This window comes from Xyrauchen texanus, chromosome 32 (assembly GCF_025860055.1).
Source record: "Xyrauchen texanus isolate HMW12.3.18 chromosome 32, RBS_HiC_50CHRs, whole genome shotgun sequence".
NCBI classification, from domain to species: Eukaryota; Metazoa; Chordata; class Actinopteri; order Cypriniformes; family Catostomidae; genus Xyrauchen; species Xyrauchen texanus.
The window spans coordinates 24,125,621-24,269,799 of NC_068307.1; the positions used below are offsets into that span (position 1 = coordinate 24,125,621).

At 39.3% G+C, this 144,179-nt stretch overlaps 4 protein-coding genes across 5 annotated transcripts; 3 read left to right on the plus strand and 1 right to left on the minus strand.

The window, feature by feature from the left end:
• Nucleotides 1-9,476: 9,476 nt before the first annotated feature.
• Nucleotides 9,477-16,632, plus strand: ifi30b (IFI30 lysosomal thiol reductase b). The gene is made up of 7 exons (XM_052101840.1): nucleotides 9,477-9,796; nucleotides 10,747-10,935; nucleotides 12,020-12,088; nucleotides 12,244-12,333; nucleotides 12,594-12,746; nucleotides 12,841-12,909; nucleotides 16,029-16,632. The coding sequence occupies exons 1-7, from the start codon at nucleotides 9,656-9,658 to the stop codon at nucleotides 16,107-16,109; spliced, it is 792 nt and encodes a 263-aa protein (XP_051957800.1). The 5' UTR covers nucleotides 9,477-9,655; the 3' UTR covers nucleotides 16,110-16,632.
• A 26,343-nt stretch (nucleotides 16,633-42,975) lies between these two features.
• Nucleotides 42,976-71,279, plus strand: LOC127626250 (dolichyl-diphosphooligosaccharide--protein glycosyltransferase subunit 2-like). Its single transcript, XM_052101913.1, has 18 exons — nucleotides 42,976-42,994; nucleotides 43,316-43,426; nucleotides 44,384-44,571; nucleotides 44,675-44,770; nucleotides 47,259-47,434; nucleotides 48,325-48,400; nucleotides 49,594-49,728; nucleotides 49,849-50,025; nucleotides 50,742-50,860; nucleotides 53,148-53,253; nucleotides 53,718-53,809; nucleotides 53,902-54,016; nucleotides 54,965-55,159; nucleotides 55,884-55,970; nucleotides 56,819-56,914; nucleotides 57,098-57,173; nucleotides 57,508-57,637; nucleotides 70,804-71,279. The coding sequence occupies exons 2-18, from the start codon at nucleotides 43,414-43,416 to the stop codon at nucleotides 70,817-70,819; spliced, it is 1,893 nt and encodes a 630-aa protein (XP_051957873.1). The 5' UTR covers nucleotides 42,976-42,994; nucleotides 43,316-43,413; the 3' UTR covers nucleotides 70,820-71,279.
• A 2,930-nt stretch (nucleotides 71,280-74,209) lies between these two features.
• Nucleotides 74,210-103,807, plus strand: cdk5rap1 (CDK5 regulatory subunit associated protein 1). The gene is made up of 13 exons (XM_052101896.1): nucleotides 74,210-74,625; nucleotides 75,435-75,538; nucleotides 79,544-79,578; nucleotides 79,655-79,755; nucleotides 83,289-83,499; nucleotides 85,932-86,052; nucleotides 92,600-92,833; nucleotides 94,189-94,286; nucleotides 97,318-97,373; nucleotides 97,503-97,633; nucleotides 99,569-99,718; nucleotides 100,264-100,404; nucleotides 102,935-103,807. The coding sequence occupies exons 1-13, from the start codon at nucleotides 74,364-74,366 to the stop codon at nucleotides 103,019-103,021; spliced, it is 1,731 nt and encodes a 576-aa protein (XP_051957856.1). The 5' UTR covers nucleotides 74,210-74,363; the 3' UTR covers nucleotides 103,022-103,807.
• A 4,918-nt stretch (nucleotides 103,808-108,725) lies between these two features.
• LOC127626247 (bactericidal permeability-increasing protein-like) lies at nucleotides 108,726-123,532 on the minus strand. 2 transcript variants are annotated; one of them, XM_052101911.1, is made up of 17 exons: nucleotides 123,461-123,516; nucleotides 122,937-122,997; nucleotides 121,034-121,151; nucleotides 119,708-119,822; nucleotides 119,213-119,344; nucleotides 118,925-119,080; nucleotides 113,496-113,559; nucleotides 113,343-113,403; nucleotides 113,136-113,227; nucleotides 111,687-111,863; nucleotides 110,100-110,159; nucleotides 109,846-110,013; nucleotides 109,691-109,758; nucleotides 109,559-109,601; nucleotides 109,407-109,470; nucleotides 109,182-109,258; nucleotides 108,726-109,001 (listed from the first exon to the last, which is right to left on the minus strand). In XM_052101911.1, the coding sequence occupies exons 3-17, from the start codon at nucleotides 121,137-121,139 to the stop codon at nucleotides 108,960-108,962; spliced, it is 1,425 nt and encodes a 474-aa protein (XP_051957871.1). In that variant the 5' UTR covers nucleotides 121,140-121,151; nucleotides 122,937-122,997; nucleotides 123,461-123,516; the 3' UTR covers nucleotides 108,726-108,959. The 2 variants fall into 2 exon arrangements, with proteins under 2 accessions (XP_051957871.1, XP_051957872.1); XM_052101912.1 differs by lacking the exon at nucleotides 122,937-122,997 and having other exon boundaries at nucleotides 123,461-123,532.
• Nucleotides 123,533-144,179: the final 20,647 nt, after the last annotated feature.

Genomic DNA, 144,179 nt, shown 5'->3' on the forward strand with positions numbered 1-144,179 from the left:
ATTCATTCATACAAGACACCCAAAAGGTGACACACTCCTCTCTAAACAAAGTAAACAATACCATATGTACCAAAACACACAACTAAACCAAGTAAACTCATATACAGACAAAAATATATACGTACCATGCCAAAAATATTTTACAGTGAAAGAGGAAAAAAAATAAATAAATAAAAAAAATTAAAAAAAAATAATAAAAAAATAATATATATATATATATACTAATCAAAAGCAATCACACGTATTCTGAAGATGTTGAACTAAATGATTTTTAAATGTTGGAAAAGAAGTTAAAAACCGAATTGAAATTGGAAGTTTATTCCAATCATACGGTGCTTTATATTGAAATGCATATCTACCTATTTCTTTATTGATCTGAGGAGTGTAAAAATAAATTTGGGTATTATGACGCAAGTTATGAGATGACCTAAATGGAATTAAATACTGTTTTAAATAAACAGGGTAATTCATATAAATGCATTTAAAAATAAACTGTAACCAATGAAAGCGCCTTCTATTTGATAAGGTCAGCCAGGACAATTGATGGTACATTTCACAATGGTGTGTTCTGTAGGGGCAGCGGAGTATAAATCTACACAGGCTATTGTAAACTGTATTAAGAGACTGAAGACAGGAAGCAGTAGTGTTTTGGTATACAATGTCAGCATAATCCAAGATTGGCAATAGAAGTTGAGAAACAATTCTTTTTCTGACATGATAGTTAAAACAGTTAATTGATTGATATAAAATTCTAAGTGAGCAGTTGAGCTTATTAGTTATATTATGCACCTGAGTGCTGAAAGAAAGATCAGAGTCAAGCCAAAGGCCAAGATACTTAACCTGGCTAGTATGTTTTATAGGAGTTTGATCCAAAGATATAATATTTAGTGAGTTTTCTAGAGAAGAATTCTGTTTCGTTTTAAAAAGCATTGAAAATTATTTTGATTTGTTAAGTAGAAGCTTATTAAACAATAGCCACCTCTGAACTGAATCAAAACCATTTTGTAATGTGGTGCTGATATCACAAATATTAGGTTTGGAACAATAAATAACCGTGTCATCAGCATAAAGTTGAATATTACATCCAGTGCAGCTACGCGGAAGATCATTGATAAATATTGAAAATAATAAAGGCCCCAAAGAGGAGCCTTGAGGAATTCCTCTATCAATGCCTGTAGAGTGAGACAAACTGCCCCCAAAGGACACACACTGGCGACGATTATGTAAATAAGAATTAAACCAAAGCAAAGAAGAGGTAGACAAACCAAGAGAGTACAATTTGTCTAGAAGTAAATAATGATCAACTAAGTCAAAAGCTTTAGTAAGATCTAAAAATAATGCACCAGTACACATACGATTATCAAAACTCAAGAACACATCATTAGTAAATTTAAGAAGGGCTGTAGTGGTGGAAAAATGTTTCTGAACCCAGATTGGCATTGAGATAATAGATCATTATTAGCTAAATCATTCGATAGTTGGATGAAAATTATTTTCTCAAAAACTTTTACAACTCTGTTGATGATTGAAATGGGTCTATAGTTATTAATATTATCAGAACTGCCACCTTTATGAAGTGGAATAACTTTAGCACATTTCCAGGCCAAAGGAATCGTACAAGATGAAAACGATAAATTAAAAAGTAAGGCCAATGGGCTGCTAGTACATGAGAACCAATTTTAATAAACTTGTTCTCAATGCCATCTAGTCCAGCTCCACTGGTAGATGACAGTTCACTTATAACCTTTTGCACATCTGCTGGGCTGATCTCTGTAAATGAAAAGGAACTACCGGTATGGGGACAGAGAGCCAAATCTAGTTTAAAAGTATGAGTCTGAACTTGTGGTGCTGAAGAAAAATGTAAACTAAAAGCATTTGCAATGGTTACTGGATCATCTATAATTTCATTATTCAAATTTAAATTGGTTGTAGTCCGCCCTGATTTCCCAAGTAAATTATTAACCTGTTTCCAGAATCTTTGTGGGTTTTTGAAATCATTCGATAGACAATTTCTAAAGTAACTGGATTTGGAGTTTCTTGTTTGCATGGTACAATTGTTTCTTAATCGTTTATATTCTTCCCAGTCAGCAGTGTGTTTTGTACGTCTAAACTTATGCCAAGACCTATCCCTCTGTTTAAAGAGATTAATAAGGTCACCATTTACCCACGGCAAGTGACTACCTTTAACTTTAACAATAGTCCAAGGAGCATGCTTATTTATGACATTCAAGAGCTCAGTATATACAAAATGCCATGCATCATCAATAAATGGAATTAGATTAAGCCTGTACCAGTTAATTTGATGCAAATCGTTAATAAATTTGTCACTATTAAAGAATTTGATTTGCCGTATCTTAATAAATTTGGGAGGGAAACGTTGCTTCGAAATTTTCCAAACGCAATAGATCATGTGGTGATCACTAAAGCTGTCTGGTAAAACCCCAGATTTAATTATTCATTCAGGGTGAGAAACTAAGGCCCAATCCAAAAGAAATTTAGAGGTAGGAGTCAATCTTGTGGGCTCAGCTATAAGTTGTGTCAAATTTAAACTATTAATCATATTTCTTTCAGTAAATGTAGATGAATGAAGCCAATTAATATTAAAGTCACCCATAAGTATCATTTCTTTATTAGAAACTAAGGAAGAAACAGTAGAAATAATATTTTTAAATGATTCCACTTTCAGAGAGGTAGGCGGTCTGTAAATATTTCCAATAATAATTTGCTTATTTTCATGCAGAGTAATTTTAATGAACAGACCCTCAAAAGTACTGGAATCTCAATAGGAACCATAAGTTGAGAATTTAAATGAGATAGTACATAAGTGGCTACTCCACCTCCCCTTGTTCCTCTGTCAGATCTAAATAATTTATAGTTGTCTATACTGATATCAGTGTCAGAAATGTTGCTGGTAAGCCAAGTTTCGGATAATGTAATAATACTTGGATTATTATAGGATAACCACGCTCGTAATTGATCAATTTTAGGAAGTAGGCTTCTAATGTTCAGGTGTATAATATAAAGACCTTTACCAATACTTATAGATAAATTATAATACGGTGTAGACTAATAAAGAAATCATGTAAGTACATAGTGAAAAATAGAAACCAAGGGGAGTGAGCACCATGGGAGCCAACACACACACACACACACAACCACATATACATTCTATCAAAACAAATAACAAAAATATTAATAGATAGACTAAACGAAGTTTACACGGTCAAAAACGTCTAGGTTACATATGTAACCTCCGTTCCCTGATGGAGGGAACGAGACGTTGTGTCAGAGAAGCGACACTAGGGGTCTCTCTTGAGCACCGATATTCACCTCTGAACTATGAAAAAAGGCCAATGAGAGTTGGCAACCACTATTTGCATGTCCCGCCCCCGGACATACGGGTATTTAAGCGGCGCAAATACGGGAGTTCATTCAGGATTTTTCTGAGGAGCCGGAAATGGTCCGGCCACAACAGTGGCTCGGCTCAGTGACGTGGCAGGGGAGACACAACGTCTCGTTCCCTCCATCAGGGAACGGAGGTTACATACGTAACCTAGACGTTCCCCTTCTGTCGCTCTCTCCACGTTGTGTCAGAGAAGCGACACTAGGGGTCCACTTATAAAAGCGCCACGCGCTGAGCCGTGTACGTGAACTGCTGATACAGGAGCGAGCAGGTATTCTTACGTGCAGGACGACCAACTGTATCAGGCTGCACGTACCCTTCCCCAATGCCCCATTTAAGCCATCAGGATTCCTTATCGTTACCCTGGAGGGGGGAACAAGGTGCTGGCCGCCAACCCGGGAACGGGCCAAGCCTGGCCAGGCCTCTTTTCTCTCTATGTTTCTCGCATAGAGCAACTTAGGCCGGGACCCTTACACGCATTGAGGGAAGGGGGTCTTAGCCCTTATTCAGGGCAGAGAAGACCCCTCGGAGGCCATGCCTACCCGAGAGGGGAGGCAAGTTTAAGTGGCAAAACCATCAGAGGCCTGACTTAGGGCCTATGTGGAAAAGTCGGTGCGGTGGTGGATCCAGCCTATAGAGGGGGGAACATACAGCACGGCAACTGAGGCAGCTGTGGCTGCCTAAAGGAAGCACGGGAGTCCACTCGCCAGAGGGGACAGAACCGTGGCGTTACACACAGGGGGAGTCCGAAGGAGGCCTTACCTGTGGAGCACCTATACCAGTGCAGGGTAGCTTGCGGTAACCGCAGTGGCTTGGGTCGGCGAGTTCCTCCGCTGAACTGCGACCCACGAGGGCTAGGGAGGAATCAACCAGTGTCCCAAACCTGAGATCTCCTGGGAATGAAGGCGCACTGTTTCCCTGGTTAGGGGAAGGGCTAGATGCAAGCGATTCACCCGGTCAGATCGTGGGCGTGCCACCGAGTTCTATGGGCTCGGTACCTGAGAGAACACGGGACAATACTGACTCAACTCGGAGATTGTAGAATCTCGCGAAAGTGTTAGGTGTTGCCCAGCCCGCTGCTCTACAAATGTCTGCTAGGGCAGTGCCTCCAGCCAGTGCCCATGAGGACGCAACACTCCTGGTGGAGTGGGCTCGGACCCGCAAAGGGGGGGGCACGGCCTGGGTGTGATAAGCCAGGGAAATGGCGTCGACAACCCAGTGGGCGAGTCTCTGCTTGGAGACAGCATTCCCTTTCTGCTGTCCCCCAAAGCAGACGAAGAGCTGCTCAGAGTGTCTAGTGCTCTGTGTGCGGTCTAGGTAGATACGTAAGGCACGTACTGGACACAGCAGTGAAAGGGCTGGATCTGCCTCCTCCCGGGGCAGCGCTTGCAGGTTCACTACCTGATCCCTGAAGGGTGTGGTAGGAACCTTGGGCACATAGCCCGGTCGCGGTCTAAGGATCACAAAAGTGTCTGCCGGACCGAACTCCAGGCAAGCGTCGCTAACAGAGAACGCATGCAGGTCCCCGACCCTCTATATGGAAGCGAGCGCGATCAGCAGGGTGGTCTTGAGAGGGCCCTGAGTCCAACTGAGTCAAGCGGCTCGAAGGGGGGTCTCTGGAGTCCCGTAAGGACGACCGAGAGATCCCAGGAGGGGAACAGGTTAGGCTGGGAGGGAGCTATCCTCCGGGCACCTTTTAGGAACCTGACGATTAAGTCGTGCTTACCAAGAGACTTTCCGTCTACCGTGTTGTGGTGGGCCGCGATAGCGGCGACATACACCTTGAGGGTGGAGGGGGACAGCCTCCTCTCCAGCCTCTCCTGAAGAAACACGAGCACTGACCTAACTGCGCACTTCTGCGGGTCTTCGGCTTGGGAAGAACACCAGTCCGCGAACAGACGCCACTTTAGGGCGTAAAGATGCCTGATATAGGGGGCTCTGGCTTGATTGATTACATCTACGATGGCAGATGGTAGACCGGCTAGATCTTCCGAATCCCGTCCAGGGGCCAGACGTGGAGGTTCCAGAGGTCTGGGTGCGGGTGCGGGTGCCAGAGCGTGCCCCGTCCCTGAGAAAGGAGGTCCTTCCTCAGGGGAATTCGCCAGGGAGGGGCTGTCGTGAGGAGCGTGAGGTCCAAAAACCAAGTCCGGGTAGGCCAGTAAGGGGCTACCAGAATGACTTGCTCCTCGTCCTCCCTGACCTTGCATAGCACCTGTGCAAGAAGGCTCACTGGGGGGAATGCGTACTTGTGCAGCCCCGCAGGTCAGCTGTGTGCCAATGCATCTGCCCCGAGGGGAGCCTCTGTCCGGGCATACCAGAGCGGGCAGTGGGAGGTTTCTTGGGAGGCAAACAGGTCTACCTGAGCCTTGCCGAACCGGTCCCAAATCAGCTGGACTGACTGGGTGTGGAGCCTCCACTCTCCGCCAGGCAAGCTTTGTATTGACAGCGCGTCCGCTATCATATTGAGGTTGCCGGGGATGTGAGTGGCACACAGTGACTCCAGTCGCTGCTGACTCCAAAGGAGGAGACGACGGGCGAGCTGTGACATGTGGAGGGAGCGTACTCCGCCTTGGCGGTTTATGTAGGCTACGACCGTGGTGCTGTCTGTCCTGACTTTCGTGAAGACACGAGGGGACAGAGACAGGCCGAAGGGGAGGACTTTGTACTGATACACCTGTCCGTCGAACGCGAACCGTAGGAAGGGTCGATGTCGAGGGCAAATTGAGATGTACGCGTCCTTCAGGTCTACCGCTGCGAACCAATCTAGATGCTCGACGCCAGATAGAATTTGTTTCTGGGTGAGCATTTTGAACGGGAGTTTGGACAAGGTCCGATTGAAAACTCGCAGGTCCAAGATCGGTCGTAAGCCGCCGCCTTTCTTGGGTACAACAAAGTAAGGGCTGTAGAAACCCTTCTTCGTTTCGGTTGGAGGGACAGGCTCTATCGCGTCCTTTAATAGAAGGGAGGCGATTTCATCGCGCAGGGAATGGGCATGTTGGCCGTGTACTGCGGAAAAATGTACGCCCACGAAGGGGGGTGGAGACCTGGCAAACTGAATTGCGTAACCGAGTCGAATGGTCCGTTGCAGCCAGCGTGACGGGTTGGGCAGTGAAAGCCACGCCTCTAAACTCCGTGCTAGGGGCACCAAAGGGACGGGTTTTTTGGACGTACCCGGCGGGGCTTCGCAGCGGTGCGGAACAGGTAACGTGGCGTCGGGAGGCAACGTGGCGTCCCGAGGCTCTGGTGCTGAGAATAACCTCAAAGCACTTACCTTGCTCCGCGCACCCAGCAGGGGGCGGGTTCGTGACTGAGGAGGAGGTCTGATGCTGGTGTCCTATGGACTCGTCTGAACCGGACGGCCGGGGAACAGTCGTGGGGCTGAAAGCGGGGAGACCGCGTCCATGGAGCCGGGACTGTTGAGGCCTGAAAGCAGAGTGCCGTGAGAACGGCATTTGCGGGCCATATGCCCCAGAGACAAAGTAAATAGCTCTTTTATTGAGAATTTGGGTACCGCATCCCCGTTAAGGGGTGCGGCAAATGAAAAAACAAAGGATTCTCCTCCCGGCCCTCCACCGGGGGACGGAGCGGTCTTACCACCTCCGGAGCTAACTACTTGGAGTCTGGGTGCGTTGTCTCAGGAGCGCCTGGGAGCCTTCCGGGTCCTCGAGGGGGTCCGTGAGACAGGGGGCGTGCGCTTCCTGCGGTTTGCTCGACGCTGGGGCTGAGAGCTGGGCCCGGGTTGAGGTGGAGCAGGAGCTTGTCTTCTGGCCACGGGAGGACGCCCTCGGCGAGCAGACGGGGCATGGGCCGTGGCGGCAGGCTTGCGGCGAGGCATGATGTGAGAGATGGCCTCCGTCTGCTTCTTTACCGTGGAGAACTGCTGGGCAAAGTCCTCGACGGTGTCGCCGAAGAGGCCGAACTGGGAGACAGGGGCGTTGAGGAAGCGAGTTTTGTCGGCTTCACGCATCTTGACCATGTTCAGCCACAGTTGATGTTCCTGGACCACTAGCGTGGCCATCGCCTGCCCGAGCGCTTGCGCTGTGACCTTCGTCGCTCTCAGGGTGAGGTCGGTCGCTGAGCGCAGTTCCTGCAGCGTGTTGGGATCAGGGCCACCCCCGTGCATGTTGCGAATTGCCCTGGCTTGGTGGACCTGCAGGAGAGCCATGGCATGCAGGGCGGAAGCGGCGCGTCCGGCGGCGCTGTAGGCCTTCGCTGTCAGCGAGGAGGTTGCTCTACAGGTCCGGGAAGGGAGTACGGAGCGACCTCGCCAGGTGGTAGGGGTACCGGGGCATAGATGGATCGCAACCGCCCTATCCACCTGGGGAATCACCGCGTACCCGTGGCGCTCCGCCGTCGAGGGTGGCGAGGGCGGACGAGCCTGTGGCGGTGTGACGAATGGAGAGGGGTGCTCTCCATGAAGACGTCAGCTCGTCACGCACTTCCGGGATAAACGGAACCGGGGCGAGGCTGTGAGCGGCGCGCAGACCCCAGGAACCAGTCATCCAGCCGTGATGGCTGTGGGGAGGATGGAGGGTTCCAATCCAAGCCCACGCTGTTGGCTGCCCGGGAAAGCATGTCGGACATCTGTGCGTCAGCCTCAGCCTGGGCGTGCAAGCCTGAAGGCGGCAGCCCAGGGGAGTCCTCTGCATCAGATGCCGCGCCCTCCGATGCCGCGGTGAGCTCATCGGCTTCCATCGCAAGAGGGTCGGCTGACTGGCTGTGAGGCGAGTCGCTGGCACCTCGAGCACGGACGGGAATCAACGAGCGTGCTGGGGTGCGGGTGGTCCGAGGGGGCGTACCCGGCGGAGCTGCACCCGCTGCCATCCCCAAATCGCCTCCATCGCTGGCCGCATCGTCCTCAATCCCGTGGGAAGAAGGAGCAACACGGGGGGGCGGCTGGAGTGGCTTGCTCACGGTTGTAAGCAAGCCGCGACCGCAACGTTGCCATGGTCATGTTCTCACAGTGAGAACATGAACCATCCACAAACGCAGCCTCGGTGTGATCGCTACCCAGACACACGAGACAACGCCTGTGGCCGTCTGAAGCGGAGAGCACTCTACCGCATCCAGGAACAACACGGGCGGAAGGGCATCTTTATAAAGACGCGTCCTTAAAAGGACGTTCAACGCCGCTGTGTTTTGCTCTTTTAGTGAAATTTACTCTTTTAATAAAAGTCACTCTTTTGTGAAAAAAACTCGTGAGAGCTTTTTAATTCTGCACTGTCGATGCGCCCAGGGGCAGGAATGCACAGCCGTGCAAACAGGAGAAAGCCGCTGTTGTGCGCCGTGGAATCTAACAGTTATGCAGCAGAGGGATGACAGGAACTCGGTGTGTAGTATGCAGCAGTTGCAGACACGACCATCGGCTCCGAAGAAACTGTCTGAATGAACTCCCGTATTTGCGCCGCTTAAATACCCGTATGTCCGGGGGCAGGACATGCAAATACTGGTTGCCAACTCTCAGTGGCCTTTTTTCATAGTTCAGAGGTGAATATCGGCGCTCAAGAGAGACCCCTAGTGTCGCTTCTCTGACACAACGTGGAGAGAGCGACAGAAGGGGAACCACAGTCAAACAAGACATCAAGAGAGACATTCAAAAGCATTCGGAAGAATCTGAATGCGGAGCGAGCTCCCTGTGTTGGCGTTTGCGTGGCCTTTTATATGATCGCGGGCTTCTGGTTATGGGCATAGGCATCACGGTGACGTCATCAACTCAGATGATTGGCAATAGAGTAAACCAACCGAGACATAATTTTAGTCGCTTTTAATTATCCTTATGTTATTTGAAATGTTTGATTGCAGAATAAATTAACGAACAAGACTGCTGACTGTGAACAGGGCATTTTGGATCAGTAGATGAGAACATTTGCATGATTGAGAAAAAAATATACTTATTGCACCTATACAGAAGCATGATTCCATTTCAAAAATTTGTTTTGCTATGTGTCAAATTGACAACACAGATCAAAAGTATTTTTGACTGTTGTGTTACATAATTCCTATTCATGACACAGCTATAGTGACAGTAATTGATCTGAGGTCAGTGTCACTGTTACTGATCCATCTCAGCTTTAACTGCTCACTGCTGAACTGAGGTCACTGTGTGTGTGTTGTGTCTGTTTAGCTGGAGCTGCTTACAGCTGATTGGAGCTCTGATTATATTTTGATAGGAGGAGACACACACAAGCTTGTAAACTCTACAATTCACACTGCTGACAGGAAGCTCACAGACTCTCTATAAACATCCACAGCATGAACCTTTTAATGTGTCATGTGTTTGCTGTCATATTCCTCAGTGTTTATGAAAGCCATTGTAAGTCTCACCCTAAACCGTCATGTGGATATCCTCCTTCCCAATGGTGCAGGTCTTTGGAGATTGCTATAGAATGTGGGGTAAGTCTGGAAAGTTAATTGAAGTCTTGAAATAGGTAAATGGTAATTGTTTTTTTTTTTTGTGTACATATGGTTTCTCCAGTCATTTTTCTAAGGTTTGTCATTGATTGTTAGTAATTCAAATGTAATGTTCACTACCAGTCAAAAGTTTGCACACACTTGACTGAATATATGTTTCTCATGATGTTAAAACCCTTTTTGATCTGAAGTCTTTGTTTTGTAGACAAATATATGTTGTGCCTATGTATGAATACATTTACAAAACTATTTACATAAGGCATTATAGCTGGTGTTTATTTGCAGTATGTTGACTTTAGTTGATATTTTGACAATATTGACTTTTATGGAATATTGCACACCATACGTTGGTCTTTATTGAAACTGTTTTCAGTGTCAATTTCAAAGGCTCTCTTTGTGCTTTTAAATTAGTGTCATGCTTTAAAGCACACAAGCAGCTTCCAATTAGACTGGGCACGAGGTATTCCTGTCATAAATTTGATAAGCCTCCATATGTCTACAAATGTTCGTTCTTATTTAGTGGGTTCAGGGTGAGAGGTTTAGCTTGTCAAAAGTTGGCCTGAAAGTTGGATTTAGAGAAAACAATTAATATAATCTATATTCAAATGTAAGATAAATCAAGCATGCAATTACAACGAATCACATCACGATGATGTGACTTATGTTCACACATAAGTCACATTGCAAGAAATGGGATGCACACTTGATTTATTTCCACACATTAAAATAGCCCAGATTAGAATTGAGATGTTAGATTCAATGTGTCACGTGAGGGCGGATTTGGGCCAGATTCATCTGTGGTTGGAACACCTTATATGCTGTCTAAATAGAGAAAATTAGCTTCTTCCTTTTTTTTTTTTTTTGACCATATTGTTGTCACACCGTGTTTTATTATTCTGTATGTATTATTTGCAATGTATTGTTTGTGGTAGGTGCAGAAACAATGTATGGAATTGAATGCAACCCGGCCAGACCCATTGGTTCCTCCCGTAGAAGTTACTCTGTACTATGAGAGTCTGTGTCCTGGAAGCAGAGCTTTCCTGACGGAGCAACTCTTCCCAACCTGGACTTTACTGAAAGACATAATGAAAGTTTACCTGGTGCCCTTTGGAAATGCTGAGGTACAGATCTTGTAGGCAGATCTTTAGGCAGTGGTTTAAGTATGTGGACACCTTAACACTATACCCATATCTGGTTATTTTTAGAATTAAAGTAGTAGTTCATCCAAAAATGAACTTGTCTTCATGTTATCCCAAACTCACATTAGTTTCTTTCTAGCACCTTGCATGGCAGCTCTGAGTCACAGTGTAAAGCGCTTTGAATACCGTTAAGGTTAAAAAGGCGCTATATAAGTGCAGACCATTTACCATAAAGGACAAAAATCACCAAAAACCACATTGAAATTTGTCGAAATTACTCTTTCAATATTTTCAAAGTCTTCTGAAGCCATATGATCACTTTGTGTGATGAACAGACCAAAAATATATGTTGATATTTACTCTCAAATCATCAGATCAGCTCCTGTATACAGCACCCAATTCAAACATTGGAACAATGTCAATAAAATCAAAACTGTCCTCCATACCAGACTTGGTAATCTAGTTTATAGTGCGATCCAATGGGAGTGCCACATTGAAAGTCACTGACCTCTTTGGTATGCCTCATTCTACTGAAAATGTTTAAGGAGATTGAATGGCTGTATGCTTGATGTTATGCAACTGTTAGTAATGGATGTAGCTGAAAAAGCCAATCATTCAAATGCTGATATTTAAAAAAAAAACAACAAAAAAAAAAAGATAATATACTTACTCCTGCCCCAGATTAAAATGCAAAGACAACTAAGTAACCCATTCTTGGTTGATTTCCCCAAAACATGTGAACACTGTGGCTCTGTGGCAAAATCAGAACATTGCTTTGTTTGTATGAGAGTTCCCAGTCAAACACAGCACCCTTTATTAAACCAGTGGTTTGAGTTTGGGGTGGGACTATCTGTTTGATCAACCAACAGCATGCATTGGTAGTATTCATGGAAAGTTGTTTAAAAACAATGTTGTTGTTGTTTTGTAATTCTTGGTGCCACAAGAGGCACAAATATGAAACATTTCAGGTGTAGTTAGAAGGCAATGTCCACATAATAAATGTACTTAACATACAGTATGTATGTCACTTGAGCTGTGCTGATTCTTGGCTAACTTGTATCTTTAGGTGCTTTCTGAACAGAATTCATTCTCTTGTCAACATGGAGAGCCAGAGTGCTACACTAACATGGTGGAGGTGAGTTTTTGAGCTAACTCTATTTTAAGGCATCAAAGTTGTGCTCTTGAGATGAAGACTGTTTCAAAATGTAGGCAGCAACCTAAATGATAAACAGATTTCTCTCTTTATATAATTTGGGACACATACTTAATATAACTTCCTTCCTTTTACAGGCATGTGTTTTACATGCAGCTGGTCATGCTGCATTGCCTGTCATTTATTGCATGGAGTCATCTGCAGATGTACTAAAATCGGCTAAGCCTGTAAGCATCCATCTGAGCCAGCTCCACTGTCCATCATATGTACTTATTATCACAGCCAATTTCTGGAGCTTTATTAAGGACCTCCCCTAAATAACAAAAACAGCCTGACATCCTGTTCTTAGCTGGCCTAACACTGGTTTCTACTGACCAAGATGATCTGGTTTACTTATCAACTGGTCTGGCTGGGAGACCAGATGGCTGACTGGCTGGTTTAAGATGTTTTTTCAGCAGTGTCATGACTCTGTTGTTCCTTTCCCCAGTGTTTGCAGCTTGGTGCACCATTAGTTAAATGGGTGGCCATAGAGACCTGTGCAAGAGGACAGCTTGGCCACAGATTGATGTATGAGAATGCAGTGAAGACACAGGCTCTCAAACCAGGACACACTCATGTGCCCTGGGTTACGTTCAATGGGGTGAGACCTTATCTGAGTCTCTTTCATAATGATAAATGACACTAACACATCTATGTTCAGAAGTTTGCACTTTAAATGTATTTTCCTTGTTCAGGAATACAAGAGTGAATGGGAAGACAAAGCTATGTCCACTCTCTTCAGCCTTGTATGCAAATTGTACAAAGTATGTTCATCTTTCTTTCATTTGCCCATTGACTAGGGTTGTCACGATACCAATATTTCTGTAGTCAGTATGAATACTAGTAAAATTTCACAATGTTCAATACTGATTTTGATACCACCGCACAACTATATGATATACTATTGAACACACTTTTTTTTAGCCTATTAAAAAAGTTAAATATCTATGTAAATAATACATTTAAAAAAAACTTTTGCCTTTATGTCATCTTGTACTTACACTGACACCAACTGGCTTGGATGCAGCATAATTTAAAATCAATAGTTTTCAGTTTCAGATGCTATTGTAGAAATGTATTATACACAGACAGCCATTATTACTTTAATAAGTGAGTGAAAGTGTCAAATAACAGGACAGTTACTCATTTAGGAGTCTAAATTTTAATGCAAGTGGTCATGATTTCCTACATATATTGCAAAATTCTTACAGTTCTTGTCTTCAGGGGTAAAACATTTTTAATGGGGAACAAATTACAAGTGCATCATTAAGTAAACAAAGACAAGTTTTTCAAGGACACTATAAAAATTTTTATTTTTCCCAAATCTTTTTTTGTGATTAAAATTTGTATTGATTCACATAACAAAGAAAAGCAAAACATATATATACAGAATCAACATTTAACCCCTACTACCACCCCTCCCAATCCCCAACCCCCCACCTCAACCGACCCTCAACAAACACCAAAAAAATAACATGAAAAGAAAATATATATTATAATCACACACATCAATAACTACACCTTTCTCTCTCCACTGCCCCACCCCAAGAGCCCTCCAAAAATGGCAAATATTTGCCCCATTTCCCAACAAACAAATCCAAATTCACAAGTATTCTAGATGACCCTTCTTCAGGTAAAGCTGCCGCCCTCCCCTTCTCCGAGCATCACTCCTGAAGTTGGGGCGCTCCAGCCGACTTCCATCCCCTTATAACAAATTGTCTGTTGATCATGACACTGTTTAGGATTTTTTTTATGTGTTTATTCTCTATATTTATGACAACCCCATCACCTAAAATACAGAGTCTGGGACAAAGTTTAATTTGAGTGCCAATACATCACACATAAAACTCTGAATCTTCAACCAAAAATCTTGGATCTTAACAGCAGGTGGGTGTGTCTTTAAGACCAAGCCTATACAATCTAGTGGGGGTCCAATAGAACCAATGTAAAATCTTGAATTGCATAAGGCATACCCTTGCATCTCTAGATGCAGACTTGATGTTTTTTAGAATCCTAGCCCACACTCCCTCCTTCAATGCCAAGTTTAAATCTTTCTCCATAATCTCCTAATAGAAGTTAAAGCTCTGCCTCCCAGACTCTGAATTAGCAGGGAGTAATGCACTGATACCTCATGACCTTTTCAAAAAGCAGTAATTACCACTCTCAGGGTATCTGCCACTTTAAGAGGTGTATGCTACTCCCAAAAATAGTACAGAGCAGGTGGCGAAGCTGTAAATACATAAAGAACTGAGATCTGGGAATCTCAAAAATTTTAAATCAAATTTTCAAAGGATCTCAACACTCCATTCTCATATAGGTCACCTAGTGTATTAACCTCCCTCACAATCCACTCTGTCCAGCAGAAAGGGGACTTATTAATACATAATTTTGGGTTCAGCCATATGCTCGAGGCAACATTTAAATAAATGTCAGAATTAAACACTCTGGTTACTTTTTTCATATCGGGTGCAAATGCGAGATAACTGAGTGTAACTTATCTTAACTTCTCCAGTTAGTTTGATAGAAAGGCTTTGCAATGGTGATATAGGGGCAAGAATTTCCTTTTCAATATAAAACCAGGGAGGGGCTTTCTAAGGTGGAAGTGACCAATGAGCGAAATGTCTGAAACTGAATGCAAAATAATAAAACAAAATCTTGGGTAGGCCTAGCCCACCTTTGTTAATTGGCCTATGCAACTTACTGAAATGTAATCTGGGACGTTTACCATTCCAAATGAAGGACTTCGCTATGCAATCAAACTTGAAATAAGAGCAGGTAGTTGAATTTTGGAATCCAATTAATTTTAATAACATTAACCTTCCCAATCATAGATAAATGTAATGAAGCCCACCAACCTTCAATTAAATTTTTTATGAATTCTATATTTTGTAGTTTAACTCAACTTCAGCATTGAAATGGTGTCTAATCAAATTAATTAATAAAACCTTCATAAAATGAAAATAGAACAGATGATTTTCAACATACCCTTGCATTATTTTATCAAATCAAGTGCTTCTGTAAAGATCCTCACAGCATAATCTAATACAGAACATAGGTCTAATTTATTGTAAAATAAAGTGCTGCACAACAGAGCGTCACTGTATAAATGAAAACATTGATAACTTTTATTTAGTATAACAGCATTCTTGCTTTTGAGATATTGCTTAAACAGTATTATAATTATTTTTATTGCGAATATACATTTTTGTGAATATTATATTTTACTATGTTGTATTAACATAATGTATTTCTGATTTAAGTTGAATCAAGCTTTTTTTTACGTGAAGGTAGATTCACACATCCTAAAAAGCAGTTGTTTAAAGGGCCCATTGTGATTATTAAAGTGCAAAATGCTGCAGCGTAATTACTGTATATAAACAGTCCACAGGCACTATGCATGCTTTACAGTGACTAAGTGTTCTGTTCTGTCATCTATTACAACATGCACAGCTCACATTTTGCTCTAAATGTGGTGACATTACAGTGAATGTGTGAAGCCGCTCATATGCTAAAGTGCACAGCACATGCAGGCAGTACATTTATTTAATTTACATAAGTTTACATAAGTTTGTGGGTTAAGTCATTAGCATGACTGTGCATTAATTTCTCCCCAAATACGTCAAATTTGTGTGAGTATTAGAAAGCAGACTTGTGTCAGTCAGGGTCTCAAACTGAGTGCTTTGTACTACCGGTACTACATAAACATTGATATCGTGACATCTTTTTTTATTTTAGTGTCAATTTTGTACAGTTCTTGACATCCTTACCATTTACTTATACCATTTCTGGTTACAGAACTAGCTGAAATATTGCAAATGTTCATCAACCGAAAATGCAATTCTTTAAGGAACTTTGTTTCAAACCTTGTGTACTTCTTTCACAGGGAATAAAGCCACCAGCCTGCACTGGAGCCCTGAAAAAATTGAACCGAAGCTTTTGCTATAAGGAGGGAGCTACACATTAGTTTTTGTGTTTAGTAAAAGCTAAATGTATAATGCTGTAGTTTAAACAAACTTTTGTTAAATTAAAGGTTAAGTGTGTAATTTCTGCTCCACTAACATCTCCAAGTGGAACTGCAAATATGATGACTGTTTTCAAACATATTTTCCTGAACACTCCCCTGTCTTCCATTGGTTGTTGGAACATAAAGTACAATCCTAAGCTCACACTTGAGCTAAAGGACTACTTGCAAAACATATTCTGCTTTCTACTTAGTGCAGCTCAAGCATTTCCACTAACAATGTTCAGTGCACGAACATGCAGATATTTATTCATGGAAAGGAATTTTATTCCTACTTTTTAGAGCTGTCAGTTGATTAAAACAACAAATCATGTTTTTGCCGCTAACATGACTTGATAACATGATTTATGTCTCCCTTTTCAAATTTACCCTCAGATTCTGAATAACAAATCAAATGTATTAAACCTGCAGGCCTTATCGTTAAGTCATGTTTCATTAATTGATGATTATTTTAAATCTGTTGAGCTTTAATGATAATAAAATTATTGCAAATTAATTAACATTTAATATCACATAAAAGTAGATTTATAAATACATAAGCTGTTCTCTAACTCTTAGCAGTCTTTAAAAATCACACAGAACAGAACATGGAATTGAATACATTTGTATGTTTTGTATTTAAAACATACGTTAACTGCGCTAAAACATATTTAACACCATTTAAGTCATTTCAAACAAAATAACTCATTAACTTTGGCAATTCTACTACATTTTACATATAGCTACATGCAAAACAAATGCATTTACATTTCAACATATCAACTCAAAATATAGATTTAAAACATATTTAATAAAAACATATAAAGAGGTGATGCATTCGATCACCTGATGCACGTGTTTGTCTGTTCTCTCCTCACACATGCAGCATGTAGTTGTTTAATTCAAAGAGTGCAGAAGCCCTTTTAAAAATGATTTGTGGTTAAATGTCTGCTGCAGAACTCTGTGTGAGGAGAAAAGTTTAAATTAATTAAAGCTTTGAATACTGTTTTTCCACTGAATTTTGAGGACATTGTACACAGTAATATTCAGAATATTTAACATGAAATTTACATGAAAAAGACTTGAGTGGTTATACTGTAGTGCACAGTAATATTTATTACAGTAAAATAAGTTTACTGTTTAAAAAAAATTAATAATACAGATGCAAGCAGCAACTATAGAGCCAAAGTGAGGTTCGGTGGGGTCCATCTTAAGTCCAAGTTTCAGGCAGTGGCATATGAATTATCCTATGTCTTACAGTTGGAGTTGGCATCAGTTCATCCTCTGATGTCCATTGTAAAAGACTGAAGTGATGTCTGGCTAGCACCAACTGCATTTAGTCATCATCACTCAGAGACACATAGCAGTGGAGCACACAAGCAGGAATAGAGCTGGATCTGGCAGGCTCTGGTAATCACGGGATTCATATCCCGAGGTTGTGACATGGAAACAAATAGAATAAAATTAGCACAGATGTCATTCAATTTTATGCAGATTTATAGATCATGATAGATGTTTCTGGTTCTGGCAGACCTAACTAAAGCAGCCTAATTGTGAGGTAGTGTAGTGGTCTAAAGCACATAACTGGTAATCTGGTAATCAGAAGGACGCTGGTTCGATCCCCACAGCCACCACCACTGTGTCCTTGAGCAAGACACTTAACTCCAGGTTGCTCCGGGGGGATTGTCCCTGTAATAAGTGCACTGTAAGTCGCTTTGGATAAAAGCGTCTGCCAAATGCATAAATGTAAAATAAATGTAAAATAGATGAGTATTTAGTCTAGACTTAAACTAGTTAGGGAGACTATTCCATAGTTTAGGAGCCAAATAGGAAAATGATCTACTTCCTTTTGAGGATTTTGATATTCTAGGAACCATTAACAAGCCAGAATTATGTGATCTTAATGAATGTGATGGAATATAGCATGTCTGAAGGTCACTTAAGTACTGTGGAAGTAGACCATTCAAAGCTTTATAATGTAGTTAACAGAATTTTTAAATGAATACGAAATTTAACAGGCAGCCAATGTAACAACGCTAAAATTTGGCCAATTGGTTATATTCCTTGGTTCTAGTCAGCACTCAGCTGCATTGTAAACCAATTGAAGTTAATTTATTGAACTTGCTGGACATAACTCCCAATAATGCATTACAATAATCTAGTCTTGAGGTCATGAACGCATTAATTTGTTTTTCGGCATCAGCAACAGGGAGCATGTGTCGTAATTTAGCAATATTTCTGAGGTGGAAGAATGCTGTTCTGCAAACATTGGGAAATTTTATTTTCAAAGAACAGATTGGTATCAAATATAATACCCAAGTTCTTCGCTGTAGAACATGATGTAACAGTACATCCATCGTGAGTCAAATTATATTTTAGTAGCTTATTTTTAGAGGGTCTTGGTCCAATAATTAGTACCTCTGTTTTGTCGGAATTGAGTAGAAGGAAATTTCTGGCCATACAATCTTTGATTATTTGAATCTTTAAATTATTATTTCTTTTTTTTCCAAGTGTGAAAATCTAAATGATTTAATGAGGAGTATGTGTTTGGTAGTTCGGGGAACAGACACAGTATCTATATGATATCTAGGTGGTACAGTCTCTATGGATTGTAGTTTATGTGACCTGTGTGACATCTCAAGGCATCTAGCAGACGTTTGGATTAACCAGTTATCTGCTTCCTGACCTGGGCCCCAATTAGTCAAATACTATCACTATTAAGACTATGAGCCAAATTACTAGAGAGGAGAGCGGCACCTACCCTGGAGGGATGGGCGACACTAATGTACTATAAACCTCGTTATCACGATGAGCAGGGAGGGGGCCAGAGCAGATTACAGTGTCTGTTATAGTTTCTGCTAATTCACACACCTCTTTAACATTATCTTTAGTGATCTCCGACTGGCAAAGCCAGACATTGTTAGTGCCGACATGAATAACAGTTTTAGAAAATCTACATTTGGCATACATATCACATTTAATTATAATAACTAAGATTAGAATATTAACATATCCTTAAAAACTTTTATAATTGGAGTCAGATCAAATAAACGAGGATCATAAAATGAATAATATAGTTATTTAACAGAAACGAAATAACAAACTGAATGCGCATGATAAGACAGAACACGCAGGAGACCTTCAACCATGCCATTGGATACCGTCCTTGGGCCAGTTGAGTGGCTTCCTTAGCCCTCCTTTATCTTATCCCCCTTCCCCCTTACAAAAGTAATGGATGCAGTCGAGACGCGATATGTAGATAAACTGAAAAATACAAAAGGGAGAAAACGGGTGCACGCGGTAAAATAAATGCAGTTGAAACAGTAGAAAAGTGTAAAAACCTGAAGCACATGGTAAAATGGCAAAGGATAAAATTATGAACATATAAGAATAAGAATAAGCAACGCTAAGCAGGCTAGCAAGCTACTAAAACTTGCTGGCAGCAACCGGAACAGGATGTGGATCAGAATTATGTATAACACAGATTGAATATGACATGCAAAGCAAACCAACACCACTTCGCAAGTTGCCCCAGGGCAGGATCGAACCTGTACCTTGCAGCTTCACATTTCTGTGCACTATCTAGGACTAACAGCCACCAAAGAGACATACTAAGATGAGAGTCAGCACAGCCAAGCACAGCAACCACTCTAATCATAAGTCACTTTTAAACAAAAGTCTAAATTCCATTCAGTAATTTCTTAATGGTTTGGAAAGAAGATAATTTTTTATAGGAGGATTAGCAGAAAAAACAAACGCCACAAGCCAACATGGCGGCCACTGAAAATAGGAGGACTTCTAATGTAAGTAATGCATTAAAATCTGCTGTGTATTTCATTGATACCCAGGATTTCTTCCCTTTGGCACATTAACTCAAGCTCAGCTGAGATTGAGAAAGGATCACAGGCGAACTGCAATACATCAATAGGTACGGTGAATCCTTGGAACCTCTCTGTGAAGATCTCATTGAGTTTACAAAGAAAGTCAGTCATGACAGGTGTGATGTGTGCCTCTGTCGTTTCCCTCAGGAATTTGTGTAACTGAGGGAAGTGAAGCTACTTCATTGTTAGGCAAAGATGTGCTATATCTGTACGATCCGTTGATTCGACCACAGCAATAGACATATTACTTTACAGGAATTACACTTTACAGAGGTTCTCAGAAACATTGTTGGCAAACAGTTCCACTCTGTGAAGTGTCAATATGTCAGATAAGGACACCTTTTTAAAAGATGAGATGACATGCACTCTCCTGAACCATTATGACTCATCAATGACTGCAAACATGCTGGTTTTAACAGTCTCCAACTCCAAGCAACATGCAGTGCAGTGATCGGTTCTCTCTCCCACTGTTTCAAAATGGCTTAGGAACTCACAGCTCCACTGTAAAGGTGATATCAGCGATTGCACCCTCATTTTCCATTCTTCTGACCACTCTGGAAAATTTGTTGAAAAAAAGCAGCGTATCGAATTGTAGTGCCTCTTCGCTAAGGCCACTGTCTCATTGCATAATAAACACATCGGTTGAGTACATTGTGTTTGGTAATGTGAAAAAGTTCTTTGTCAGTTCATGGCCTACATTTTTTCGGTTTTGATAATGACATGATGCTAATTTTTTTAATAATTGGGAAAGATTGATATATATATATATATATATATATATATATATATATATATATATATATATATATATATATATATATTTAAAAATCTTATTCCTCTTTCATTGTGAAAAATCATTATTCCTGACAGACCTTTAAATTAAATTGGTTTATTTAATAATTTATTTTAAGGCAAAATTTACAATCACGTGTTTTATCAAAGTGCACAATTATGACAGATATTACAGCTTTTTCTGTTAAAGCATAATCTTCAGTAAAGCTGCTTTGAAATTATATGTGTTATGAAAAGTGCTATACAAATAAAAATCACTTGACTTGACCATAAAAGGAAACCCTACTTAAAATTTACATATTTTGGAATATTGTAGGATTCAATGGCACAAAGAAAATCAGGCAAACATGCAAGGTATCAGCAGCATCAGAGCTCTGTGGCACTGGAATTAGTTAACTAGTAATTAGTTAAACACAAACAATTATAGTCTTTCATGTCTTTGAACACATCCCATTAAACATTCAATCAAACACACAACAGGGGTATGTTTGAGTAGGGTTGGAGTTACACTCTGCAGGACTCTGGCCCTCCAGGAACTGAGTTTGTTTACTATTTTTTATATTATTTCAGATTTAACTTTTCACAGATGTGGATTGGGCTGCAAACCAACACTATATTACCACTGTCTCTACTGTGTAGCTACAATTTTAAGGAGAGATGATTTTCAGAATCATTTAGATGTTTGTAAATGCAAGTAGCAGGGGTAGCAACCATGACCATGCCTGTGATTACTGGGACCCCATCAGCCACCAGTACAACAGTTAACACGCCAGTGACCATTGAGACCCCATCAGCCACCAGTACAATAGTTAACATGCCAGCAACCACTGGGACCCCATCAGCCAACAGTACAGTACTTAACATGCCAATGACCACTGGGACCCCATCAGCCACCAGTACAGTACTTAACATGCCATAGACCACCGGGACCTCACCAGCCAACAGTATAGTGACTGCTACAGGAGTCTCATCAGACACCATTGTTTCTTCAGGCAGGGTTTGTGCACGGCCTGTTATTAAACCAAAATACCCAATGTGCAGTAATCTCATGAATAAACATATATAAAGAAACATTTTGACCGTAAACACACAAACCAACCAATTCAGGACATTAATGCCAGATTCCATCTTGTATGCTAGTGTATTGACAAAACAAATGGCATATTCACTGTGCTTATTGTTGCAAGAGGTCACAGTATTCATTTTCATATTCAGTACAATACATATGGAGAACAACAAAAAGTCTGCTGCGAATCAAATGAGTGCCAAGTAAACAAGGAATTAGCACAGAAGAGTCTCGTATCATATCAATGTAAGCATGTCAGTTCAGTAAGTTATTGCACATCCTCCGCTGAACCAGTCACTCTAAAGGAAAATGTTAAAAAGCAAAGTGGTTTGGTGATGAGAAGAAAAAGATATGCCTTGCTTGTCAGCAGCTTGCCAATACTAACAGTGTACCACTGTCTGTAGAAACCTCAATTTGCAGCCCTTCAACAAAAAGTTAATTTAAGTTTTGAGCCAAATGTGTCCTATTATAGCCGGTTGGGGCATGTCATTGTTGTTTACAACACCAAATTAAACACATTGCATTGCCCCTGTACCAAAGTTTGCCATTTGTGTTTGCATTAATGTATTGCCAAATGGCATCTATTTCAGTACTGTCTTCAGCAGAGAAGAATCCTGATGACAAAAGGCACATACACATTCAGAGGAGAGCAAGGTAACAGATGCGCATCCTTTGTATCCACCACAAGATCTGGGACTGAAACAAATGGTGCAGTACATTCTACAGAACAGGAAGATACCTGCGGTCCTACCAGACAATATACGTGTAACATCACCAGGCAAAGAATACCCAAAATATCTTTGTCCAGAAGAAACTATATGTCAGAGATGACCTGGTGTCATCCCCCTCAGTGACCCTAATCTGATTACAAAGAGAGCAAAAATACTCTCCAACTGGTGCATTGTTGAATGTAGGATGGTGTTAACAATATGCATGTGTGCTATGCATTTACACTGTCCTCTGATGTAATACTTGTTTTGAATGGTAGATGTATCAATATACTGTTAGCAGTGCCCACTGTGTGGAATGTTTTATCGCTACCAAGAGTGGAAAGACCAACTCCACAACTTTTATGACTACGTCATCCTTGACATACACTTATGCCTAACCTTAAGAAACCTTCTCCAAGTAACATTCAGTCAATGTATGATTGTGGTCAGTAAGAACAGTACTTTTAAATGTCAACAAGTGTGTACATTGATTTTATTTTAACAATTTTTTCAGGTCCATACTGCTCTGAGCAGAGTAAGTTACAAGATTTGACAGGTGTGAAGTTTCCACCAGCAGACACAGTGCTACATGCATACTTGCACTTTCAAGCCCTTACAGATCATGAGTACTTCTGCTTTACTTGTGGTGATCACCCCTAGTGGTGATCATGGATTTACACAAATAAGGCATTTTCCTTTTATCAGGTATGACTTTTGTCATACTCCCAGCTTGCTAATTACATTTACATGAACATTTATGTATTTGGCATCCAAATTTTATCCAAAGCGACTTACATTGCATTTTTTATCTGTTCATGGTAATATGTTTTTTTTTTTTTTTTATAGTTTTCTCAGTTTTATGATCTTGTCATAATGCACTATTTATGTCACTCTTTAGTAAGTGACATTCAAGATCCTGCAGAGAATTTTAATGGGAAGGTCAACCTGGAAAGGTTTTGGGAGGCCATGTCCAGTGATATGATTGGTCATGGATTTGTTGCAAGTATGAACACAGTGCTTTGTACACTATTGGAAAGCTTGTTAAAAATGCAAATGTAAAAACAATGCTATTTTTTTGTTTAGGAGGTAGACTAGGAGGTAAATTCATTTGCGGTATCACCAACATATAATTTTGGAGGCTTTTAGGAGGTTAAATATTGTAATGGTCCACTAACCACTGATGAATTTACTCTCTTAAACAGGTAATCCATACTTCTTCCCTGAGGAACCAGGTGGGACTGGTGTTGTGATGGAGGACAGTGCCCCGACTGCAAAGATGGTTACAACTGGTGGTGAGTGTTTTCATTTAGGGGGTTATAAAGCGGTAACACATTGTTGAAGTTTTATGGTGTATTATAATTAATTTTAAAAATGTCTGCACTGCAACAGGATATCATATGGTTTGTGACATCAAACAATTGTCTGCCAGTAGAAATTGTTGGGATTTCCAGTCAAGTGATAGACAGTCAGCAATGGTAATATTGTTTCTTTTTATGACTTAACACATTTTGTGGATTCTGAATTTAATTTTGGTCTCTTTACCTTTTTTGTGGTACAGCTTGACCAGGTTTTGAGTAAAAATTACCCAAATGAGACAATTGCTCAAGTTGGAAATATTACAATGCACGGAAAAGATTTCTGGACCTTGGGCCTCAATGCAGAGCATGAGGCGACAGTAAGTGGACACACAGTGATTTCAAAAATAAAAAACATTGACTGTAAAAATGACATAGTCATTGAACAAAAAAAAAAAACTGCTTGCAAACAGCTGTCTTTTGTAATGGTTTTGTAATTTAATGCTATGCTTAGCAGATTCCTATGTTGTAGTTACCTGGCTACCATCACTTGATTTGGATCCAGTAAGTCAATAAAGTTGTATTTTATTTAAAATTGGAACAGTTATAAATGCAATTACAACAAATTACTGAATCTTGTGTTACCCCCAGAATAACATTACATCCAAAGACTACATTCTGCTCCCTGCTTTGAAGAAAGGACACTGGATGCTATGTGTATGTTTTTTCCTTAATTTTTTCTCAATTTAATGTTGAATAATTTTCCACAAATTGCATTCATTTATAATTAAACTGATTATTAGGATTAAAAGTAAATTAAGATATTTTGGACTTGATTCCATTTGTTGATCTATTAACATTGCTTTTTCTCCATATGCAAGTCTGATTTTCCCCTCATACGAAAATGGTGATGCCTTATTCTGTTGCAGTTGAAAGGTACCTCTCTCTCTTAAGTTTTTCTCTGTCCATCTGATTATAAATTAATGTAAAATTATTTTGTCACAGGAAACATGCCCTTGTTGATGTGCAGGTGCCACTTGAAGAACAGGACATTAAAATCAGTGACAGGGCATGTTTTTATGTCTCAAATAGTGGCACATGAGAAAAACAGAATTTCAAAACTTTATTGTACTTGCTACATCCTGAGTAAAACACAAGGTAATGTTTTAGACACTTCCAACATTTAATAACATTTGTTTGTTAATTTCTCTCATGAAGGAGCCACAGATAACGGAAGACATCTGCTGTTTGATGGCTGTGGAAAAACCACCATGTCTTCAGAGGTTTGGTGGAAGAGCCGTGGTTTCTGAAATTGAAAGAGGAAGACCAGAAAAAAGCCCTTCTTCAACTTTCACAGACAGAAACTGATGATGAAAGACAACTAGCCAAATAACCTTTTGTTTTTCGCTTTCAATTTAAGGAGGATATGGACATTTTTCTTGATGAGTGTCTGGACATAAGGAGCCTCATAATTAATTGCATGTTTATGGAGTTTTTATTTATTTTAGGTTTTATTTGTCAGTTTTAATTTAATTGTTAATCCACAACTGCTGTGACATAAAGATTGTTCAATTTATTTTCTTTGATTTGATTTTGTAATTTTTAGAGAGCAGGTACAGCTAGTGTATGATGCTTTTATTACTTAAGGGGAAAAAATACATTTTATTTAGATTTTTTGCTTTGTTTTGTTTTTGGGTTTGATGGATCTTAATTTGCATGACTCATTCAGTCCAGTGTAGAATTGTTTAATGTGTATTATGTACTATGAAAAAAATTTGTTAATTCTGAAATGCTTGAGTAAAAAAAATATTTTATTTCAATTAAATAAATGAAACATTCATTTATAGCTCAAGCTTTGTTTTATGTTTTATGTTTTAAGCTTTGTGTTCAATTTATATTGTGTTAATCATTTAAGACACTTAAAACAAATGGATAATAAACTTTTAACTTTAAAATCCTACTACAATTGTCTATATACAAACTTTTGTTAATAGGACACTCAGCATAATTTGTATACATTTATTTCAATTAAATAATTTTAATAAAATACTGACTTGACATTGACATTGTTTTAAACATTGATACGCTCCAAAACACTAAGTGGCGCAATACCTAGTAACTTTTGCTCTGCCCACTTCTGGTCTGAAACTGCTGGCCTGGCGCTGCTGTCCTGAGACTGCTGTGGCATATAGTTTTGCGGTTCTGCAGTTAGACATATCTCCACATTCTTTCACATTTTGAAAGTGGGGATTTATGGTAAAAAAGGACTTATATTGATCAAGCTATCAAAAAACGCACTGAAGGCTTATGGATTACTTTTATGTGGCCTATATGTGATTTTTGGAGCTTCAAAGGTCTTGTCACCATTCAATTGCACTGTAAAGACCAACAGAGCTGAGCTATTCTTCTAAAAATCTTTGTGTTCTGCAGAATACACATCTGGGTTGAGTAAATGATAAGAGAATTTTTATTTTTGGGTGAACTATACCTTTACCATAAGATTTTATATACCTGGGTATGAACAGCCAACGCAGCAGTTCTCAACACCAAAAAATATCTTTAGGTTTCGGTACAACATGTAAACTTGCACTAACCAAAACAACAGGCCATGACTTCTCAGCCAAACAGCTAAAGGGAGGTATTCTCAGATAACCCATAGGATACTAGAAGGAGGGTGGAGTTGACGGCGATACATCCCCAGGTGGCAGACAACAGCCCTAAATAGACAGGCCATCAATGAATGAAGTCATTACCAAAACATTAAAAAAGGGGAGGTGACAGCCTATGGCCCGGTTGGTCAATGACACTTGTTTAGAATTTGGCTTGTCAAAAGCTGTTCTCAAGCCCAGAGCGGATTATGTGCCCCCTTTAGGGCTCAGTTTGTTAACCTGCAAGCATTCTCTCCTCCTCCCTTTGCTTCGGATGTGGCTAAGAGGCTGCACATGCTCTGCACTATAAGGGCATTATGCATGTACATTGACAAAACGAGATAATGAGTCTGTTCAAACGAGTCTGAACAGCTCTTTGTCTGCTTTGAAGGCCGTTCAAAGGGTTTGGCCATCTCACATGCAAATTATCTTTTGATTTGCAAATGTTTGCAGAAGTTTGCAGCTCTTCGCCGGTAGTGGTGAACCTCTGGCAAACCTTTGGCAACAATGGACAATTTGCTGCAAGTTTGCCGCAAACTTCATTTGCATGTGAAAATGATCAGTGCCGAATTTGTGTCCAGTTTGCAGCAAATTTGCCATGAACTCTCGATTTTAGCAAGGGCTATTTATACCAACCCCTTTATTGTATTTGAGAAAGACTTGGGACATACTTTTAATTGTAATCTATTTCACAAAGCTATTAAATACACAGATACAGCAAACACTAATTACATACTTAGTGATTTATCAAAAATAATATAATTAAGGCCGCTTGCAACAATTTGTCAGGTCTTTCAGAGCACCCCCTAAACATTTACAAATTTGCAACCGAATACTACTTAAATTTACATAAATAGTGAGTAGGCTATCTAGGCACTTGCATGTTTTTGTATGTGCTACTTTTTAAAGTTGGCATGAAACAGAATGTAGTATTATACATGAAGAAGAATTTAAACTAAATGATTTGAATCTAGGAAAAACCCAACCTTTGCGATCCTGAAATTCTTCACCATCATAAATTAAACGGCCCAGGCATCAACATTGCTCAAAAAGGCCCCTCAGCATGACCTTCTGAACTTCCACACAGAGTTAAAGCAGATTTCTTTTTGAAAGGTTTCCAAAAGACCATCAGATTTACATGAATCAAATACTAACACATTTCATCGTAATCCAGGAACATTCTACACAAAGTCACAGTACTTTACCGATTTAACCTTCTAAAATGTACAGAATGCATTTAAATCCATGATACAATACCTAGTCTTTGAACTGTGGTAACTTGTATAACTGACAAATTAATGATTATAGCCTGATGTACCTCTTTAAAATGTGTGCAATATTTTATCTATGTTGTATAACCAAGGAATTAGCCAGATTTTCATGTTTTGTTACCTACACATACAATATTAGTGAAAGAATGTCATGTTTAGTATGTAAACGCTTGCTTGGTTACATGGAGGAAGCTGATAACAATGAATATCATGTCTCTTGTACCATTCTCAAGATATAAAAGTTCATGATTAAATATGCACTATTTTGAGTGGGAATTTTGTAAAAGAATCTGAAACAAAGGACCATAAAGTGACTGTCGGTAAAGACAGCACAGTTCACCATGTGACTCTGAAAATTCACTTCTGATTGGCTCAGGACACCTTTGGGGATGCGGCCAATTTCAGTTCAATTTGTTTCCAAACAGGAAGAACACGCTCGCTTCAGTGGTTTCTCTTGTCGTCTTCCCTCGTTGCTTGTCTCGCCTGCTCTTCGGACTGCTCAGACTTTTCTCTGATTAAATGGTTCTTAATGCATTGTCAACAGACTCCATACAGAGTCTGTACTGATCACTGTATTGATCATTTATTTCACATTCTGTCAATCTTCTCACCAACCTGTCTTATGTATATATGTTTTAGATTAGATTTATGTTTAGAATAGCAATAAAGTTTGTCTGTATTCAAAGATGAATGACTATGGTATATTTTGATAAATAATCTCATCCCTGTTTCTAAAAGATTTAGCTTCAAAGCTGTACCTAAATGCATGTGATATTATTTTCAATAAGCTATGAGAATAATATCACTCCAATAAGTGAATTAATCATAATTCACGTATTAAAGCTAATTCCTTACAGAAGAAATTGTGAGCGGATTCAATGAGACGTATAACGATTTTAATGGTGGAGAATAATCTAGTTATTTATCAGTTATCTAAGTTATAATGGTTGTTGAATGCGACTAATTCCATTATATATTTCTTTACCTAATAATGTACAATAAGGACAGTTTAATTTAGTTCATAGCTCACATATTGCAAGACACTAAACTCTCTTAAATATATTGGTGTTAGAAGACGGGCACATTAACGGTTCCCGTCAAAATTCATCAGTACCAAATATCCTACAAGACGTTGTGACCAACTTTACTTCTGTATTGTGACATATTTCAGAGAGAAACAGCTTATCGAACAAGAAAAAAAATGTTGGGCAGGGATTTGAGTTTATCCATTGGTTGTTAGTTGGATTGTGAAAATATAGGCATTGCATAGCGGAATGGAGGCAGATCTGAATGCGAGTTTGCAGTGGAGACATACACCCCTACTACCAGTGTGGTGCTCGAGATAAAGAGAAAGTAAAAGATAACCATATGTTAAAGTTTTGAATCACAACACACTAAATATATATGCATCCCAAGATAACTGCATTCATAAATATAAATAAATTCCAGAGGTATCCATAGCATTGCATTCATTAGTGATCAACTCAGCAATTCAGGTGTAAAATGTTTCAAACGCAACTACAAATTCACAGTTATTCCTCTACAGTCAAAATGTAAATTCAAGCTAGCTGACCTGTAACAAAGGAAGTTTGGGTTAAGGAACAATAGTTTTTAAGGAAAGCAGACAAAAATACACCTTGCCATCTTCACCAACATGCGATTGACACTTCGTTCATCTCTACACAAGGTTGTGGTATTTATAAGAAAGGGGCAGTGTTTAAGCGGTCTAAATGATTGGAGAAGTCCTGCATACGTCACCAGAGAGAAATCTGTCATTTCACCTGAAGATCGAGTTATTACATCATGATTAAAGATTACAAGGTAAAAAAAAGAAGAAAAAAATTTTAAAATAGAAAAATAAATAAATATATAAAACATATGCATGGATGAATTTGTTCACAATAAGATAAATAACATAAAATTAGAAAATAGATAGGGTGAATTTTCCGACTTTAACAATGACAAGACACTGTAGGCTCTCTTGTGTTTCATTTAATGAACACCGAGAGTAACAAAAGAGAGATATCCGTTAGCATCCCCAGGCGTGCCTTGCTTGACCTGGGAGGAGAGAGGAGGGCAAAAACAACAACAAAACAGGCGAGGGAAAGGCCAACATGGAGCGACAGAGAGTAAGAGAGAGAGGAGAGAGAGAAGAAAAAAAAAAACTCACTCACCGGTTCTCTGCTGCACCGTCGTGTGGTCCTCGATCACTCCACCCTCTCAGGCGGACGGCAGTTGCCCGTCCCTGACGGACCGGAGTCAGACCTACAACCCCGGCGGACAGAACGCCCTTCCGCATTCCCGGCGAATCGTGGGGACACTCCTCCGCCCCTGGCAATGGCCCTACATTTCCAGGTGGTCGGGGAGTCATTTCCTCCTCCCCTCGCAGACAGTGGTCTTCTAGACCCCTCAACGTTTCTGGGGGATGGTAGGGCACTCCTCCGCCCCTGGCAGCGTCTCCTTTGCTCCAGGCCATCGGGGAGTCCAGTCCCCACTCGCCTTGCGGACGGAGGCCGTTCTCCTCATCCAGCGGGACTCCACGACAGGCATCCCATCCCGGGCGAGAACCGGCTTGACAATATAAATAATAGTTTTAATAATGAACTGAACAAAAAACACACAAACATAAACACACAGAGCAGCTGCCTGTCATTCTCTCTCTCTCGCTCTCGCACTGTCATCACCGGCTGCCTTTATCACTCGCGCACCCCCATCAGGCTGATTGGTGACCGGGCACACTCCTCCGCTCTACACCTCGGTTCCCTGAGATAAATGGAATGAAACACTGCTGCCAGATTTCGCAATCGCTCGTTCCCATCATTTCAGGGAAATGAGGTTACACGTGTAACCGGAGACGGTCCCTTTCAATTCAGTTCACCCGACATTGCTATAAATCACTATGGGGAACGATATCCCATGTTTCACAACAAGGTTGAGAAAGTAGGTTTTATTTCTCATGTGAGTGCTTATGACTTAAAAAGAAGCAGTTCAACAGCATATAATTAGGTGGCCCACCCTTAATAAGGGCTTGGGCACACCCGCTTGAAAGTAGGAATAGCTCTATACAGAGATTTGTGAGGAGACGAATGCCACATCCAGGTTATAAAACCTCACGAATGTGTATTGTAAGGACCATCCTGCTGCCAAACACATATCCTGTGAGAACACACTATTTATCCACACCCATGAAGAGGCCATGCCTCTGGTTCAATGCACTTTGACACCAATAAGGCAATGTGCCCTGTGATTTGTAATCGAGGCTGATCGCATCAACGATCCAGCGAGAGAGCCTATGTTTGGAGACGGACATTACTTTTTACATCCTCCATAACAAATAAAGAGCTGATCCGACATTCTAAACTGACGGGTGCACTCAACATATGTATGCAATGCACATGCATTGATAACATGCATAGATTGCTCTTCATCTGAATTAAATAGTGGGAGAACGAAGGCTTGCAAACGAACCACGGAACCACTGAACCACTGAAGGGCATTTATAAAACCTTAGGCACGTAGATTTTTCTAGGTTTAATGGTAGCTTTTGACAGATCTGGACCAAACTTGTTTGGGTTGCTTTGCCGATAGCCTGAGCGGCAGATTTCATGGCTTGTAGTGCCAAATATGTAGTGGTGCAGAGTTCTTTTAACAGCTCTGGATAGGGGCCTTGCTCATCCATTTGTTTGAGGAATTTAGCTTGAAAAACGTGGAGCACCGACATATTGTGGAGTGCTGAACCAACTTGGCCCGCTGCTGTTTAAGCTCTTCTAGCCAGTATGGACGTCAGTCGACAAAGCTTGGAGGGATGGGTTGGGTGGGATTTCCATCCCATGGCAGTGAGCTGCGAACACCTGTTCCACCAGAGGAAGCTTTGAATAGGAATTTTCCACACTAGTGAGGATGGCAGCATTTCTGACCTGAGTGCATGAAAAGTAAGGTGTAACCCAGGTCTTTGTGAGCTCCACGTGGACTTAGGGAAGAATGGTGTGCTCCTCTGGACCACAGTCTGTTGACGACAGCTGGTTTACAAAAGCTATTCATCCAGGCAAGATTTTATGGCTCTTATGGAGGGGACAACTCAAGACCGAGCTCTTCAACCACCCTGGTGAGGATGCAAAGAAGCTCCTAGTCTGTGGTGTGTGCACGTTCTTCACCCTCATTGAGGGAAAGAGTGGCAACATCCTCCGTGAACCTCTCGCCTGAAGCTGCGAGTGACACAGCACATCCTCATCGCCAGTGCTGCCAAACGTAAGGAGGCCGTGCGCTCCAATAGAGGGCCGGTGCTCATCACGGACATTTTACACAGGCGAGGACATTAGAGCAGATGTTCGGGGGGCTCGTGTCAGCACGAGATCCTCCTCTAATTATTCCAGCTCAACCTCACTGCCCCTCCATGCCTCCTCATAAGGTCCTTTAAAGAATTAACATAGAACAGGCAGATGGGAGGGCACAAGAGGTCGAATCTTCCCTCATAACGAGGTCAATCCTAGAGTGCAACATCTGGAGATTCATGGCCTCGCAGTGAGGGCAGTCTGTCTCCATGAGAGCTGCTTGTGTGTGGGCATGGCCCAGGCAGTGAACACAGTTCTTGTGCTCATGAGGCGGCTGGATGTGCCATTCGCATAGGACACACTTGCAGAATGACATTTTTAAAAAGACGAGTATCACGCAAGCAGCTGATTCGTTAATATTGTATATATATATATATATATATATATATATATATATCAAAGATAAAGAAACTCCAGTTGGAGCATGGTGGGAAGCAGGTAGGACCTTCGCCGAAGCGCAGCATTGTTCAGCGATGAGCATTTGAAGTGATGAACCCGTTCACAGAGAGTGTCTTAGATATAATGTGGAGAACTCTTCACCGGAACACACAGGGGAGCAGAAAGCGAGTCGTCTTGCTGAGAAGTTCCGCCAGCTGTAAGTGTATATTGACGGTGAAGTAGAAAGGGTTCCAAGATGAAGACAAAGTTTGCAGTCTTGAAGGATGAAAATTATAGAAATTATATAGGCCTACTGCATGCCTAAAAGTTCGGGGCTCAGACACCATTGCCGGTCAGAAGATTGGCATGATTGTATAAGGGTTACAACATGGTTGTGTAAGGACACTTCCCTATAGTGCTTACAGCAATGTCAAGTGAACTAAATCGAAAGGGAAACATGCTTTTTGCCATCGGGTGGTGTAGTTCCAGCATCTAACAGAAGGGGCTAACGGGGACCTGCTAACCAGACAGTTCCTGATCACCTGGTCCTGTGTGCCCCTAGCATCATTACCACCTTTCACCCTATAGGTATGATTCTCGGAGTGGGGTTAGCTAGGTAAGATTTTATATTATAAATGGGCAAAACAACAGTCCAATTTGTGAACTGCTTGTTTGAAAAAATACTATAAAAAAACTATTCGTTCATGAATCGGACATCAGTAGGTACTGGTGCTCATTTCTTTAAGCAGGACAAGATGCCTGCCTGGCAGATATTCACTGAGAAATACTATATAAAAATCAATCCCTGTTTAATTATTTTAATGATCTGTTTAATTGTTATTTTGGAGACTACACCTACTTGACACTCTAAAGTAGATGTTGTGCACCTGCAATTCAGGCATCAACTATGCTGAGCTCTTGTATGCGCTCCATATTGACCATTACTTGGCACTCAAATCAAATAGATGTCCCATCTCATTTATAGCTGTCAAATAGAGTTTATTTGCAGTCTACCTATTATTGCAGCTGCATTTGTAAGTTTGTAAGACAAGTATGATAGGTATGGGTGGATCGATCCTAACGTATTGATACTTCTGATACTGATGTTGTATCAAAAATATTGATCCTCACACAAAAATATCTATTCTATACAATTGTTATTTTAAACTAGGCCTATTATTATTTGAATATGAACAATAATCATAAGCTTCAAAGTGAAATAAAAGGATTAGGCTATATAGGCAAATATTTGTGCAGGATGGGAACCATTTCTTCTTCCACTCATCTTAACATGCATGATGAAAGACATAGGCAGACAAGCGCTTGTGCAATCACAAGGCTCGTTCAAACAAGAGGGATCAGTGCCATGTAAAAGGAGGGTCGAGACACTATGGTGACCAAATCAGACGTATGTTGAAACGCTCTGTAAGGTTTTGCTTCAATCATCTTTGAAATTACTTGTCATGTGTTAAATCTTTTAAAAAAGCAAACTTGAAACCACTCTGTGAAATTCTGTCATAGCAAGATGTTCATTTTATTTAGCAAAAAGCACTAAAGATAAGTTGGTGATCTGGATAGCCGTAACCACCTGGCTCATAACAATCCAATTAAAGATGAGCGCCAAAGACAAAAGAAAGAAAACGATCTTAGACCACATCTACTCAGCTGATCTCACAAACTCACCTCCAACTGATTCATCTTCGGGAGACCTACCAATTATTCTTCCTCTCGCTCTTGACACTCCACTGAGTTGCCCCATGTTGAAGAAATACAGAGGTGAGCCTTCTCTATCTGAGTTACAGGAAAACATCATCACTGCCCTCACCCTAAAAAATAATCAATGGGCAGACTCACTCGAGCAGATGATAATCACCAATTCCAACAGAATTGAGGACCTCAAAACATCCTTAAATCACCTTGTGGCAGAGCGGAGGGTGGGGCCGAGAGGGATAAGGGTCGACTGCAGAGGATCGTGCGGGAGAGAGAGATTTACGGACATGTCCGTCATATGTGTGTGTTTGTTTAAGTTTTATATTAAACTATTATTTATATTGACAAGCCGGTTCTCGCCTCCTCCTTTCCATTAATCCCTTTACACTGGTGCCGGAAACCCAGGAAGGAGGAGGGATACGCCGTAGTAGAGTTCTCGCCACTACTGTCCACCCCAACGGAGCAGCCGCGGCCATCTGCCGGGGGACGAGGAGCCCAGCCGCCTGAAAGAGGACGATGGCCGCCGACCGCGAGGGGAGAAGGGGCTCCTAACTGACCGCCTGGAGCAGTCAGGGCCGCTGCCAGGGGCACAGGAGTCGCCTACTGGCCGCTGAAACGCGGCGGGGTTTAAGACCGCGAGCGGGGAGGGGCTCACTGCCGACCGCCTGGAGCGGGAGAACCGCTGCCAGGGGCGGGGGAGACCCCTTCTGTTCTCCGAGAACACGGTGGGGTGTTCCGTCTGCCAGGGGCTGGAGGTCTGCCTCTGATCCCCTGGAGAGGCGCGGCTGTCGTCTGATAGAGGGTGAAGGAGTGGCCGAGGAACAAGCTACGGCGTATCGGAGAACTGGCGAGTAAAAGGTTTTTTTTCATCTCTCTCTCCTCTCTCTCTCTTACTGCCGCTCTGCGTTGGCCTTTTCCCTCTCTTTTAAATTTTACAGTGTTTTTTTTGGGGGTACTACACTGTTACAGGAAGTACCCCCCCAGTTTAATTATTTCTGTTTCCCTCCCCTTGTCCCCTCCCTCATCCAGGTAGACGGGGATGACATGCCAGCAGACGGGGCTTAGGGCATGCCCTCCCCCAGGGAAAGAGGAGGGGGGTGTACGTCATGCTGGGGGCTCCCCAGCCTGAGAGAACGAAGGAGGAATGTGGCAGGGCGGAGGGCGGGGCCGGGTCGTGATCCTACACACCCGGTCCCGTATTAGGCTAATCAAGCCTCCCGAGAGGGATAAGGGTCAACTGCAGAGGATCGAGCGGGAGAGAAAGATAGTTTACGGACATGTACGTCATATGTGTGTGTTTGTTTAAGTTTTATATTAAACTATTATTTATATTGACAAGCCGGTTCTCGCCTCCTCCTTTCCATTGATCCCTTTACACACCTTTATGCTGAGATTTAGGATCTTAAGGATGACAAAACAAAGCTGGGTGAGAAATTTGCACAGCAGCAAAAATCTCTTGTCAATCTGGAAGAATGAGTCGCCGATGCTGAATGTTACAAAAGATGCTGGTGCCTACATCTCTATGGCCTCTCTGAGCAACCAAATGAAGATGTGAAGGTGAGAGTTGTTGAAATTTGCAATGTTGTTGTCCCCGAGTCTTGCAAGAAAGGATTTGAAGTCATTGCTCAAAGGCTTGGCAAACTCCAATCGGGCAGGATTCGTGCCATCATTATTCTATTTGCTTTAAGATCTGTGCAAGATGCCATCTGGAAGAATGCTCATTACATATTATCTTACAGGCTTTTCTGTAACATATTATCACAGGGTCAGATAAAAGAAAGGGATAGAAATTAATAAAAATAAATAAATAAATAAATGACACAGGAAAATTTACATTTGCATCCATTTGCTGTAAGTAAGTCAGCACTGGCTGCCAAATAATGAAAAAAAGTTTTACTATAGCCTTAAGTGGCGTATCGAATCTTCTCTAGTGCAAGATGATGCATAAGATCCCTGATCCAATGACTAAAAGTAGGTGGAGATCTGTCCTTCCACTTAAGCAATATAAGACATCTAGCTAAAAAAGTCGAAAAAGCAATCATATTTTTAGCATTATTATCTAAACAGAGTTCTGTAGTTAAACCGAATATTATAAGAATGGGGGAAGGATTAATAGATAAATGCAGAACTCCTGAAAACATTTTTTATATGAATTGCCAATAATTAACAAGCTTAGGACATGACCAAAACATGTGTATATGATTAGCTATCTCAACTCTACACCTATCACACAAGAGTCTATATTAGGTAAAAATGTTGCTAATTTAGCTTTTGTCCTGTGTAGGCGGTGGACTATTTTGAATAGAATAATTGTATGTCGTGAACAAATTGAGATTGAATGAATCTTATTTATAATATCTTGCCATGCTTCTTCTGAAAGTTGCATATCAAGTTCACTTTCCCATTGCTGCTTTCATTTTGTCAAAGAAGTTAAATTCTGTGAGGAAATTAAAGAGTATATCAGACCTATATTATTCTTGGAGAGTGGACTGATTTTCAAAATTATATCAAGTAGAGATTCAGTAGGTAGAGCTGGAGAGTCAGTAGTGTTAGATGCATAAAACTGCGAATCTGCAAATATCTGAAGAAACGTGTATTTGGAATATTATATTTTGCCCTTATTTGCTGAAACGAGATAAAGCTATTATCAATATGTAGATCTTTCAATGTGACAAGTCCTTTCTCTGCCCAACAGTTAAAAGCAGTGTCTGTAATAGAGGGAGTAAACATATGATTTCTCATAATAGGGGCTTGCATTGAGACATCAGTAAGCAAAAAAGCTTGTCTAAACTGGTTCAATATTTTAAAAGATGCTCTAACAATTGGGTTTAAAGAATGTCTAGATAATGACTCAGAAAGAAGTATCTTTGTACAAATTAGAGCAGGTAATGATGTGGGCCTACAAGAAGCCTTTTCTAACAACAGCCATGCCGGGTTATCAGAAGGGTTGAGCCAATACAACATAAATCTAATATTTGAAGCCCAATAGTAATGCTGAAGATTAGGGAGGGACAGACCACCACAAGAACGATGATTTGTAGTATATCTTTACATATCCGAGGGATTTTGCTATTCCAGATAAAGTCAGATATCAGGGTGTCTATATGCATGAACAAAGATTTTGTTAAAAAAATAGAAATACTTTGAAACAAAAACAAAAATCTAGGCAACACATTCATTTTGACCGCATTCATTCTACCTCCTAAAGATAATAAGAGCAGGTTCCAACGGTCAAGATCCTCTTTTAAATTGTTTATTAGAGGGCAGAAGTTAGCTTTATAGAGTTTATTATATTTATAAGTAATCCAGATACCCAAGTATTTAAACTTTTCTTTACTTATTTTAAATGGAAAAGTGTTAGATAATGTTGAATGAGATGTTAGATTTATAGGCATGAGTTCACTTTTCTGTAAATTAACTTTATATCCAGAGATTTTGCCAAAGATATCTAACAGTCCAATCAGTACTGGTAAGCTTGTAAGTGGATGAGATAAGTATATAAGCATATCATCTGCGTAGAGAGAAACTTTATGTTCGATAGCTGTGAACTCCCCTAATGGCAATCTTCTCACGTAAAGCAACAGCTAGTGGTTCAATTACTAATGCAAATAAAAGGGGCGATAAAGGACAACCCTGTCTCATGCCACGTTGTAGAGAGAAAAAGGGAGATATAAGGGGATATATAAAGAACTTTAATCCATTGAATACATTTTTAACCAAACCTGAATTTCTTCAAAACATAAAAAAGATAGCTTTTGACTGGGTGGAGTGGGACTTTCTCAGCATCGAGTGATAGTAGTACTTCAGGGACATCAGATGGAGTGGGATCATAAAGAATATTTAAGAGCTGACGTATATTAGAAAACAATTGTCGATTTTTGATAAATCCAGTTTGATCACTGGATATTATAGAAGGCAGAACAGTTTCTAACCTACAAGCCAAAAGTTTAGCCAGGATTTTACTGCCCACATTAAGAAGAGAGATGGGGCGATAAGAGCCACAATCAAGAGGATCTTTTTTTCCTTGAGAATGAGCAATATGACTGCTTGTCGCATAGTTGATGGTAGTGTACCAGAAGAAAAAGATTCTTCAAAAACACTTAATAAGAGCAGAGATAATTCCTTCTTACATTTTTTATAAAACTCGCTCGGAATCCCATCTGGGCCAGGCGATTTTCCGTTTTTGCATAGACATTACTGAGGCATTAATTTCTTCAACCGAAAAGGGATTTTGAGTTCAACTGCTGCTTCGCTGTCAATTGGAGGAATGGTAATCTTATCAAAAAATTAAGAAAACAGCTTCTTATCCTTATGGGATTCAGAAGTATATAATTCTGAATAGAACTCATAAAAACAATGATTAATCTGTGAGTGTCCAGTAAACCTAAAGCCTACCAACTACTATGACAAAGCGACCTGTAGAGTCTGCTGCAACCTTCGAAACCTCAAATGGGATGTTTTTTCCAATAAGTATTGCTGTTCCTCTAGATTTAGAATTAAAATTAGAGTGATATAACTGACCTACCCACTCACACTTCAATCTAAAATGGTATTTTTTACATAAATGAGTTTCCTGAAGAAAGGCTATCCCCACTTTAAGTTGTTTTAAATGCAGAAGTACTTTTCTACGCTTGACAGGGTGATTTAAGGACTTCACATTACTGCTAACAAAAATTATATTGCAGCCTGTTGATCTACTCGCTATATTAACCAAAAACTAAAAAAAACAAAAACAGAATCCAGCCATGACAGTATAGGATCTGAGCAATTATAACAGTAGTCCCTCCACTAAATTAACAAAAAAAATGCAAATTAAATAAAGTGCAAAATAAGTGCAGTATCTGATGCAGTAAAAACCCACCCCTGTTCACCCAAAAGAACAGAGTGAACCCCAAACCCATTGAAAAGACATCCACACATTTAAGTGCTTATTATGGAGAAAACACTCCTAGTCAAAATAAAAATAAAGAGCGTATAACCTATTATCCATATTAGTCTTAAAGGCAATGCGGTCCTTTTCAAATATTAGAAATAAAAAAATATTAATAAATATTAACATAAAATAATAATAATAAACAAAAATAAAAATAAATGTCTTAGTGCAAAATGTAGTGCCATCTCATACATCTTTAAATGTTAAACAATATATTCACAGCAAAGTCATCTACTCACCAACTGGAGAGAGAGAGAGAGAGAGAGAGAGAGAGAGAGAGAGAGACGTTAAGTGTGTAAATATGTATGCTGTATCTGTCCTCGACAAGTTTACTGTCTACTATACAACATTATCCAACACAATGTTTCTCTTCACATATACCATGGCCTCGACTGGGTCGCAGAACTCCTCCTCATTGCCATTGTGAGTGATTCGAAGCTTCGCTGGGTGAAAGATGCCGTAGCGTACTCCGTCTCGGCCTCGAAGCAACTTTTTAATATCATTTAATGCAGATCTTGCACGAGCCACGCTGGGAGGGTAGTCTGGGAATATGAAAATTGTGGATCCTTTGAAACGCAGGGGTCCAGCCTCTCTGGCCCTACGTAGAATCTTGACACAATCCTGGATATAATGCAATTTGGCCACAATTACCCGAGGTTTATCCCCTGTCTGCCTCGACTGGAGACCGCAATTTGATCTGTCCACAAGAACTTCCCTGTTCATTTCAAGAACGTCTTTTAGCAGCTTTGAGACTGAGGCTGGAGAGCTTGAACCCGGCCCCTCTGCCACGTTCAGTATACGAATGTTTGACCTCCTCATCCTCCCCTCCATATCGATGCATTTCTCCTTTAGACCCGCAACTGCTGTTTCAAGTTTACTCACAGACGTTTGTAATGAGGTCACATCATCTGAACATGCAGATAACCCGTGTTCTATATCTGTTACCGACTTTTTCATAGATTCTATATCTGAGCGCAACATTGCGATGTTGCCGACAACCTCCGTTTTAACGGCGTGTAATTCTGACCTCATATTGTTGAATTTGTCTACAAGAACAGTCTTCAATTCAGCCCTGAGCAGCATAGGGATATCATTTCTCAACAGCAACAGAATTTCTGCCATCATATCCGCCATTTCTCTTTGTTTCTCCGGCGATTTCTGGTCACTGCACGAGGTGCCAAGCCTACTCGCAATACTCTTCCCTGTGTATGTGTACTGTCGCAGACTTTTTGCCATTTATGTGCCGCAGTAATTAAAAACAAAGTTGTTCAAAAACAAGAGGCGCTACAACAGAATGTTTTAGTGCCAATTTAAAACAATAAAATGCCCAAAAATATAATTCATTTAACACAATTTAGCGGAGCTCACCAAAAACACAACTTACTCCATGCCTGCTCACCAGCGCCCCCCGTAGCTCAAGTTTTAGGTAATATGATAAACCAACACCCCTTTAAAGGTATTGAAATTCATGAAAGACACATTAAAATATTGCAACTTGCTAATGACACAAAAAAAAATTCTTGGTGATAGTACTGAGGTACCTTTGGCTTTGAATATCATTAATAGCTTCTCAAAATTCTTCGGATTTAATTTAAATTTGTCTAAATGTGAGATCCTACAACTTAAAAATAACAATCTATCCACTGTGTGTAATATTCCTGTTAATATGGTAACATATTTGGGAATCAAAATCTCTAAAAACACTGATGTAATGGTCAACTCTAATTTTAGGCCTGTTATTGAAAAAATGCTATAGAAATATAACTCATGGTTAACAAGAGATCTTTCTATTATAGGGAGAATTCTATTGAGTAAGGCAGAAGGTCTCTCTAGAGCAGCATACCTTTTCTCTTCACTTAGTGCCCCAAAGAATATATGCTCACAAATTTATAAAATACTCTTTGATTTCATCTGGAGAAGCAAACCTCATAAAATTAAGAAAGGTGTCCTTGTTAATAAATGATCTGATGGTGGGTTAAATTTTCTTAATTTTTCTATTTTCAACCAAATAAAAAATACAAATTAGCTTAAAAACTTTTTAAAAATCATACAATTATATTCAATATTGTATATGTTATTTATTTGAAAAACTTGGGAGATTTTCATTTTTTTGCAGTGTTCTTAAATAACTGGTAATCTTCCTATTACTTTGGCCAATTATCACAAACAAGCATTACTGTTCTGGTCACTTTTGTACCAACATAATTTTTCTCCTAGCAGGTGTTTTATATAGAACATGAAGAATTGGGTTCGGCAAAACATATTAATTGTAAACCAGCTTATTGACAAGAATGGGCAATTATATACATACCATAATTTTATTTCAAAATATATATATATATTTTTGTAAATTAAAAAATCCCAATGGCATAATAATCTTAACCAAATTCTCAAATTTAGATATTAATAATACAACCTTACAAAATCCTCAACTTTTTGTAAATGGTCTCTCCTTTTTTGATAAACATTTTAATAACAATTTTATAAGAAATTCCTTTAATGTCGGATCCAGTCCTCCATGTAAATCAAAATGGCTTAAACCTCATTGTATATATTGGCACAGCATTTGGACATTACCATATAAATATGTTATTTCTAATAAAGTAAAATAAATAATTAACTAAATTATTCATAGATGCTGTAAATGTAGCCATTATATATATAATCATACTGTTTGTGATAAATTTACTTTTTGTAACATATCATTTGAAGATATTGAACATTTATTTTTTATTGCACCTTTTCTATTTCTTATTGGACTGACTTTAAAATAGACATAACTCTTCATTTAGAACCTTATGACATTTTACTTTGTTTTTGAAACCCATATTTTTCTGAAAAACAAAATTACATTATTCATCTTTTAATTATTTTGGCAAAGTTGTATATTCATAAGACAAAATAACACAAAAGAAACCCTCATATATACCTTTTGTAATACTGATCTCACAATATACTTTGAAATCCTTTCAAACATGAGATCTCAAAACAAAAAGCTTGCAAAAACAATACAAATGTTAAAGCTTTTCAAATTCATGTAACTTCTCTATTATTATATAGCACTTTTTATCCCAGTATTTTTTTATTTTATTTTATTTTTTGTTTTTTTATTTTTTTATTTTTACAAATATGTTCATTTTATGTTTTTGTTGTTTTTGTTATTCTTTGTTTCATATACTCTGAACTGTACCACAATGCCTTGTACTTTTTGCATTGTATTTGTTTGTAAATTAACTAAATAATAAAAAAATAAAAAAAACGTGCATTGTAAAGGTAATGATAGAAAATCAGAGAAAAAGCTTCTGGAGTAAATTCATGCTAAAATATCAATATATCTAATGTCATAAGATGACATTATTTATAATGAGTTTGTGTGAAATTGATGTTAATAAGTAATTAAAAATCTAAATTTAAAAATAGTTAACCATTATTTTCCCCAGCTGAACCCATGGTTTTACTACAGTATATTGTAGTGAAACCATGGTTATTTTTTGTAAGGTTAAAGTCTAACAATTTTCTGTTTAGGCTCACAAATGTAAAACAAAATTTACGTGAATTATGAATTATATAATATTTTAAATTACCCATTTTATCCCAAGAAATTGCACAAAATTATAAAAAATAAAAATAATAGAAGTATCAGTATTAGTATCGGTGATATTGGACTTGAAATTACTGGAATCGGATCGAAAAGAAAATAAGCCCGGTCAAGTGTGACGAGTTATTTCAATGCTAATCACTTATTCATGTGTTGGAACGAGAATGTCTGCAAATCAGAAAGAGACACAAAGCACAACTCACGCCTTCCGCCGTGTCCTGCGAGTGCGAAATCAGGTTTGAATTCGCACTGAGATAACTATTATCGTGATAATATCTGCAAGGTTTTCAAATTCATGAATGCTAGTCTAGGACGACCTTTTCAAAAATGCAAGTATTAAGATTTTATTTTATTTTTATTCCCTGTTCCATTCATTGTTTTACACGACTTGGATCATACCACATCATACATAGGGGTGGAATTTGTACCTCCGTGTTTTTCTCCGCCTTTTGTTTATACTTTTAAATATTTTCATACTTTGTATTGATTATATGATTGTATTTATATTTTACATATAACTTATAATATAGGTGTTCTTATGTAATGTCTGTTATTAGATCAAGGAAAGGCAGAGTTTACCCTTCAGTGGTGACATAGGTTTCATCCGCGTGTCCCGGAAGTTCTCTGGGCTTTTGGTGACGCTGCATTAGGCAACATGGCTTCATTCCGTAAGTCACATTTCAGCACTTTTTATTTCTATTATTTTATCTTATCTTCATGAAATCACTTTAGAAGTAAACAGGGATGTGCTGGTGTTTTGTTTAGGCTTGTTTAGTGAGGACATGTAATCGGATATTCTAGCAGTGGTTAGTGCAGGTTGCTTTGCAGCAGCCCAGTCAATCAGTGCATTATTGTGTTCTCATTAATAATTATTACACATTATGTAAGATTTGAACAGTGTTTGTGTGAAAAAAATATTTACGCAGATTTGGAATAAATCTGTGAGCACATTTATAGCGTAATTATATCCTCAGTAGCTCATCTGTCATTCATCTGTTAAAACCTGATGAACATGACTGTGTTTGCAATGAATATGTCATTGCTGGTGCTTAACTATTTATTAAACTATCTTAACTGAAAGTTATTTTTAAAAGAAGAACACCGCTTTTCAAAAAGGTATTGCATTGGTACCATGCTACATTGATATGCATGCAGTGGTCCTTGAAGACACTTAGGCCACACTTAAAAATCTATGAATGTCATTGTGTTAGATGACAACAAATCAAACTAGGTGGCTTTGGTAGGGTTTCAATGATAAAACAATAGTTATGCTGCTGAAAATAAAGAGTAAAAACTATTGTTACATTTTGAGGTTGTCAAGCATTAGTGAAACATACAGATTATAGTTAATGTGATGAACAACACTTGAGGTTACTTTGCTAGGACACCTGTGTGAACTTCATAGCAACTGACTTCCTATGTTCATTAAAAATCCCCTTGACCCTCGTTGATTAAAAATAGCTCAGAAATGTTTTGTTCAGGTCTGTCTAGTATCGTTTTGTAGACATCCATTGAACAATTGAGAAATTCATCAAGGTGGGTCCTTTTGTTGATTAAGAAATCCAATTTCCTGTATTCCTGTTCGATTTCAAATAAAATAATTTTGTACATTTGTTGTTTTGCAGGTTTATTCACACTGCTGGTGCTGTCCTTGGTTCTTGGGACTCAGGCTCTGACCCCATCTCATCATCTGACTCCCACTGATGTGGCTAGACTGCAGGCTGCTTTGAGCCAGCCCCTCACTGACCTAAAGTCTGCTTATTACTCTGTTGTCGGTCTGAGCGAGCTGGGCATCTCCACTGCTGATGCAGATGTGAGTAAAAACATCTTTCGAATTGGTGAAAGAAGTTAATTATTAAATAATTAAGGTTATTATGGCATGTCATTGATAATGGGATCATTCCTCTCTAATTCAGGAGACATGCAAGTTTATCAAATCAAACTTGGACACCTCTAGTGTTGAGTCCCTGTTTTACGCAGCCGAGGCCAGCCAAACTCTCTCTGGATGTGAGGTAAATACATCTTCTCTTTGGCCATGTTTACAACCAGTATTAACTAGGGATGTGCAAAACTACCAATATTCATATTCAACTAGTCGGTCGGTTGTTTGAACGACTAGTCTGTTTTAAGGATAGTAATGTATAATGTTATCACGTGACCCCTATCAGACACATTGTAGAGGTATATATGGAAGTTACGTGCAGCACTTCAACATGATGTTCAAAAATAAATAGCCGAAATAGTAACAGTAAAGGATGGGTAAGGAGGTGGCAGTAACTGGCTCAACAGTAAACATAATGTTTAATGATAAAACACAGCATAATACATTAATGAACACACTTGCAATGTGGCCGCGTGTTTCTCTCTCTCTTGAACTGGTGTCTCCGGCTGTCCCTTATCTCGCTGATTCAGCGCTGGCTGTGATCATCATGGCCCAGCCACGCCCTCCTCCTCGTCACACTCCTCTCCCGCCCGATTCAGGCTAGGGTGCCACCGGCGCTGCCTTTCCGGCCGTTCTGTCAGCCGGAAGGGTTAAATGAAGATTCCAGTCATATCAGTAACCTTATAAAAGCTATTTTATTCTACATAGAGGGGGTCCGTTCATGGGGCTGCCATGTTAGAATCACATGACCAACTGAGTACTACTCGCTTAATTTCAGTAACCGTCCTGTTTGACACTTTCACTCATTGATTAAAGTAATCATGTCTGACTGTGAATACTAAATTTCTACAAATTTCATCTGAAACTGAAAACTATTGATTTTAAATGATGCTGCATCCAATCTGCTAGGTGTCAGTGTAAGTACAAGATGACATAAGTTACTGAGTGTACCTTTAAACACAGCAAGCTGTAATCATGCAAAAATGCTCTCTAAGAAGTAGTGTCTGTCAATAAAATCCACCACCACTAAAAATATTAATGGTAGTATTACTAGTAATCAACAACTATCAGTTGTTAGACAAGTCGTTTAGTCGACCACCTTGGCACATCCTGAGTATTAACATCTCAACTCTGATCACAAATGGATAGCCCTGGCACTTTATGGCTTGTAATAACGTGTCTCATGCATCACTACATAAATGTATTAGTACTAGTCGGACTGTAATTATTTCTAAGGTTGAATTTGCAAAACAAAATTTGCATTGTTCTTCTGTGATAAAAATGTATGCGTTCGGATGACAATAAATTCAGTGGCATGCAAGTGCTGTACTCTTCATGCAAAAATTCTTGTGAAGCACCCTGTTATTAAAATGTGTTTCGGCCCATCCGTTTGAAATGGGCCAATGCTAAAGACGGGTATGAATGTCTAAAACATTTCAAAACTTGTCCACTTACACCACATTCATACGCATGTGAACACATTATACTTGTAGTGTGAACACGCATGCATTTAGATGTATTAAAACAGCAGCGAAGATGCAACAGCAACACCTACTTGCCTGTCAATCAACCACTGTGCTAAAACAAGAGTTTTAAACTATGCAAGTTACATGCGGCTTCTTCTGTGTTTTTTAAATCAATATGACACAGATGTGAGGCACACACTCCTGACCCTTCGCTAAGCTTTGCCACCCTTGGTTATCGTTACTCGCTCTTACTAGCTGTGCAGAACTTTCCATAGAAATGAATGGGAGAACAAAGCAAACTGAGACATTTTCATAGTGACACAATGTTTACAGTTTTAAAAAAAATTAACCTATGAGTGGCTTACTTATAGTTGCTCTGCATATTAAGCTTGAAAAGGAGAAAGTATTATAAAACAGAATAAGTTACTTCAGTTTTAATTGACCTTTAAGCAAATACAGGTGTCCTTGCTGATATTATATAGTACATGTTCATTTGGAAATAAGGCCTGACAGTTTAATTCATAGCATTCTCTTCTCGAACTTTATGTAAATAAAAACGAGAAAAAAACATTTGTGTATCCTGTAAGTATCTCATGTCACTTTTACATGTAGAGCAACATTTTTTATTTTTATTTTTTTTATTTTTTATAATTCCTATAAAATGTAGCTTAAAATGGCTCAAACACATTAATACTGTGGACTCTTTTGGAAAAAGCAGAATTTGTCGCAGAAATGGCAGATGGCAACAATTGCTAAGCTTAGCTGAGGGTTAATTGGGAGAAACTTTTCGCCAATTTTGTTCGTGCTTTTTTTTTTATATATAACATTTTATCATGATGTAGTAGCACACTGATTTAATGTGTGATGTATGCAGCCATGAAATCAAAGACCCTCCCATCCAAATCTAAAAGTGGTTACAAGTGTTGTTTGAGTAATCCATTTACAAAATGTTTTGGACATTAACTTAAAACCTGTATTTAGCACTTTTCCTATGTGATGACCAGAAACGGATGTTAATACCAGGTGTAAATGGAGTCTCTTTTTTTTTATGCTTTCACTGTGATGTTTCATAAATTAATGACAATGTACCATACCGGAACACATCTTATTTGATAACCATTGGTTGCTGTGTTGTTTGTTTAATCCTGACAGATTCCAGTGTCAAATGAGACACGTGATTTGCTGTTGGCGGCTGTGAGTGAAGACTCCACAGTGTCTCAGATCCATCAATCTGTGAGTGCTCTCAGCTCACTTGGGCTGCCCCTGGCGTCACAGGAGGTGGTCAGTGCCCTGAAAGCTCGCATCTCCAAAGAGGACAATGTCTTGGCGTGAGAACATTTTATTTTAAGCACTTGAAATTAAAAAGTCATGTTAGAAGCTTACATTGTGGGATCTTTTTATTAGTTATTTAGAGGTATGCCCCCACATTTTGGCCTCTATCATTTTTCAGCCAAAATTGCATTTTCAGTTTTGGGCTGAACATTTGAACAAACCATTAATTTAAAAATCTGATAACATAAACACTGCCATGGAGAGAAAGTAGAGTTCAAATGAAATTATTCTTATTTACATTTAATGTAAACACCGGCTGATGATTGATGATACATCAATCAAGACGGTATCAAGGTCGTGCTAACAGTTGAGATATGTGCACATCTCTGTTTGTGTCCGCTGTCTACATCAGTGGTGTCAAACCATGGCCCTGTGATGTAGTCCAATCCAGCCAGCATGCATTCAGCACTTTTCTTTTTTAAATGTTATCTGTGAGTGACTGTCACAGAGAAACGGTGTTCATTTTTCCTAAATCAAGGAAAATATTAGAAATGTAAAATATGCATTTATCCTTAGTGTATTCTTAAGCACTTCAATTGCACTTTGCAGAGTAAAGATTTGAATGTTTTAGCCAAAAGGCTGTTATGTGGAGCCTATATATTATTGTAGTAATGCCACCTAAAGGAAGAACAAAGTGTAATTGCTTAGAAAGATATTGGTATACCATAGTTAGAATTTGTTATTCCAATTCTTTTTTTTAACAATCATTTTCAGTTTCTGTTTTCGGCCAAATGTGCCCAGAAATTAAGGTTTGGGCCTATATTTCTCATTGTGGTGCATCATTAGTTAAATGTAAGTTTTATCAGGATATTTGTATTATTTTACAGTTTGTTCTATTCAGAATATATGTGCTTCATAAATATCTTATTTTCCCTTTTCCTAACAGAATCATACTAGCACTGCAGACTGCATCTCGTCTTTCTCAGCAGGCTGACCTTGGAGATATCCTGGAAGAAATAGAGGTCAGACAGTTCAGCAGAGGATGCCAAGAAATACTTGGCCCATTCTATTTCATAAATTACCTTTTTATTTTATGTTGTTTGGAATGGCAATTATTAGTATCTGGTGAGATGCAATGTTTTTTAGTTGATAAAAGTTATAAATATTTCAACTAGCAATTACACGGCCAAGTACTGAAATGCTGCATGTGTGACCCAAAGAGGAAGACCCCAGAGAATGACAGAACTGTAATTTTAGACTGAACAGATCAAAAGCTATCAGAACGTGCTACCATACAGCATTTGACCAGTAGGTGGCACAACTCTGAAACTTCTTAAGGGCCATTAGGCTGTGGTCCCAATGAAAAATACAGAGTTTCAAAATGAAACTGCAGTGCCAAGATACAGCCTCAATTCTTGTTTGGCAGCTAAGCTGTCAACTGCATTAGAGAATCAGAAATTCCTTTTGTCATATTTGTGAGGCTTGGTCTGAAGATCATGTGAAAAACTTGGCAAATATTGAATAAAATTTGTAGGTTGAGGAAAAAAAACCTGGTTTCAGTTAGATTAAAAAACAGCCGACAGGCACTATAGCAAAAGTTGCCAGGCTTTTGAGGCTCCAGAAATCACATAAAGTCTGTATAAAAGTAATCTATTTGACTGCAGTGTTTTAATACAAGTCTTCTGAAGTGATACAATTACTTTGGTAGAAAAACAGATCAATATTTCACTCCTTTTTTACTTTAAATCTACACTTACACATTCTGAAAGTGAAAATTTTAGAGTAAAAAAATAACTTAGAAATGTATCTGATTCTCAATTTCAAACACACCTACCATAACACTCCAGAAAATAAGGATTTAACAACTGGAGTCATATGGATTACTTTTATGCTGCCTTTGTTCTGGCCACCATTCACTTGCATTGTATGAACCTGTAGAGCTAAAATATTCTAAAAATCTTTGTGTTTAGCAGAAGAAAGCCAAACACTTCTAGGATGGCATGTCGTTGAGTAAGCTATTAGAGAATTTTCATTTGATTTTATTTTTTCATTCATCCCTTTAAGTGAGGATCTGTGCTACTGCCCATGACCTAGAAAGGCTACAACCAGATCGAGACATTAATACATTCAATTACATTTAATTTCAATAAAAATATTTTTTGTATTTACATTGGCTGAGATTATGGATCTTAAAAAGGTCAGTATTCTATCATAGGATCTGGCTGCACGTTTGGATGATCTGGGTGGAGTGTATCTTCAGTTTGAGGAGGGTCTGGAGGCCACGGCACTGTTTGTTTCTGCCACTTACGCTCTGTCTGATCATGTGGACATAGAGCCCCCACTGAAAGAGGTAGGGCACACTTCAGCCCCCCTGAAAATACCAATGATGTGAATGCTTTGGAAATGTTGATGTTTTTGCAGTGCTGAGTATAACTGAATATAAATGACTTTTGTACTGTGTCCATCTCAGCATCAGGTAATCCAGCTGGTAAACTCCATTTTCAGTAAGAAGTCATGGGAAACTCTATCAGAAGCGTTCAGCGTGGCCAGTGCGGCTGCAGCGCTCTCCAACAATCACTTCCATGTGCCTGTCATCGTCACTGCAAAGGGCCCTGCTGCTGTGTCCCACAGCCAGCCCCTTCTGCAGGTAGACACTGAACTTTTAGTACCATTAGGGGTGCAAATATATTGACATTGCAGCCAATAGTGATTTTTGTATTTACTTTTTTTACATTGTGGTCCATAACTGATATTATTAAGGTATCACGATTAGCATTTGAACAAACCCTAAATATAATACACTTCTGTATGGCACTCTTCACCATTTTTGTATAGTGGACTTGAACGATATTTCAAATCTTGCGGCTCGTTGAGGACAGTATTACTTTTGCAGCGATTGGTCTTTCGGGTTTCACCTTGTAGAAGATTCTAAAAAGAGCTAAAAAACGTACATAGACTGAGCCATATCTAGAGACCAGAATATCATAGACATTTAGGGGTGGGATCTTTTGACTAGGGCAACAACCCAAAACAATCTAGTATCGTAGTTAATTTAAAAACAATTCATGTGATGATTTAAATTGGTACTGTGATACCAATATGGATATATTTTGCATTAAAAAGTAGTAATTCAACAGGCCAGCAAAGACTAGTGGGAATAGAGCTTGTTTGTCTTTGTTCATTCAGAATATGCTGATTACATATACAGGAATATTCCAGAATCTTTTGAGCATTTAAATATCTTTGAACATAAAGTCTTAACGAGAATATGGACCAGAATCAGAAATTATCTGCATTTAAACAAGGTCAGTGTTTTTAGAGCACTAAAATTATCTAAATTATTATGTGTTTCTCCTGCAACAGCTTCAGTTGACGGATGTTCTGTGCCAACCACTCAGTTCAGCCAGTGTGCTGGTGGAGTCGGCCAGTGCTGTGGCCACAAAATCAGCCATCCTCACCCAAGCACCCTTCACCCTCAGAGAGTGTGTAAATCTCAAATTGCTTTTACATGCTTAACTTTGCTTTTATCATTGTACAGTAGATAGATAGATAGATAAATACATACAAACACCGATAAGCCACAACATTAAAACCACTGACGGGTGAAGTGAATAAAATGTATTATATTGTTACAATGGCACCTGTCAAGGTGTGGGATTTATTAGTCAGCAAGTGAACAGTCAGTTTTTGAATTTCATGTGTTGGAAGCAGGAAAAATGGGCAAGCGTAAAGCTGCGTTCACACTGCCAGCTAATTTGTGTTAGGTCGCTATTGGTGTGTATGGAGAGTCTAAACAGCACAGTTTCTTTACAACTAATATTATTATTAAAATATTAGGATCACGTGAGCTCTACCATCTTCTCTCTTATTGGCTGTCGCTCCTGAAAGTCGCTCTTCATTTGCATAAAGTTAAACATTTCTCAAATTTGTAGCATCACAGGACATGCCCACATCCGGTCGCCAACGGTCACCCTCGCTCGTGTTGCCGGAAGTCACCAGCTCTCATTGAACATGAATCAGATGAGGTCGTTTTGTCACTGCGTGTTGCTGGCAGTGTGAATGCAGCTTAAGGATCTGAGCGACTTTGACAGCAAGGTCCATATTGTGTTGGCTCGATGACTGGTTCGGAGTATCTCCAAAACGGCAGGTCTTGTGGTGTGTTCCCGATACGCAGTGCTTGGTACATACCAAAAGTGGTTCAAAGAAGAACAACTGGTGAACTGGCGATAGGGTCATGGGCGCCCAAGGCTCATGGATGTGCGTGGGGAGCTAAGGCTAGCCCGTCTGATCTGGTCTCACAGAAGAGCTACTGTAGCACAAATTGTTGAAAAACATAACGCTGGCCATGATAGAAAGGTGTCAGAACACACAGTGCATCGCAGCTTGCTGCTTATGGGGCTGTGTAGCCACAGACTGGTCAGAGGGCCCATGCTGACCCCTGTCCACTGCCGAAAGCTCCTATAATGGGCACGTGAGCATCAGAACTGGACCATGGAGCAAGTTGGCCTGGTCTGATGAATCACATTTTCCTTTAGATCATTTGGATGGCCAGGTGCGTGTGCGCCTTTTACTTGGGGAAGAGATGGCAGCAGGATGCACCATGGGAAGAAGGCAGGCTGGCGGAGGCAGTTTGATGCTCTGGGCAATGTTCTGCTGAGAAACCTTGGGTCCTGGCATTTATGTGGATGTTACTTTGACATGTACCACCTACCTACAGATTGTTGCAGACCACGTACCTCCCTTCATGGCAATGGTATTCCCTGATGGCAGTGGCCTCTTTCAGCAGGATAATGCAGGCTGCCACACTGCAAAAAAGTTTCAGAATGGTTTGAGAGACATGACAAAGAGTTCAAGGTGTTGACTTAGCCTCCAAATTCCCCAGATCTCAATCCGATCGAATATCTATGGCAGGGGTCGGCAACCTATGGCACGCCAGCAACGGCGGGAGAGGAATAGATTATTTTATTTATATATACTGCATTCCAATCTACATCTTGATGTAATCTTCCTCATGGTCACGCAGAGTGTTTTTATGAGCTGATTGGGAGGCTAATCAAGTGTGACGAGTTTGCAGTATACCCAACAGACTTTCTGATAATTGCACGAATAAAAGCACCCGCTTTGCTTCAGTCAGATTGCGTGAATGACAGCCTACATTCTGTGTTTCATTTGTTTCCTTTTGCTTTCAGAACAACACGCAATGCAATAAGAAAAACACCACTATAAATCCTTGATTTCCAACCCAGCATACAGGTACACCCAAAACGATGGACATTCAAAATTACGTTAAATTATTATAAGAGAATGCATAAACCCTCATGGTGGGGTTCAAAATGGAGTCTATTCAATGGCACAGCCATTGACCAGGAAAATAAAAACAAAATGGCTCTCCGTGTTAAAAAGGTTGCCGACCCCTGATATATGGGATGTGCTAGACCAACAAGTCCGATCCATGGAGACCCCACCTTGCAACTTACAGGACTTAAAGAATCTGCTGCTAATATCTTGGTGCCAAATACCACAGAACACCATAGGTCTTGTGGAGTCCATGCCTCAATGGATCAGAGCTGTTTTGGCAGTACGAGGGGGACCTACATGTGATATTAGACAGGTTGTTTTAAAGATATGGCTGATCGGTGTACAATTGATAGATGTCAGTATAAAGTCTAAGACCACTGTAATATTGCCCAGCAGTGTGTGCACCTTTAACCAATAAGCCTGACAACAGATGAAGTATAATTATGTTTGGACATTTTCTCTGCTCCACAGTGGGGTTTTTGAGCTGAATTTCATAGCAAGCCAGCCTGCAAGTGGCTACTATCAGTTCTCTGTTGCCGTCACTGGAGACAGACGATTTGTTGCCAACCATGTTGAGGTAAACTGAATCTTTAAAGACATTAGGTAAAAAAAGTTAAGTTGTCCATTTCTGTTTTAGCTACTCAGAATTCATAAAGTAGGACAAAGAGCTGACCTCAGAGTTGAACGCCTAACTGCAGTTGCAATGAACTGTGATTAATTTTCTCATTCACTTAATGTTCACATGGTTAATTAATCCATTGAGTCATTGTAGCTATGTAAAGAATAATTGCTCTGACTTTCAGCTTACAATTATAAGGTAAAGAACATGTCACATTTGCTGTAGAGGTTTTCTTACAAGTAAGTCATAGGCCTCTTCCTCTGAACAAAATATTTTGTTCTTTTTTAAAAGCAACACTATTCTTGTAATCACTGTTTTTCCTTTTATCTGCTTATTTGCCCTTTCAAATGTCCGTATGTATTAGAATAATAATTTTGTGTTGTTTTGAAACTTTAAATTGAATACCATTTGATCATTCTCAGCTGAAAGTGAAGGTCTCGACCAGGGTTGCCATCAACAATATGGACTTGTCTATGGTGGATAAGGACCAGAGCACTGGCCCAAAAACCACCAGGCAAGTTTTTAGTGGCCCTTATCTTGTTTATTTACACTATGCCTTTTTATTGCAAAATAATGCCAACTTGTGTGCCAAATTCTGTGTTTCAGAGTGGAATATCCTAAAAAAGCCCAGGCGTCCTTTATGGCCGACAGCCATCAGAACTTTGCCATGACATTCCAGTTAGTTGACGAGACAACAGGAATTGAACTCGCCCCTCACCAGGTGGTTATCACAACTACAACTTTATTTTTACATGTTGAGTTTGCATTCAAGTCAATAAGCATGTCAAGTGAATAAATTTTATCCTTAAGTGTCAATTCTTTTTTTAATATACTTCTATAATAGCCGTGAAAGCAAAAGCTATTGCAGGGCTGCTTAAATCTTATGGGTAAATTTCACGAAAGTATGTCGAGGTCACATTTCACCCCATTCAAAAAAACATTCTGTTGCACCTATTTTAGAACCATATTTGCATTGTGAAAATGATTTGTGACAATTAAGCAAAACACATTAACAACCCAGTGGGGTGTAACGCTCCATCGATCTGGATCAATGCAACGCTCCTTTAGTTTGACACTCTTATGCCAGCCATGTCCGTACGAATGTTCATCATGGGATGCAGCAACCGTGCGTGCGTTATTTTTTTCAATAGCTGAAGTACCTTTTTTTGTTGTGGATGTACCAATTTGGATACTGGATTTAAACTTTTCAGTGAGATCAGTAAAATTCTGATTTTATTTTGGCTGCATTTGTGAGATAATAAATGTAATTGTGTAAATTAGGCACATAATAGGCACCCTGAATCAAATCGAAATCGCGTCGCTGCAAACTAAGGTATCAACAAATATCAGATTGCTGGCTGAGAGAATCGATATAAGATTTACACCCTTTATAACAATGCAGTAATTTTATTTCAATCTGCTTGAATTAAAGACAGTAAAACGGATACTACCGTGATTTATAAATTATTTACAATGCAAGTAATATCATGTTTATGATATATTAGATGTTTAATTATGAAATACGATTATGAAATAAGACCAGGACATGTTTTTGACAGGCTTCCTGATAGTCACTTCTTTGTTTACGGTTAAACACCAGCCGATCTATTTTAAATGCACATAAACATCTGAAATGTTTGAATGAACTGACTCTAGTCATTGCTCTCAGACGTTTGTGAGATTGCACAACCAGAAGACAGGACAGGAGGTGGTGTTTGTGGCTGAGCCTGACAGTAAGAACCTGTATAAGTTTGAGTTGGACACAGCTGAGAGGAAGACCGAGTTTAATTCCATCTCTGGCACCTATGCTCTCTACTTGATGGTGGGAGACGCTACACTGGAGAACCCCATCTTATGGAACGTGGTAAGGCAGTTATTTTTTTCAGAGATCAATGGGAACTTGAAGCAGAAGCGTTGTTTTGTCTCATAGAATATACACTTTATGGCCAAAAGTATGTGGACTCCCCCTTCTAATGAATGAGTTTGGTTACTCCATTATTTCCAGTGAAGACTAACCATAATACTTCTACATACAATGGCATTGTGTGCATCTAACATTGTTTGGGGAGAGCCCTTTTCCATTCCAGCATGACTGTGCCCCTGTGCACTTAGCAAGGTTCATAAAGGAATGTTTTACTGTGTGGTCTGGAAGAAATTGCCTGGCATGCACAAAGTTTAGACCTGAACACCATTGAACATCTTGTTCATCTTGGGGTGAATTGGAATAGCAATCGCCCAATATCAGTGCCTGACCTCACTAACTCCCTTGAGACTGAATGGGAGCAAATCCCAGCAGTGATGTTAAAACATACAGTATAGTAGAAATCCTTCTCAGAAGAGTGGAAGCTGTTGCTGTAGCAAAGGGGGATTTGATGCCTATGGTTTTTAAATTAAAAACTCATCAAGCACATATGGTGTCCAGAAATGTTTTGCCACATAGTGCAATTCAGTCCTCTTGTTCTTTGGGGAATCTGTTTGCCTGCATGCCTGGAAATTAAGATGTTGGAACTGTGTCAACATCCTTACAAAAAACTTTGATTGGGGTGATTTGACGTTTTTAACATTTTATTAAAATTTTCTTTTCATAGGCTGATGTTGTGCTCAAGTTTCTGGATGAAGAGGCACCTTCAACAATTCAAGCCAAAACTTTATATATGCCCAAACCAGAAATTCAGGTAAGAGCTCCAATGACTAACAACCTCCTAATAAAAGTCCCATCACTAGGGCTGAGTGGCATATTCATATATTTATAATATATTACCAATGATTTTGCTGGTGATCTATAATTAAGCGTCTTATTTCGTTTTCTGAAGAGCATGCTATTAGACTATTTTCACAATCCTTTCTTTCTTGTTTTAAATTTTAAAAAGGTGTCTAATGGCTTTAGAATTTGTAGGTTTGATTAATTTCAGTGAATCAGTTCAAATAGTGAATTTAATTGATTCAACAACTTGAATCATTTGAACCATCACTCAAAAATGCCCTACATGGTATTTGCATGGTATTAACCAATTGTATGGTTAATATATAAATGAAAAATATTAAACACCATTGTTCCTTGTTTATTTATTAGGTCACATTTTATAATACGTGTCTTTAACTACTATGTACTAACATTTAAAATACATACAATACAATGTTGTTTAAATAAAAGTTGTTCTGAAAAATACTCGCATGATTCACATTTTTTGCTACTGAGGTTGAGGTACGGGAATGGTTAGGGTTTTGATTAGGTTTAGGTTGGAGTAGGGGTTGGGTTAGGTTTAGGATTAGGTCTTAAGGTTAACAGTGTAACTAAATATATAATTAGTTCTGGTACTTAAACATAAGAACTATGCAACAACACATATATACATAATAAGTACATTGTATAAATTGTGATTATTGCTGTATTTCACATCCATGTTACATCTGTCATCAAGAGGCTCAAAATATAAAATATTTTTTTAAGTAAATCACCCAGCCCTACTCTAGCAATCACCTAATATCTGTTGCTGTTATTGATAGTGTTATGTTTCTATAGCATCTGTTCAGAGAGCCAGAGAAGAAGCCTCCTACAGTTGTGTCCAATGCATTTACTGCCCTGGTCCTTTCCCCATTTTTGCTCCTACTCATTCTGGTAAGGACTCCTGAACCTTTTTTTTTTTTCTGGAGATCTTAAACTTGATATGCCATATTAAATTAAACTGCTATGACATTTTTTCTATACATGCAATCTATGTTGTGTTGTTTCTATGCATTTAGGCTGTCATTCTATCTCTTGGTCTGTCTAACTTATTTCTCTCTCATCTCTCTTATTCAGTGGTTTAAACTGGGAGCCAATATCTCAAACTTCACTCTGTCTCCTAGCACTATACTCTTCCACATAGGCCATGCAGGTGAGTTGACCGACTGTTATTACACAGCACTGTGGAATACTTGATTCTGATTGATCTTTGCATTTTGCAGTCAGCTATTTTTGCATAATTACTGCTTAACTTTATAATTGAACATTGTCCCTGGCAACCAATTTGATTCAAAGCTATACTAGTTTCATTTCTCAATTGATTCAAATCAACATTTCATGTCCAACCATTTGTCCGTCATCCATCCAGTTTGTTAGTCAGTCAAGTAAGCCATTTAATAAGCAGAATTTTGTCACCCAGGTTTTTTTTTGTATATTTTTTTTATTTTTTAAATCACAGTGTGTTTATCCATTCCTTTCACTTTTAGCTATGCTGGGTCTTATGTATGTGTACTGGACTCACTTAAACATGTTCCAGACTCTGAAGTATCTGGCTATCATAGGCAGTCTCACATTCCTGGCTGGGAACCGCATGCTGGCTCAGAAAGCTGTAAAAAGGTACAATTTCCATCCCCTGTATTCAACACACTTTCAGAAAAACATGAGAAACTTGTAGAAGTTCATTCAAACTGATGTTGCCCTTTTTGCCCTTGATCAAGCACCAACAGTTAAAACAGTGCAGTTTTGTTGTTTCTTGGTATAACAGAACTAGGCGATACAGATAAAGAAAAAACAGATCTTGATAATTTTCAGCCTTGTGACTGTATTCGTATACAGAATATACAATGTACATACGTGTGTGTGTATGTATATGTGTGTATATATATATGTATGTGTGTGTGTGTATATATATATATATATATATATATATATATATATATATATATATATATATATATATATATATATATTATTTTATATATATATATATATATATATATATATTATTAGAGCCTGACTGATATGGGATTTGAGACCGATACTGATTTTAGAGGAGGGAAATTCACAGATTACCGATAAAGTAGCCAATATAGTAAATTTTTGAGCTGGAATGTAAACTGACCTTTTCCATGTGGATTGTGCACCAGATTTGCACCGATAAGACTATGCAAAGGTACTCGGAGGGCTGCTTTCTTAAACAAAATTTATCAAAGATTATTTGACATTATTATTATTATTATACATTGTCAACAAATTCTAGAAATGAACACTGAGAAAATAAAGAATAAACAAAAATACAATACAGCATCAGTCAATGGCTGACCATTTAAATAAAGAATAAATTCAAATTAAAATAAATTGCTAAAAAAACATCAGTAGTATTGTTTAGTATCAGTCAAATGCTGACTTTTTTAAATTCTGCCAGTCAGTTAGGGGCAGGTTGTAAAACAAGAGCATTTACACTTGCCGAGTCAAGTGATAAGTGGCAGCGGTGTTACTCTATATTCTGCTATACAAGTTCAGGGGAAACTTTCAACAGTGGAAAACCAGACTTTTAAATATTATATTTTGTAAATGCAATGACTTGAATTGTTCGATTGAAGGGGGTACCAAACTGCGAATCCTGAACAAAATACACGTTTACACATTAGCTTCCTCTCAGCTGACAAGAGATGAAAGTTAGCTATTTAGCTATAAGCTCGTTGTCACATAGAGTAAAAGAAGTATGTTGTTTATTTACTTTCCAGAAATCAACACTAAACAGACACAATCCACCACTGTAACGTTATCTGCTGAGCTGCAAAAAAATGCTCTGATGTTTAACTTTCAGTCTGCAACGTTACTGACAGCACTGACAAACTGTAGCTGGCTAACATGGCAAATAGATGTGATAAACATGAGTGAGATGGATATCAGGGACAGGGTTAACGTTATATTAGCTATATTGAAAAGGGAAAATTATGGGGTCATTGTTTATTAACTTTCCAGTATGTTTTTCACAAACAAGTTAGCAACTTAGAGTGAAAACACAGCTTAACTCCGCACTGTCTGCAGAACCACCAGCATCTTAGCTCTGTAAACAATGGAGTCAGAGCACTCTCTGCTGGATAAACTATGTTATGACGTCAGTTCTAAATCACCCCAAGCATTGCTCTCTGCATTAGAGCCCTTACATAGTCAACGCATCAGTACGCGTATGCCTCTGAAAGGCTACGCGTCGCTATGCTTCGGCCGCCATTATGCGTCGATGCGTAGCCAAATGTGTCGTCCTAGTTTTTGATACGCGACGCACCGATGCACGCAATACTATGCGTTGTCGGTGGGGGCGACATTGCAAGTAATTGTACATTTAATTAAAGTATATTATGTTTACAGAAGAAGATTTGAATACAATGGCGGGTGAAGAGGAAAAATTATGCGAGCTTATACGCATACATCCGCATTTATATTTAAATGTCTCTACTCGTCCATGCTTCGCATGGGAAGCACCAGAGACACAAACTCACCATCCTGATCTCTTTTTTTGGTTTAAAGGGCGAACATACCACCGTCTATCTCTGCGCTGCCTTTGATGCCGCCTATGTAAAATCAGCAATATGCACTCCTATTCAGTTGCCATTTTGATCTGAATATGACGTGACCCGACTCTACTAATATCACCAGACTCTACTACCCCCTGTTGCGGGAGCGGTGTATTGCATTTCACGCATCGCCCGTGACGCGTGCGTCTGCTTGCGTCCACTGTTTAGACTATGAAAGGGAGCGCGTCGCTCGCGTCACTCGCGTTGCTTGCTCGCGTTGATTATGTAAAGGCCCTTATATGTTAATAATCTGCAAGTATCGGAAAGCATGCACATCGATACAATATATCTGTGAAAGGCTAATATCGGCCGATAATAGAAATCAGTCGGGCACTAACACACACACAGTTGAAGTCAGAAGTCATTAAAACAATTTTTTTTTAACCACTCCACAGATTTCATAGTAGCAAACTATAGTTTTGGCAAGTCGTTTAGGTCATCTACTTTGTGCATGACAAGTAATTTTTCCAACAATTGTTTACCGACATATTGTTTCGATTTTAATTGATTATATCACAATTCCAGTGGGTCACAAGTTAACATACACTAAGTTAACTGTGCCTTTAAGCAGCTTGGAAAATTCCAGAACATGATGTAAGCCTTTAGGCAATTAGCTTCTGATAGAAGGTGCACTGAATTGGAGGTGTGGATGTATTTTAAAGCGTACCTTCAAACTCCGCGCCTCTTTGCTTGACATCATTGGAAAATCAAAATAAATCAGCCAAGACCTAAAAAATTTTGGTTCATCCTTGGGAGCAAATTTCAAATTCCTGAAGGTACCACGTTCATCAGTACAACCAACAGTAGGCAAGTATAAACACCATGGGACCACGCAGCCATTACACCGTTTAGGAAGGAGACACATTCTGTCTCCTAGAGATGAACGTAGTTTTGTGCGAAAAGTGCAAATCAATCCCAGAACAACAGCAAAGGACCTTGTGAAGATACTGGAGGAAACAGGTAGAAAAGTATCTATATCCACAGTAAAGAGAGTCCTATATCGACATAACTTGAAAGGCTGCCCAACATGGAAGAAGCCACTGCTCCAAAACCGCCATAAAAGCCAGACTATTTTATCTAAATTACACAATGATGATTAATTGACTTTATAGACATTACAGTTTTATTGTCTGTTAATGCTGATATTCTGTAAAGCTGCTTTGAAACGATGTGTGTTGTGAAAGGCGCTATACAAATAAAATTGACTTGACTACCGTTTGCGAATGCACATGTAGACAATGACCTTACTTTTTGAGAAATAACCTCTGGTCTGAAAAAACTAAAATTGTTTGGCCATATCTTCATTATGTTTGGAGGAAAAAGGGTGAGGTTTGCAAGCCGAAGAACAGCATCCCAACTGTGGCGATATGGAAAAAATCCATACCGTCTCTTTCACTTTTCCAAATGGGCTGAAACCAATGAGGAAGTAAGGAGAAAAATATATAAAAGATAGAACGAAATGGAAGAGCGAAGAAAATTCAAACTTGCAGATTATCTAAGCAGGACACACGCTACCTGAAGGCCACTCGATGCCATTTGTTACTGGAATCTCGGTTTGCGGTGTGATTGTTTTCCATCATCTTTTAACCCCACGCAAAGACTCCAAACTTTTTTTTCCAGGTCCTGGATGTTCAGTGGTGGGCCGCTACATAGCCTGCTTCATGCAGTCAACACACGCGCACACATACACGCTCACTACACACTCACGCACAAACGTATTTTGAATCAGGGACTATTTTGGTGAAATCAAAAGAAAGTCTGAACTAAATTTAAGCCGCAATCTCCTTGGTACTGTTTGTTTCATTCATTTTATTTTATTTTTTTAATTTTGAGAACATTGTATAACTGTTTTTTTGTATGTTTTCTTAAATAACATTTTTGTTTTTGACCTGAAAACCTTCCATTTGTGAGTTTGACATTTAAGCCATATTCAGTGTGCTATTGTGGATATTGGACAGCATTCATTTTGTGTATTGGTGGTTTATGAGCTATTTACCGGGAAACTGAAATTGATTATTTTTCACATGTCTGAAGCCTGAACAATTTGATTCAATTGATCTTTTATGAATGCTTCGAATTTATTTGGGACAGCCACCGTTACACAACCGTGAAGCATGGGGGTGGCAGCATCATGTTGTGGTGGTCCTTTGGAGGGGCTGGTGCACTTCACAATATAGATGGCATCATGAGGAAGGAAAATTATGTGGATATATTAAAGCAATATCTCAAGACATCAGCCAGAAAGTTAAAGCTTGGTCGCAAATTGGTCTTCCAAATGGACAATAACCCAAAGCAGACCTCCAAAATTTGGCAAAATGGCTTAAGGACAACAAAGTCAAGGTATTGGAGTGGCCATCACAAAGCCTTGACTTGAAAAAGCATGTGCGAGCAAGGACGCCTACAAACCTGACTCAGTTACACCAGTTCCGTCTGGAGGAATGGGCCATAATTCCAGAAACTTATTATGAGAAGCTTGTAAAAGATTATCCAGAATGTTTGACTCAAGTTAAACAAAGGCAATGCTACCAAATACTAACCAAGTGTATGTAAACTTCTGACCCACTGGGAATGTGATGAAAGAAATAAAAGCTGAAATAAATAATTCTCTCTACTATTATTCTACTATTTCACATTCTTAAAAGAAAGTAGTGATCCTAACTGACCTAAGACAGGGAATGTTTTCTACAATTAAATGTCAGGTATTGTGAAAAATGGAGTTGAAATATATTTGGCTAAGGTGTATGTAAACTTCTGACTTCAACTGTACACTGGCGGCCAAAAGTTTGGAATAATGTACAGATTTTGCTCTTATGGAAAGAAATTGGTACTTCTATTCACCAAAGTGACATTCAACTGATCACAATACATACTCAGGACACTAATAATGTGAAAATTTACTATTTACTATTACAATTGGAAAAAAATTCAGAACTTCTTAATCTACTTCAAATAAATCTCATCAAAAAATCCTCCATCTGCAGCAATGACAGCTTTGCAGATCCTTGGCATTCTAGCTGTCAGTTTATCCAGATACTTGTGTGACATTTCACCCCACACTTCCTGTAGCATTTGCCATAGGTGTGGCTGTCTTGTCTGGCACTTCTCACGCACTTTACAGTCTAGCTGATCCCACAAAAGCTCAATGGGGTTTAGATCCATAACACACTTTTCCAATTATCTGTAGTTGTCCAATGTCTGTGTTTTCCCCCTGATTCTTCTTTTTATTGTTGTACGTGAAACTGGTGTTGAGCGGGTAGAATTCAGTGAAGCTGTCAGCTGAGGACATGTGAAGCATCCATTTCTCAAACTAGAGACTCTAATTGAAACACTGAATCTTCAGTGTTTTGGCAATTTATAGCCTTCATTCCTCAAAACAATGATTGACTGATGAGTTTCTAGAGAAAACTTACTTTTTTGCAATTTTTGACCTAATATTGACCTTGAGACATGCCAGTCTGTTTCATTCTGTCTATTGCATTCTGTGGCAACTCAATGTTAAGACAATGTTAAGCTTCGTTTAGCGAAACAAATAGCTTTCAACTGTGTTTGATATAATAGCAAGTGATTTTCTAGTATCAAATTAGCAATTTAGCACGATTACTTAAGGATAAGGTGTTGGAGTGATGGCTGCTGGAAATGGGGCCTGTCTAGATTTTATCAAAAATGACTTTTTTTTCAAATAGTGATGGTGCTGTTTTTTTGTTTTTTTTTACATCAGTGGAATGCCACTTTATTGAATTAAATTATCAATTTCCTTCCGAAACAGCAAAATCTGTATATTATTCTAAACTTTTGGCCGCCAGTGTATAAACAGGTCAACAGAGAATTGCCAGACTGGTTAGAACTGATCAAATCTATGGTAACTCAGATAACCGCTCTGTTCAATTGTGGTGAGAAGAATATCATCTCGGAATGCTATTCCAAGATGCTGGGTGGCACTGTTTTAGCGGCACGAGGGGCACCTACACAATATTAGGGAGGTGGTTTTAATGTGTGTGTGTGTGTATATTTATATATAGTGATAAATATTTGGTCTGAAATGGCTTAAAGGGTACCATTTCTTACTAATTCTAATGCCATTTTGCTTTAAAGGTGCATTCAGTGATGTTTTGCTAATTTCTAATCTTATAAAAAGAAATAAATTAATGGTATTTTTTGAAGAATAAATGCTCCAACTAATGTCCAAAGTTTATTGCAGTCAGATTTGTGATGCCAATTTCGTCATCAGCAGTGCGCTCAAACTGAATGCGTGCAGCCCTGTTTTTCTAACCGCACATCTCTGAATGTGCAGAATATGATTGCGCCTGGAATTATTTGCTCTAACTAGTGGGTTCACAAGGTGGCAGCACTCACATTTGAGCTGTGCTGTAATGAAGTGCTAGAAGATGTAATCGCTGGTAATCAACAGAAGTATGTGGAAACGACAACAGTGGATGTGCAAGTCACGAATGCGTGTGAAAGGAGGTCAGGCGATACCTGCATTTGTATACCTCAAGGAGTATAATGACATTTTTAGCAGTTGTAGTGTGCATGCGCTAACCGGCTGTGTATACACGCCCATTCAAATGAAGTATACTTTGACAGGCTCACATTTGACTACGCAGATGCTAAGCTTTCATGTCATAACCGAATTATACTTTGGGCTTTACGTGAGAAAAATACTCTGGTCATTTCGTTTAAATTCGTCACTAACAAGAGGAATGTGTGCACCTCGTTTATGGACCACTGCGTGGTTTTGCGCACAGCCATTTATTTTTACAATTTGAAAGTCGCATGAACAAATGATACTGCTATCGCTTTAGCTAACTTTAAAACTAGCGAGTTGGTGTCCCGTGTCGAAAATCCAGTGACGCTTGTAGTGACGATTCTCTCTGACCAATCAGTGATCTGCAGGGTTTTGACGTCACATTTAGTATCGGCTCGGCTCTCTTGGAACCTCGACTGAGGTGGTACTTAAAGTACCAGGTACTATCCAGAGTGGAAAAGCCCCATTAGACTGCTTGACAAAATAGAGGCTCTTTTCACTCTTTGTCCCCTGGCAGTGTTCACTTTTAACCCTCTGCTGAATTTATGCATGAGTAGTCATCTATGAGCTCTTTATCAGTGCTAGAGTTTCTTAGAAGTGCTTTCTAATAATTTTTTTTCTTGTGGGACTAAATTAATTTCACAGATTTAGACTGAATTTCCATCTGTAAGCCCTTTTAATTAACAAACTTTTGTGGCAATTACACACCAAATTGATCTATAGTGCCCTCAGAAAGACCATAGGGAGAGCTTAAACATTGATGTGGGTAAAAAGCATTCAACATTTTTATTTTTTTTGTTTTTTTTTTTGTCGGTGGAAGTGACGTTTTCAAACTCGCATGCGTGTCGCCGCTAGCTTTAAAGTGTTAATCAACCTTAGTTCAATACTTGCATCTCAAATTATCTACACCCTCACAGAACTTGGCGTAATGGTAAATAAGTCATTTAAAAAAAAAATAAAAAATTCAACGTTTGTAAGGTGCTATCACTTTTGTACATTTTCAGTAGATTTCACTTTAGCCACGTTGTCAATTGTTTTGCAAGGATGCTACAAAGTTGAGAAAAGTTTAACTTTATTCAAATGAGCAGAACATCAGCCTGTTTTTGTTTTCTGGTCTCCAGTGTTTGCACTCACATCGGCATATGTTCTTACCACATAATGTGATGTTTAGTGTATTATATTTATTAAAATTGTAAAAAAAAATAAAGCATTGTCCCGATACTTTAGAGAGTCCCAATGACCGTTTTTTGACGGTCCTCACCCGTCAAAGTTTAAGAAGTGGAAGGATGACATGAAGCTATAAACCGAGGTGAAGTAATTTGGCACTAAGAGTTATTGCATTCAACAACTGCATGGGTTAAGCATGAACAAATTTTTACACCCAATTAGGCCTTAAAATGGAATACTCGTAATGATCGTTTTTACATTGTTTCTTATGGAGACTGAATTAGAATCATCATGGAGGCAGCCAGAATTTAGTCAGGAAAACTGTATATAAAGTCATGGAAATATCTACAATGAATAATTCCTCTAGTTATGTTTGGCTCTAAAATATTTTTTCAGCTAGAAATAACTTAGTGAGTGCAATCACTGTGAAATGCTTTTTTTTTTTTTTTTTTTTAAATCCCAGGTAACACGAATGAATGGAAAAGTTCTGTTGAAATTCATTGGTCAAATGGTGTAGGAACCCTGAGTGATGCAGTGAAGGAAATGAGTTTGTGCAATCTGTCTCATGTGAAATACTGTTGATGGTTGACAAGATGGAGAAGTTAATGTTACTGTGAGCGATTTTACTGTTCTATGTGATTAGTCTCTGCTCACATCTAGGGATTTTGTAAAAAAAAAAAAAGATTGTTTGAAAACAAATTATGATTTCTAGTTTTATTCATATATTGTTGGATCGTTAATTTTTTTTAATGATGATTCATTATGAACTGCTGCAGTTAATATACAAAAACCTTTCCTCCAGAATGTATTTGTGACCAGTTTTACAGCCCACCAATAATGTTAGGGCATTTAGTTGGCACACTCTCTGGGATCAACAAAACAGCTGTGAACTTGACTACATGAAGTAATCAGTATGACTCAAACACTATATAACGTCTTCTAAAGCCATATGATAGCTTTGTATGAAAAACAGACTAATATTTTCTTATTTCTTATTCTAGCACACGGTGATGTTCAGAATTTAAAAAAAATGGCACAAATGATCATTTTTGGATGACCTATTCCTTTTAACTGTGTTTGTCCATTCCTTCTCTTTCTTCACTCTCCTTCTAGGATTGCTGCCGAACAAATTAGTAGGTTGGCAAAGTATAGGAGTCTGCGGTAAATACCTGTATGTTATTAAAAAAGAAAGGCCAGTCTTCAAGGCTAAAGTAAGGCTTGCTGTTGCAACCTTTACATCCCATAATATGGCATCAACATTTCTTTGGCAACACATACTGCATGCCTGTGTTTGCGTGTTTGCTGTGATGCTCGCAACCTTCCTGAAACATCATGGCCATTCTTGACTTTCAAGTGACATTATTCATGTCATGCTATTTATTGATCAGAGTGTTGTGTTCACTTATTTTTGTGCATCACTTCGTTAGTGTGTGCAGTGCTGCAATTCATGCCCAGTGTGATAAACTGCTTGATCTGATTCTGTAACTTTATGATTTTGCCCCTAGTCCTTTTTGTCACTTTGGACATTCTTCAGTTGTTGAGTTGCCTGATTAAATTTCTGCATGAGAACAACTCAAGACTCAAATTCACAATTTCGTTTCACATTAGCACTATATATAGCACTTAGCACTATATATATATATATATATATATATATATATATATATATATATATATATATATATATATATATATATATATAAAACATTAAACACACGTGCGTGCACACAGTTGAATTCAGAAGTTTACATATAAGTAGGTTGAAGTCATTAAAACAAAAACATTTTTAAGCACTACACATTTAATATTGGCAAACTATAGTTTTGGCAAGGCACAGTTCCAGTGGGTCAGAAGTTTACATACACAGAGTAAACTGTGCCTATAAGCAGCTTGGAAAATTCCAGAAAATTAGCCAATTAGCTTCTAATAGGAGGTGCACTGAATTGGAGGTTTACCTGTGGATGTATTTTATGGCCTACCTTCAAACTCTTTGCTTGACATCATGGGAAAATCAAAAGAAATCAGCCAAGACCTCAGAAAAAAATTGGTGACCTCCACTATCAACATGTATATCAACATAACCTGAAAGACAAGGAAGAAGCCACTGCTCCAAAACTGCCATAAAAAACAGACTAGCAAAAGCAAGTGCACATGGGGACAAAGGTCTTTTTGGAGAAATTTACTCTGGTCTGATGAAACAAAAATTGAACTGTTTGGCTATAATGACCATTTTTATGTTTGGAGGAAAAAGGGTGAGACATGCAATTCAAAAACACCACCCCAACCGTGAAGCATGGGGGTGGCAGCATCATGTTGTGGTGGTCCTTTGGAGGTACTGGTGCACTTCACAAAATAGATTGCATCATGAGGAAGGAAAATTATGCGGATATATTGAAGCAACGTAAGACATCAGCCAGAAAGTTAAAGCTCTGTCACAAATGGGTCTCCCAAATGGACAATGACCCCAAGCATACCTCCAAAGTTGTGGCAAAATGGCTTAAAGACAACAAAGTCAAGGTATTGGAATGGCCATCACAAATTCCTGACCTTAATCCTTAAAACGTGTGCGAGGAAGGAGGCTTACAAACCTGAATCACTGGGAATGTGACGAAAGAAATAAAAGCTGATAAATCATTTTCTCTACTATTATTCTGACATTTCAAATTCATAAAATAAGTGAACTGAAAACTACTGAAAAGAAAATGTTTCCATACAGGAAACCTGAATAATATCAGCGGCTCATTTTCTCCACCATTTTCAACTACATACAATCTTGCAGAACAGTGATGTCATCAAGCTGACCCACGTGAAACAGGCAGAGCGTATCCATTCAGGTGCATTAGCGGAGGTTGTAACTCTACATGTATATTTGATGCTTTCTTTTCTTCACAAAATCCTGTCTTCCTGATGCGTCAAACTCGAGGTGAACCGCAGTGCCAATGCTTCCCCAATCGTGGGCGGCAAACCGTGCGATTCGGTCTTTTACCGAGAACCGTTACACCCCTAATACAGTGCCAATACAAAATCATCATACCTCTTTGGAATAATCACTTTTCTTTGTCTTCCAGCCTGAAATTAAAACCTATAAAGAATTTTTTTCAGCTTTTTTTCAAATTTTGCCTTAAAAGATTCAAGTAACGAAAAAAGAAAAATGCAATAGTTCCAAAGACAAAAATGTATCTTTGTGGACTGAGCTCCAAGCGTTACATTTGGAGAAAACCAAACATGGCTCACTACCCAGAACTTACTATACCTACTATGACACATGACGGTGGCAACTTCATGTTGTGGGGGTGTTTGTCTTCAGCAGGGACTAGGCAGTTGGTCAGGATTGAAGGGAAAATGGATGCTGCCTTGAACACCCAAATTTTTGAGGAAAACTTGTAGCTCTCTGCTCTACAACTGAAGATGGGGAGGTGGTTCACCTTGCAGCACGACAATGACCCTAAACACACTGGTAAAAACAACAACAATGTATTGCCTTAAGGATAGGAAGATCAAAGCCCTTGAGTGGCCAAGTTAGAGCCCTGACCGAAATCCAGTAGAAAACTTGTGGATGGACTTGAGCAGTCCATCGGCACTCACCCCACAAATTGACTGATCTAGAACAATTCTGCAAGGCAGAGTGGGCAGATATTCCCCAATCTAGATGCATGAAGCTTGTAAGGACATATCCAAACAGAATGAATAGGTGTCATTACAGCAAAAGATAGCTCTACAAAGGGTATGATCACTTTTCAAACCATGTTCTAGTTTTTCATAATTTGACGTTTTTTTTATATTTACATAAGTTGCAAGGCAAAATTTGTAAATATTTGTAAAAATATTTGTTTTTGTCTGACATTTGACTGTCAAAAAAAAAAAATGTGATTATTCCAAAAGGTTATTATGATTTTCTATAGGCACTGTAAATGTATAGCTGTATACAGAGGTAGGAAGGCATCAAGGCACGTCCGAATCCAGTATTTACGTCACATCCTGTCTACCGAGTTGCTTTTATCTGGTTAGTATTTGAAGGCAGCATAGATCCAGTGCAATATTTGTGTCATGTCTAACAATTCCTTTCAACTGAACTATATTTAAATTGAGGCATAGCCTTGAATGCCCAATTGCTGGAATAAAATGTTTACCACATAATAAGGACGCATGTGTTTTTTTAAATTTTATTTTTTTTTAAGTAAAAGCATTAAGTGTAATCCTTCCGTTAGAAGATATAGTCCCTGACAGTAAATTCACACTTTTATGCAACCAAAATTACAACCAGTTTTGGTGCTGCGCAGTGATATAAATATGCAGCTTATTCTTGTTTGCGGAAGTGTTCCACAATTTATAATGGATGCCTGTTCTCCTTTTCTGGTCTTCAGTGTTTTTAGCAGATAACGTGAGCAAAAATTGGCAAATATGGTCCGAGGTTAGTTACATTAATACTGTTAAATACCTTGAGTTGTTAGGACAGCCAGCAACTGCACAAGTTGAGCCTGAAATCTTTTGTACTCCATCTGGGTAGATTTGAAATTGCTTATTATGGATACGGAATCTGAAAACAGGTCAGCGGCAAACAAAATCATCATGGCACTACAGTGTTTCTTCAGGAAAAATGTTGATTGGGGGAGTTGCTCCATGCAAATTGCCATCAATTGAAGCATTACTTGATTTGCATAATGCCTTTTGAATCAGGTGCTAAATCCATGAAGAACCCCCACTCCCCACCAATTGTTTTGAATACATGTTTGGTCATGATAGCACATCATTTCTCATGAAAATATGTTATGTTGTTTGTTCCCGGCAAATCATTTTCTTACACAAATGAGATGAATTACAGTGCTTGCAAGATTGCGTTCTAGTTGGGCTTTGTTCTAAACAACAGCATTGACGTCAATTTAAGTTAACCCCTAACCCAAAGTATTTAACTTCTGCAATTCAGCCTGAACCACTGAACAGACTTCATATAAAATGTTTATACATAATGTCTGCCTTTCTGTTGTGCTATCTATTGTTTTTTTTTTATGAACTTCCTACATTGAAATGTAAAAATGCAATAAAATAAATTGCTATTGGTCGTCTTTCTTGCAATTCTTTACACATAACCAAAGCCTAAGGCTGGTTACACATAGCTTGCATAAACTGTATATTTTATAAGTAAATTATGTTAATTCGATTTAATGAAATCAAATTTTTTAAAATTCTTAATGGTGCATTACAAACAATTTGATTATTAATGAGTGTTATCAAAGAAAATACTCAAGGTGGTGACCCATGAATGAGTTTCTTTTCTGTATAGAGCTACAGTTTGGTAACTCAGCCGAAGATTTCACAGTCCGTGTTAAAGATCAGTGCACACCTGCCGTTGCAGTTACACTGCAGTGACTTTTACACGAGCAGTTTAAACTAAAGCACAACTGAGCTACACCAAAAACAATAGAATCTTTCGCTACCTTGCAAGCACTGCTATTTCCTTCAGAAAATGCAAATCTAGTCTTAATTTCAAACTTTAATATTCTCTCTTTCAGACTCGAAAGAAAATGATGTTGGAGAAATCATCTGAAAAAGACTATGGATGCTTCATATTCATGTTTGTCTTTAAGAAATCTTGGAATGGAAATGTTGGTGGAGGTTAAATGGGAAACAAAAGAGCAGGCTAAACTAGCCTGAATCAGTTCCAAAAATGCAGAATTTAGAAAATTCATTAAACACAGTTTGGCTTTTTTCAACATGTTTATTTGAAAATGCACTGTAAGATAAATTTGATACATTGAGGATATATGATGATTGTTTCTTGTACAGCGAGTTGTTTTTGGTGGTAATCCTAATGACAGTCCATGCTGTTCATCTACGGTTGTGTTTTGGTTTTTGGGGTTCATTTTGTTGTTTTTGAATGCAAATTCCTATCCTCAGATTTTTTTTATTTTTATTGAATAATACAACATGGTCTTGGAGTTTTGTGTTTTTCCCTCCCTCCCTCCCATTTTGTTTTTTTATATAATGACATCAGAACAAGGAGTTTTCTTTTTCATCAAGTAAACGGAATGTGGATTTTTTTTTCTTCTTCCAGTCATCACAACATAGATGGCCAACACAATGTTTTTGGTTTGTTTTTGTTTTTATTGAAAATAAAACCACAAAAACACTTCTGCTTTTTGTTAGTGGTTGATTTCCTATAATACTAACTATATATAACACAATGTTTTAATGAGCACTTAATTTTGCACATTACTAACAATTATTAAAAAACATAATAAAATGGTACAGAGTTGACCATACAAAACTTCCAGGATTAAACCATAAGTATCATTTCATTAACCCTTTGTTAAACTCCCATGTTACTGTTGTGAGCTCGGACGTGCTTTACAGATCATCCCATTGGAATGAAATAGAGATACCGGTGAACAGCATGATTTTCATTTAAACTTGCTCATGAAGTGAAAAAAAAAGTTTTTATTCTGACATAGGCTGGAATGAAATGCGACATTGCAAAGCATTTTTGTCTTCTGCTTCAAATACATTTTTAAATTACGCTGTAACTTCATTAAACACTAAGACTGCAAATCAGAATTGAGATGCATTTTCAATGAAGGACACCTTATTCCTGTTGTAGACATTCCAAACACTTGGTGTCAGTGCGTAAACACACTAAGTGCACAGGGAAATGTGAGATGGGTGAATGGAGTTTAAATAATCCACTATGAAATACTGCAAATTTATGTATAAAGACAGTTCATTGTTTTCAGATGTGTTTAATTGGTACATAACTACTGAGAACTTGACACTAACTATTGCAATGTTTTTCTTGTTCCTTTTTTTTTTTTCTCTAAATTTGTTCCCTCTGAATGACATCCACATCTTGCTTGTAAGTGTATAAATAAACGCTGGGCTGGCGTTTTGAGTTTCTGGTCTGTTGACAAAAGTAGAGATTGAAGTCTGATGAGAAACACCATGAACATACAGTAAGAAGAGGATATATGTCTGATAGATCATCGGAGTGATTGTTTGCACCCTATTAATCTATATATATATTTATAGAGAGAGATATATAGATATACTGTGTGTATGTTTGTGTGTAATATATATATATAGTATATATATATATATATATATATATAGTGTGTGTGTATACATACGTGTGTATACATACATATATATATATATATATATATGTGTGTGTATATATATATGTATGTATACACACACACTATATATATATATATATATATATATATATATATATATATATATGTAGTGTGTATATATATGTGTGTATGTATGTGTGTGTATATATATATATATATATATATATATATATATATATATATATATATATATGATACACACACACACACACACATATACACTCACCTAAAGGATTATTAGGAACACCCGTTCAATTTCTCATTAATGCAATTATCTAATCAACCAATCACATGGCAGTTGCTTCAATGCATTTAGGGGTGTGGTCCTGGTCAAGACAATCTCCTGAACTCCAAACTGAATGTCAGAATGGGACAGAAAGGTGATTTAAGCAATTTTGAGTGTGGCATGGTTGTTGGTGTCAGACGGGCCGGTCTGAGTATTTCACAATCTGCTCAGTTACTGGGATTTTCACGCACAACCATTTCTAGGGTTTACAAAGAATGGTGTGAGAAGGGAAAAACATCCAGTATGCGGCAGTCCTGTCGGCAAAAATGCCTTGTTGATGCTAGAGGTCAGAGGAGAATGGGCCAACTGATTCAAGCTGATAGAAGAGCAACTTTGCCTGAAATAACCACTCGTTACAACCGAGGTATGCAGCAAAGCATTTGTGAAGCCACAACACGCACAACCTTGAGGCGGATGGGCTACAACAGCAGAAGACCCCACCGGGTACCACTCATCTCCACTACAAATAGGAAAAAGAGGCTACAATTTGCAAGAGCTCACCAAAATTGGACAGTTGAAGACTGGAAAAATGTTGCCTGGTCTGATGAGTCTCGATTTCTGTTGAGACATTCAGATGGTAGAGTCAGAATTTGGCATAAACAGAATGAGAACATGGATCCATCATGCCTTGTTACCACTGTGCAGGCTGGTGGTGGTGGTGTAATGGTGTGGGGGATGTTTTCTTGGCACACTTTAGGCCCCTTAGTGCCAATTGGGCATCGTTTAAATGCCACGGCCTATCTGAGCATTGTTTCTGACCATGTCCATCCCTTTATGGCCACCATGTACCCATCCTCTGATGGCTACTTCCAGCAGGATAATGCACCATGTCACAAAGCTCGAATCATTTCAAATTGGTTTCTTGAACATGACAATGAGTTCACTGTATTAAAATGGCCCCCACAGTCACCAGATCTCAACCCAATAGAGCATCTTTGGGATGTGGTGGAACGGGAGCTTCATGCCCTGGATGTGCATCCCACAAATCTCCATCAACTGCAAGATGCTATCCTATCAATATGGGCCAACATTTCTAAAGAATGCTTTCAGCACCTTGTTGAATCAATGCCACGTAGAATTAAGGCAGTTCTGAAGGCGAAAGGGGGTCAAACACAGTATTAGTATGGTGTTCCTAATAATCCTTTAGGTGAGTGTATATCCTTTAATAATCCTTTAGGTGAGTGTGTGTGTGTATATATATATATATATATATATGTGTGTGTGACAATTGATAAATTTAATCTTTTTTTATCTTAGCATTAGCCTCAACTGTCATAACATTAATGTTCAAAATGACAGAAATAAATTTAAATGAGTAGATAAGGAGATATAATATTAACGTTTTATCATGTTATAGTATTAACAATAACTGTGGTAAATATTATATTTTGGCAGAAGCTATGGATACCATTTTAATTTATGTACGGGTTGTAGTGACTTTTATTTTGAAATATTTCGTACCGGTGTCGCCATATTTACAGAAAAGTCAACAGTGCGGGTCACACATGTTTCTGAATGACTATTGCTCAGTTGGGTTTTGCTTCTTTTCTTCGTTATGTAGATGCGCAATTAATACATTAAATTACATAATTTATGCTTATCGCAAAGCAGTGTCATATGTCAGTAAGGTGTTATTTATTCTATCAGTAATACAGTAATGAACCGCATTAGAAGCCGCAGCATCTTCATGTTTGTGCTCAGGAAATATTTGTCTCGACGCATTTATGGAGTCGGATATTATTGCTCAGGATCTTTTACTAAAGATCAGAACAGAGTGATGAATTTAAAGAGTAAACTTGCATCTGGTCCGAGTTTGCAGGACTTCATGAAGAGTTCAGACCAGAGGTCTTATGAGTTGCTTGAGGAACATGAGGAGCACTATATTCCTGAATCCACAGTGTCCGCATATTCAAGGAAAGGTCAGGATATTTTGTCTAGAGGTCGATGGTGGTTGTTGTTGATTTTATATCCATTACCGAACTGTCCAATACCCCATATGTTTTGCTTAATTAAATAATCAAAAATCAATAAAACATATTTAAATAATTACATAATCATTCTACAACAACAATAGTATGCTATTTTGCATTTTTACATTTTAAATAACCAATATCAATGTTTTTGTTTGTTTCAGACAGGTTGCATGTAGAACCGATATTTAAGGTTGTTTTAGATTTGTGACAGAACAATTCCTAAATAATCATTACATTAAAATACTATTAATAACTATATGTTTGTTTTATCCTTTGTGCCATTGTATTTATGCAAAGTTGCAGAAAACACACACACAAAACAAACAAACAAACAGCTAGCTGGTTTGGTTGGTTGCCCATCCTGGACAGTTGGATGGTTTAAGAGGGGTTTTGAAGACATTTTAACTGGTCAGACTAGGAAACCAGCTAAAGTGTTCAAAACCACTCTGAAACCAGTTATGATCAGGGTGGACAAGCAGCTAAAACCGGTCAGCTTTTCTGTTGAAAGCACAGCGGTGTAATGTTTGTGTGTGTGCTATTCTTTATAGACCCCACAAATGGTAACATTTATTGTTTGACCATATTAAAGAAATTATAACTGATTCATTAGAAACTTGTTATCATTTACAAATATTGGCTTAGCTGGTTATCGGTCGATCTGTAGTTTGTCATTAGCTACACTGATTTTCCAAGTATAAATTAATTGCTGGATTAGGTGAATCATGCACCATGTTGACATGTCAAATGCCTTGCAGTGTATTTTGAGACATACGGCTGTCAGATGAATGTCAACGACACTGAAATTGCTTCATCCATTCTTCAAAAAGCAGGATATTCTCGGACACGTGAGCTTCCAGAGGTACTGCTGACTGTATATTGCCTCAAAGCCTAGTGAACTGCCTATCCAGACATAATTTTTGGTCCTCAATGCTGTTAATGCCCAAAATGCTGCCTAGTTAGTCGGTCCACTAGGTTTTGAGTCTTAGTCTGTGTGATGTAGAGTTTTAATAAAATTGCAGAATATGTTTTATGTTCTTTTATTACTTTAAAGCAATGGTTCTCAAATTATTTTGTGTCAGGACCCATATTTTACATTGGACATCAGTTGGTGTCCAAATATGGTACCAACATTTTTATTGCATGAAGCAAGTAGCAAAAATGCCCTTAAAATTGAAATGTATTTTTATTACCATGAACTGTATAAGCCCAACAACATTAATAATTATTGATATGACTGGCTGTAAAAATGTTGTAAATGCATATAAACATGTGCAGAAGTATTTTTACCAGACTTACATAAACAAACAATGGGTGGCGTTTTGTATAATTTTACCGAATATGAGTGATCCACAGGATAGTGGATACACGTACAGTACTTTGCAAAAGATTTTGGCACTTAAGATCCATCCGTCCATCTTCAACCGCTTATCCGAAGTCGGGTCACTGGGGCAGCTGCTCCAGCAGGGGGCCCCAAAATTCCCTATCCCGAGCCACATTAACCAGCTCTGACTGGGGGACCCAGAGGCGTTCCCAGGCCAGTGTGGAGATGTAATCCCTCCACCTAATTCTGGGTCTTCCCCAAGGCCTCCTCCCAGCTGGACGTGCCTGAAACACCTCCCTAGGGAGGCGGCCAGGGGGCATCCTTACCAGATGCCCAAACCACCTCAACTGACTCCTTTCGATGCAAAGGAGCAGCGGCTCTACTCCGAGCTCCTCACGGATGACTGAGCTCCTCACCCTATCTCTAAGGGAGAAGCCCGCCACCCTTCTGAGGAAGCCCATTTCGGCCGCTTGTACTCGCGACCTAGTTCTTTCGGTCATGACCCAGCCTTCATGTCCATAGGTGAGGGTAGGAACAAAAATTGACCGGTAGATCGAGAGCTTTGCCTTTCGGCTCAGCTCTCTTTTCGTGACAACGGTGCGATAGAGCGAGTGCAATACCGCCCCCGCTGCCCCGATTCTCCGGCCAACCTCCCGCTCCATTGTCCCCTCACTCGTGAACAAGACCCCGAGGTACTTGAACTCCTCCACTTGGGGCAATACCTCCTTCCCTACCTGGAGTACGCACTCCATCGTTTTCCTGCTGAGAACCATGGCCTCAGATTTAGAGGTGATAATCCTCATCCCAGCTGCTTCACACTCGACTGCCAAGCGATCCAGTGAGAGCTGAAGGTCACGGACCGATGATGACATGAAGACAACATCATCTGCAAAAAGCAGCGATGAGATCCCCAGCCCACCGAACCAGCACACCTTCCCCACCCCGACTACGCCTCGATATCCTGTCCATGAATATCACAAACAGGATTGGTGACAAAGCGCAGCCTTGGCGGAGACCAACCCCACATGGAATGAACTCGACTTTGTGCCGAGGACCCGGACACAGCTCTCACTTTGGACGTACAAGGATTGGATCGCCCTAAGAAGGGACCCCCCCACCCCGTACTCCCGCAGCACCTCCCACAGTCTCTCCCGGGGGACCCAGTCATATGCCTTCTCCAGATCCACAAAACACATGTAGACTGGATGGGCATACTCCCAGGCCCCCTCCAGGATCCTTGCGAGAGTAAAGATCTGGTCCGTCGTTCCACGGCCAGGACGAAAACCGCATTGTTCCTCTTCAATCCGAGGTTCGACAATCGGCCGAACCCTCCTCTCCAGCACCTTGGAGTAAACTTTACCAGGGAGGCTGAGAAGTGTGATACCCCTGTAGTTGGCACACACCCTCTGATCCCCCTTTTTGAAGAGGGGAACCACCACCCCGTTCTGCCACTCCTTAGGCACTGTCCCAGATTTCCACGCATTGTTGAAGAGGCGTGTCATCCATGACACCCCCTCCACATCCAAAGCTTTCAGCATTTCTGGTCGGATCTCATCAATCCCCGGGGCTTTGCCACTGCGGAGCTGTTTGACTACCTCAGTGACCTCCCCCAGGGAAATAGAATCTGATCCCCCATCAGCCTCTGGCTCTATCGCTAGCATAGAGGGCGTGTTGGGATTTAGGAGTTCTTCAAAGTGTTCCTTCCATCGCCCAATAACCTCCTCGGTTGAGGTCAACAGCGTCCCATCTTTGCTGTATACAGCTTGGATGGTTCCCAATTTCCCCCTCCTAAGGTGGCGGACGGTTTTCCAGAAGCACTTTGGTGCGGACCGAAAGTCCTTCTCCATGGCTTCTCCGAACTTTTCCCACACCCACTGCTTTGCCTCCCTCACGGCCGATGCCGCAGCCCTTCGGGCCTGTCGGTACCTTGCAACTGCCTCCGGAGACCTCTGGGACAACAAATCCCGGAAGGCCTCTTTCTTCAGTCGGACGGCTTCCCTGACCACCAGTGTCCACCACGGTGTTCGAGGGTTACCACCCCTTGCGGCACCTAAAACCTTGAGGCCGCAGCTCTCCACCGCGGCTTCGGCAATGGAAGCTTTGAACATTGCCCACTGCGGATCAATGTCCCCAACCTCTACAGGGATGCCTAAAAAGCTCCGCCGGAGGTGTGAGTTGAAGATCATCGCGGACAGGGACCTCCTCCAAACGTTCCCAGTTCACCCGCACTACTCGCTTGGGCTTCCCAGGTCTGTCCAGAGTCTTTCCCCACCCCCTGACCCAACTCGCCACCAGATGGTGATCGGTTGACAGCTCTGCCCCTCTCTTCACCCGAGTGTCCAAAACATATGGCCTCAGATCCGACGACACGATTACAAAATCGATCATCGACCTTTGGCCTAGGGTGCTCTGGTACCATGTACACTTATGAGCATCCTTATGTTCGAACATGGTGTTTGTTATAGATAATCCATGACTAGCACAGAAATCTAATAACAAACATCCACTTGAGTTCAGATCGGGGAGACCGTTCCTCCCAATCACGCCTTTCCAGGTGTTCCTTTCATTTCCCACGTGTGCGTTGAAGTCACCCAGCATCACTATGGAGTCCCCTACTGGGGCCCTATTCAGGACTCTATTCAGGGTCTCCAAGAAGGCCGAATACTCTGAACTGCTGTTCGGTGCATATGCACAGACAACAGTCAGAGTTTCCCCCCCCCCACAACCCGTATGCATAGGGAGGCGACCCTCTCATCCACCGGGGTAAACTCCAACGTAATGGCGCTCAGCCGGGGGCTCGTGAGTATCCCCACACCCGCCCGTCGCCTCACACCCTGGGAAACTCCAGAGAAGAATAGAGTCCATCCCCTATCCAGGAGTACGGATCCAGAGCCAAAACCGTGCGTTGATGTAAGTCCCACCAGATCCAACTGGTAACGCTCCACCTCCCTCACCAGTTCCGGCTCATTCCCCCCCCAGTGAGGTGACATTCCACGTCCCCAGAGCTAGCCTTTGCTGCCCGGGTCTGGTCCGTCGAGGCCCACGGCCTTCACTGCCACCCATATGGCAGCGCACCGAACTCTTGGGGTTTCTCCAATGGGTGGTGGGCCCAAGGGATGTAGAGGGGGTTTCACGTCGCTTTTTCGGGCTGTGCCCGGCCGGGCTCTGTGACAAGCCCGGCCACCAGGCGCTCGCCGACGAGCCCTCCATCTGGGCCTGGCTCCAGACGGGGGCCCCAGGCTTCCTCCGGGCAGGGTAACTCCTCCTCCTCCCGTTTTTACCATAGATTCTTTGTGAACTTAAGATGTTTCACAAAAACATTTGTCTTAAGATGGTTATTTATATTTTCAGCTTTAGCGTGTCAATAGGAAAATGCATTTTAGAACCCCAAACATTAATATTGCAAATAGAAAAGATTAGAATAGAAAAACAGGGCACTCTGCAAGAGATGCCATTGCCATTGGCATTTTTGGATTGCAAACCATCAGATGAAAACCAGAGTTTTATTGCTTTAATGTTTTTGCATCTTATATTTACCTGCAGGCAGATGTGGTGCTGCTCGTCACTTGCTCTGTACGGTGAGGAATACTGCTTTTTGAAGCATTAACTGATATTATTTATGTATGCTTTAACATGATTTTTCACCTTTGATAGAGAAAAGGCAGAGCAAACAATCTGGAACAGACTCAAACAGCTCACTGCCCTGAAGAAGAGGCGTACAAAACATGAGACTCCGTTGAAAATAGGTGTCCTTGGTAACTATTATAAGCATTCCTCTTTAATTTATTTTGCTAGACAAGAAAAGTTTGGTGAAAATGTGAATGCACACACAGAGCCCTTCAAAAGTATGTGGACACTTGAAGTCGAAAAATTGGTCACTTTAATGTCTGTATGTCATTGCATTAGATAACAAAATATCAAACCAAGTGGCATCTGTAAACAAATGATGCTAGACCTTCTCTTATCTTCTAACTTAACTTTTCTCAGTCATTTTTAAATGACTTTTAACCAACTTGTCTCAAGGGAATTACTTGTGAATGTAAGAAGTCCGTTAAGAAGTCAGAGTAACCCAGTGGTTCCCAAAGTGTGAGGCGAGGGAACTGCAGGGGAGTGCACAGGGAGACGGTGGGGTTGGAAATGTCCATTAAAAAACTAACTATATAATAATTATTATTAATTATATTAAGCGTAAACTTTTGAAGGATGCTTCCAATCCAATTGAGTGCCATTTGTGCATTTGATTGATATATGTCAGCTGGACTGTTGAGTCTGTAGAGTCTCAGCATCGTGGCGCAGATGACAAAACTTTTGTGACCCATTTGAATTCTTCATGAGTATTTTAAATTTTAATGAGCTATGGAGCAATTCAGCTATTTCAAATGGCTACAGCACTAACAGTCTGCTCTTCACCAGCATCTGTTACAAGACATTTACATCTACATATCAACAACACCCTTACTAACTATTATCATATTAAATTACAGTAAATATAACTTTGTAAGTTGTATTAAAAAAAGTGGTGTTAATTGTGTTCAGGCTATTATTTTTAACAAATACAATGTTTTCGATTAGTAAAAGGGTGCTTGACTCTTTGGGAACCACTGGAGTAACCACAGGTGTAGTTCCTCGAATTCACATTGGCACTGAGAATGAATTGAGCCTGCTGAAAGTGCTGTTTATTTGCACACACTGTCTGCATTGCTTTAGCGCCTGATTCACTTAAGTAATTGTGCAAATCAGATAACGGCACAAACACACCCACAAAATCTCTGCTGAACGAAATTTGCATGTTACATTTTCTGAAATTGCGGACCAATTCTGAGTGCTAGGTTTTGGAGGATGCAGAAAACCACTGCAATCTGGCTAGGCCCGTTACAGCATCACTCCAAACCTGTGATACAAACAGCTAAATCCGCTCTTTAAAATGCTGAAAGTGCACTTGACTAAACCGCACATCAGAAGATGGTGCCTGTTATAACAGTCTTCTCCATTATTTAATGAGTTATTGCTGCCATGGTCAATAGAAATATACACTAACTTATTTTTTTAAATACAATTCCATTTATCGCTTGCTTTCTGCACAAATAAATAGTGCAACATTAATTGCACCAGGCAAATTATATGGAATACAATGCAATCTATACTTGGCCTATTTAACATAAAAAGATGGCATGTTTGCGGTGAAAAGATAAGCATATAAGAAAAGAAAAGACAAAAATAGCTGCAAGCAGCAATGATGGGCCCAAGCACCAGGGGTCCATTTTCCACCTGTGGCTTTCAGAAAACAATGCATGATGTACACATGTGTGTGTGGCTAATGTAATAAATGTGTAATGAAAGGGTGAATCCTTGAACAGTCCATAGAAGAATATTTTTATTTGACTTGTGACTGAAAATATCATATGTGATCCCCTTACCTTGTTCAATTTTACACTAGTCTGAGTAAATTTGACATGACGGGTGAAAATAAAACACATCCTGCTGCCTATGACTGTGACCCACAATAGCCACATCCATGTGATCAGCCTACAAGACCAAAAATACAGCTGATTTTTTTATCTAAATCACAATATGCACGCAGAAGATATGAGACGCTTCCTGTTTTTCATTTTATGCCATGAATGTTTTGCCTCTTCATGGCAACACTGTTCGCAATTTAGCATTTTCATTTGATTTGGCATAATGTTGCCTAAATTTGGTGACAATCGCATGAGTACCCTAGGAGGAGGATTTAAAAATGTAATCTAAAATGTCCTACTCTGTCACCTCTGCAACAGTCACCCAAGGAGTTCCACAAGGTTCCGTACTCGGCCCCCTGCTCTTCATCATTTACATTCTCCCCCTTGGGCAGATACTTCGCCACTTCAAACTGAATTTCGCCGATGACACCCAGATCTACCTCAGCACCAAATCCCCTCAGAATCCTCCCCTGTCCCACATCAACTCCTGTCTGTCTGCTATTAAAACTTGGATGCAACACAACTTCCTCAAACTCAACAGCAATAAGACCTCATAGGCTCCAAATCCACTCTCAGCAAAACCAATAACACCACTATCACCATTGACGACACCATTGTCTCCCCATCTCCCCAGGCCCGCAACCTCGGCGTGATTTTTGATTCAACCCTCTCCCTGGAGCCTCACATCCGTCATGTCATTAAAACCTCTTTCATTCACCTCCGTAACGTCGCCAAAATTAGACCCTTACTCACACCCTCTGCTGCTGAAAGACTCATTCACGCCTTCATCTTCTCACAACTGGAGTACTGCAACTCACTACTCTTTGGTATCAGCTCAAACTACATAAAAAGACTCCAACTGGTCCAGAACGCAGCTGCCCGACTCATCACCCGCTCCAAATCCTGGCACCACATCACTCCAGTCCTAAAACAATTACACTGGCTTCCCATTTCCCACCGGATCACATACAAAATCCTGGTACTTACCTACAAAGCCATCCATCACCTGGCCCCCTCATACCTCACTGACCTCCTCTCCCCCTACCAACCCTCACGGTCCCTCAGGTCCACCTCAGCCGGTCTCCTCTGCATTCACAAGTCCAAGCTCCGCAGTTTTGGGGACAGAGCCTTTTCCAGGGCAGCTCCCAGGCTATGGAACTCTCTTCCCCATGAGATCCGCACCTCTGAGTCTCTAACCATCTTCCAGTCCCGCCTCAAGACCCATCTATTCACCTCTGCCTATCCATAGCCCCCCGCCCCTCCCAACTCTATATGTCCCTGAATAATATCATTTTTTTTTTTTTTTTCTTCACTTGCTCTGTAAAGCGACTTTGAGTTTGAGAAAAGCGCTATACAAATTAAATTTATTATTATTATTATTATTATTATTACTTCCTTTTGGGCAGAGCTAAATACTGTAATTTTGAAAGTTGTCCGAATTGATGAGAACAATATACAGTATTTACCAAGTTTGGTGACTAGGTGAGACTGACCTCCGCACTTTCAGTGCTTGGGCCCTAATTACTTACTTTTGACTTTGTTACTTTTGGCATCAGTATGTCAGCACAGTCGGTTAAACTGGATTGCAGGTAGTTAGTGAATAGAATGCAGGTTTTTGTGCAGAAATGCAGCACAAAAATGTGACAACTGTTTAGTGAATTCACCACTATATCTATTGTTTTAGAACTTGAAACATGTTTAGTGAAATATTTTGCTTGAACATTTTGGGACATATTTCTTTAAAATTATTGCAACTGTGTAATGCAAAGACATACATTTTTAAGTGTCCAAATACTTTTTGGGGCAACTGTATCTATGTTCGGCTGTAGGTTGCATGGCAGAAAGACTGAAGACTGAATTGCTTGAGCGGGAGAAGTTGGTGGATGTGCTGGCAGGACCAGATGCGTACAAAGATCTGCCCCGGTTGCTTTCTCTTGCTCATGGTGGCCAGAGGGCCAGCAATGTGCTGTTATCATTAGAGGAGACTTACGCTGATGTCATGCCTGTCCACCAGACGCTGCAGGGACACAGCGCTTTTGTGTGAGTTATTCTCTGAGTCTTACAGTACATCACTGGAGCCCAGTTTTCTCAGTATTTGAGGGTTGGCAGTTTATGACAAAGACTAGACAAGATTCAAAAGTTAAAATTAGACATCCAACTTTATATTAGGTGTCTTTAACTACCATGTTCTAACATTTAAATACAGTACAATGTACTTATTGTGTAACTACATGTTGCTCTGCAAATTTCTCACAAGATTCAGATTTTCACAGGTTTATGGGTAGGGTTAGGTTTTATGTTAGAGTTGAAGGTAAGGGTTGGGTTAGGTTTAGGATAAGGGTTAAGGTTTACAGTGTAACTACATGTGTAATTAAATGCGGGTACCTTAAATGTAAGTACAGTACACAACATGTACATACATAATAAGTACTCTGTATCAAATGCTTAAGTACATAGTAGCTGAAAATACTGGTATAAGATTTGATGAATAAATTGAATAAAAAATGTGATTACATTTTCTTAACTCGTAGGGCTGGGTGGTTTGAGATATAACGTGAAACTTGCTGAATTTATATAAAGTTCAACTATTGTGCAGTCACAGGTAGAGTTGAAGTCAGAAGTTTACATACACCATAGCCAAATACATTTAGACTTTAAATCTGTCCTAAAAGCTCTCGCAGGTTCCGTCTTCCACGGTTTCGTCCGAAGACACGCCAGTGTTACAAGCCGAAATACACAATCTCCTCGTGGAAAGCACGATAGAGATTGTGCCAAATTTTCAAGCCGAAAGAAGGGTTTTACGGAAAGACTCAAATAGGTTTTACGGAAAATGTCTGGATCTGAGACATTTAAATCACATACTCACAAAGCACCTATTCCGACTTGGGACTTAACTTTAGTCCTAAAAGCTCTCGCAGGTCTGAGCCTTTGGACTCTGTTGATTTGTGTATGCTCTTCGTTAAGACTGTCAAACTCAGAAAAGGCTATATGTGCCTAAAGTCCTATCCATTCCCTTCAGAGCACAGGTGGTTCACCTTCAGGCCTTCTTACCTCCTCCATTTAATTCTGATGAGGAAGAATCATTGCATTTGTTATGCCCTGTGCAGGCACTACATGCATATATTGAGCATGCATGCCATTTCAAGTCTTATCAGCTCTTTATGTGCTATGGAGGATGCACAAAAGGAATGTCCATCTCCAAGAAAAACGTTCTCACTGGATTGTCGATGCAATTGAACTGGCTTATGAGTCGCAAGGTAAGACTTGCCAAATTGGTGTTAAAGCTCACTCAACTAGAGGCATAGCCTCCTCATGGTGTGTCCTTACAAGACATATGTTTTGCAGAAGGATGGTCCTCTCAAAACACATTCACAAGGTTTAACAGCCTAGATGTAATGTCTCTCTTTTCACAAGTTCTCTCTGTTTTCAGTGCTTGCTATCCATTGGCCAAATATATATATATATTTATGCTCCTCCCTTTTAGGAAGAGCTCCCAATTTGTAACACATAACCGCCTGCATTAGGCCGTTGTAATTTACCATAAGTCACAACATTATAGTGCTACCCTCCTAGCCCAACAAAATGCCACTCACTGTGGCATTCTCATGTCGGTCTCAGTCACACGAGACTGCATTGTCATGCTTCCTTTCTGGGAGGTTATGTTGTGTAGTGCAGCGTGATGGGATTCTGTTCCCCATATGCATAAATAAACACAATGTCAAGTGCACTGAGTCGGTAGGGAACGTCACGGTTATGTACGTAGCCTCGGTTCCCTGAGACGAAGAGAACTAGACATTGTGAATGCTAGCCGCATTACAAGACTCTGAGATCTTGAGGTACAAGTGATGTGCTCCTTGTTCTCAGTCAGAAATTCTTAGAAAATGGTGTTTGTTCCACTGCTTTTATAGCAGACAGCTTCACGACAAAACGGGCGAGTCTCAAACTCCGTAGCCAATATTACAATAAAATACAAATAAAGGAAATATACGTATTGTTATTGAAGTAACTATGCATATTTATTGAAGTGAAATAAAGCCTCTATTTAGTATTTTTGTATTTTAAGTACATGTAATTTGTGGAGTATTTATTTATTGGATTATCAGTTAGCCATTTCCTAAGTGGTTAATATGTGATAATTTTTAATTGTATTATAGATTGTGATATGTACTTTTACCGTGATTTGTGATTTGAAGGTTTTGGTCAAAACACCCAGCCCTACTGACTCATCCATGTACATCCAGTAAATTCTGGCCATTCTTTATGCTGCCAGATCTTCCCTATCAATACTCTTGTGTCATAAATAAAAAAAAAAGATTTTATCAATTGAAGGACTCTGTTTTTCCTTTTTGAAGCTTTTAACTTATCAAAGTATTTTTTTCTTGTGTGATTTTACTTCACATCTGACATTTAAATTAAAGCTATTTAAATTGTATACAGCAGTGAAATTGTCACACTTTGGATTGGTATTGCAGGTCCATCATGCGTGGCTGTGATAACATGTGTAGTTACTGTATAGTCCCCTTCACCCGTGGCAGAGAGAGGAGCAGGCCTATATCTTCAATTTTAGAGGAGGTCCGGATGCTCTCAGATCAGGTAGAGTGAACTATATGTAATGTTTATAATAAAAACAGCATGTATAATTGATGTTAAAGGAATAGTTTACCACAAATACAAATTGTGTCATCATTTCCATACAACGAAAGTGGAACTGAAACATTAAGGAGCCGAATGGCTGTTTTTTAGTTGACAAATCACAGTATTGCTCGATTTAGATTGCTGTTCAGAAACAAGATAGAAAGCCGAAGAAAAGGAAGACAGCTGATAACCCATTAATTAGAGGTTTAATAAACGGAATGTATTGTTTGCACGTTGAGAAGATATGTTTGCATTCCCTTTTGTCTCAAATGTTCACACCCCTTTCGTAATCTATTATGAGAATTAAAAATATAAGAGATAAAAAAATATATATTTTGTACTGCCATTCAGAATCTACATTACATAGAATTACATAAAGTAGTTTGTTGTCGTCTTGCGCATCAATGAATGTTTGCACCTTGTGTAATAGTTCTGTACAAGACCCTCAATTGTTCTAAGTATCAAAAGCTTGATTTATACACATACACTGCCGTTCAAATGTTTGTGGTCACTTGACTGAAATGTTTCTCATGATCTTAAAAGCCTTTTGATCTGAAGGCGTATGCTTAAATGTTTGAAATTAGTTTTGTAGACAAAAAAATAATTGTGCCAACATTTTATTTATTTCATTACAAAATTTGTATTGTATTTAAAATGTATTTTTGGAAATTGATGAATAAAGTAAAGAAGCTAATAAGTGTCCAGTATTGATGGGAACTCCTTCAAAACTGTTAAAAAGCATCCCAGAGTGATACCTCAAGAAGCTGGTTGAGAAAATGTCAAGAGTACACGTCTGCAAATTCTATGCAAAGGGTGACAACTTTGAAGATGCTAAATAATAATGAATAAGTGACCCTAAACGTTTGACTGGTAGTGTGTGTGTGTGTGTGTGTGTGTGTGTGTGTGTGTGTGTGTGTACAGTATCTCACAAAAGTGACTACACCCCTCACATTTTTGTAAATATTTGATTATATCTTTTCATGTGACAACACTGAAGAAATGGCACTTTGCTACAATGTAAAGTAGTGAGTGTACAGCTTGTATAACAGTGTAAATTTGCTGTCCCCTCAAAATAACTTAACTCAAAGCCATTAATGTCTAAACCGCTGGCAGCAAAATTGAGTACACCCCTAAGTGAAAATGTCCAAAATGGGCCCAATGTGTCAATATTTTGACCTTCCGTTTGAGGATGCTCCACAGATGCTCAATAGGGTTTAGGTCTGGAAACATGCTTGGCCATTCCATCCCCTTCACCCTCAGCTTCATTAGCAAGACAGTGGTCATTATCATGCTGTAATACTGCCCTGCGGCCCAGTCTCCGAAGGGAGAGGATCATGCTCTGCTTCACTATGTCACAGTACATGTTGGCATTCATGGTTCCCTCAATGAACTGTAGCTCTCCAGTGCCGGCAGCACTCATGCAGCCCCAGACCATGACACTCCCACCACCATGCTTTACTGTAGGCAAGACACACATGTCTTTGTACTCCTCACCTGGTTTCCGCCACACACGCTTGACACCATCTGAGCCAAATAAGTTTATTTTGGACTCATCAGACCACAGGACATGATTCCAGTAATCCATGTCCTTAGTCTGCTTGTATACCTGTGGTATTTAGTGACTTGCATATCCTTATTATAGGTGAAATTTATATGTTATACCACAGCCTACTAGCCTAATTGCATGGTAGGCTTAGACAAATAAAGCAGACAAGCAGACATTTGGCAAAGTTAGTATAGTTGCTGTGGGAGATTTTTTTTCCAATTGCCACCTATGAGAGGAAAACCATTGTATTTGCCAAATGCTCCATTGGATTTGTGGAAAAGCACACTTAACCATCAGACTTAACAATCTTTGTTAGACAAAAAGACTCCAGTTTTGTGGAAATATTGAATAGATTGTGTAGATTGTTCCCCACATTCACTTAATGATCAGAAGTATGCTCAGAAGTAGGGAAACTGGGCAAATCTTTTCCGCTTTACACATTTTCCCAACAAATACGAAAGTGGAAGAGCACAACATCAAACAGATAATTGCATATTGCCCAGACCACATTTGTGTAGAGGCTCAGGATTTTTAGAAAATAAGCAAACTGGACAAATGCAACTTAAAAAGGGACACTTCCCCACAGTATTTCATTCCTGTTTACCGAAACAGTTACTATTAGGTAGAGGTGCTCGAGTCATGTTAATTAAGAATAGTGACATTGCTGATGGGCTTGTAAATGGTGTCTGTTACTGTAACAGACATGGCCCTTAATTCAAACAGCATAATTGTGAATGTAGTATTTGTTCAGTTTAGTGTTGATAAAGTTGGGAATACCATTTGAAAGCGTACACCACCACCTAGAAACATTATGAATTCCACTCGGAAGAGCAGGTTAAATGCAAGGGTGGGTTGCTTGCTGTAGCAGTCATATCACTAAAAAATATTTTGCAGTTGGACAGGTATATGTTGTTTTAAGTTGAGTCAAGACTTTAAGTGTGTTGATCATTCAAAGTTTTGCTGATAAAGCAATTTATTGCAAAAACAACATCCAAGAATGTATCAACACAATGCCACTGTTTGAACTTATAATATTTCACCACATAACACCAGCAAATCTTTTTCAATTTTCTTAATGCATGTTCAGGGTTTACACTGCCATTTGCTAGATTTAATGACTTCAATCCAATCCTATAATTATAGCTGTAACAGAGACATGGCTGCCTGCAAACATATCGTATGAATCCAATTGCATTGAAGGGTACCACTTTCACAGTGCTCCACGTTGTTTTGCTTAAAGTACAGACAACCCTCTAAAACTCAATTTGACACCAAACACATGGTTGTGTTGGCATATACTGTAGAACTAATAATGATTACAATATTTTGGACATTCCCAATGTTAACATAGAGTGCATAATATGTCAACTCAACAAACTTTATTATTTTTTATTTTGGCTCCTGCGATGGGTATGGGGGCGTCCCATTCCTGTGCGTTGAGCCGACCAGATGAACAAGTTGTTTCCATTGCTGACGGTCTTGTGCCATCTGCTCTGCATCCTCCACAGCAACTCCATGTTGTTGGAGGTCGCCCGCAAGGACGTCAAGCCATCGGGTGCGGGGTCTACCTCGTGGTTGTCTCCTGCCTGCGACTCTCGGATCAAACTGGAGAATGGCTCTTGTCGGGTGGTCAGGAGGCAAACGGAGGACATGGCCAAGCCAGCGGGTGCGACGTTGCGCAGCCAGGCAAGATGCTCTGGGCTGGCACGTGCGGGCTCTAAGCACTTGATTGGAAATCCGCTGGGGCCACCTGATCTTCTCAATGGTCCTGAGGGCCCTGCTATCAAAGCCATCCAATCTTGTAATCAGTGTCTTATTTAAGGGCCAAGTCTCCGAGCCATAAAGCAGGATGTAGAGTACTGCTGAGTTGTAAATCCGGAGCTTCGTCTTGCGTGAGATGGACTGGTGCCTCCAAAGTGGTTTCCAGAGAGACTGCAGAGCTGACGCAGCCAGGGCTCTTCTGCGGGTAATCTCTGGTTTTAGGTCCCCGTTGTCTGTCACTAAGGATCCCAGATACACAAAGTTGTTGACAGGCTCTACAATATCATTGCTAAACTGCAGGGAGGTTGGATGCGGTCCATCACCGACATACATAAACTTGGTTTTGTCCAGCTCACCTGAAGGCCAAGCTTCTCAGCCTCTTCACTGTATATGCCCAGAGCGTCTCTCAACTGGCTGTAGGACGTGCTGAGCAGGATGGTGTCATCAGCGTACTCCAGGTCAGTCAGGTGGTAACTGCCGAAGGACACTCCGGGGACCCGCTCACAAACCCTAGACATCAGATTGTCAATGATGCAGTTGAAGAGGTCAGGAGCAGCCACGCAGCCCTGGCGAACGCCACTGGAGATGGGAAACCAGTCTGAGTCTCTGCCGTTAATACGGACACAGCTCTGAGCGTTGCTATAAAACAGCTTGAATAGTGCAACAATCTTGGGTGGTGCTCCAAGGACGTGTAGGATACTCCACAGTGAAGTATGGCAAACGGTGTCAAAGGCAGCCTTCAGATCTATGAACCCAATGTAAAGATGGCGATCTTTACGGAATTCATAGGTCTTCTCTATCATCAAGCGAACGGCAGAGATTTGGTCTATCGTGGAGCGGTTAGGCAAGAAGCCAGCCTGCTGGGGGCGGCGGCTGCTTCTGATGGCTGGGAGAGCACGAGTGAGCAAAATCTTGGTAAAGAGTTTGCCTGGGATGGAGAGCAGGGTAATGCCTCTGTGGTTGCCGCAGACTAGCCTGTCACCTTTATGTTTCCAGAAGGGCAGGATGACTCCTCTGGTCCAGTCGCTGGGAAGCCTTTCTGTCTCCCACACCTCATTGAATATGTGGGCAAGCCACTCGACAATGGTTTCACCCCCAGAATTTAGCATCTCAGCGGTTATTGCACAGATGCCGGGGGCTTTCCTGTTGTTTAGTTTTTCCAGAGCGGCTCTGACTTCCTCAGGTGTGACAGGGTCTGTATTGCAGACAGCACTAGGGGCTGTAGCATTAACGGTCGATAAGGTGGCGGTATCAGCAGGGGAGGCCTTGACACAATCAAATTTGTTATTTACAGAACACCATTATATTGCTTATCTCTTATCTATAAAATATATTACCAAACTCTGCAATACATTAATATGTTAAATAATATATTTTTAATTGGTGATTGGAACCATGATGAATTGAAAAAAATGAAACATTGATTGATCATGTGTACAACAAAATGACAATATACTACCATTGCACAAGTTATGCCAGTATATTTCAGTACACATGAAGCAATTCACTGTACATTTTCACAAACATAACCATGTTACATATGAAATTGTGTAACTGAATACAGTGTCTGCCTCATAATTGCCATGTTGGTGTAATCAGGAATGGCCCATTGGTAACCATGCACAATTTTAAGCTGATCAGACCAAGCATGACCAAGTTATATACACTTCCTGGCCGACTTCCTGTTGGGCGGAGCTTAAGACTGTCAGCGCAAAGTTGTTCGGCTTGATGAGATCTATATATGTACCGAATTTAGAGACTGTAAATGAAAAAAGGTGTGCTGTTGACCATCACAAAAATGCATATTTGAAAGGGGGCAAAACAGGAGTAGTATTTAAAATTCCATAGCATACATTTTACAAATGAATAAAAATGGCCGACTTCCTGTTGGGTGGAGCTAATACAAGCTAATTGGAGATATGTCTGTCATGGTGAGAATGTCCTCACCAAAACGTGTGAATATCAGACAAACTGTGGCAACCACAGCTATAAACTCATTCAAAATGTTAAGGGACACTATGGAGTTCACTGGCCACACCCAATACAAATGACAAAAGAATCATAAAATCTTGCCAAACTTTGACGGGTATGCCAATAGTTTTGAAACATGTAATATGCATTTACGAACTAGGGGGTGCTGTGGAATCGATGATGCACGTCTATGCTGATTTGCAATATCAAATCAAAAGATGTCCTAAGACAAATGTATGTGTAAACTTTCATAAATTTTCAGCCATCATAAGCCCCTCAAAACACTGCGGGAAAATTGGAAAATCCAACATGGCTGACTTCCGGTTGGCCGGAGTCAAATACAACTAAGAACTTTGTCTAACATGATGAGAGCAGTAACATACCAAAACTTGTGCACATCTGAGCAACTTAATTCCAACTATTGCCTGCATTTGGAGATGTTGTAGAGCTCCTCAACTACACCCAAGCCTAAACACTACATAACATTTTGATTTTACACAGGTCAGATGTGTGTGCCAAGTTTCTTGAATTTTCAAGCATGATGAATGCCTTATGGGTGAATGCATTATTAATAATAATAATAATAATAATTGTTAAAAAACATTCCAAAAACAATAGGGCTTTGCTGGGGCCCTAATTAACAGAAGGAAAAAAAAAGTGGTACACAATACAGGACTTTTCATTATAAAGAAGCCCGAAATACACTTGGGACTCGCTGAGAAAGGGAATCTAATTCAAACTGCTAATCTGAGCTCCTGAATTCAAACCCTCAGTCATTTTCAGGTGATTCATGAAAAAGAACCAGTTCAAAAGACTCATTTGTTCATGACTCTCGTGCTGGGTTTGTTGTTGTGTTCGGTGCAGCAAGCTTGTCATCATAACAGAATTGGGGAAAAGTGGCGCGAGACACACTGGTGGTGCGCACTCTAAAGATGTATTCAATAACTTGTGAGATGATATCTGACGAAACAGCATATGAACACACACAACCCACAACGACTAAATGGTGACTAGATGTTAAATTATTGCTGCAATCAATTATTTTTGACCTTTTTAATTGCAGTCTGGAGCCCTGTGTACTATAAATGATGACAACATTTTCATTTTTGTGTGAATTATTCCTTTAATTTAGCATTTTCTGAAGGCTGTGTAATGAAGCTACAAACAATGCCAATCTGTTTTCACATTTTTGAAGGTAAGGTAATATGTGTGTGTCTTTGTGTGTAGGGAGTGAAGGAGGTCACCCTCCTAGGGCAAAATGTGAACAGCTATAGGGACCTGTCTGAGGAGCAGTTCAGCAGTTCTGAGGTCAACACTCAGCTCAGCCGAGGCTTTAAGACCGTTTACCGCACAAGACAGGGAGGCTTCCGCTTTGCGGACCTGCTGGACAGAGTGTCCCTCATCAATCCAGACATTAGGATACGCTTCACCTCACCACATCCTAAAGACTTTCCTGATGAGGTAAACACCATGGAAAAAAATACGTTTTCTTTTTTGGTATCTATCCCATCACGATGGGTCATACTAGCCTAGAATGTACTTTATCTACTTTACTTTAGGGTCCAGACTGACACTTAATGGTGCTAACCAATTTTAGCCAATCTGGAATTTCCACAAAACCCAGCACTCCAAAGATGCCAAATTAGGTTTATAAAGACGGACATCGAGCAGAAGCGGTTTTCAAAAACAAAAGCAGCAAAATAGCGCCCTCAACTGTTATAAACAAAATGGCATCAAGCCTCAACAATCTAGTGCTGTCACAGAGACAGGTGAAATATCTCAGTGCTTTTATTTCAGTGACATCTTTAATGGAGTAGGAAACATTGGTGCATACCTTCTCATGAACAAATCTCTTACAGCACATTTAATGTTCGCATTTTGCATCCATTTTTTCCTGTCCATGTGACAAAAAAATTGCCCCACTCTTAATATGTGCTGCCATTTTCTGTTTCATATGGGAAATTTCAAGTTCCCGACGTAACTGCATTTGTGTACTTGCGGACCAGTCTAAACTTTACAGCACTGATGAACCTGATCAACCATTCCGTGTAATACGGAATCGTCCCATATATAAGGGAACAGGATTGCATTCCGTATTCAAAAAGAATACGTATTCGGAAAAGAAATGGCTTAACGTGTTAACAGAAAAATATTGTCTTAATCTTAGTAATTCCACAGCTAAACTTACTAACCAAGAACTATGGCAAATTTTCACAAGGTGAAGTACAAAGCAGAATCAAAGGCTTTAAAGTTAAAGTGTGTCATTTCTGTGCCACTAAATTAAGTGTAAAAACATTGTTTTCAAAACGGCCTCCAGAAAATGCGAAGAGAAAGAGAGACAAGAGAAAGTATTTTACCTTTGGAAAAGTTACAGCTTTAACCCTTATGCACAGTTCTGTCAAAACTGGTTTCTTTTATCTGATGGTACTAGACTTGGTGACTTTTCATCCATTTCATATCTAAAAGCACAAAAAAATAAAACTGTATATGATCATTCTAAGTGGTAGAAAAAAAACACACTTGTACTGTTCCCAGTCAAAAGTGACCTCCATAGGAAATGAATGGTAAACACTAAAAATCAGACCTGCAAACAGAGTGCAAAGCACTTGTTGGGTGGAGCTGGTTTTTCCTTGAGTAATATAAGCCTCTACAAGCTTTTCAGGCTCCATAGCTGTGGAGGGATCTTGCTTCTTGAGCCTTGCTTCAGGGTAAAGCACCTGATGCTATTGAACCAGGGTCTCTATTATCCCCTCCTTTTGGCTGCTGTCATACTTGACTTGCTTAAATGTTTTCAATGTTGTGTCTGCCATGTCCAGGTTTTGCACTTGATTCAGGAGAGGAAGAACATCTGCAAGCAGATCCATCTGCCTGCACAGAGCGGCAGCAGTCGGGTTCTTCATGCAATGAGACGTGGGTGAGATCCTGTCCCATTCATCAGCAGTGCAAAAACTCCAAATAACCATAAACACTGAAATTGCCATTTCCCAGTGTAGTCAAATGTGCTTCTATGAGGCACCGTCCTGGGCATCACTTTGTTATTAAAATGGTGGAGACTGGTGGAGATGGGGGGAGGTCACTGACATGCAGGCTGTGAAATGACGAAGTTCATGAATATTACTTATACACAAATAATTTCAAATAATCTTTTACCACTTGTATTAAAGCAATATCACATGAGCAAGAGTGCTGTATGGCTGTATATCAGCATGGCTGTGATTCAGTCGCAAGCACAAGGCAGCAAGCCAATTGTCGCAGGTAATCACAGTGCTGATTTAGGGCCATACAGCACAATTGCTAGTGTGATATTGCTTTTATACAACACTTCAATGAACAAGTAAATAAAAAAAAAATAGGAAAAACTAAGGACTGGCAACAAAAACTGCACTTGTGCATGGAACTATATTCTTATGTGACGGATCAGGATCTGCCGTTGCTACTTCAAAAGATCCAAGCCTATGTAGGGGAATACAGTTTACCCAGTAAAGAGACCAGTATGAACAATGAAGACCAGGAGTCATAGTTAAAGTTTCAGTAAATAGAGAAAAAGTTTACTGATGACAAAGTTCTCCACATTTCCAAAGGCAAAAGAATGAAAAAGAAAATGAGTTGAGGATCTAACCTCGAACTAACTTAGATTATAGAAACAACCATAATTTTATGCATATGCAAATTAATTGACATCATCTCTTACAAGTACAAGGTTCTGATAGGTTAACGGAAACTATCAATATATGGTGAACTGTTGATCTACACAGAAGTATTTTTTTGGAAACGTAACACTGATTAGAACCATGAAGTCTCAGTTGGTCTGCAAATAAGGGTCAGAGATAATCATAATCCTACTGGACTTTTCTTCTTTTAAACCTGTCTCCCATCACTCCAACAATTCCTGTAATCGATTTAGAAAAAGACTATAGGAGAGACTGAGAAATACAAAGAAGAAAAAAATGAAAGACTGGATCTTAAGAGAAAGAAGAGACTATATCCTCTTAATGCTGAATGTCATGGAGACACAGGCTGAAAGTTTTCCTTTTCTTCTAGAACAAAATATTGAGAGAACTCACAGCTCTCACGTGCACCCTTTTAGGGCCTGAATATTTGGTGAAAGGGTACAGAAGGTTTATTCTTTACCAAAAACGTAAACACTATAAAACGTTTGCTTGCTTTGGTCAATTATCAACTGAATTAGTTACAACTCACATGTATATCTGTTCTCCTGGCTAAATGAGTAAGCACTGTTACCTTCAGTCACACATCAGAGGTCAAATACACCCATGACCTGTAACATTTATAATTATAATATACAGTATCCTGAATAAATGCACATGATTAAAAACACTTTGATTACTTCTTTATTGTAACAATCAAAAGCCACTAGTAAGAACTAGTAACAATGGTTTTGGCTGTTTCTAACAAGTTATTGGGGAAACAATTGTGTGTTTGTGTGTGTGTATTTGAGAGAGAGAGCAGGCGTGATTGAGCGTGTGTGATAACCTGCGTATTTCACTACTCCCAAGCAAAGATGAACAGTAAAACTATAGCTGTTTAACTCTATTCCTCAGCTCTAGTGTTAGTCAGCTTGCTGAAGAGAATGGAATTATTTTCTCTGATTTAAAAATAGCCATCCGACCAGGGTCCTCCCTGAGTATTTTGTGGTAGCCGGTTCATTCTTTCTTCCGCCAAGTTGAATGTTCACATCTGCTCTGGTTGGCAAGCACCTTGAGTAAGTGTAATTACTTCATCTGTTGTGTCTCTCAACTGTGATAAGCCTTAATACTGAAGCTGTTAGTTTAACTCTATTTCACAGCTGTCGTGTAGTAGTATTCCGAGCGATCATGGAGCAAGAGACAATGTTGATTACTTTAAAGAAATTGCTTGCTGACTGGCAGCACTGACTCAAATGAACATTGTCTACTCAAATGGCTCATAACACATAAAAATGGTCTTTTGTCTCCACTTTTCTGCCTTAAATCTTTAACGTCACATGTAAAGATGCACATCTAGCTCAGCTATTAGACTTTAGCTTTGAACGCCATGAATAAAAACAGAGTAATACAAACAGTAAAGACATCAGCGCCTCTCGTCCAATCAGATTAGAGGACCAGAACTAACTGTTATATAAATAGTCTAAGTAATGTATTCCAGAGATAATGTCTGCAGTAGAATTCAGACAATGTTAGACAATGACAGAGTACTACAATGTTATTGTTGCTGACCAATTCAAGTTCTCCAATGAACATTTAATTTGTTAACTTCACATTTCCACTGTCTGTCATGGGATTGTGTAAGTCAGTTGATAATTGCATGGAACATGGAGCAACAATTTGTAAACTTTGACTTGTTGATCTAGTTGTAATATTATTGATTTGAGAATGGGTTTCAGGTTCCATTCTACCCTAATTAAACTATTTATTTTTATTTGAATAAACCAAAATTGCATCTGTACAGAGGTGGATGTATATTATGAGTGGGGACACATTTGTTTACATTTTGTTTTGTGATTTCAATCGATCAAAGAACGAGCAGTGGAAAAGAAAAGTCACTGCAGCAACAGCATCATAACATTAAAAATTACAAATTCCAGCAGCGAATCGCACCAAATTAATTCTTGCAAAAACTATTTTAAAAAGTGGTGGGGACAAAATTGGCCATGGCAAACAGTGGTGGGGACACGTCCCACCCGTAAATGAAGACTATGGGAAGTGTATTGGACAAAAGTGAAGCAAACTGCGAAAATTATAGAAAGCTATTTTGCAAATTGGGTGTCTCATGCATGTTAACATTATTCAATGTAGTTAATCATGACATGCATATCAGTGTGCAATGTATCGTCGCTCTATGAGATTTTATAGCTGACTTAGTTTATATTGATAAAAAAATAAAAAAATAAATTATATTTTATTGCCTGTGCTCAATCATTGCTTTTCCTTCTGTTTCTTTTTCAGTTATACCCGAGAGGCATATCTTGAGCTTGTGGGAAACATTCGTAAAATTATTCCAGGTAGCTTGTCAATCAGTCAGACATATACCAACTTTGAAGTGTCATGGTATAGTGGGATCTTAATAATGTTAAGAGGTTTATGATGTTTCTCTTTAGTTCTGATGTTCTACTGAATTGCTGTTGTTTCAGGGGTCAGTCTGAGCAGTGATTTCATCACAGGCTTCTGTGGAGAAACTAAAGAGGACCATGAACAGACCATTTCCCTCCTCAGGGAGGTGGGCTATAACGTGGGCTTCCTCTTCGCCTACAGTTTGAGAAAGGTCTGATATTGCTGTTGTTCTTCCTTTTGGGCACTTGCCAGATATTTGAGCTTTATGAGTAAAGTGTGCTTTTATTTTTAATAACATGTCAGTCAGTCATGGCAGTCTATTTTTGCTTTCGGTAAAGCTGAAGTGTACAATTAATGGGCCACTAGCTTCACCAAATGGAATTGTGCAGATAATCTCTGTTTTTAAACAGATTGCAGATTCCTTTTTGGCTGCATTTACACTGCAAGGCCTTCTGCAGAGTTGCAGGGTTGAGCCTGGTCAGTACCTGGATGGGAGACCTCCTGTTGAAAACTAAGGTTGTTGCTGGAAGAGGTATTAGGAAAGCCAGCAGGGGATCCTAATGCCCCAGTATAGTGATGGGGACCCTATACTGTAAAAAAGGCACAGTCTTTCAGATGAGACATTAAACCGAGGTCCCGACTCTATGTGGTCATTAAAAATCCCAGGACACTTCTCGAAAAGAGAAGGGGTGTAACCCCTGGACATATTCCTCCCATTGGCCCTCATCCATCATGGCCTCCTAATAAAATCCATCAATTAATTGGCCCTATAACTCTACTCTCTCCTCTCCACCAATAGCTGGTGTGTGGTGAGTGCACTATGTCTGCTGTCGCATTATCCAGGTGGATGCTGCAAACTGGTGGTGGTTGAGGAGAGTCCCTTGTTCTCAGTGTAAAGTGCTTTGAGTGTAGTGTCAGAAAAACTAATCTCATAACTGAATAAAACAGGATTCATGACAACAAGGAATGATTATTGTCAGTAATTTGACATGCATATATGAGAGACTTTAACATTTCTAAACAAACAACTGCATAAGTTATAATTTCATTAATTTAACAGGGTCCCATGGACATGGAAAACCTGCATTTTAAAATGGTCATTTCCAGGAAATGTGAGATGATCAATCACATTTCTGAAGTGAATATACTGTAGTTGGGCTGTCAATTTATAGTGTACATTTATTCCAAAAATTACATATAAAAAAAAAAAAATGAATCATGCCATGTACATAGTTTGTAATGAGAAATGTTCTTGCTTAAAGTAACACCTAACACAGCTTCAGCCCTGTGCAGGCATTCAGGGAGCACAGAGATTGGAAGAGCATGCATGGGTCTTAAGTCTCGTTTTTCAAACTGGACACGGCGTATGCAAAATGCGTAGCTCATGGAGCTAGACGGTAATCAGTGGTATCCGTTTGAAGAGCCGATAAGCTGAAAAATGCGACACAACAGCCAAAGACATCCTTCTGACATATATGTAAATATACGGAATACAAAAATGGGTCCTGAATTAACGTGTCCTCCCCCCTCAGTCTTATGGAAATAAAACAAAAAATACAAAAGCCACTTTTATAATGTCTACTTAATGCTTTCATCTGCTATAATGTTTTTTAATTATCTTCATTTGGCTTTTTTTTTCTTCACAGAAAATGTAAATGTTTGTGGTTTAGTGTGTTATTAGATTAATTATTCTGCATTTAATCGAATTGACAGCTCTAGAATATAGATCCACTTTTTAAAAGCTCTGCTTTAAAATATTTCATCAGCTAAGATATTTCACATTTAGTGAGTGCTTGTGTAATACCTGCTCACAAGCCAGCATAATAATACCAGTTTGTCTATTGAGGGTGTTAATGGAGACATTTGTACACTAATAAGTAGAATCATTACAATTTATTCATTTAAAATATTGGCATCTAACATAAAAATAGAAATATGCCCCAGCAATCTCTAGAAAATTATTTTAAAAATCTGTATTCAGTAATCATAATTGACTGGAAAGTCAGGAAAAAAGTAATACAATTTAATTGGTCAAAACTTGTGGGAACCTTGATTTAGATAAGCTATTCTTACTGCGCATTAAATGATCAGAAAGCCCCATGGATGAAAGTTAGTATGGCTTTTTATCTTTCTTTTCTCTCACCAGAAAACCCATGCCTATCATCGTCTGCAAGATGACGTCCCTGCGGCAGTGAAACAGCGGCGCCTGGAGGATCTCATCTCTGTTTTTAGAGAAGAAGCAGCTAAAGTTAACACAGCTCTAATCGGCAGCAAACAGCTGGTGTTGGTAGAGGGAGTGAGTATTAGAGCCTGCTGCATGACGCTTTCATTATTTGTTTGTGGATGAAAAAAAAAACTTTATTAAATGTGCACTTACTTTTTGTAATTGCTAAACTTTTAAACAGAAAGAAATGAATGGTAATTTTGATTTTTTTTAAAATGACGTGCACTTGAGATGAAATCTCTAGTCAAATCAATCTTGGAGACAAAATTGTTTTATTCTTAAAGGTGCTGGACACACATTATATAACCATCCGAACATTCCTCACTTTATCTAAAAAATCTCCCGTAATTTGATTCTTTCACTCGCGGAATAAATGAATCGTGGCTGGATTGCAAGTAGTGCGTTTCTTCAATGGCATCAATAACTGAAAACATTTGCTGCTTCTGCTTGATGCTACACTTACACTGCTAGGTGTCAGTGCAACATAAAATAATTACAGAGTGCACTTTTAAGCCTTTGTTTTTCTCTTGTGTGCTTGACTCAGTCATTATGTTTTGAACAAGATTATTTTTTGCTACAAAAAGTGAGTCTTATTTTTATATCTTGATATTTTACAGGACAGTAAAAGATCTTCAGAGGAACTTTGTGGTCGAAATGATGGAAATGTGAAGGTTATTTTTCCTAAAACAGATTTACCTGTTCAGCCTGGCAAACCACAGACAGTCTCCATTACTCCTGGAGACTATGTGTTAGTCAAGGTAAGAACTGATTTCTAAATATTGCCTCTTGCTTTGTAAATCTAAGTAAATTACCATAATTTTTTTTTTTTTGTAAAAGCATGCAATGCTGCATCTTAATTTATAGATTAAATTATTGTGATATCACACAACAAGCACATCTGGGTTCTTCGTATAAGCAGCTTTAAGTAATGACTACAACAATGTTGTTAATGAAAGATATTATAGAGTGATACCTTCCAAAGATATATGGCATATCGTGTAAAAATAGAAATATCCAGCAGACATGAGATATGCAGGTTAACTGCTTAAATAATTTCAGCACATAAGTAATGATAATTGACATTGCGGAGACGTAATAACTGCTGGTTTTGAAGTAACTTCCTAATTACATTCAAAGTAATACTTTGACAAATCATATCAATATTGCATATTTTTATTTGCATATCCTTTTACAGCCAGTACAAGTCAAATGTTTATCTCCGCAGTTGCGCTTTGAAAGTTAAAATCAACCATTTGCAGCTTCAGGCATTTTGCAATGCCTTAGTGCAATAGAAATCTACCAACACGAGACTCTTTGTAGTTTTTGTTGAAGCATATTATACAGTTTAAAATCTTTACAACCCGTCTTCATTAAACAAAAAATGCCACTAGATAGTGATAACACACAAAACAAAAAGGCCCTGCGAAATGTACCTGCATTATATTTAAAGTAATAGTTCACCCCAAATAAAATAATTTCTCATCCTTTACTCACCCTCATGCCATCCCAGATGTTAATTAATTTCTTTCTACTGCTGAACACAAAGATTTTTAGAAGAATATCTCGGCTCTGTAGGTCCATACAATGCAAGTCAACAGGATCCAAACTTTGAAGCACAAAAAAGCACAAAGGCAGCATAAAAGATATCCAAACAAAATGCCACTAGATATCGATAACACTAAAAAGGCCCTGAGAAATGTAACACCGTTATATTTAATGAAGTAGAATCCAGTGGTTAAATCCATGTCTTCAGAAGCAATGTGATAGGTTTCGTAATAGTGGCAGCTCCCAGGAAAGACAATTTAAATAGATAATTAAATAAATTGATCTAAATTAAATTGTTCGGGTGCCAGACAGGAGTAAGCCTGTCAAAATTTCAAAAAGATACCACAGATAAGCTTTAAAAGCCACCGGTTACATACATACAAAATAATAAACTTCTCTTACTTTAGTTCTCTACACCAACCTAAAATAAAGGCAAGAGAAAACGAGGTTTCTAGTTCAGTTTGCAATTATATTTTCACAAAAAAAAAAAACATCCAAAACGACACATTACATGTACCTTTTTACACCTTGACTCTAACAAGTGAGGAAAGGGGAAAACCAAAATAAATAAATAAATCGTGATATGGCCAAGGATCTGCTCTAATCCCGCATTTGAATCAGCAGATTCAAGAGTCCAGTTCTCATCGAACAATTATTTAAAAAAACAAAAAAAAACACACAAAAAAAAAACAATATAGGGAAAATACAATGTTAAAGTCAAATATTTTTCCCTCTAATAGAAATGAAAAAAAAAAAAAAAATTATAATAATAATCATATACTCACACAACTATGGACGAGGTGCATGAATGAATGCATTGGCGAAAGTGATGGATATGTGTGTATGTGAAGCAATCCGTATGGCCGAACCGCTACTCTTGGTAACTTGGGGAAACAGCTTTGAACAGGGAATCGTATGCAAAGTTTTCCAGAGGAAATAAAGATATCCGGACTGAAACACAATTCAGCTCTTGAGTTCACACACGCTCTGTGCTGGAATTCTAAGCTCTTGAGCGCAACTCCCGAAATCCTATTTTTTTCATACTATAAATTCTACTTCCTGCCCAGTAGGTGGCGATATGCACTAAGAATGCAAATCACCAAAAACAAAAGAAGAACTGTAATGAGAAAACAGGTGTTTTTGAGGGGTATTGGATAATAGAGTTTGATAGTAAAACCACAGTTTAACCTGTTTAACCACTGGAGTTCTATAATTACTTTTATGCTGCCTTTATATGCTTTTTGAGATTCAAAGTTCTGGAACCAGTTGACTTGCATTGTATGGACCTGTAGAGCTGAGATATTCTCCTAAAAATCTTCTTTGTGTTTAGCAGAAGAAAGTCTTACACATCTGGGATGACATGAGTATGTGTAAATGATGAGAGATTTTTGGGTGAACTATTCCTTTAAATAATATAATTTAAATATTGAACTGTAGCTGCTAAAAATATAAAACTAAATAAAAAACCTAAGTAATATACTGAAAAACTAAACTAAACTTGAAAATACACAAAACTAAACTAGCAGTCATAGAGTGAAGTCCACACACACACACATTTTTGTGCTCATTTTCAGCTCAATTTGAATGAAGCTCTAATCTAAAACAGCTCTTTCCTGGGTGCTTGAAGAACCCAAAATTGCATCTGCAATGCATTTTTGTAAACAATAACTTTATCTACAGCATAATTTTGTAATGGATCTATTGTATCTTAGAAGAGTCGCTGACTGTTCAATGTTCCCACAGATCACATCAGCTAACTCCCAGAGTTTAAGAGGACATGCCTTGATCCACTCCTCCGTCAGCAAAACAAAAACACGAGAATCTGAGTGAACAGTTTCATGCCACAGATTCCCTAACCTTTATCACAGTTCAGTGTGTGCATACTGCAATGAATTCAAAATACATAAAAAAATATTTTTGGAGGTGGAATGCTCCATGTATTTCTTTATGCAAAACATGTATCAAATGCAAGGTAAAAGACTAGGTGTCTGTTCCAGAAAACAGGTTTAGTGACTAAACTGTGTACGTTTACTCAAAGGAAGCGGTTAACTTTCGGTTCCAAAAGCTGGAGTAACTTTCAGAGTATGTTTGTAACTATAACAACTTAGTCTGTGAGTGTAACATGATCCGGAGTAGGTTATGTTCCAGATCCACAGTTTTTTCAGGTAAATATCATTAGTTACAAGGTACAATGCACTTTTGATAATGGCACAGTTGGCGTGGAAACTTATATTACGCACAAGATTATACTTTTAAAGCATTATTATGGTATATTGCAATCTTTACCTCACAAATCTTCTTGTGCCCTGCATTTCCAGTCTCACAATGCGGATTTACATTCAAAAGTGAACAAATTGTGTACATTGTTTTTCTTTTTCCACATTCATCACTGTTTAGAGAGTGCTTTATGCATTTACATTCAGCACTATAAATCATTTTCGTTTATGATATTAATATTATTAATATATGTACAAATATCATAGATTGAAATAGAACCCACATTCTTTTCACAGTTAATGAGTGTTAATGTATAAATTATAACATTACATTCAATAGTATCAATATGCAGGCAATATCTTCAAATTCAAAGCTTAAGCAATACAATTCAGCACTCATTTATCTTCTACACTAACTAGATAATATGTTATCATCTCATGGACCACTGATACTGTAGAGCATAAAATTATATAGCATAACCTTGAGGTTAAAGATTTGATTTCTAATCACTTTAATTCATTTACATAAATAAATGCAAACATGTTCTGACTTGTTCATTGTACTTTATTATATGAACATATTTAGGGCAAGTTGTAATACAACACCAAATCAAAAAAGGACATACTCTATAAGTCTGTGGACCACCTGTCATTCTCCACCTCTGTACATCAGATCTAAATTATAATGTAATAATGTAATCATGTGTGGCCTACTGAAAATCATTACATTACATTTATGGAAAATGATGACAACTGTGGGTGACCCTTCCATTGAAAGAGGGTCTGTTAATACAATGACGTTAGAAATGGAAAATTATATGATGCGAAATATTTAGAAACCCAAATGTTAAACTGGGTACATCAAATTCAATTAATAATAAAAGAATTACACATAGTACACGTAACATAGAGTAAAATAAAAAAATGCACAGTACATGGTAAAATACCAGTAAAATTAACCTTAAAATTTATTTATAGAAAACCTATATAGGCTATTATTCTAATGTTAATATAATATGAATGTTAACACCTATTCTGAAATTAAGAGACAACGAATAACATAACTGTCAACTTATTCAACATTAATGTGGCCGAGAGATGTCTAATGTACATTTTTTAATTCAGGGTTGCCAACTTTGGTTACCTGGTCGGAGTGAGCTTTTGATGACATGGCCAGGGACGCATTAATGCACAGGTGAATCGTTTAAGCCCCAGGGCCGTTCAGACAAAGTACCTTGAAGTACCCTGAACATATTGGGCATATTTTATAATAGTACTATCTTTAATTTTTTTCGGTCTTTGTTGGTGGCTGAGGTACAGTATCACACACAACCTAAGAGCTGCTTGGTTACATAATTGCAATGGATAATTAATTAACATAATTTATTTTAATTGCATTTAATATTTACATTTGAAAAACTGGAACTTTTGAATTTGACCATTTTTACTTCAAAATGCTTTGGGATATCACACTAAACTAACCTAATTTAAATGAGACTAATTTAAATGAGTTATAGTATTCTGACTGAACCCATGAGAAGATCACTTTACTGAGCTGGAATTGTGCTTCTAGTAAAAATGTGCTTTCCTTCTGAAATATTGTTTTCCTTTCATCAAAATCTTAATAATTCACTGAATATCTGAAGGCAAACATGGCCATTTTGTTAAAAATCAGACATCATTAAATCAGGAGGAATGAAGGAGTTATGAGTCATCTGTTTCTCCTGTCCTTCGAGGACTGCCTGTGGAATTTCCTGGGTCTGAGTACGTGGGGTGCAAGATAGGAACTTATAAGAGCTTTAGAACAAAGACAGCACTTGTCTTGCAACTTATAAAAGTTTGATTGGTGAGCTGTTGTTTTTTTTTACTGTGCTTAATAAAGGCAATATGCCACAGTTACTTAGATTTAAGTCTTTATTTCCTACCACAGTTCTTATTGTCAGATAAAACAATAAGGTACCCAGAGAACCAGGATGGGGTTACCGTGGAAAAGTAGGACCCATGAACCACCGGAATGCAGCGACATTCCCATGTATCTCCTCCGCAAACTGGAGGAGAAACTGGAGTTGAAAAGATTGAGTTGTCTCCATATGGAAAAACTGAAGATCAAATGGGAAGAAGAGGAGAAAAGTAAGAGGTACCTCTACCAAGGAATGATCTTGACTGTTCTTGAACTACAACAAATTAAAACACTGAAGGTGTCATTAACTCCGGCCCCAGTGGCATCACAACCACCAGTGGGCATAGAGTGGGCCTCAAAGAACACAGCTCCCTCCCTATACAAAGAATGGAACCCCCATTGTGAATTGTAATTGAGGGTGAATTCGACAATGATGGTGCAATCGTAGAGCTAGAATGAAAATGGTGCCTGTGGCACAAAAGGAGATTGTGGATGAAAAAGTCTACCACTATCTTTCTTCGAACGGCATCAACTCCTGAAGGTCCATCCACTGCTTCAAATGCAGCACGGCCACACTGAATTCTGGACCAAGATGAATAATATCTCCCACACTATTCTCCCAACTTCAGCTGTGAAAATAGGGGGTCATATCTCATCAGGCCTTAATATCATCAGTGCATTACTGCTAATCTTCACTCCTGCAGGTGTTATTCTACCTTCCCTTGCATGGCTTAAATGTTCCTTAAGCGTTTTAATGTTGCATTTTTCGGCACATGCCACAATTGAGAAAACGCTCTGCTTCCAGCCTGATTCCTTTCTCTTGCGGTGCGTGCTAAAAACAACTTTCCTCTTGGTTGTTTTAACACTTTAGTCCTCTTTAAACCTCTGCGTACCTACAAATTTGTTGTCACGTGTGACTTGAAAAAAAGAATCTGATTTGGGCCACATCATATTTATTGTTCCAGGCGAATGGACGTTTTTAAGTTCAGGAATTAATCACCTCAACAGTCTACACACGACGCGCACAGTTTGAGGCTGTCTGCAGTGGATGCATCAAAGTGAAATTCTAAGGGTATGTTTACATGACAACAATCTACTAAAAACTGAAAAAAGTTCCTTTTGAGTTGAAAATTTTTGCATACAGACAACAATGTTTTCAATTATCCCCATTCACACGGATCCGCGAAAACTACTAAAAATGCTGCATTATGCATGCCAGGCCAGTAGTTGGCGATGTCACTTTGTAAAGAAACTAAGCACCTTCGCACATAAGCATTCTTCCACAGAGCGGTGAATACTAGCAATGAAGATGAGCAATTTTGCCTGGATGGAACAAAGCACGTCACCTTTTTAATGACTCCAACTGGTGATATATTTTGGTCTGTTCACCCTGGAGGTAAGGACGAAGTTCATGCCTATAGACTGATCACGTAATACGCGTGTGCATGACATCATCGTTTTCACAAATTAGCGTTTTTGTATGTTTACACAGATGATAACGTCATAGTTTTCAAAAACGTGCACTTTGAAACCCGTTTTCAAATGTTTACATTTTCAGGCCCCAAATCGCCGTTGTTGTTTTAAAGCACAAAATAGACAGGGCATCCGTTTATTGTCAGTGCGACATGCTTCAACGGATGCTTCCAGTATAGAAAGCATCATTGATTATAATGGGTTCGCGACACAAGGTGAGTCAGGTCATTAGTGTCACCGGACCACGTTGGCATGTTAAATTTGCTCATCAAAAATGTATGGTCTGAATAAGCAGTAAATGGCTATTGTATGCCTATATTTCCACATAATTTTATTTTTACAATGCCAGTATCAAGTAGGCTACTTTTCAAAGAAATGCCAGCTGTTTAAGTGGATATTCTGTGAGTGGATGTCATGTTTTAGGACAATATATTAGGTTTACGTTTATCATAGGCCTCTATTTCTATCTGTGGCAGCGGGGTGTGGTCAAGCGCCGTCCGGAGAGAGAGAAAGCGGTAATGGCGCTCACACCTGAGCTAAATTATGTTTAATGCTTTTGCGCAACATCTCAACACGCAGTGTTGGGGAGGCACTCTTCAAAATAATCTCCCAGGACTAGATTCGGAAAGAAATCCTTACCGATCAGGGCACAACTTTTTTGTCACGGACACTACCGGAGCTGTACTTATTATTGGGCATTAAGTCTATCCGCAGCAGCGTTTACCATCCACAAACAGATGGCCTGGACGAGCGATTTAATAAAACCCTTAAGAACATGATTCTGGCACAGGGATGCCAGAAATTGGGATAAATGGCTCGACCCCCTGTTATTTGCAGTATTCGCAAGCCTCTAAGGGGCTTTCCGCTTCCGCTCGGGGTGCTTGACATCATCCGCGAAGTTTGGAATGAGCGACCTTCAGATAGCAAAAATAAAATCCATTACGTTCTTAATCTTAGAGTAAAACTCACACCTTGAGGCAAATAACACAGGAGAATTTGCTACAGGGGAGCTCGGCTGCGTGAATTTGTACCGGGAGATAAGGTACTCGTATTACTCTCCACATCGAGCTCCAAATTACTCGCCAAGTGGCAAGGACCCTTTGAGGTCACACGACGGGTGGGAGACCTCGATTATGAGGTAAAGTGAACCGATAGAGGGGGCGCACGTCAAATATATGACCTCAACCTCCGGTCCCTGTGACGTTGGCTACAGTACTTCCGCAGAGGGCGGAGCTCGTGCCGGAGGTGAATAAAAAAAACCTAATCATAACACCCCGGTCACTTGCAGAGACCACCTCTCACCGTACCAGCTCGCAGGGGTTGCCAAGTTGCAACAAGAATTTGCTGATGTGTTCTCCCCTCTACCGGGTTGTACGAACCTCATCTAGCACCACGTCGAGACCGAACCGGGAGGTGTGGTACGTAGCTGTCCCTATCGCTTGCCCGAACACAAAAAGAAAATTGGATGCGACGCTCGATATGGGGGTAATAGAGGAATCCCACAGCGATTGGGCCAGCCCGGTTGTTCTAGTTCCCAAGAGCGACGGGTCTGTACGGTTCTGTGTGGATTATAGAAAAGTCAGTGCGGTGTCTAAATTTGTTGCTTAACCTATGCCCTGCGTTGATGAATTGCTTGATCAGTTAGGTACTGCTCAATTGTATTCGACTTTGGATTTGACAAAAGGTTATTGGCAGATCCCCTTGACACAAATTTCCTGCAAAAAACAGCCTTCTCCACGCCGTTTGATTGCACCAATTTGTGACTCTTCAGTTCGGTTTGTTTGGGGCCCTGGCTACGTCATGGGCCCCAAACCCACGTATCCTCTGGCCGTATTCGGCTTATGGCGCTGCCTATCTAGATGACATTATCATCTATAGCAATGACAATCAGCATATCAGCCATTTGCAATTCACTATTTATCACCGTTGCCTTTAATGGATTAAATAGAATAAAAAAAATACCCCAAAATGAATGTACAATACATCATTTGGCTTAATTAAAGCAATGAACACAGTTATTGACCCTCCAAGTTTATTTAAAACATGTATGAAATATAAAGCACACAAGAATTTATCAGTTGTAAATGTCTCTTTAAATCACATTTGCAAAAATCTTTTCTTCAGCAGTCAATCTTATTTATTATTATTTATAAAATTATTCAGAGATCTTATGTGAGATTTATCCTGTAAATTGAACATCTGTTCCAATCAACAAGAAATCCTGTGCAGAAACAGAAACAGTTCAATACAGCATGATAACAAAAACAACAAACCCTTTGTTTATTTAAATATTTCATAATTTATCAGACACTCATCTATGACAATATACTAAATGTAATATATATATATATATATATATATATATATGTACTGTATCACACTGCTAGAAAAAATAGCTTACCTTCAAAACCTGAAGTTGAGTGTTTATAAGATGCATCTTCCCAATGGCAGGAAGTGGATAACCTTCCTCTAATCTAGCTGAAGTTCATGAGTAAATAGCATTTTCATGTTATAAAATGTAATATTCACCTAAAGTAATAATTAATCTACTGTGGTGAACTTCTTTAAAAGCTACAGAAAAACTGTACTACTCCTTTACAGATAACAATAAATAAAAGCATCTCACCATTAACCTTGGGAATCACAGCAACTTTCAAGACCATTGTGAAGATATTGTCAAGAGATGTGACCTATTGATTAGAATTACTGTAATTGAGATTTTGAGTGATTGCTTTTAGATCAGTTTTTAACACTCTTTTTATAGGTACTACTACTTACCTTGAATGGTCCCACGTAGCTTTTTGCTAAGCTCATGTCGATTCTGTTAAAGAGAGAGTTAGTATCAACATTGTGGTTTAAAATAAGAAACTTACAATCAGTTGAACACAGATATCCAGTTGACCATCTCACTTGTTAAGGGTTACAGCTCCTGCTAGTTTGAGTTCAGTCACATATATGCGAGCACTGACACTGCCCTCCTATTGATTGAAAGAAGTTTAAAAAAAACACACACACATAATATACACCTTATATAAACTCTTAACTGTCCCTTCTTAGTTACTTACCAGATTAAGGACAAAGAGAGAAGACAGTGTGTTGTTTGGCTGGATAGCATAAGCTGTTACTGTACTGCTGGCTTGAACGGTCACGTTGTTGGATTCAAATGTAAGAGTGGGCTCCTTCACTGTCTTAACCAATAGCTTCATCATCAGACCGGGATACATTTTTGCAATCTGAAACAAAATAAATAAATATAAAATGATTTAGGGCCTGTTGTGCTTTGAGTTGAATTACTAGACATGAATATTTATATTCATACTTGTGGAATGAAAACTCCAAATGTCCCTGTGTTTAGATGAATGGGAGAACCAGAGGGAATCTGCAAAAAAAAAAAAACAATAAAAAAAAACTGTTACTATTGCCCTCTATAATTTTCTCTCTAAGTCAATCTCTATTCCACATGTTAGCCTTCCAGACACCTTTGCAACAAGCCCCCACAGACAATGTGGAGGCCATCCACAGCAACTGTCCACCAACATGCTGGTGAGATCATTTTTCAGCCTGGTGGAGTGATATTGCATATTTTTTTGCAAATGCCTTGGAAGCTCTCAGTTCTGAGGTTCTCTTGGGCAAGCAGATGAAAATAGCCTGGGTCTTCTGGGACTACAATGAGCAAAATGCCAGATTTAAAAATGAGAAAAAGGACATGACCCACATGGTAACCATCACTAAGCACTTTATAAGCCATCAAATCATTAGCAGTGTGGACTTGTGCCATTTGTTGCATAAACAGGGTGGGAGTGTGTATGTGTAACAATAAGAAAGCAGGGAATAAGTCAAGAGAGCAGGATCTAAATGCAGCTGATATTTAATGACACAATGAGTCCAGATACAAAACTTAAAAAAAACAGGAACAAACCAAAACTTGGGAACAGAACAAACATTACATTCATGACAAAGACTAAGCAAACACAAGGACATTATATAAAATGGGGCAAACAAGGTAAACAAGGTAGAGTTGGGAACAATCAGGGTAGGAACCAGGAACAGAGACGTAAGAAGGTGAACACAAAACTTCAAACCTTCAGTAATTAAACTCAGGTAAAAGTCTCAGGTGTTACAGTATGCCTCTAATCTGGCCATCACCTTGGACACTGAGCAGTTTCACAAACTGTTATTTTGATTTGGAAAAATCACCAGTGTCAAGGTAAGATTGTTGTTTTTAAATGGATTGGTTAGCAATGATTGGCAAACAAATTAAAAAGACCAATATTTGAAAAGAAAAGCTGCATGATATAAAAAATAAATACAAATATGATTCTTCTATGTTCAGATAATGAAGAAGAATGGGCAGAGCAGGGGCTTTAGCTTTGTGGCCTTGTCAGCTGCTAAATCTGCCAATAAGGCATTGTCCAAGATGAATGACCTTGTTGTTGCCAGCAGGCCATTGAAAATCGCTCCCTCCCTGCACGTGGAGGGAAAACTCATACTGAAGCCTAGGAAAGCAGCTCTGAAAAATCAGCGCCTGTCTTGCGTATCAGACAGCCTGCTCTCCACTCTGACATGCCCACTGTTCCACAGGTCAGATTACATTTAAATGACAGCTGTTGAGTGTTTACTAATTTGCTTCAAACTATTGGGCTGTTGCAAATTTAGTGACATTTATGTGCCTAGTTGACAAGCGTACTTAAGTCCGGTGAAGCGATTGAGTTTACCAAGACATCAGTGCTTAAATCCCATAAAGCCATTGAGACTGCAGAGAAAAAAACACCACTGATGTGCCAGCCTCTAATGGCCTAGATAATGAAGAACCTTCTAAAGGCTTCCATGATTTGAAATTCTTGATTTGATCTTGAAAAACTCACACTGTAAAGTCTGTGTACCAAAATCACACCAATAAACTCACCATGTCATCGGTGATGTTTAGGCTGAGGGCTCCAGCGTTGTGGTAAACAAAACCTGCTGAGTTGGCCGTGAAGGCAGATAATCCAATGTACAGCATGTTAGTGTCCTGGGAAGGCAATGAGAATGGTGTGGTGGAGAAGGGGGGTTCTTTGTGTTGTCCAATGTTGTAGAATTCACCCTGTAAATTGTAAAGAAATGGCCCAACTTCAGCTGTCAATATAGCTTTATGTTTTCGCAGAGAACCTGTCCAATGTTTTATAGTTTAGTATGGTATGTTGTAAGTAAGGTACAGTATGTTGCTTGAGGACCCATTTTATACTATTAGGTGTCTTTACCTACTATGTACTTCAGCATTTGATTCAATGTATTTATTATGTATATACATATTGTTGCATTGTACTTACATTTAAATGACCTGCATTCAATTACATATGTAGTTACACTGTTAAACTTACCCCTAACACATAACCCTACCCTTACACTAATCCCTAACCCTAATCTACACATACCTTAACATCAGTAGCAGTAAATGTGAATGCTGTGACAATTTTGCTGACCAATATGTAGTTACACAATAAGTACATTGTATTGTATGTATTTTAATGTTAGTAAATAGTAGTTAAATACATCTAATATAAAGTGGGACCTTTGTTGTTTTATAATGCCTTATATTCAGAGTTGGGAATTAACGGAATACATGTAACAGGATAACATATTTAAAATACAAAATATAAGTAACTGTATTCCACTACAGTAGTAGAATACAGTTACATTCAAAAAGTATGAAAAGATTGCATTTTATTTTCATTTGTTTCATTTAATATTTAGTAATTTCAAATGGAAAAATTTATACATACTTTCTTATGATGTTTGCAGACAGAGATGTACTTTTGAAGTAAGTTTGGAGCAGAAGAAATATAAATAAACCTTGTGTAAATTGTCAGCTTTATGCTAAGCTAAAATGCTATTTCTAGCCATTTTACTTGCACACGTTACCAGACACGATCATGTTTTTTTTTAATCATGAAGATTCACGTTGGATCATAATTTCTTCTTTTATAGTAAGACCTTTGATATTAGAGCAGAAATTGTATTCTTGATAATAATGTTTGTATTGTTTTCCTGTAAAAATATCTAAAAATCCTTAAAACAAGATCAATTTGATTTATCTTGTTTTAGAAGCAACACGTACTGCATAAGATATTCAGGTTTTTCACCGAATGTTTTTTTAATGTGTATTTTGTCTTACTGTACTGGGACAGTTTTTATAATCTAAACAAGGGAAAAAAAACCTACCAGTGCTGTAGAAGTGATCCAAAGTACTTAAAATACATTACTGACCTTGAGTAATCTAACGGAATACGTTACAAATTACATTTTACAGCATATATTCTGTAATCTGTAGTGGAATACATTTCAAAAGTAACCCTCGCAACACTGCTTCTATTACCTTTAAACCCAAGTCAATGGAGGTATTAGAGATGACCGGAGACGCCACCATGGAGTATTCAATCTCAGCATAATTGTCTACTTTGGCTAAAACTGGAGAGCACCAACAAAAGAAAAGTCATTTGGCTGTGAACATGAAAACCGTATTGACATTTTTTGATTTTCATAGCAATCTGAGTCATTGATTGATGATGGTTAATCATTGCACCATTTAAAGTTTTCAGGTGGGGGTTCATATCAGCAATGGAATCCTCCACCAGGGGGCAGATCTGAAACAGCAGATAGTTGAATTTGAAACAATGGTATGTTCTTTGTCTTTCTCTTCATGTTCAACAGTGGATAGTCACATTCACATCCTCACCTGTTTCTGCAGAGCATTGCGTAGGGCCTTATTAATGAAGGAACTGAAGAGGTTATACAACCAGCTGGAGGAAAAATAGTGCATTTATTTCAAAGTGTATTCTCAAAAACAATATAACAATCATGAGCTTTAAAACTGGGTTAAAATTGGTTCAAGCTTTTGCCACAGAAACTTTACGTATTATGGTTTGATTGATGTCTCATTACTATTTTAAGCAATAAAGACAAAAATTTATAAATAAAAAATGAAACAAATAAATAAACAAAATGTTCTGAGGAAAGAGAGAAATTAACAATTATCCAACTATTATAAAAACTTTATCGAACTATTAAAGTAAGAAATTACTATTCATGTCCCCCTACCCCCATAAAGGGAATGTTCCTACAAATAAAATGCAATCGTCAAATTTATGTGCTAATTGCTGTCGTCAAGCGGAACCATTCAACCCTGTCACCAAGGTTATTGACAAATAAAGATGTGGGTAAGCACAGACACTTTTGGTACTGGAAATCTTAGTCTTTTAAAATGCAATTTTTAAAAAAAAAATCTTATTACATAAATGTAACATTCCTTAAAATTGAGACACCCAAGAAGTAACATTATTTTGACCCTTTCTACAGCATGGTGAGAAGACAAGTCTCATTCCATTTTTGTTTATTCCAATTCCATTATTATTATTTTATATATATATATATATATATATATATATATATATATATATATATATATATATATATATATATATTGTTGTGCTGACTGCATTCACAAAGCTCAACATGCAAATATGCTACCCAAGTAGGAAAAAATTATCAAGCAATTATTTTTTTTATGGGAAATATAAGTTTATCAATAACTATAAACCAAAATTTTATCTGAAACTAGCTAGCCCAAGTGATAGCTTAATTTAAGCTTAATTGCAACCCTGTTGCCCATTTTGGTGTGTTTTTTTTTTGTGTGTTTTTTTTCGAATTAATGGATGAATGATGAATGTACAGTAGGCTGATTGTTATAGCAAAATAAACCCTGACAGGGTGATCGCAGAGGGGACTTGTTTGACCCTAAAGGGGTTTATTTTGTGATAAAAAAACATCTTACTGTACATTATACTGAATATTACACGTTATTAACCAAATAAATAAATGGACATGAAATATTGATTTGTGTTGAAAGAAAGAAATCGCTAAACAGCTGAATTCAAACTCCGTTTTGCACTGGAGTTCTGTTAGTGTTTATTTAGCAAAAATTACCACTTGTCTGCTCATTATCCAGCTTATTACAATACTTCTTGCCAAGTAAATAAGTAAATGGACATGAACGGATGCACAGGTAGCTGTAATAACCTGCCGAGCATTATTATCTGCTGTATCTCCACCAGTGCCTTCAGCCCAGCTGTGGGCTCATCAGCCAGGAGCATCCTATCTTCAATGTTTCGCCACATTAATCCCAGAACATCAACTGGTGGTGGGGCAGTGGTCAGGGACGTATTCCTGCCACCCCCCACAACTGGACACCAGATCCCCTCCTACCCCTCTCATCCTTCCTTCATGAATTACTTGCAACCTGGATTCTTTATGTCATAATACCTCAACACGACCATACGTGCCAGCCCGTTTGCAAACTGGCACCGAGATGTGTACTCAGTGCCCTACTGGCACTGTATTTCTCAGTAATTCAATGCCACTGGTTCCATAGGGCATACTAAATCAGCACAAGCCCTCTTCACCCAGGCTCCCTATTCCTCAGTTTCCTACTTCTAAACCCCCCAATTTATGTCCTTCCTTCTATAACCATAGCCAGAAACTCCCTTTCTCAGCTTCCTCTGCCAATTCCTTCAAAGACTATTTTGGAGTTGCTCCTACAATGCCAATGTCTCTAAATAGGTGGTGTATTGACATTCCAATAAATCCTCGGCACCCAACTTCCACAGGGTAGGTGGCAGTCCTCCATCCATTTTCCCTGCACTCTGTGGCCAGATCAGCATATTTTAGCTTCTTCCTCTCATATGCTGTCTCCTCTTCCCATGGAACAGTAAGCTCAATCATTGCTATTTTCTTAGCTGAAGTTGACCAGAACACTACATCTGGCCTCAAGGATTTCCCTTTTCATTTATGTAAAAGGACATTTTAGCTGATGGCCAAGGTCGACTTTCAGGTGAGATTGATCTGGCTTCCCTCCGTGGTATCCCTTTTTAACAAAACACCCTGCCTCAAGGGTGCATGGTTACCTTCGTTTGCCTTCACTCTATGCACCTCTAGGATCACTGCCAGCTTCCGCAGGACCTGATCATGCCGCCACCTGTACTGTCCTTGTGCTAGGGCTGTCTTGCACCCAACCAGTATGTGCTGCATGTTTGCTCTTGGGGCCTTACAGTGGGGCAACTCTCCTCTTTGCCATACTACAGAGACACATTTCCAGGGCTTGTAGGGTATCATAGGTGGATCTTATTAAAAAAACTTAGCCTGGCCTGGGTCACCTTTCACAGGTCAGCCCATCCTAACATTCTATCAGATGTCCCCTCCCATATGGTCCACTGCCCTTGCAGCTGCTGGCTGACTGCCCTAACCTTATACACTTCCTCTTCCATCCTAGTTACTTCTGTAACTACCATTGCTTTCCTCTGTTTTCAGTTTTTTTTCTGACCACAGTTTGGGAGCCACCCCCCCCATCCAAGGCCTGTTCTTCCTGACTGTGTTCTTCCAACAATCTCGTGATGCTTCAGTCTTGAAACCGCCTGGTTTACAACCACCTCTGCCTTTGAAGTTCTGCCTGTTCGGACTTGGACTTGACCTGCCCTCACTGTCTGGTCTGTTGATTCCCATAGCTCCAAAGCAAGCCTGGTCTTTTCCTGCTTGTAGCCCAGAGTGAGTGATTTTAGAGGCAGTTGTAAAGCATTTCTTCCAAACAATGCTACATCTGAGAGACAACATGGCAGGCCTAACCACTTCCTGAGATAACTGTTGGCCTTGGCATCCATCCTTGCCACTGCCGCTGCAGAAATCTCACACGTTTTTAGCTGCCACATGTTAGTGTGTAAATTGGTAACACCAAACCTTGAATTTGCCTGGGAGATGACAAATCTTATCCAGGCTTTCTTACAGTTGCTTCAGGTCCAACTCTGCCATGTGTTTGTCTGAATGATCTGCTGTGTATTCTCATTCTAAACTTAGAATAGGCTGCTCTGCCACAACCGGGATTCTTTCCCCCTCCACCTCAAATGAAATACGATCATCCCTCATATCCCCTTTCTAATAGAAAAACTACATGATTTTGTTGGCTTAATCTTCATTCTGGCCCATACCAATAGCTCTTCCAGCCATTTCAAGAGCCGGTTTGTACATGCGGCAGTCTGGAGGATGCTTGTGACTGTGCAGAGCTGGAATTTCACCCCAGATTGTGCATGGATTCCTCTGAGCATGTTTCTTGTACCAATTAGGATGATCTCGAACGCAACCGTGAACCGGATGGGAGAGATTGAACATCCCATTGCTATTCCTTTTTACAGTTGGTGCCATCACATTGTGTAGTCCTGTGTTGCATGACATATCTTCAAGTTCCTGTAGTAGCTGTCTACCAAGCTCCTAATGCACTCTGGTACATGGAAAAACTCCAGTGCATAGCTAACCAGCTGGTGTGGAACTGATCCATAGGTATTTGCCAAGTCCAACCCTACTATGTGGATGTCTTTCTTATCTATATTGGCAGAATGGATCTGCTCCCATATTACTGATGCATGTTCCACGCACCAAGGAAAACCTGGTAGGCCTGCCTTCTGGCAGCTTGTGTCTATGTATCATTCTTCAGGAGAAAGAAATGCTTTCCCTCCACGTTCAATAGAGCAATGCTCCTAAACTGACTAATGTTGGTGGATCCATGCTCTTTGGGTATGAAGATGGCTACTGCCCTTTGCCACTCCACAGGTATGCACTGCTTCTTCCAGCCAATCCTCAACAGTCTCCACAACATTTTGAGAACCATGGGGCACTTCTTACAGATTGTATAGGATCCCAGTTGGGCCTAGGGCTGAAGTTGCCCTGGCTTTTTCTACTACATGCCTCGCCTCACTCTGGCGGATCTACGTAAAATTCCACTACTGGCTCAACTGGCCCTGGGACATATCCTTTGCCTTTGTGGGGATCACTAAGTTGCTGTTACATGTGGTCTTCTAGTTCTTTTTTTGCCATCACCAGCTTCCCACTACTCTTTTTTTTCCAGCAGGTTTCTGGCAAACTTAAAAGGATCCTTGATGAATTTCACCCTTTCATGTTCCCTCTTCCTTCGCTATTGGATTCTCTCTGCCCTCTTCAAGACCGCTAATTTATTCCTTATGCAATCACACAATAACTTCGAGCCCTCCTACTCCTCTGCCTTCCTCCAAGCCTTACGAAGCTGCTATATTGAAATATTGATTTGCATTGAAATCATGTTATGGTAGAAGGAAGAATTCACTTTACAGCTGATTTGAACCTCTGGTTTGTGTTTTAGTTCTGGTATTTATTATTTTGCAAATATTGGACTGATCATTTTCCAGCTGATTAAAGGACTGCTTGCCAAAGAAATAAATACAGGGACATGAAACACTGATATGAGTTGAAATAATTTTATTAGCTTTCTTGTAGAGATCATAGAATGATACGAGACGTAGGAAAGATGACTGGTCACAGATGACTGGTCTAATATGTCTTAATCACTGCTGATGTTACTCAGAAATATCAGAATGCTATATGGCGCCATTGACAAATCAGAATCAAGTATTACAAAATCCTGTGTAATAAAAACAGGATTTTGTAATTTTTATTGCTGGAAATATACAAAATCACAGAAATTAGGGTTTAAAACTGTATATTGTAGATTGCAAACCCCATAGCAAATGAATGCAAAATAAAACGGATTATATTTCATTTACTTTGACCTCCTCAGATTGATGATACACGTTTTCTGATGGTAAAGCCCCTCATTTGAATGACTAATGGATGGGTAAGGTGGAGGCGGGTACCGGCAGAACAGTCAACATAACTTTAATGACATAAATTTATAGAAATATAAACACACGGACACATACACACACAGCAGCCATGTGTGTCTCTCCCTCACTCTACCTGGCGTACCTGGCTCCTCTTTTATCCCTCTCCCGGCTGATTCAGCGCCCTCCTCCTCGTCACAATAAATAAATGCTAATTTGTTACCCTAATCCTGGAAAGTGCAAGTAATATTTCTTGAAAAGTATGTTATTGGGGAACAGCTCCTTCTCCATTGAAATATTTCCCTTGAAACGGCCTCTGCATTTCATGAATGCATCAAAGAAAGATTTTCATTTTATACATGTTTAATTTTTTAAGCAAATTTAATATGGTGATTGTGCATTCAACCCATAAATAAGCCCAGTGGGTCTGTCACTATTTGTGATGTTGGATATTTGAACAGACTATTACCTGGCCCCACCATGAAACTTGACTCTGATTTTCCCCACAGTTGCTGCACAGTTGGTCATGCTGACTGATGGGCGGCCAGTGTCATCACTCATGACTGCAATAGTGGTGCTGATGGTCAATTCACTCACAGCCAGATCAAAAGATCCCCTGTCTTTTCTGTGTAGTAACAAAGAGATCAGATTTGTTTGTCCTCTCCAAAATCTTAATTAACATATTACCTTTATATTATTCCTAAATGGATCTCAAATGGGTCTTCAGATTCATTTAATATTTGGACACTCAACTTACATGATCCTGAGGTATTTGACTCTCCAGTTGCCATGCAGATTGATGAAGGCATTGCTAATTGAAAGACTGACTCCAGTGCCAGAAACTAAACCCAGTGCTGATTGGGGTAGTCTTAGATTTACAATCTGCATCCTTCCAGGTATAAACATACAGAGAAATCATAATCTTTAATGAGTATGACAAATGTAAAAACTTTGCATATGCAGAAGGGTCATTCTACAAAATGGGTGCCTGTTTGTATTTCTTTTTAACGTGTTAGTAACTGTAACATTGAATAGATGATAACTTTATACTGTATGTTATTTTAGAAATTTTTATCTTTCTTCATGAGGATGCATTTTTTGGCCTGTTCCCAAAGACACAGGGCCTTGTTTTCAGCTTGTTGCTGTATAAGGTTTCACGTAAAATAATGTACTATTCCACATATCAAAGACATTTTGGAAATAAATTGTAGGGAGTAGTAGAAACATAAACTACAAGTAACATTCATCTTACCCTGTAAAACTATACTGGACTTTTCCAATAGGATCCACGCTTTCTGTGCCACTTATGTCTGGCACTTTGATGGTTCTGAGCTTCTTCTGGATTGAGGCAATACCAATCTGTCGACCTACATTCAAAACTCAAACTCTGTTACTAGGTTCTGTTACTAGGCACGATTACATTTTATTTGATGAATTCTGTCAAGAAAATCCATGTCAGATCGTATTTCTCTCTCTCTCTCTCAGCACATTATTTTATCAATATATTTTTATGGCATCGATATATAAAAATGATCCAACATTTAAATTAGAAGCCCAATTGGCATGCTGAGCATGAAGAATGAACAAAGTTATGTTGGTGAGTTTGCAGAAACTGGTGTAACTTTGTGACGTTTATGCAATTTCTCTGTATACAGCATGAATATGTCTTAAATTTAAGCTGTCAAACCACAAAAAGACATACTAGTAACTGAAAATACATTGTGTAGGCTTTATGAAAGATACTTATACACAATATACCATCCAGTTATACTGGAGTAAATAATCTTTGTCCTTTGATAATGATTTAGGTGGAATTTAATGTAAAACTATGCGACTGGTGCTCTGTGCCACTTCAGAATGTTGACGCTGAGCGCTGACAGTTTGTGCGTAACTTTGTAGAAAATAAATACTTGTTTTGAATTTTAGAATGCACCATGTTGTCCGCCTGACGTGTCCAGTGTGTGACCCCCTTTAATTAACCCTGCCGCTCACAGTTACCAAAGCTGTGTTGAGAAAAATGTCTGAAGAGACAAAGACTATTGTGCAACAAGCAGCACTATTTATATTTTAAAAAATTAAATCGTTATATATCGATAATTATCAAGAAAATCTTTTGATTATCAATGCATGAAAAATGCATCAATCCCAAGCCTACCAATTATAATGCTCTGCTCCATCAGTTGATAATCAATAGAGCCACGATCAATTGAAAACACAAATATATATATATATATATATATTTAATGAGATTCTGTTTACTGCATAATTTCTATGGGCTGTAATGTCACAATGTTAATTGCACTAGGCAAATCTATAAGGAACCTCATTTACATACAAAACAGGTGTTTGTACTGAAAAGAATGACAATTAATTTACGATACTCATGGTGCAATGATATTTTAGCACATTTAGTGCCTGGCTAAATTGGATTACAAGTAGTTAATAAGGAAGACAGATGTTTTTTTGGCACTGAAATACTGCTGTAGTGGTTTTGAGTTTTAAATTCCATAGCATCATACTTTCAGATTTATTTAACATTCCACAGAGCTACAAGAAGCCTTGTTTTGTCCACACTTACTGTATTCAAGTCCTGTCTGTGTTAGTTTGACTTTAACTCCAGCATTGGTGACTGTAGCCTCTGGCACTGGGGTCAACAGAGCCAGAAGACACCAAACGAACATCATTTCCACTTAAGCCTATGAGAAACACATGGACATAAGAATAGGTCTCTTTTACCATCAGGGTAGAAAGGTCCTGTGATCTGCTCCAGTCTAAGCCAATAGTTTCTAATTTGAAAGCATGTGACACAAAGTACAACAGTACCAAGTACAGCTCCTGCCCTGTAGAGCTAACTCAGCTCTTCAAAAATCTGATTTTGTCTTTGTGCAGACAAGTTGTATTGTGAAATCACTTGTATTGTGACATCTCCATAGTCAATATATTTGATTACAGATTAAAAAAAAATATATATAAATGTGTTTACTTAAATATGATTTACTAATGCTGCTCATGTTCATGACACACTCTTTAATTGTTAGGCTGACCCAGTTCAACTGTTTGAGTTATACAACTGGTGGAATTCCCCAAATGAAAATGAAAATGAAAACTCCCTCATTCATTTATAATGATCATCTGTCATTGATAGTATGATACAATTTTTTTTTATAAAGAACACTGAGTTCACACTTTTAAAAATCTATAATGACCCATACTGGTTACTGTACACATAAGAGCTGCACAGTTAAAAAAAACAAAAAAACAAAAAACAAATGTGTGATTACAATTACGACTGCTGCAATTATCTAATCTTGTCAACTTTAAAATGTCACATTCCATTTAAATCTACTCCCATTGAATAACATATCTTTTTACAATTTTAATGTATTTATTTTTTTGAGCAAAGTAACCAATCACAGACATGTCTGTTGAGTACATAATCAGTAATGGTGCGACAAAACTTGAATGCTCCCATTATACTGTAATATAACAATATAACAGCAATGAAGGAATGAAGAAACAAAGTTCTCAGCTTGTCTTTGATAGTGTAGCCTATTTAAATAATATGGCTTGCCTTTGCACAGCACATAATGAGTATTTTAATGTATATTCTATGCATTAAAATGAACTTGTGATTACAATATCAAGTGAAATGAACAACGTTTTTGTCATAATCGTGCAGCCCTCGTTCACATTTAACACATACAATACCATTCAAACTTTGAGCACACTTGACGGAATGTATGTTTATCATGATCCTAAAATCAATTTTGAGATACATTTTTAGATGAATTGGACAGTGGAGGAAAAGCAGCCAACAAGTGGCCAGCACACATGAGAACTCCTTCACTGTTTAAAAAAAAGGCCATGTGGCACCTCATGAGAAAATGCAGCAGGGACTAAACCAGTTCAAGGAACGAAAACCAAAAATTATTGAAAACTTTTGGCAGAACATAACCAAAACCATTTTATTTTTAGATGAATTGGACGGTGGAGGAAAAGCAGCCAACAAATGGCCATCATAAATGAAAACTCCTTCACTGTTTAAAAAACATTTCAGGTGGCACCTCATGAGAAAATGCAGCAGACTAAACCGGTTCAAGGAACAAAATCAACAATTAAATTAAATCATTTTGCAGAACGTAACCAAAAATGCGAATGAAGTCTATTTCAATTGTTGTGTAGGGAAAACCGTACTTTATTGTGTTCTAATCAGTTACCATTTGGAAAGGAGGCCTCGGAACACCAGAAAAAATACCGTTTCTGCTGAGAACAAACCGAAATCTGAGAATGAGCTTTAATCTGTAAGCAAAGTGTGGCTACTTCAACAAAGCTGAAATATGAGGTAGTTTTGATAACAAGCAATCCAGTAAGTTAGCTTTTGTTTTGGATTTTCAGTACATACTATATTGTGTGAAGCATTTGAAATTAACACTCTCACTGCTTTTAATTAAGAATAAGGAGATGGCTGAGACAAGCCGTACCATGATTTGCTGTGTTGCCTTGAAAGAGAGGTTTGTGCTGCAGTCATATGAAGCCACGTGACTATGAGAGAGATGGGTTAATGTTTGATTGAATTAAGGCTGAAAAGAATTAAAGGAATGTAAGTTTTTGCTTTATTTTTTCTAAATTTCTACAGATCATGAAAAAAACAAGGGCAATGTAATAAGGAACCAGAATGTGTAGCTCAATATACAGTAAGTCACTGGTGAATGTAGATATAATAAATGACACCCAATGCGGCTGTGTCTTTCACATTGAGTAAGAAATCTGACAGTTTATATCAACACATATCTACTCATGAACCTCAGTATTTATATTATGAAGCACAATAAATACAACATTTCATATATACATGATGCAATATAAAGAAAAACAGTATTATCATTGAAAACATGGAAATAGATAGATCTGTGTCCATCAGGAAATAAACAAACATTTAATATGTAAATGGAGATAATGGAGACAGTCTAGTCTACAATAGGTCAGATATGTATATGCATTTTACCTTGAACTTGTGTGAAGAACTAAATGGCATGCCTCTTCCTCTCTGGATGCATGAACTATATGTATTGTGTTCAACAAGAGGACTGAGTGCAACTGGAAGAAACACTTCACAACACTAATTTACATCAGCAGGAAGAGGCTGCTGGCAAATTCACTTAAAGCTGAAGTGTGTATTTTCTGTGCCACCACTAGTGGCACCAAACAGTATGCAAAAATACAGTGATATGTGTTATATTACTATGGTTCACTAATCAAATAATCAAAGATTATAATCGAATGCATGCTGTAAATCAGAAGAGGGGCATACCAAATACTAAGAAATTTTGAAATTTATGTTATTTTTTACAATTAAACTTTCCACTCAAATTGTTGATAATATGCATGGGGAAAAATGCATGAAAAAAATAATAAAAATAAAATAGAAGCATTTTCACATTAGTGGTCTCATATTATTGGATACCACTGTATGAAACTGCCATTGCCAAATACTGGGACAAACCTAGTGTATATTACCTATGCAAGAAACATGCTTCACCTACAGATGTCAGTAAAGACACACATATCAAAAGTAATTCGCAAGTGGACATTTCCTTTCAAGATGAAACATTTTTGCTTTATCGAACCAGGAGCCAGTAAATAGTGAACTGTATGACACGGCAGCACCCTTAAACCTCACTTAGCGCACTGGATTTTACAGCTTTTACAGATTAGTTACTGAGCTAATACACTTCTTTGGTGTTTTATGAAGCCTGTGCATATGCATGCACCTGTCTGTTGATGCTGTGTATCAAAGAGATAAAGAGGGCAATGTGACTGTTGCTAAAGGCTTGTTTGTACTACCAGTATGTGCAGCTGGGCACGGCTCCATGCACCCTGTCAATTCAGAAATGCAGTCCATGTAAGTGGCTGAAAAGCCAGTGATCAGTGTGTTTAATGTGAGAGAAGGTAAAGAGAAGAGAGAGATTTGATAAAAATCTGAGTGCAGGCCCTAAAATTACTGCCTCAGCATAGTGTACACGAGATCACCTAAATAAAGATTTAGGATATATATGCTTTTGGTCTTTACAGATTTTGTATGCATGAATGCATTTTTAGTGCACAGTGTCATGGTGCATTCACACGACTGACACTAGGCTTTAAGTACTAAATATTATATATATATATATATATATATATATATATATATATATATATATATATATATATAAACGTCCCAAGTGGCACCTCATGAGAAAAAGTAGCAGGGACTGAAATGGTTCAAGGAATTAAAACAAAAAAAAATAACACAATTTGTTTTCAGAGCTTAACCAAAAATGTAAATTAAGTCTATTTCCATTATTGTATAGGGAAAACCATACTTTATTGTGTTCTAACCAGTTACCATTTGGAAAGGAGGCCTCGGAACACCAGAAAAAATACCGTTTCTGCTGAGAACCAACTGAAATCTGAGAATGAGCTTTAATCTGTAAGCAAAGTGTGGCTACTTCAACAAAGCTGAAATATGAGGTAGTTTTGATAACAAGCAATCCATTAAGTTAGCTTTTTTGGATTTTCAGTACATACTATATTGTGTGAAGCATTTGAAATTAACACTCTCACTGCTTTTGCTTAAGAATAAGGAGATGGATGAGACAAGCCATACCATGATTTGCTGTGTTGCCTTGAAAGAGAGGTTTGTGCTGCAGTCATATGAAGCCACATGACTATGAAAGAAATGGGTTTACGTTTGATTGAATTAAGGCTGAAAAGAATTAAAGGATTTAAGTTTTTGCTTAATTTCTACTTCGACTTCAATTTTCAAAAGAATCACAAAATGAAAAAAGACATAAAATACAACCATCTCTTTTATGCACCAATCACTGCTGCTTTAAGCCCCAAATATCTAAGAACTTTATATCTAAACTTATAGTCTGGCCATTCTGCATTTCTGTCCGCAGTACTGCTGCTCAATGGATGTTTTATTTATTTTTTGGCAACATTCTGAGTAAACTCTAGAGACCGTTGTGCATAAAATTCCCAGGAGATCAGAAGCTGCTGAAGGAGGTGTACAGATGTTCTTAATAAAGTGCTCAGTGATTGTATATTGCCTCCTTTAGTAGGTCAGAGTTAACCAAACTCTGACCAATGAAAAAAAAAAAAAAAATTGGCATATGGTTGTGTTTCCACACTCACGTGTTAGCATCATATGAATGTGAAAGGCACGAAGTCTGGTGTGACCACACCTTAAGCAACATTTATGAATATCAAGTGTCAAATGGGAATACTAGACATAGTAATACATTGAAAATGTAAAAAGGAATAAATGGAATTTCAACACACCCCAAATTACTGGGGAAGTTATCACAGTCTGCTGGCACATTACACCCAGCAGACGTCCCTAACTCCGCATCACCCAGCTGACGTGCCTCACATATTCCACTTTAAGTCAATTTCTCATGTGTTGTCTGGCCACAAATGTTAGTTAAACAAATTTTTTGTTGTTAAGTTAGAAGGCTTCTGTTATATTTTCTGCATGAGGAACTTAATAAAAATATGTGTCTCACAAATGAATAAACATAAAAACAGAGTGCTATTTAATTTTGAGGTTCTTCTCTTGTTATATCGCCATCTTGATTATATTATATATTTAATTATCTGTCAAGCAACGTCGATATAAATGAAGACAAGCCATTCATAAGAATTTGGTTGTGCAAATGGGCTGTATGCAAAGCATTAGAAAAATAGAAATATGGACCATTATTTCTTACGTTCTTTTGCTTGTTCAATGTATTTCTGTGACAGTGGGATGCTCCTTATATACGCATGGAAAACTTGGTGCTCGTCAAGGCTGTGTTAAATTATAAAATAGTAATAATAATAATAATAATAAGTATACAGGGATTAATCATATTGATCTATGGACACACATATCATGGCTAGAATTTAAAGTAATTGATAGTTCTTTAAAAACATCTGCAGCTGGAATCCCCAAACTGCAAATGCAGGAAATTAGTTTAGACTTTGTGTAGAGAATAGACATTGTTGATCTTAGCGCCATAACCAATTTCACAGGAAAATAGAAAATTGTAATTAGTGCCACTTCATTAACCTACACCCATATTTTGCATGTATACGTCCACAGAGAGCGCAGACACTTCCACCCACTTCCACTTGTGCATTGCACTGGCACGCTGCATCTGACGTGGTCAAGAAAATAGATCATTGCAAATATGACGCTACTCTGAATAAGGTCTATTGTAATTTTGTGATAAAAGCAAACTAACTAATTTGATTTGCATCTTTAAAAATGCTGAGCTTAATGTTTCATCCAATATATTATGATGTGAAATTTTACTAGGAATGACCCAGCTCAGTGCTATTCACAATGTATTTTTAATTATTTTATTTATTTAATTTAATTAATATCCTATTTGGCATATTAATGTTTTTTCACAACATTCATACCTTGGTGATAAATGTTTGAAAGTAATGCGAAATAAAAAATGTGTGAAGTACAATTCTGTCAGGGTTCAGAAAGAAGAGGAAATAAACAAGCACAAGCTGGACAGGATAAGGTCCACAGACAATAACGGCCTCAGAAAGCATAGACTAGGTCCATGGCTTCAGATTCCTGTGGAGAAAACAGAGGAGGCTAATAATCAAGAGAGCACTGAAAAGGGGACATACCAGTAGATGCCACAGGAAGTGTGTTGTGTGAATATTCTGCCCAGATGAGCTGCTGGCTCCAGGAGGTGGGATTATGTGATGCCAGACTTAGAGCATATGCTCTAAATCCTGGTTGGCCTGCTCGGACTGCCCGTTGGTCTGCGGATGGAATCCTGAAGTCAGACTGGAAGTAGTCCCAATTAGACGACAGAATTCCCTCCAAAAGTGGGAAACAAACTGGGGCCCCCTGTCAGACATCACGTCCATTGAAAGACCATGAATGCTGAAGACGTGATCGACCACCACCAGTGCTGTCTCCTTCGCAGTGGGCAGTTTGGGTCAACCGCAGTCAATATTGCGGTACAGCCCCTTGAGGGAGGGAGGCCAGTAACAAAATCAAGAGAAATGTGAGACCAGGGGCTGGAGGGAAGTCTTGTTAGAAGTGGGAGTCTTGTTAGATGTCTTGGTCCATGGTGGGCCACCAGAAACGCTGACGAGCAGAAGCCAGTGTTCTCCGTACTCCTGGGTGACAGGCCAGCCTCGACGAGTGGCTCCACTTCAACAAAACTGCACGCAACAGCTCAGGAACAAACAACAGACCATCAGGGCAACCCATCGGAACAGCCACACCTCGACCCCCCAGGACACGGCAGCCACCACAACATCCTCAGGCACTATAGTGTTGGGAAACAACTTAATCCTAGGGCAGTCAAAGAGACCCTGGCTGGTATGAGAAGGTGAAACGGAACTGGCAAAAAAATAGGCCCATCTTGCCTGCCGAGGGTTCAACCTCCAGGCCGAACTGATATACTCAAGGTTTTTATGATCTGTCCAGACCAAGAAGGGCTCCGCCGCGCCCTCCAGCCAGTGACGCCACTCACCCAGGGCCAGCCTCACTGCGAGCAGCTCCCGGTTACCGACATCATAGTTCTGTTCAGCCAGGCTCAGGCGGTATGAGAATAATGCACAGGGGTGTACTTTTCCATCACGAGGGGATAGCTGGGAGAGAACTGCTCCAACCCCAACCTCAGAAGCATCTACCTCCACAATAAATTGCAGATCAGAGTCAGGAACAGACAGGATAGGTGCAGAGGTGAAACATTTCTTAAGTCTCTGGAAAGCCTCCTGTGCCTGATTTGACCACCTGAAAGGAACACGAGTGGAGGTTAGAGCTGTGAAGGGCGCAGTGGTTTGACTGAAGCTGTGGATAAACCACCTATAGAAGTTAGCAAAACCCAGGAATCACTGCAACACCTTGTGGGAGTCAAGGTACACAAAGACAAATCTATTGATCATGTCTCTCAACACATCATTAACCAGGGCCTGGAAGACAGCCGGGGCATTAGTAAGCCCAAAAGGCATCACCCTATATTCAAAGTGCCCAGTGGGGGTGTTGAATGCTGTCTTCCACTCATCACCCTCCCTGATCCGAACCAGGTGGTAGGCGTTGCGGAGATCCAACTTAGTGAAGACCTGAGCTCCTTGCAACAGCTCGTGAGCAGTTGACATCAATGGAAGGGGGTACCAATTCTTTATGGTGATGTCATTCAGCCCACGATAATCAATGCAGGGACAGAGTGAACCATCCTTTTTTCCCACGAAAAAGAACCCCGCGCCTGCGGGAGAAGAGGAGGGTCGGATGAGGCCAGCTGCCAAATGACTCGTGGATATACTTATCCAGCGCCTCCCTCTCTGGTCCAGAGAGGGAGTACAGTGGCCCTTGGGCGGAGAGGTGCCTGGAAGAAGGTCAATGGCACAGTCATACGGCCAATGTGGAGGAAGGGATGCTGCCCGGGACTTGCTGAATACGCGTTGCAGGCCAAGGTACTCCACAGGAACACCGGTTAGATCCACCACCTCCTCCTGTAACATAGAAGAAACTTCCAGAATACGAAGCAGCACCCAGACAAAACTTGTGACAAAAAGAGCTCTACGTGAACACTGAATTTTCTAACCAACTCACACGGGGATTGTGCTTAACCAGCCATGGGTGCCCCAATACAATGGCAGTGCTAGAAGACTTAAGGAGGTAGAACACAATTTCCTCATGGTGGTTGCCAGTGATGACTAGGCTTACAGGGTCAGTGACATGGGTTATTTGGTCCAAGATGGAGCCGTTAAGTCCCCTCGCTGTGATAGGTTTCTGGAGGAGGGAGGTAGGAATTCTCCAACTAGCCACCAAATCAGCATTGATAAAGTCACCCTCCGCACCAGAATCAACTAAGACTGAGCAAAGTCTCGAGTAGGGGCCCCACCTGACAGTGGCAGGAAGTAGGGTGCAGGAACAGGGAAAACAAGACAAGGGAGTTACGCTTGCCAGTACTTCCCCAATTAGTGGCGAGCCCTGGCTTTTAACGGGCACTGGGCTGCAAAATGTCCTGGTTTGCCACAGTAGAGACAGAGTCCCTGGGATATGCGGCGTTGTCTCTCCTCTGCTGCCAGACGCATTCGCCCCACCTGCATGGGTTCCGGCTCCGGGTGAGGCTTAAGGCCATGGCTGGTTACTGCCAGTGGAAATAAGGTTCCTCTCCACTGAACACGAGCAGAGCTTCTCTGACGTCGCATCTCCAGACGAGTCTCCATTCTGAGGGACAAATCCACCAGGTCGTTGAATGAGGATGGTAAGTCATGAATGGCAATTTCATCTTGGAGGTCGTCGGTAAGGCCCTCCCAGAAGCGGTCACAGCAAGCCTCCTCATTCCATCCAGTTAAGGCAGCAAGAGTACGGAAGCGGATCCAGTAATCGGTCACAGAGTGGTCCTCCTGTCTCAACCTGGCGAGCTGGCGAGCGGCCTCCTTACCTGCCAATGATCGATCAAATACCTTCAATATCTCCTTCTCGAACAGCTCGAAGGTGGTGCAGAACCACACAGTGGTTCCCCATTCACGAGCCTTGCCGGTGAGCAGAGTGATGACAAAGGCCACCTCGGTGATCTCAGAAGCATAGGTGGTAGGTTGCAAGGCAAAGATGATGGAACACTGAGTCAGGAATGAACAACAGGACATGGGGTCACCATCATAGGGGGTAGGTGTGGGCACTTGGGGTTCTAGAGTCAAACTGGCATGAGCGGGTACAGGAGGTGAGGCAGCAGCAACCGCTCTGATGGAATCCTGGTCCCTCCGCAATTCTCTAAGCTGTGCGGTGAGGTCTGCCATCTGGTTGGCCATTAGCTCTACATCGCGGGTAGTGGTAGTAATCTGTGAGGCATATTGTCATAGCAGAATTCCCTGCTGGGCGACGACGGTCCAGACTACATCTGACCCCGCTGAATCCATATCTGGCCAGATCGTACTGTCAGGGTTCAGAAAGAAGAGGATTCAATTGCAGGGTAAACCACGGTTTATTGGGAAATAAACAAGCACAAGACGGACAGGATAAGGTCCACAGACAATAATGGCCTCAGAAAGCATAGACTAGGTCCATGGATCGGTAACTCCAAGAGCAGTCCACACAAGAGGTCAAGGATGGTGGCAAATGAGATGGGGGAAGCAACGGGCAGTGTTGGCAGGTGAGGTGCGGCAAAGGTGGAATGGAGATGACTGCTGGTAGGCCAGAGGTGGTGGGGGAATAAGCTCTGTCCAGCAGCCTAGAAGATGGGGAGACTCGAGAGAAAAAAAAGAAAAAAGGGATAAGACTAAACTGCTCGGAATGCAAGCCACAGGGGATAGGGAAAAAATAAAGCAAAAACCTATTAACTATGCCAAGTTAATGTATTGGAAAAATAAATAAAAATAAACAATAAAGTTAAAAAAAATAATAAATCAAATCAGGGCTGATAACAAGCTGGGATCAAGACACAGCAAAAGAAAAGAAAAATAGGAAAAAACCTTGGAATCCAAAGCAAATCAAAATTTAAGAAAAATAAAACTTGACTAGATAATTAGACTACCAAGAACAGCAAGGAAAAAAAGCAAGACTAGCAAGACGTGAATAACAACACGCAAAACACGATCTGGCTAGGAACAAAAAACACAAAGGGAATATAAAGAGAGGCTAATGAGGAGTAACACGTGAGTGTAATGTTGAACTAACAAGGTAACAAGAGGGAGGGGCGACAGCTGACTGTTGAACGCATAGAAAACAACACGTGCAGACACACATGGTGAACGAACACAAACACCACACGCCGAAGCGCGTGGCAGACAAACAAGACAGCCAAGTGCTTCGGACGAACAAGGACACAGACACAAACACAACTAGACTGATCAAATAGGCGTCCTGACATATTCAGCCTCTTGAGCACTCACACAAGTCAGGTGGTGCTGACACTTGCTAACAAAATCTTGTAAAGTCTTTAATGAGCCTGGCCTGGTGTGAAGTAGCTGTCAAGAGGGTACACCTGTGAGGGAGAGGTTTCACTAATTGGTTTGACGTTACCTCTCTTTCTGTACTTTCATTTCATGCAGGTGTGAGATGATTATTTTTTGTCTGATAAAAGCAGATATAGAAATCATTAGATTTAGAAAACATTCTTATTTTTTTATCAAAGCAGGTGGCATATGCAAAACAAATGATGCTAGACCTTTTGTCAGAAATAATTTTACATTTCTGAACCATTTTGATAAAGCTCTCTGTTTGCGATCCAATTCTTATTAATGGCAGTTGCTCAGATGGTGCATACAGCCTTGGAAAAACATGACCTGAACTTCCCCCCCAGTGGATGAAGCTAGAACTACAGTGTAACAGTGCGAAAATAGCACTGAGACCAAACCAGCGTTCTTTCACTCACTTTTTTGAATGTTTTAAACTTAAATGTATCTGAAAATCGGATATGCCTTTCACATCACATCTGATGGTTGGAAACAACACAGGCAATTTTTGGGGCATGAACATTTTCTGCAAGGTGGTGCTTGTCCGGAATTTGGCACATTGGGTCTGGGTTTAATTGGACAAACTTTTAGAAATGACACACAGATTTCCCGAGTGATCATGTTGACTGATAAAATTATTATAACTCCTGGCAGCAGACAAGGTAAAATACAATTCTATTTCACACTGTTAAGAGCCCATAAAAAACTGGTTGAAACTATAATTAAATTAAACATTTTCAAATGATATGGTGCTTGCAACAAAATGTATTTCGTCAGAATGCACCATTACTTTTGAATAGCCATTAAAGAAATATGCTTTTTGAACACATAATGGTGCAGCAATTAGCCAAACCTTGATCCCCTAATTTTGAGTTTTATTCATAAAGCGTAAAAGACTTTTGATCAATAGAGGATCTACTGTAAATGTCATAAATTTACCTCTTAGGCCACGTCCACACTTAAATATTTTAATTTGAAAACACGTCTTTTTCTCTACATTTTGGCCTTCCATCCATACTGACACTGCGTTTTTGTCCAGCAAAAACTGAGCTTTTTGAAAATGATGAAAAATGAATACAGCATCTTTGCGTTCTAGTGTGGATAGGGAAAATGGAGATATCTTAAAACAAGTTATGTGTTCCATTCAACCCAAAAAAGTCAAGATGGGGCCAATGTTGTAGCGGCATTAATGTGTCTGCTACTCACTTTGATAGCATTATTAAAGACAATTGTTGCTTTGTACAATCTTTACATTGCATTCCTTCAAAGGTGATGGGAAGTTTTTGTAATTTCATAATTGCACACTAGGACAATTGTGTTTCACTTACTGCACGTGCAGTAAGGGGATTTAGGGATTTTCATACATTTCATTGTGGAAAATTCCGGAAAACGTTTCATAATTGAAGTATTTACAGAGAACGTTTCAAAAACTAAAATTAATGTGGACGTAGCCTTAAGGCCCGGGTATACTTATTTTTCCATGTTCCAGATCGGATCGCTCTGGCTGAGTATACTTGTCTGACCATGAATGAATAGGATTGTGTTTGATGCATGAGCACTATAACTGCTTTATGACATTGTTTTTCTACAGTCAATGGCCAGCGCATGCGCAGACCACAAATACTGCTGGTCAAGCTGCGCTGCTGTGCTGATGACGCAATTTACATCACACAAACTGTGCACGGAGCGATCTGCAACATGGACACCCAAAGTGTACTTTGGCCTTTAGTGCAATAGAAAGAATACAAATACATGTGTGCAGTGCACACATTTGAATACTAATCAAAATACTTCATATTGACTCACACAGTATATCTGTTGTTTAATCATTTTAATCAAAACAAACTTTTAATTTTTGTGATATGTTTTGTTTGAAAATGGTCATGTGGTAATCTTTCTTTAAAATAAATAACACTATGTCTTTGATATTGTTATCTAATGCAAGGTAATTCATATATTGTTTAAGTGTGCGTTAAGTGTCCAATTTCTTTTTTAGGCCATTGTATACCCACATTGTTAAACTTGTTAAAGACATGACAGCAAGAGCATTTTATTCATTATGGGACAGATGAAGGCCTGTCAGTCTTGTACAATATTATATGTGCACAGAAGGCATCAGCCAATTGTGACAGGGAAGGCCAGAGTTTAGGATGCATGGGTCAGCTTCCTGTGCAGCTGTGGCCACCATGTGGAACAAACATTCTGCTGCTGGGTCACGCATGATATGTGGCTTGTGACAGGGTGTGTCTACTCATGCTAACACTCCTCACTGCACACACGCCCATTACCCAGCTATGACCTCATGGTTTTTAACAAGTGCACTTGCATGGCTTTCAAAAATCTATGAATGCCATTGAAAGATAACGACACATAGAATAAAGGAAGGAAAGCAGTTTCAACCCACCAAGATATAAGCATCAGATACAACATTCAGGAAGAGACAGCAGGGATGATAGGCTACAGGATGCTGCATGTCCCTTTATAGCTGTTTCATGCCTGAATAAGTGATCAGACACAGCTGTCCTTGAAAAGTAAAACAAACTAAAATAAGGTGAGAGTGGTTGATAGTGCACCAGTGCAGTTTTCCTCTAGTGTGTAACAAAGCCCATGCCATGACCATGCCAGCAATCCTTAAAATGAAAAGCATTTCCTCTGCTGTTCTGTGTTTTGTATTGGCAGGGGCTTTAGCTGGGATGTTTGGGAGATCATCAACTCCCATTCAGCTCTTTCAGCTGTTTCGGTTTTTGTTTCAGTTTTAGTAGTTATAAATAAGGAATCAGTTTAGGGACTAACAGAACATTTACAGAATTATTTACTAATAAAATAAACAAGACCTTTGAACTTAAGATTGGCAAAACCTGCTAGAGGAATTTTTAAATGTGATTAAAAAAGCAAAATGAAACTCTTGAGTTTTCTCTTTCCATAATTTAGTTTTTCAGTTTATAATTTTTTTATTGTAGTTTTAGTATACATAGATAACCTTGGAAAGAACTAGTGGTTGACTGATTTGTCGATATAGAATTGATGAGTTTTAATAAACACTTCTTTACACAATATTTACTTAAAATTGACTAAAAATATTGAAAAAAGAAAATAGTCTACTAGTGAGAATGACCAGATATTGAGAATATGAATGTATGACTAATTATTGCTAATAAAAGTGCCTTGCACATAATTTAATACAAATAGTATATTAAAAAAATTACGAATTAATCACGCCACCACAATTTTCCTACCAACGGATGCAAAATTCAACATGAAATTTCATCAGTTTGCAAAAACATTGTGTGGCAGGGCGGGGCCGGGTCGTGATCCTACGCACCCGGTCCCATATTAGGCTAATCAAGCCTCCGAGGTATAAAGGTCGACTGCGGGGTGTTGTGCGGGAGAGAGAGATCGTTAGCGGACATGTCCGTGCTATGAGACTAGGTTGTATTTAACATTTACTGCCTTTGTCTTCTTATACACACTTACGGTGTTAACAAAGTTTTGTACAATAAAATGCTCTCTTGAATGAGAATGTCCCCTACCCTTAAAACGAAGGTTATTGGCTGTTTTAAAAAACTGCAATCCCTTTCTTTATGTCCCACCCCAACTTCCTGTTTCAATAGGAAATACGACATGAATGAGAACTGTGTTCATCAAATGTTTTTTAATTTTATGAGGTTTTAAAGCCCTCTGATGGATGGAACATTAATTATCTATCCAGGCTTGGTTGGGATGTTTGGCATTGACAGCGGTGATGGACTGGTGAGAGGTCATTTAATCAGCATTTGTCCTGTTCAGCACTACTTATGGGCTGGACAGCATTCTCTTGTCTCTGCCAGACATATCTCTTTGAACCTTACAGAGTATCTCCCATTTGCCCACAGTTTGCTGTCTCTTAAACAATGATTGAGATTTAGATTTTGGTGAGTAAAGATGGTCTTAGTTTGAAATGATTGGACCCTCTGGAGCACTGATAGAGCATTGAGGGGTCACTGGCTCAATGAATTGGACTTTGACACACTGCTATCCTCCAAGACACACTCACAGACAACAAGCCAAATGAGAGAGACATGTTGCTCATCTTTGAGAGTCATGTTTAGTAATTACATTTGTGTATCTTTAAAGTGCAGTTTTGCACAGTTAAATTAAACACCCTGTTTACTTTTTAAAAATGCACATTCCTAGTCTTATTGTGTACCATTCATCCATGCACATTTTTCCAAATTTGGAATAGTTCGGAATACAAAATGTTTGCCTTCGTAATCTTTTATTAAAATGTAATAGCTTGCTTCAATTTTGAAAAGACTTTACTTTCCGACTGACATCACTAAGCCCTCTTACTTTTCAACCCCACACTCTCCAACTTCCTGGCTCTATACTAATTTGCAATGCACATTTGCTAATGGTGTTTCACTCTGACTTGAATTGCAGCTCTTGAAAGATCTATGCCAATATACGCTTATGTACCACATTTTTGTTTATGTGTGTGTGTAAGATAACATAATATGTTAAATTCCTAAAATTTTGGCTATGCGTAAATACAGTCTAGGAGGTCTGTTCTGGTTGGGATCATGGACTGCGGAAAAAAATGCTAAATGCAAATAATAAAACGCAACTAACAAATTGTGCATATTTAGGATATTTAAAAAGGGAGGAGAAAGTGCATCACATACTGTATATTTTGTTGTTGACGTAGTGCATCCAATCAAACTACATGATTTTGGTGCAAATTCACTTGTCACTTGGGAATAAGGCTAATTCTAAAACAATAATTAGTCAAGAGTTTGTGCTATTTGTTAGGCTGGTAAATCACACATGCTGTTGTTTTTACAAAATGTTTACATTTCATATTTGACCCGTGCAGGGTTGGGGAGTAACGGAATACATGTAATGGGATTAGGTATTTAAAATACAAAATATAAGTAAATATTTTCCACTACAGTTACAATTTAAATCATTGGTAATTAGAATACAGTTACATTCAAAAAGGATTTTGATTACTGAAGAGATTACTTTGCATTTTATTGTCATTTGTTTCATTTCATATTTAGTCCTTTCAGATGGAAAACATTTATACATATAAATGATGTGATCCAAAGTGCATTTGAACAGCTGTGAAACACTTTCTTATGATGTGTTACATTCATATGAGCAGACAGAGAAGGAAGTTTTGACCAGAAGAAATATAAATAAACCTTAAAATGGCAGCAAAATGTCTTTAAACCTGTAAATTGTCAGTTTTACGCTAAGCTAAAATGCTATTTCTAGTCATTTTACATGCACATGTTCCAGGCATGATCATATTTTTTTTTTAAATAAAGACAATTCACATTGGATCATAATTAATTTGTTCTAGGAAGACCTTTGATATTAGGGCAACAATCATATTCTTGATAATAATTTGTATATTGTTTTCCTGTAAAAATCTAAAAGTCCTTAAAACAAGATCAATTTGATTTATCTTGTTTTAGAAACAACACTGCATAAGATATTTAGATTTTTCAGAGAATGTATTTTTAACATGTGTATTTTGTCTTACTGTACTGGCAGAGTTTTTATAGTCAAAACAAGTGAAAAAATCTACCAGTGCTGAAGAAGTAATCCAAAGTATTTAGAATAAGTTACTGACCTTGAGTAATCTAATGGAATACATTACAAATGACATTTTACAGCATGTATTCTGTAATCTGTAGTGGAATGCATTTCAAAAGTAACCCTCCCAACCCTGGATCTGTGTGATGTTAATAATTTGTATATATTTTGGGCCTTTGCAGTTCATTGTAATTTTAATGGGGCTAAAGACCCCCAGGGTTAAAACACACTGTTGATTTTATTTTCTCCCAAAACACTTAACAGCTTACCCGATCTCATGAAAATTCATACATACTTTACGAATTGGCTATTTCATATGAATGTGTACTATTTCATCACGTGCAAATGCCCAAAGGTTTAATGCAGAAGTAAGTGCGAGTTCTGTGCACGAGGTGTCAAGGACATGCTTATTAAAATGATGCCCTTACCCAAAGCCCTTATCTAAACCTATCCAATCAGTACAGTGTGTAAACATGATAGAAAGCTGTTGTGTGTGACAACAGCGGTGCCATTGGCTGTAGTGAAAGTCATACGAATTCATACAAGTGCAGTCATAAGATAACATACGGATTAACCAAATAGTGTGAGAGTTTGTTGAAACAGCAACAAAAACTACCACAGTACTCACTATATGGGACAAAGTATTCCTTATCCAATAGATCACTGCATGCAATGTCTAAAGTTTGAAATTGAGGTAAATTGATCTAAAATTAATAATTATTTAAAATGTTACAAATTTATGTAGCTAATGAGAATCCCTTAAATTATCACATTTATTTTATGACAAAATACATATTTGTCATTTTCACTTTTGTTCACAGTGATTAAATCAATAGTTTTTTAATAACTGTCCAATAAGTGAAAGGATAGTATTTCAGGTAAAAAATATATATATTTTATTAAGTGTGGAGAATAGATTTATGAAAAATGTTCAAAGTGGTTCATATTGACTGATGCAATCACAGTGGAGATTAATATGTTAATAGAATACTTAAGATTTTTATCATTCGTTACTAAAAAAACAAAAAACATCTTGCTGTCTGAAAAATATTTGCCTAAGTTAACAAATTTTGCCATATATGTAACTATTGTCCATATTTTTACACAATATCACTTTAAACCCCCCTAGGGGCCTTTTACCCAGAGTGAATGGGCCTGTTTTGCCATGTGTAGCATAAAAGGCTCCCTCACAAATCTTTTTTTATTTATTTTTTTAAGAATTTTAATCAAAACAACCTTCTGTTATTATTTCTTTTCACACATATTATGTTACGCCAACAATGTTCAACACTTTTACATTTCTTTTTTCAATTTTGTTACTTTGACCAGAAAAAAAGCTAATTTTCCTTTAGGTGTGGCTTTAGCCCCATTGTTCCCAACCATTAAATGTTTGACATTGAGGACATTTTAGATTACTTTTGTATGATTTTTGTACTTTGGTGGGTCTCCACTTAAAGTCCAGTGTAAAATCATGGTCCTAAAGCAAAACCAGTGAGGACCCTGTGGAGTATATATATATATAAGGGAGACGGCTAGTTGTCACACTTTTTACCCCAGTGAATAATTCTCAAGGTAGGTTTACTTTTGAAAGTATATTTCTGTATTGCCACATACCTTGTTTTGGCTACAAAAAGCTTTTGAACATTTACACTGTTATCGCCACGGAAAAACATACAGTTCATTAAAAAACGTTGCCCTTTGACAAGGCATGTTGTCACCCAGATACAAGTTGTCACAATGGAACCTGCAATTAAACCAGTTGTGTATATATATATATATACATATACAAATATATACAATGGTTAGTTCCGGTCCTTGAATCTGATTGTACGAGAGACGTTCCATGAGCACTGATGGTCTGACACCATCAGCACTCAGACGATTCACTGTATGTGTATCACTCCACTTGTGTTCGTGCCGTTCTAAACTAAAGTATAAGAGCAGTGCAGATCTGTTAAGAGCTTCTGTCTGTCTTTTTTTTAATTACATATGTTAGCCAGCAGGTGGTGGCAAAAGATAATTTGTGGGATAATGTGAGCCAGTTGGGTGACGTGAAGTGAATCCGTGTCAGCTAGTGTTTACATAAAACAGCTCTTCTTGATCGCTTGTATTACTACTACTAAAGCTAGAAAATAGCTTTAAATGGCTTTAAATGAACAACTTCAGCATTACGGCTCATCGCAGCTGAGAGACACAACAGACTGATTAATTACACAATGGGTGCTGGTTAAAATGGCAGAGGACATTGTGGTTTCTATTGTGATCGACTCTTGCGCTAAGCAAAATAGGGAGAAATACCCCTGCTTGGACGCTATTTTTCCACTGAGAAAGCTGACATCATCTCTGCTTGGGAGTGGCAACAGGTGGTCACACATGCTCCATCTCTCTCTCTCTCTCTCTCTCTCTCTCTCTCTCTCTCTCACACACACACACACACACACACACACATCCTTGTTTATCCAATAACTTCTTAGAAAAAGCACAAGCCATGATACTATTTCTGAAGTGACATTTTTGAATTACTAATGAAGGCTTGGACGCATCATTTGGTTTGAACCAGCAACGGCAGATACTGATCCGTCACATAAGATAGTAGTTCCATGTACAAATGCGTTTTAAGATAGTTCTCAGTTTTTCATCATTTTTTAAAATGTGCTTGTTCATTGAACTGTATATATACTGTATATAAGCAATATCACGTTCGCATTCATGCTATATGGCCCTAAATCAGCACTGCTGTGACTGCCTGCCGCTGAGTCACAGCAGTGCTGATGTAAGGCCATATTGCACTCTTGCTTGTTTGATATTGCTTAAATAAAATTTCAATATTAGATCAATTACAATTAAACATGTTGGCCAAAAAATATTTTAATTGCTAAATTATATAAATGTATATGTATATGTTGTTTTTTTATTGACATGTCAATGAAATTGACCAGAATTTATAGCCTCTGCTGGTGACATCATTGGATGCATCTGTAGCAGGGCTATAATTAGATGCGTCACAGGTGCATCGTCAGATCTCTTGTCTTCAGATCACTCTGTGTGTGAGTGCTTCATGAGCCTGTCAGAAACTTTCTACTTTCCTCTGTTAGGAGTTAGATTTTGTTAGGCAGTTTCAGAAACCTTTCCATTTTCTCTAAAAAAAAGAAAAAGAAAATGACTGAAAGACAGAGCAAGTGGTGCGTGTTCCCTTGTTTATGCTCTCTGGCTGAGAGGGACACACATCAGTTTTGTTTTGTATGTTTGGGGGAAGAGCATGCTGCTCTTGCGTTGGGGCGGGGCGGGTGTGAGCATTGCGATCTGTTCTCAGACAAAATGCTTCAAACTCGTCTCGCTTACTTCCAAGAGCCAGCACCCACCTTTTCATTATGGGGCTCTCGCATTGATCTGGCTGAGGAGCGAGAGACGGGTCCGTCCCTATCGCTCGCTCTCTCCCCAGATCCAGCTGATCCTTCTCGTGAGCCTGAAGCACGCTTCGGCGCCTCTAAACGAGGGGGACACTGAATCTCTTGAGTCTGCGGACTTTGAGCACCCACCTCTGAACATTCCACGCACAATAATAAAGCGGCTGGAATTACTCGAGGTGGTTACTCGGGCTGTGACCAGGCAACAGTTAGACTGGCCACGTGAATAAGAGACCCCAAAACGCTCCAAACTAGAAGACAGATTTCTGTCTGGTGGCCAAAAAAAAGGAAAAGAAAAAGGGGAACGCTATATCAGTCCCTTCCTTTATTTGATGACCTCCATGACGAGCTTTCTCATTCATGGAGGAATCCTTATACTTCCTGTGTCTTCGTGCCCTCGACATCGACATATTCGACTATCGTGGGTGCTGAGACACGGGGGTGTTCGGTGATGCCGAATAGAAGAGACACTTGCGGGTTATCTCTTGCCTGGCTCGGCATCATCGCTAAAGAGACCCACTCTCCCCACAAAGCCATGCAGGACCACCTCCACGCTTGTGGGGAAGGCTTGTCAGGCAGCAGATCAGGCTGGTGCTGCCCTGCACACTGTGGCAGTGTTACAGGCATACCGGGCTGATCTGTTGAAGGACCTGAGTGCGGTCAACACGGTTGACGAAGCATCTTTCTCTTGAGCTTTGTTGAGCCACGGATCTGTCTCTCCGCACGACCAAGCAGATGGCTCACGCCATTGGCCAGTCTATGTCTGCTTTAATCAGCAATGAGAGACACTTATGGCTCAACCTGTCGGGCATCAGAGATAAGGACAATGTTTTCCTTCTCGATCCCCCAGTTTCGTCTTCTGGCTTATTTGGTGACACTATGAATGTAGATATCACCAGGTTCCAGGAGGCAAAAAGGTTGGGCAATTCCGGGCAACTCCTTCCTCACCGCGCTCAAAAACAAAGCGTGGCGAATCGTGCTCCCCCTCGTAAAGACTGGGGGCCAGTTCTTCACCCTCAGCAGCCCCCAAAGCAAGTAAAAGGGCAGTTATTTCTAAAAAGGGAAAAACCCTGATGGTTTTGCGCCCAGCCTTGTGGGGTAGCCCCCCTTGGGACGGGTCACGTGAAACATCCACCTGTACCCTCCCGATACCCCCACGAGATGCCGCCTCTGGTGTTTCGGGAGTTAGCGGTTTCCAGCTAAATGTTGGGTGTTCCGTTGCTTCCTGCCGTAGTCCAGGACACGGGACACTCAACATCCCCTCAACAGGAAGTGTAAGAATCGATACCCATCTCAGAGAACCTGGCAGCGTAGAAACTACTGCCAGTTGTTTCTCTGTGGGTCCTAAGAACAGTAGAAAAAGGCTACAGAATTGAATTTGTTCACAGTCCTCTGTGGTTCCCAGTACTGTGAAACCGGAGCAAGCATGTCTACTGTGGAAATAACTGCAAAATCTCTTGGTCAAAGGGGCCATAGAACATGTTTCCCTTCCAGAGAGAGAGTCAGGTTACTACAGCAGATACTTCCTGGTTCCCAAGAAGGATGGGTGGCTGCGTCCGATTTTAGACCTTCGAGGCTTGAATCGCTCCGAGGGCGATCAAGTTCAAGATGCTAACCATCAAGACAGTCGTGTCTCAAATCCAACATCGCGATTGGTTGGTCACGATCGATCTCATGGATGCGTACTTTCATATAGAAAGTCTGCCACAACACAGAAAGTTCCTGAGGTTTGCTTTGAGCATTCCAATATCGGGTTCTTCCATTCGGTCTAGCCTTATCACCCTGCACATTCACGGAATGCATGGATGCAGTACTGGCTCCTTTGCGACTCCAGGGCATCCGCATTCTAAATTACATAAACGACTGGCTGATGCTAGCACAGTCACAAAAACTGGCATTACAGCACAGAGATATAGTCTTAGCTCATCTGGTTTCTCTGGGTCTGAGACTCAACGTCAAAAAGAGCGTTCTCTCTCCCACTCAGGGAATTACCTATCTGAGCATTGTATGGAATTCGATCACGATGCGGGCACAATTGTTTCCTGCTCGAATCATGTCCATTCAGAACACCCTGAGCAAAGTCAGGCTAGGCCAAGGTTGCACTGTTCGGTCAGTACCAACAAATACTAGGTCTCATGGCATCTGCATCCTCGGTGATCCCTTTGGGCTATCTACATACCCTTTCTATGTGGTTCAGACCCTGGTTCCTCACTTTGGGTCCCACAAACATCCGAACATCCACAGTCGTGCGGCGTGGGTATTCTTGTTCCCAAAGCTAAGTCAGCACAGCATCTCGTTCCGCTTTTATCAGGGAACAGGGGTTACAGTTAAGTAACCAGAGACGTTTGTCCTTGTGTCACAAAAATAAAATAATAAAAAAAGAGATTCTTCTAAGCAGTAAACCGCAGAAAGCATTATGAAAATACAAACTTTATGTACAAAAGCTCTTGGGCATCAAGTATACACCATACATACAGAATAATGTTCCTGGATATAGGGCATTGACAAGACCAATAACCAACAAATGTATAGCTACTGGCTCCTTTGCGACTCCAGGGCATCCGCATTCTAAATTACATAAACGACTGGCTGATGCTAGCACAGTCACAAAAACTGGCATTACAGCACAGAGATATAGTCTTAGCTCATCTGGTTTCTCTGGGTCTGAGACTCAACGTCAAAAAGAGCGTTCTCTCTCCCACTCAGGGAATTACCTATCTGAGCATTGTATGGAATTCGATCACGATGCGGGCACAATTGTTTCCCGCTCGAATCATGTCCATTCAGAACACCCTGAGCAAAGTCAGGCTAGGCCAAGGTTGCACTGTTCGTCAGTACCAACAAATACTAGGTCTCATGGCATCTGCGTCCTCGGTGATCCCTTTGGGCTATCTACATACCCTTTCTATGTGGTTCAGACCCTGGTTCCTCACTTTGGGTCCCACAAACATCCGAACATCCACAGTGCGGCGGCGTGGGTATTCTTGTTCCCAAAGCGCTAAGTCAGCACAGCATCTCATTCCGCTTTTATCAGGGAACAGGGGTTACAGTTAAGTAACCAGAGACGTTTGTCCTTGTGTCACAAAATAAAATAATAAAAAAAAGAGATTCTTCTAAGCAGTAAACCGCAGAAAGCATTATGAAAATACAAACTTTATGTACAAAAGCTCTTGGGCATCAAGTATACACCATACATACAGAATAATGTTCCTGGATATAGGGCATTGACAAGACCAATAACCAACAAATGTATAGCTTGTGGTATGACATATCTATAAAATATCAATATGTAGCCAAATGATAGGCAGACAGTACTGATAGTCAAATGCTTTAATTAAAAAAGCAAGCTGAGATTAGGGGACTGATTTGGACTGATTTGGTTGCAACTGTTTCCTGTAGGGTCTTGCAGCAGTTACAAGCATGTCACATTATCTATAAAGAGAGCTCACATCTTCTTCTCTGTGATATATTTGTGCCTGTCAGCACCTTCTACTAATCCACAGTGTTCCACGAAGAGTCTGTCTTTGTGCTGAAAAATAATTATATTTCCAAACATTGTTTCTCTTTTTTTTTCTCTGCTTATTGTCACAGTGTAATAACTTGAAGAGTCTACAACTCTGGATATTGAGCGTAAATCGAATTTATTTTCTTTTTAATACAAATATGAAGTTGTGTGATGTTTTTTTTTTTTTTTTTATGATTTGTTAGTCATATAGGTACTTATTGTTATCCAGTATACTGTCGTTTTCAATGTTGCAATCCTTCCAATGTAACAGG

Excerpts from the sequence above, each read along its gene's own strand:
- ifi30b (XM_052101840.1), top strand. The coding sequence starts at position 9,656 with ATGAACCTTTTAATGTGTCATGTGTTTGCTGTCATATTCCTCAGTGTT. Across the intron at positions 10,936-12,019 it reads TGCCCTTTGGAAATGCTGAG|GTGCTTTCTGAACAGAATTC; the intron begins GTACAGATCTTG and ends TTGTATCTTTAG. Across the intron at positions 12,747-12,840 it reads CCTGGGTTACGTTCAATGGG|GAATACAAGAGTGAATGGGA; the intron begins GTGAGACCTTAT and ends TTCCTTGTTCAG.
- LOC127626250 (XM_052101913.1), top strand. Across the intron at positions 47,435-48,324 it reads AAAGAGGACAATGTCTTGGC|AATCATACTAGCACTGCAGA; the intron begins GTGAGAACATTT and ends TTTTCCTAACAG. Across the intron at positions 55,160-55,883 it reads ACCCCATCTTATGGAACGTG|GCTGATGTTGTGCTCAAGTT; the intron begins GTAAGGCAGTTA and ends TTCTTTTCATAG.
- cdk5rap1 (XM_052101896.1), top strand. The coding sequence starts at position 74,364 with ATGAACCGCATTAGAAGCCGCAGCATCTTCATGTTTGTGCTCAGGAAA. Across the intron at positions 74,626-75,434 it reads GTCCGCATATTCAAGGAAAG|TGTATTTTGAGACATACGGC; the intron begins GTCAGGATATTT and ends AATGCCTTGCAG. Across the intron at positions 86,053-92,599 it reads TCCGGATGCTCTCAGATCAG|GGAGTGAAGGAGGTCACCCT; the intron begins GTAGAGTGAACT and ends CTTTGTGTGTAG.
- LOC127626247 (XM_052101912.1), bottom strand. The coding sequence starts at position 121,139 with ATGATGTTCGTTTGGTGTCTTCTGGCTCTGTTGACCCCAGTGCCAGAG. Across the intron at positions 119,823-121,033 it reads ACAGACAGGACTTGAATACA|GTCGACAGATTGGTATTGCC; the intron begins GTAAGTGTGGAC and ends TTTTGAATGTAG. Across the intron at positions 110,160-111,686 it reads TAAACATCACCGATGACATG|ATTCCCTCTGGTTCTCCCAT; the intron begins GTGAGTTTATTG and ends TTTTTTTTGCAG.